Here is a 125,712-nt window from a genome sequence, read left to right on the forward strand (position 1 = left end):
AACAGAAAATACCAATATCGATCCAGCGACCATTTTAACTCCTACCCAAAATCGGTTTGAGGTACTTGACACGCCAATAGAACAACTATCAGGTAATGATAATAGATCAGAACCCCAAACAAGTACAGCAGCCAAAACACAAAGCCGCACCACTGCTAGAAATCAACCAGGAGGACGCAAAACCACTCATCCGTTTTTTCAGGTAGGCCACAAAAGAAACGGCTCCGAGGCTGCCGGGGTGGGAAACTCACCCAAAAACAGAAGACCCCTAAAGAAATAAATAATGACAACCAAAAAATTTTTAATTTAAGTACTTATATACTCAAAGACAATGAAATAAAGTTACTACAAAAGGGATTGAAATTTGCTCCAGCTGCCAGATTCAACAAATTTCAAGCATTTATTGGAGTTAAGCAATTTATGCGAAAACTGGCCATTAAAAAGTATTTTATAAAGAAAAATCTAGATAAACAGCCCAACATAAATACAGTAAGTGAACTAAACGAAATACAACCTAATGGTTTCACTAATCTGAGGGCTAAATCAAAGTTCAATCCTTTGAACGAATATTCGGAGTCATTCGAAGCTTTTCAGAAAAATGTGATAGGTGATATAAAAAAGGTCAGTGATAAAAAATGCTGCAAGTTTAGATACAACCTAGTAAAGAAAGAGAGGGACGCCATCCGCTCATTACAAAAAAAGGAGGAGATAATCATCCGCCCCGCGGACAAAGGAGGGGGTATTGTGATTCTTGATCAATCACAATATCGCAAAGAAACGCAGCGACTCTTAGGGGATGTAAGAACTTATACAAAATTGCCTGGTGACCCCTCGGTTAAATTCACAGAGGATCTAAAAAACTTATTAAATAAGGGTCTGTCAGATGGGCATATTAACAAGCAGGAATTTGAGTATATATACACATCGCACCCAAGGATGTCCGTTTTCTACTATCTTCCTAAGATCCATAAGGATATTAACAATCCACCAGGCCGCCCGATCATCTCGGGCATAGGTAACCTGACTTCTAATCTGTCGCATTATGTGGACTGCTTCCTACAGGATATAGTTCCTTCTCTACCTTCTCATTTGAAGGACACGAAACACATCTTACAGAAACTAAGCAATTTTCAATGGCAAAATCATTACACCCTTGGGACTCTAGATATCGCATCACTATATACGGTGATACAACACGAAAAGGGAACAGAGGCAATGGGACACTTTTTAAATCAGTCACAGTTTTTATCACAAAATAAAGTGAATTTTATTAATGAATGTGCCACTTTTATTCTTACTCACAATTTTTTTAAAAACGAGGCGGACTACTACACCCAGCAATGGGGCACAGCCATGGGGACCAGATTCGCGCCCAGCTATGCAAACCTCTACGTTGGTAGATGGGAGGAATTACATATCTGCCCGGGAGGTGTGCTGCGCGCGGGTCTGGCCCTATGGCTGCGCTTTATAGACGACATTTTCTTTATCTGGGAAGGGAAGGATGAGGATTTGAAACAATTTTTAATGGATTTGAATAAAAATGAATTTTATTTAGTATTTACTGCCAACATTAGCAAAGACAGGGTACAGTTTTTAGATCTTAACATCACAATTAACGAGGGACAACTGCAAACATGTACATATGTGAAACCCACTGATTCTAACAGTTATATCTCCATGGACAGCTGTCACCTCCCAAGGTGGTTACTTAATATTCCCCGGAGCCAATTTATACGCGCTAACCGCAATTGCACATATACTGCGGATTATGAGAAGGAAGCGGATGCACTGATTAAAAAATTTTCAAGTAAAGGATATGACCAGGAATCCCTACTTACGACCAAAAGGGACGTGCAAAAAATTCCTAGAATAATACTCCTGGAGGAACATAATAACCATAAGAGTAGAATAAATAATGAAAGTCTTTTTCCTGATCACCAAATTGCAATACCAATCATTACCCAATACAATTCAAATGTCTGTATACTGAAGAAAATTGTTAATAAGCACTGGGGCCTCTTACAAGAGGACAAAATAATAGGAGATTCTTTGTCAAAATATCCTCGTTTTGTTTTCAGGAAAGCACGTAATTTAGGTGCCATTGTTGCCCCCACGGTACGTAACCCCAAACCCGCAGGTAATAATAAGGGCCCTTTTAAACAAATAATTCAGGGCTTTTTTCCTTGCAAAAAATGCAGCATGTGTAAATCAATTAAACCAATTAAGCAAAAAAGAGTTATATCAAAAGCGGGTAAAGAGATCCGCATTACAGATTTTATAACCTGTAAAACACAAGGGGTTATTTACGTTCTGGAATGCCCCTGTCGGAAACAATACGTGGGGCGCACTAAACGTCCCCTATACATACGGATCAATGAGCACCTCAGGAATATACGTAATAGATACGATGCACATCCCCTATCTAAACACTTTCTTATGTACCATGAAGGATCCGTACAGGGCATTAAAGTCATGGGAATAAAAGTGGTTCAACAGGATTGGCGTAATGGGGACTTTATTAAGCAAATGTCTCGGGAGGAAACTAGATATATATTTGAACTTGATACATTAAAACCAAGGGGTCTGAATAATGAGGTGGAACTCTTTGCTTTTAATTGAACCAATGGGAGAGGAGACCATCGCTATAAATAGCCAGCACGCGCAGGGGGAGCCTACCCTGATGAAGGAAACCGAAGTTTTTTCCGAAACGCGTTGGTTTGGCTCCCACAGCGCTCCGTAGCATCATCCAGGGCACCACGTGACTCCTCAGCACGTGACCCGAACGTCACCGCAGGTCCTGCACAGCATCGTACAGGACTTAACACAGGCCGCGCGAGCGCCCGTCACCGGCCGGGACGGCGCCTGCATTAGCCGCCTGAGGACACTTCAACCACATCGCTTCATTGAGCTAAGTACAACGCTCCTAATTTCTACACTGTTATGCTCAATTGAGCTAAGTGCAACGTTTCTACAGTGCGACTATTACCTACAAGTTGCGGATTTCTTTTAGTGTTATTTTTTCTAAACTTCCTCCCCGGGGCTTACCATAAGACAGGTACTTGATCTCTACTATATTGGAGGTACCGCCTGTAAGACCACATATATATACGCACTATTTATATGAGGCTGTCTACTGCTCGGGGTTTTTAGTTATTACTCGTATGATTTTATTTACATGATTTTATTTACATATTTATTGCAACATTGCCATTGTTTTTCCCCATTCTAGTCCCGGCACACCGATTATTTCAGTCAGTCCCTGCATATCAGCTACTCCAGTCTTACTTTATGCACCCTAAACGGATCCATTACTGTTTTCCCACCTTGAAGGTAACTACCTATCGTGTTTATGTACTATAGTTTCTCTATAAGGTCAAGCGCAGGTACATATACTGTTATATACAGTTTTGTGTCTCGAAAATTTTTTTCCCCCTTCTCCTCGGTGTGGTGAGGAGCAGTACCTGCAGCTACCTCTATCCATCTCACAAGCGCCGCTAGTGTATACATTACTGTACCTCTAGTTTTAAAATAAAAAACATCGGAGGGTGAGAATAACCTTTTTATTTTTTTTACTATTATTATTTGTAACATTAGATCTTTTTACTATTGATGCTGCATACGCAGCATCAATAGTAAAAAGTTGGTCACACAGGGTTAATAGCAGCATTAATGGAGTGCGTTACACCGCGGTCTGTTAACACTGGCATTAACCCTGTGTGAGCGCTCAGCGCTGACTGCAGGGCAGTAAAGCAGCGGCCATTTCACTGCCAGACTATGACCATCGCTGATTGGTCGTGGCAATGGTCGTGGGCGTTTTGCCACGACCAATCAGCGATGGAAGTGACCCTTAGACAATTATATACAGTGGGGCAAAAAAGTATTTAGTCAGTCAGCAATAGTGCAAGTTCCACCACTTAAAAAGATGAGAGGCGTCTGTAATTTACATCATAGGTAGACCTCAACTATGGGAGACAAACTGAGAAAAAAAAATCCAGAAAATCACATTGTCTGTTTTTTTATCATTTTTTTTGCATATTATGGTGGAAAATAAGTATTTGGTCAGAAACAAACAATCAAGATTTCTGGCTCTCACAGACCTGTAACTTCTTCTTTAAGAGTCTCCTCTTTCCTCCACTCATTACCTGTAGTAATGGCACCTGTTTAAACTTGTTATCAGTATAAAAAGACACCTGTGCACACCCTCAAACAGTCTGACTCCAAACTCCACTATGGTGAAGACCAAAGAGCTGTCAAAGAAACAAAATTGTAGCCCTGCACCAGGCTGGGAAGACTGAATCTGCAATAGCCAACCAGCTTGGAGTGAAGAAATCAACAGTGGGAGCAATAATTAGAAAATGGAAGACATACAAGACCACTGATAATCTCCCTCGATCTGGGGCTCCACGCAAAATCCCACCCTGTGGGGTCAGAATGATCACAAGAACGGTGAGCAAAAATCCCAGAACCACGCGGGGGGACCTAGTGAATGAACTGCAGAGAGCTGGGACCAATGTAACAAGGCCTACCATAAGTAACACACTACGCCACCATGGACTCAGATCCTGCAGTGCCAGACGTGTCCCGCTGCTTAAGCCAGTACATGTCCGGGCCCGTCTGAAGTTTGCTAGAGAGCATTTGGATGATCCAGAGGAGTTTTGGGAGAATGTCCTATGGTCTGATGAAACCAAACTGGAACTGTTTGGTAGAAACACAACTTGTCGTGTTTGGAGGAAAAAGAATACTGAGTTGCATCCATCAAACACCATACCTACTGTAAAGCATGGTGGTGGAAACATCATGCTTTGGGGCTGTTTCTCTGCAAAGGGGCCAGGACGACTGATCCGGGTACATGAAAGAATGAATGGGGCCATGTATCGTGAGATTTTGAGTGAAAACCTCCTTCCATCAGCAAGGGCATTGAAGATGAAACGTGACTGGGTCTTTCAACATGACAATGATCCAAAGCACACTGCCAGGGCAACGAAGGAGTGGCTTCGTAAGAAGCATTTCAAGGTCCTGGAGTGGCCTAGTCTCCAGATCTCAACCCTATAGAAAACCTTTGGAGGGAGTTGAAAGTCCGCGTTGCCAAGCAAAAAGCCCAAAACATCACTGCTCTAGAGGAGATCTGCATGGAGGAATGGGCCAACATACCAACAACAGTGTGTGGCAACCTTGTGAAGACTTACAGAAAACGTTTGACCTCTGTCATTGCCAACAAAGGATATATTACAAAGTATTGAGATGAAATTTTGTTTCTGACCAAATACTTATTTTCCACCATAATATGCAAATAAAATGTTAAAAAAACAGACAATGTGATTTTCTGGATTTTTTTTTCTCAGTTTGTCTCCCATAGTTGAGGTCTACCTATGATGTAAATTATAGACGCCTCTCATCTTTTTAAGTGGTGGAACTTGCACTATTGCTGACTGACTAAATACTTTTTTGCCCCACTGTATATATATATATGTATGTACAGTATATACTGAAGAGCCCGGCGTTGCCTGGGCATAGTAAATATCTGTGGTTAGTTATAGCACCTCACTTCTATTATTTTCCCATCATGCCTCTCATTTTCCCCCTCACATCTCTCATTTTCTCCCTTACACCTCTAATTTTCCCCCTCACTCCTCTTATTTTCCCCCTCACTCCTCTCATTCCCCCCTAACACTTGTCATTTCGACCTCACATCTGTCATTTTCCGATCACTCCACTATTTTCCCTCACTCCTCTCATTTTGCACTCACACCTTTTCATTTTCACCTCACACCTCTCATTTTCCCATCAGTATATATACATGTTTGTCATCTCCCTTATATATAGTATACACCTGTATGTCATCTCCTGTATATAGTATATACTTGTATGTCATCTCTTCTGTAAACACTAGATACCTGTATGTCATCTCCTCCTATATATAGTATATACCTGTATGTCATCTCCTGTATATAGTATATACATGCATGTCATCTCCCTTGTATATAGTATATACCTGCTGTATGTCATCTCCTCTTTTATATAGTATATACCTGTATGTCATCTCCTCCTGCATATAGTATATACGTGTGTCATCTCCTCCTGTATATAGTATATACAGTACAGACCAAAAGTTTGGACATACCTTCTCATTTAAAGATTTTTCTGTATTTTCATGACGATGAAAATTGTACATTCACACTGAAGGCATCAAAACTATGAATTAACACATGTGGAATTATATACTTAACAAAAAAGTGTGAAACAACTGAAATTTTGTCTTACATTCTAGGTTCTTCAAAGTAGCCACCTTTTGCTTTGATGACTGCTTTGCACACTCTTGGCATTCTCTTGATGAGCTTCAAAAGGTAGTCACTGGGAATGGTTTTCACTTCACAGTTGTGCCCTGTCAGGTTTAATAAGTGGGATTTCTTGCCTTATAAATGGGGATAGGACCATCAGTTGTGTTGAGCAGAAGTCTGGTGGATACACAGCTGATAGTCCTATATTTTATGTTTAATCAGATTGTTTTTGTACATCTTACTTGTCAAAAAAGAAGAAGGAATAAGAATTGCTGGACGAATCATCAGCAGTCTTAAATACGTAGTATTGATAGCAACAGGCGTAGAGGGAATGAAAGACTTATTACTGACTGACAAGATGGAAAGCTCAAACAGGGACTGGTGCTCAACACAAAGAAGACGGAGATATTGACTACTGCCAGGTTCAGCCGGGACACATCTGAGATAGACGTGACAAACTGGAAGTTGTAAAAGACTTCAGCCTACTCAGATCGATGATCACTAAAGATTCAGTGGCGACACCGGAAGTCAATAGGAGAATAGCTATGGTCAAATCAACAATGAAGTCACTGGACAAGGTCTTGAAATCGAAGGAACATTTCACTGGTGATGAAGGCACAGATAGTACATAGACTGGTCTTCTCTGTGGTGACATACGGATGCTAAACCTGGATGATAAAAAAGCAAGACAGATGAATTGATGCCTTGGAAATGTGGTGCTGGAGAAGGATGTTATCAATACCATGGATGGCAAGAAGAACAAAGAATCAATTTTGGAACAAATGAAGCCAGGACATGTCGCTGGAAGCAAAGATCACCAAGCTACGACTTGCCTACTGTGGACACATCATACAAGGAGAGCAATTACTGGAGAAGGACATCATGGTGGGAAAAATAGAAGGAACAAGGCGAAGAGGAAGACCAGGAACCTGATGGCTTTATATAGTGAAGATAATGGCAGAGAAGACCCTGGTGGACCTATCTAGGGCTTGCATAAGATCGATCTTCTTACATTCATCCATTAAGTCACCATAACTCAAGATCGAGAACAACGTAAAAACAAATGTGTAGAAATGTAATACGTATTTCTATATATTCCTACAATATGCTGCAGAGTTTAACTCCTTTACAACCTTTGATGTAAATTTACATCACAGGTCATGTCTCTGCCTCTGATGTAGGCTTTCATGCTGACCGACCCAACATCTTTCTTCATACATGATGACTGATTTAGTCAGCCATCATGTGCCCAGGGCCGGCGTTAGGGGCAGGCAGACCAGGCAGCCATCTAGGCCGCCCGCTCCTCTAGGGGCCCCCAGCCAGTGGCTGCTATTGGACCCGAGTAAGAGGGGCAAGGCTCCGCCCCCTACCCGCATTGCGAATATAACTTATCGGCATCATAGATGCCGATAAAGTTGAAAGTAGTGATGGATGAGGGAGCATCATGTGATGCTTCCTCTCCCATCACTCTCTCTCCCTGTTAGTCAGCGCGTTTCAGCAGTGGAGATGGTGAGACGCTGAGATGCTCTGCAGAAGACAGAGCAGCAGGGGAACGAGGAGGGGAGGAGAGGTAAGTAATGTGTATGTCTGCATTATAGTGTATGTGTGTGTGTCTGCATTATAGTGTATGTGTGTCTGCTGCACTATATTGTGTGTGTGGGGGGACTGCACTATACTGTGTATGGGGGGGCTACATTATACTGTGTGTGGGGAGTTGCACTATAGTGTGTGTGTTTGTGGGGGACTGCATTATACTGTGTGTATGGCTGCATTATACTCTGAAGGGGGGATGCTTTCTACTCTGGGAGGCTGCATTATATTGTGTGTGGGGGGCTGCATTATACTCTGGGGGGCTGCATTATACTGTGTGTGTTGGGGGGCTGCATTACACTGTGTGTTAAGGGGGCTGCATTATACTATGTGTGTTTGTGGGGGCGGGGCCTACATTATACTGTGTGTGGGGCTGCATTATACTCTGAGGGGGGCTTCAGTATACTCTATGAGAGGGCTGCAGTGTACTCTATGAGGGGGGCTGCATTATACTCTAGGGAGAACCATGGGGAGTGCATTTTACTATATGTACTATATGGGACCTGTAATAGTCTGTAATGAGGACTATCTGTACCAATCATTCTTCCTCAGCTGGAGTAAGGTTAGGTGCACACGGTCAGTAACCGATGCAGGTCGGACACTGCATACTTACAGCATAGTGGATGGGATTTCAAGAAATCCCATGCCCACTATGCGTGCACAGACGCCTGCGGCTCACCCGCGGAGACCGCCGCATATCAATTTATCTTTATTTGTCGCCACAAGATAAATTTCACCTGTACAATGTATTGGATGCAGTGAATCCGCACGGTTCAACGACCACATGCGGATTTACCTGCGTTCAATAGCCGGCAGTGAACCTGTGCTGCATCCAAAGTGCTGCCAATTACTGACTGTGTGCAACTACCCTAAAGAGGCCGGGAAACAAGCGTCGAACGACTTCAATATTGTCGGTCATGCCCATTTAGCGGCCTGATCTCAGCGCATGTAAATACAACACTATGATTCTCCAGGTCATTACGAGGTCACAAAGGCACAGAAGATTGGCCTCGGGGAGACCAAAACATCCAACACCGCGGAGACACCATCACGTGTTTCTCAACGCAGTGATTCCAGAACACTGCCCCCATCCCTTATGGGAAATATGCAGATGCATGAAAAGAAGCTGCGGAGACACCATCACGTGTTTCTCGACGCAAGCAGTGAATAGCCAGGCCTTTCCCCGGGAAGGAACAACCACGGGAAGGGCAGCATCCTATGAAGGAAAGCCACCTATGCCAAGCATGGTATCCATCCACAGACAGCTGTTTCGGGGTTTTTGCCCCTCATCAGTGTGGAGTAGGAATCTGGCTATTAGGAGCAGTGCCTGGTAAAAAGGCTATAAAGGCACAGATGATTGGCCTCGGGGAGACCAAAACATCCAACACCGCGGAGACACCATCACGTGTTTCTCAACGCAGTGATTCCAGAACACTGCCCCCATCCCTTATGGGAAATATGCAGATGCATGAAAAGAAGCTGCGGAGACACTATCACGTGTTTCTCGACGCAAGCAGTGAATAGCCAGGCCTTTCCCCGGGAAGGAACAACCACGGGAAGGGCAGCATCCTATGAAGGAAAGCCACCTATGCCAAGCATGGTATCCATCCACAGACAGCTGTTTGTGGATGGATACCATGCTTGGCATAGGTGGTTTTCCTTCATAGGATGCTGCCCTTCCCGTGGTTGTTCCTTCCCGGGGAAAGGCCTGGCTATTCACTGCTTGCGTCGAGAAACACGTGATGGTGTCTCCGCAGCTTCTTTTCATTACGAGGTCACAGACACCAAACATGTCTAGGTTCTTTTTTATTTAAGTGGTGAAAAAAAAAAATCAGTTTGTAAAAAAAAAAAAAAGTCACCATTTTCCGAGACCCGTAGTGTCTCAATTTTTCGTGATCTGGGGCTGAGAGAGGGCTTATTTTTTGCGCGCCGAGCTGAGGTTTTTATTGATACCATTTTGGGGTAGCTACGATTATTTTATTGCCCGTTGTTGCATTTTAATGCAGTGACCAAATAACCGGAATTCTGACGTTTTGATTTTTTTCTCGTTACGCCATTTACTGTTTGGATTCATTCTTTTTATATATTGATAGATCGGGCGATTCTGAACGTGGCGATACCAAATATGTGTATGTCTGATTTGTTTTTAATTCTTTTATTTTGAATTGGGCAAAAGGGGGGGGGTTGATTTGAACTTTTATAAATGTTTTAAACTTTTGTAAAAAACTTTTTCCTGGCTTCAATAGTCTCCATGGGAGACTAGAAGCTGCGATCATCCGATCGCCTGTGCTACACAGATCAGGGCTTCAGCTTATAGCAACATAAGGGAAAAAAAATTGCGGAAGTGCATTTTTTTCCCCCAATTTCAACACAATTGAATTTTTTTTCCCCCTGCATTACAATGCATCATATGACAAGATGAATGGCGTAATTCAAAAGTACAACTCGCTTTGCAAAAATCAAGCCTTCGTATGGCTGTAGGGACGGAAAAATAGAAAAGTTATGGCTCTTGGAATAAGTGGAGGAAAAAACAAAAGCGTAAAAAAACCTCGGAAAAATCGCAACGTCGTGAAAGGGTTCAACCAACAGATCTGTCAGTATTTGCTGCAGATATGTTTTGTTAAAATCTCATGCACTATTCTGGCTCTGTAAAATGCAGCGGATTTTCAAAAATTTCCAAAAATGCTTTTTAACTAAAAACAGACACACTTAAAGGGGACCGGACACCAAGTTAAAAGCATCCATATTTTATTTTATACCCGATGCCCCCTTGAGTATTCCTTTTATTTATTTTTATTCCTTTTTATTTAGTGGTAATTCTTATTTCTAAGGAGGCGGTGCTTACAAGGACTCTTTGGGGGTGTGTCTTTTTTGCCCTAAAGACACACCCCCAAAGAGTCCTATTAAGCCCTGCCCCCTTAGAACCATAACACTAAATGTATTGGCTCATATCTCTGGAACCGTATGGCGGATTTAAAAAAAATAAAAACCAGAATACTCAGGGGAGTAGCAGCAAAAGAATAATACAAAAAAAAAAAAACTGTTCACTTTTAACGTAGCAACAGTCCCTCTTTAAGTGTAAAAAGCATGCCCCGCGAGGATTGGCGTTAACGCTGGCTCCACAGGTTGCTTGCTTAGTTCTGTTTGCTTTGGGTCTCGGTCCGGAGCTGTATGTTATTATCGCCTTTGATAAGAACGAGCCGCTCACATCTTGCCTCTGTGTTTCCTATTTAACAATATATAAAAGGCGCCGTTTGAAATGTGAATTTTCTTTAAAGGAAAAAAAAAAATCCTCATATGATCTCATGTAATTCAGGGTTATTGGAAAAATTGCTGATCTTTGCTCAACTAGATGAGATCCTGATGTCTTCCCTTGAAAAGATGCTCCTCTGGGAGACAAAAAGCAGATCCCGGAGAGCGTGATTGATAACAGAGGTACCACGATGTCAGATGACTTCATTACCTGCCCTGAACGGATCGAGGATTTGCATCAATCAAAGCCGCTTTAAACGTCAAATCTACACAAAGCGGTTTAATATTGTTACACAATCTGTGTGCTATGGTGACAGCTGAGCTCATCGTTTCATACTGTAGACTCCAAAGAATGCAGGCTATGGAAAAAGCCGGATTTATGTCCCTAACGATCCGCGTTACCTTTTCGATTTACAATGTGAGAGTTTATCGAGGACTGATAGATGTCAGGCTGGATAGGTTTTATTATTAAGTCATTTGTATAGGAATACATTAAATGGTCCCTGTTCTTTCAGACACTTTGATTTCACTTGATAGATCTTGTGTTATACAGACAATCTGAAAATCACTTTATTCTAAAATTATATCATCTTACGCCTGAAGATCAGTAAAAGGTTCCGGCCACTAGGTGTCACCCTTCTGTATAACTTGCTGTCCACTCTCTATTGTCAAGCTGAACTGCAGGAAGTGTGGGCGGGGCTTTGTCTCTCTGCTCCTGCTCTCCTGTCTGCTAAACTGCATGAAGGCGTAACAGGGAGGCAAGTCATTGGACAACAGCAGGAGCAAACCCTGCTGGGAAATAAGTGAAAGGACGTTCCAGCACCTACAGTGCTGGCAGAATGCTAATAAAGAGAAACTACCTACCCAACAAGTGTGATTGGCAAGTTCCTAGACGTATTATGATTTTGGTATCTGCATCAATGAGGAAACACATTTAAGTATTACCAGGACATTGATTTTAAAAAAGGTCAGTGTAATGTTTATATTCCTCAGGGGTGGTACTGCAGGATAAGGGAACACCCACCGAAGAAGCTATTTGACAATCCGATCAAGAAATGACTCGAAGAACAGCACTGCTTCCCTATGGCTCTCCTAATTGCTTCACTCAACTTCAGACAATTCTTGGCACTTTGATAAATTATATAAAACTTAAAGGGAATCTGTCAGCAGGCGTTTTCTATGTAATCTGAGAAGTGCATGATGTAGGGACGTAGACCCTGATTCCAGCTATGTATCACTTACTGGGCTGCTTGCTGTCATTTTGCTACAATCACAGTTTACTCTGAGGCAGATCTAGCAGTTCTCTGAATGCTGAACTTTGTATAACTCCGCCCACTGATTAGCAGTTGTCTGTGTACACTGCATGTAGACAGAAAGCTGCCAATCAGTGGTGGGGGTGGGGTTACACAGAGCAGGTGACTAGTAGGCATGAGATATAATGAAAAGAACCTAGCACTCAACTTGATGCTTTAGTGCAAATTTTATTGTAGTAGTACCCAATAAACGTTTCGGTCCCTCATACGGACCTTCGTCAGTAACGTACTAATAAGTGGTGAATGAGACCATAGGGTCACAGGGCACTAAAGGAGCAGCGACTTATAAGTAAACCGCGGACACCGCGTCTGACAGCGGCATCATTCTTCTCTGCTATTCTTGTACTACTCCTATCCGGTTTACTTATAAGACGCTGCTCCTTTAGTGCCCTGTGACCCTATGGTCTCATTCACCACTTATTAGTACGTTACTGACGAAGGTCCGTATGAGGGACCGAAACGTTTATTGGGTACTACTACAATAAAATTTGCACTAAAGCATCAAGTTGAGTGCTAGGTTCTTTTCATTATATTGTATGAAGGTGTGGGAACCTAACCTTAGCACCATTTCACCAGTAGTGCATACGGTTGTTTTGTTTGATAGTAGGCATGAGATACCTAATCCTGTAGTGATAATCTCCTGCTGATATAACACTAATTTTATTGACACCGCAAAACACAGCCTAGTAAGTGATACATTACTGGAATCAGAGTCTCTGCCCCTACATCATGCTGCTCTCACATTACATGACATATACCTGCTGACAAATTCCCTTTAACTCCATTCCATAATGATAAAAGCTTCTAGTGAACAGTGTTTGTGTTGATCTTGAATCCAGACACAGTTTGGCAATCTGGGCTCCTGCAGCTGCTTGCTCTCTTATGAGATTATGTGACCTTTAGATTTGTTGCTGAGCTTTGCAATGTATCTTTTAGATCTCGTGCAGACATTTATATTGCATGTACATTGGTGTGAAAAAAAAGTGTTTGCCCCCTTCCTGATTTCCTATTCTTTTGCATGCTTCTCACACTAATGTTTCTGATCACCAAACAAATTTAAATATCAAAGATAACACAAGTAATCACAAAATGCAGTTTTCAAATGAAGATCTTTATTATTAAGGGAAAAAGAAATCCAAATCTACAGGGTCCTGTGTGAAAAAGTAATTGCCCCACTCCCATTAAAACATAAATTAAGTGTGGTTTGTCACATCTTTGGGAAGCGAAATCCAAACTCCCTAGCCACACCCAGGCCTGATTACTGCCACACCTGTTCTCAGTCAAGAAATCACTTAAATAGGACCTGCTTGAGTAGAGCAAAAGACCATCAAAAGCTAGACATCATGCCAGGGCCGGACTGGCCATCTGGCAAATGCCAGAAGGGCCTGTCTGGTTGTGGGCCACCTCGTCTGCTATGTTGTTAACAAAATCGGTGTTCTCAAGGCATCCATACTGTTAGGAGTTATGACGGAAGTATCATAAGAAATATTAGCCTTGTAGTAAATCTTGCTTTCCTCCACTCAGGGTAATAATAGTAATATATCCCATCTGGTGCTTGGGGATGGGGACAGCATGGGCCGGTGTGATTTCAAATGCCAGGGCTAAATTTCAGCCCCAGTCCGTACCTGCATCATGCCATGATCCAAAGAAATTCTGGAACTACAGTAGAAACAAAGTAATTTAGATCTATCAGTCTGGAAAAGGTTCTAAAGCCATTTCTAAAGCGTTGGGACTCCATCTAACCACAATGAGAGCCATTATCCACAAATGGTGACAACATGGAACAGTAGTGAACCTTCCTAGGAGTGGCTGGCAGACTAACATAACCCCAAGAGCACAGACGATGAGTCATCCAAGAGGTCACAAAAGACCCCACAACTATATCCAAGAACAGCAAGCCTCAGTTGCTTCAGTTAAGGTCAGTGTTCATGACTTCACTATAATAAAGAGACTGGGCAAAGATAGCCTGCATGGAAGAGTTCCAAGATGAAAACCACTGTCGAGCAGTAAGAACATAAAAGCTTGTCTCAGTTTTGCCAGAAAACAACTTGATGATCCCCAAGACTTTTAGGAGAATACTCTGTTGACTGACGAGACAAAAGTTGACCTTTTTGTAAGATGTGTGTTCCATTACATTTGGTTTAGAAGTAACACAGCATTTCAGAAAATAAACATCATACCAACAGTAAAATGTGGTGGAAGTGTGATGGTCTGGGGCTGTTTTGCTGCTTCATGACCTGGAAGACTTATTGTGGTAAACGGAACCATGTATTATGCTGCCTAGAAAAAAATCCTGAAGGAGAATGTCCAGCCATCTGTTCGTGACCTCAAGCTGAAGCAAACTTGGATTATGCAGCAGGACAATAATCCAAAACACACCAGCAAGTCCACCTGAATGGCTTAAGAAAAACAAAATTAAGACTTTGGAGTGCCTTAGTCAAGGCCTGACATTAATCCGATTGAGATGGTATGTCATGACCTTACAAAGGTGATTCATGCTTGGAAACTTCCAATGTGGTTGAAGTTCAACAATTCTGCAAAGATGAGTGGCCAAAATTCTTCCAGAAGACTGTGATCACATGGGCGGCACGCGGCCAATCAGAAGCCGCGACGTCATTCTCATTCACAAAACTGCTAATTCTAGGAATTGAGGACCTGCGAATGACGTCGCGGCCTCTGATTGGTCGCGTGCCGGTCACATGGGCGGCACGCGACCAATCAGAAGCCGGGACGTCATTCACCGGTCCGAAAGGCGCGCTTTTTAAACAAAGAAGCCTCCCGGATAGCAGCGTGAAGTCCAGGGGCCGCCGGAGAGGTGAGCATATCAATATTTTTTATTTTAATTCTTTATTTTCCACATCCCTATTGATTCAATACCGATACCCGATATCACAAAAATATCGGATCTCGGTATCGGAATTCCGATACCGCAAATATCGGCCGATACCCGATACTTGCGGTATCGGAATGCTCAACACTACTCATTGCCAGTTATTGCAAATGCTTGAATGCAGTTTTTTGCTGTTAAGTGTGGCCCAGCCAGTTATTAGGTCTAGGGGACAATCACTTTTTCATACAGGGCCCTGTAAGTTTGGATTTCTTTTTCCCTTAATAATAAAGACCTTAATTTAAAAACTGCATTTTGTGATTACTTGTGTTATATTTGTCTAATATTTACATTTGTTTGGTGATCTGAAAAATTCAAGTGCAACAAACATGCAAAAGATTAGAAAATCAGGAAGGGGCAAACACTTTTGCACACCACTGTATGTGTTGTATCCACTATTTTCTTGGTTACAACATGTACATATTATAATATTTAGAGGTATGCACATGTCCGTTTTTGCCAAAAGCACAGATGACAAGGGCCAATACAAGTCTATGGGTGTGTGTAAAACGTGTTCAGCACATGGATGGCATCAGTGTACAGTCCTTGTGCTGTCCGTGTTTACCATTTCAAAGTATAGGAGAAGATTTGAGTTTATTTATTTCTTTATCCATCCTTGAACAACACTGATGACAAAAACTGACACAGTGATGGCACCGGTACCATTTGTTCAAGTATGTGTTTAAACAGATATGTGAATGAGGCCAAAAGCTATAGATTTCTAGGGCATTCTTCTGACATAAATCACAGTCAGTAGTGTAAATAGAGCCCGATGGGCCCCAGTGCAAAATTTGGACCTCACCCCCCCCCCCACACAGACCTCCCCCCTATCTCCCATCATGTTGGTAAGATGTATGGGCCCTTGTAGAGTTCTAAATCCTATAAGGACGTATGTTACCTCTGATTATGTAGTATCCTGTGTATATCCTCCGTCCTGGTATATATCTCCCTCTTCCTGATATATATATCCCCCTCCCTGGTATATATGTCCCCCATCCTGGTATATATCTCCCTCATCCTGGTATATATGTCCATCTTCCTGATATATATGTCCCCCATCCTGGTATATATGTCCCCCATCCTGGTATATATGTCTCCCATCCTGGTATATATGTCTCCCATCCTGGTATATACGGTATGTCTCCCATCCTGGTATATATGTCTCCCATCCTGGTATATATGTCCATCTTCCTGATATATATATCCCCCATCCTGGTATATATGTCCATCTTCCTGATATATATATCCCCCATCCTGGTATATATGTCCATCTTCCTGGAATATATATCCCCCACCCTGGTATATACAGTTAGGTCCATATATATTTGGACAAAGACAACATTTCTCTAATTTTGGTTATAGACATTACCACAATGAATTTTAAACAAAACAATTGAGATGCAGTTGAAGTTCAGACTTACAGCTTTCATTTGAGGGTATCCACATTAAAATTGGATGAAGAGTTTAGGAGTTTCAGCTCCTTAACATGTGCCACCCTGTTTTTAAAGGGAACAAAAGTAATTGGACAGATTCAATAATTTTAAATAAAATGTTCCTTTTTAGTACTTGGTTGAAAACCCTTTGTTGGCAATGACTGCCTGAAGTCTTGAACTCATGGACATCACCAGACGCTGTGTTTCCTCCTTTTTGATGCTCTGCCAGGCCTTCACTGTGGTGGTTTTCAGTTGTTGTTTGTTTGTGGGCCTTTCTGTCTGAAGTTTAGTCTTTAACAAGTGAAATGCATGCTCAATTGTGTTGAGATCAGGTGACGGACTTGGCCATTCAAGAATATTCCACTTCTTTGCTTTAATAAACTCCTGGTTTGCTTTGGCTTTATGTTTTGGGTCATTGTCAATCTGTAGTATGAAACGACGACCAATCAGTTTGGCTGCATTTGGCTGGATCTGAGCACACAGTATGGCTCTAAATACCTCAGAATTCATTCGGCTGCTTCTGTCCTGTGTCACATCATCAATAAACACTAGTGACCCAGTGCCACTGGCAGCCATGCATGCCCAAGCCATCACACTGCCTCCGCTGTGTTTTACAGATGATGTGGTATGCTTTGGATCATGAGCCGTACCACGCCTTTGCCATACTTTTCTCTTTCCATCATTCTGGTAGAGGTTGATCTTGGTTTCATCTGTCCAAAGAATGTTCTTCCAGAACTGTGCTGGCTTATTTAGATGTTTTTTAGCAAAGTCCAGTCTAGCCTTTTTATTCTTGATGCTTATGAGTGGCTTGCACCGTGCAGTGAACCCTCTGTATTTACTTTCATGCAGTCTTCTCTTTATGGTAGACTTGGATATTGATACGCCGACCTCCTGGAGAGTGTTGGTCACTTGGTTGGCTGTTGTGAAGGGGTTTCTCTTCACCATGGAGATTATTCTGGGATCATTCATCACCACTGTTGTCTTCCGTGGGCGCCCAGGTCTTTTTGCATTAGTGAGTTTACCAGTGCTTTCTTTCTTTCTCAGAATGTACCAAACTGTAGTTTTTGCCACTCCTAATGTTGTAGCAATTTCTCGGATGGGTTTTTTCTGTTTTCGAAGCTTAAGGATGGCTTGTTTCAACTGCATTGAGAGCTCCTTTGACCGCATGTTTACTTCACAGAAAAACCTTCCAAATGCAAGCACCACACCTCAAATCACCTCCAGGCCTTTTATCTGCTTAATTGAGAATGATATAATGAAGGGATTGCCCACACCTGTCCATAAAATAGCCTTGGAGTCAATTGTCCAATTACTTTTGGACCCTTTAAAAACAGGGTGGCACATGTTAAGGAGCTGAAACTCCTAAACCCTTCATCCAATTTTAATGTGGATACCCTCAAATGAAAGCTGAAAGTCTGAGCTTCAACTGCATCTGAATTGTTTTGTTTAAAATTCATTGTGGTAATCTCTTTAACCAAAATTAGAGAAATGTTGTCTTTGTCCAAATATATATGGACCTAACTGTATCTCCCTTATCTTGGTATATATGTCTCCCATCCTGGTATATATATCCCCCATCCTGGTATACATGTCCCCCATCCTGGCATATATGTCTCCCATCCTGGTATATATGTTTCCCATCCTGGTATATATATGCCCCATCCTGGTACACATGTCCCCCTGTTATGATCTGGTAATTAAGGAGCGACATGCGTCTATAATGACTGTGAGAGGAGAAGGAAATTACATACGTAGTATGAAACAAGATTTAGCACAGGAGGCCACTTCTAGCTAGATAGAAAATAGTACAGGACAGAACGCTGTGCGGTCAGTAATAAAAACTAGAAAAAGTCCACCGCAGAGAAATGCAAAAATCTCCACACCTGACTAAAGGTGTGGAGGGCAAACTCTGCTGCCCAGAGCTTCCAGCTTAGCTGAATAGATCCATACTGAAAAGCTGGACAAATGAACAAAAACAAGAAAGTGCTGAACAACAAGTCCACAACAAGAGAACCGCAAAAGCACAAGCAAGGACTTAGCTTTGATGAACTGGTCAGAGTGTCAGGAAAGTCCTAAGAGCAATGACTCCAGGCAGGAACAATTGACAACTGGCATTGAATGAGGGATAAGGCCAGACTAATATAGCCGAGCCACAAAGACGATCAGTGAAAACAGCTGCTGAAGCTAAATCCAAGAAGCAGCCAAACCACTAAAAACCACAGGAGGGAGCCAAAGAGCAGAACTCACAAAAATGCCACTAACAACCACCGGAGGGAGCCCAAGAGCGGAATTCACAACAGTACCCCCCCCTTAAGGAGGGGTCACCGAACCCTCACCAGAGCCCCCAGGCCGATCAGGACGAGCCAAATGAAAAGCACGAACCAAATCGGCGGCATGAACATCGGAGGCAACAACCCAAAAATTATCCTCCTGGCCATAACCCTTCCACTTGACAAGATACTGAAGCTTCCGCCTCGAAAAACGAGAATCCAAAATTTTCTCAACCACATATTCCAACTCCCCCTCAACCAACACCGGGGCAGGAGGATCAACAGTTGGAACAACGGGCACCACATATCTCCACAACAAAGATCTATGGAAAACATTGTGGATGGCAAAAGAGGCTGGAAGGGCCAAACGAAAAGACACAGGATTGATAATCTCAGAAATCCTATAAGGACCAATAAACCGAGGCTTGAACTTAGGGGAAGAAACCTTCATAGGAACATGACGAGACCAAACCAAATCCCCCACACGAAGCCGAGGACCAACACACCGACGGCGGTTAGCAAAACGCTGAGCCTTTTCCTGGGACGTCAAATTGTCTACCACATGAGTCCAAATCTGCTGTAACCTGTCCATCACAGAATCAACACCAGGACAATCAGAAGGCTCAACCTGCCCTGAAGAAAAACGAGGATGGAAACCAAAATTACAAAAGAAAGGCGAAACCAAAGTAGCCGAACTGGCCCGATTATTAAGGGCAAACTCGGCCAACGGCAAGAAAGTCACCCAGTCATCCTGATCAGCAGACACAAAGCATCTCAAATAGGTTTCCAAGGTCTGATTAGTTCGCTCAGTTTGGCCATTGGTCTGAGGATGGAACGCCGAAGAAAAAGACAAATCAATACCCATCCTAGCACAAAAGGCCCGCCAAAACCTGGAAACAAACTGGGAACCTCTGTCAGACACAATATTCTCCGGAATGCCATGCAAATGAACCACATGCTGAAAAAACAATGGAACCAAATCAGAGGAGGAAGGCAATTTAGGCAAAGGTACCAAATGGACCATTTTAGAGAACCGGTCACAAACCACCCAGATAACAGACATCCTCTGGGACACAGGAAGATCCGAAATAAAATCCATGGAAATATGCGTCCAAGGCCTCTCCGGGACGGGCAAAGGCAAAAGCAACCCACTAGCGCGGGAACAGCAAGGCTTGGCTCGGGCGCAAGTCCCACAGGACTGCACAAAAGCACGGACATCGCGCGACAAGGAAGGCCACCAAAAGGACCTAGCAACCAAATCTCTGGTACCAAAAATCCCAGGATGACCAGCCAACACTGAACAATGGACCTCAGAAATCACCTTACTCGTCCATCTATCAGGAACAAACAGCTTCCCCACAGGACAGCGGTCAGGCCTATCAGCCTGAAATTCCTGAAGCACCCGCCGCAAATCAGGGGAGATGGCAGAAAGAATCACCTATTCCTTAAGAATGCCAACCGGCTCAAGGACTCCAGGAGAATCCGGCAAAAAACTCATAGAGAGGGCATCCGCCTTAACATTCTTAGATCCTGGAAGATACGAGACCACAAAATCAAAACGGGAGAAAAACAGGGACCACCGAGCCTGTTTAGGGTTCAGCCGCTTGGCCGACTGAAGGTAAATCAAATTCTTATGATCGGTCAAGACCACAATGCGGTGCTTGGCTCCCTCAAGCCAATGTCGCCACTCCTCAAATGCCCACTTCATAGCCAACAACTCCCGATTGCCGACATCATAATTGCGTTCCGCAGGCGAAAACTTTTGGGAAAAGAAGGCACATGGCTTCATCAAGGAACCATCAGAATTCCTCTGTGACAAAACGGCCCCTGCCCCAATCTCAGAAGCGTCAACCTCAACCTGAAAAGGAAGAGAAACATCCGGTTGACGCAACACAGGGGCAGAAGTAAATCGGCGTTTAAGCTCCTGAAAGGCCTCAACAGCCTCAGAGGACCAATTAGTCACATCAGCGCCTTTCTTCGTCAAATCGGTCAGGGGTTTAACCACACTAGAGAAGTTGGCAATGAAACGGCGATAAAAATTAGCAAAGCCCAAAAATTTCTGAAGGCTCTTCACAGATGTGGGTTGAATCCAGTCATGAATGGCTTGGACCTTAACAGGATCCATTTCTATAGACGAAGGAGAAAAAATAAACCCCAAAAAAGAGACCTTCTGAACTCCAAATAGGCACTTAGACCCCTTCACAAATAGAGCATTATCACGAAGGATCTGGAATACCATCCTGACCTGCTTCACATGAGACTCCCAATCATCGGAAAAAATCTAAATATCATCCAAATACACAATCAAGAATTTGTCAAGATAATTGCGGAAAATATCATGCATGAAAGACGGGATGGAGCATTAGAGAGCCCAAATGGCATCACAAGGTATTCAAAATGGCCTTCGGGCGTATTAAATGCAGTCTTCCATTCGTCACCCTGTTTAATACGAACAAGATTATATGCCCCTCGAAGGTCAATCTTGGTAAACCAACTAGCCCCCTTAATCCTAGCAAACAAATCAGAGAGCAAAGGTAAAGGGTATTGGAATTTGACTGTGATCTTATTAAGAAGGTGATAATCAATACAGGGTCTTAAGGAGCCATCCTTCTTGGCAACAAAAAAGAATCCCGCTCCCAATGGTGCCGAAGACGGCCGAATATGCCCCTTCTCTAAAGACTCCTTAACATAGCTCCGCATGGCGGCATGCTCTGGCACAGACAGGTTGAAAAGTCGGCCCTTAGGAAACTTACAGCCAGGAATCAATTCAATAGCACAATCACAGTCCCTATGTGGAGGAAGGGAACTGGACTTGGCCTCATCCAATACATCCTGGAAATCTAACAAAAATTCAGGAACATCAGAAGAGGGGGAAGAGGAAATTGACATCAAAGGAACGTCACTATGTACCCCTTGACAACCCCAACTAGTCACAGACATTGATTTCCAATCCAGCACTGGATTGTGTACTTGTAACCATGGAAAACCCAGTACAACAACATCATGTAAATTATGCAACACCAAAAAACGGCAATCTTCCTGATGTGCAGGAGCCGTGTACATAGTCATCTGCGTCCAGTACTGAGGTTTATTCTTGGCCAATGGTGTAGCATCAATACCCCTCAAGGGTATGGGACTCTGCAAAGGCTGCAAAGAAAACCCACAGTGCCTGGCGAATTCTAAGTCCATTAAGTTCAGAGCAGCGCCAGAATCCACAAATGCCATGACAGAAAAAGATGACAATGAGCAAATCAGGGTCACAGACAGGAGAAACTTAGGCTGCACAGTACTAATGGTAACAGATCTAGCGACCCTCTTAATACGCTTAGGGCAATCAGAAATAGTATGAGCAGAATCACCACAGTAAAAACACAGCCCATTCTGACGTCTGTATCCCCTCTGTTCCGCTCTAGTCAAAATCCTATCACATTGCATGGGCTCAGGACTTTGCTCAGAGGACACTGCCATATGGTGCACCACTTTCCGTTCGCGCAGGTGCCGATCAATCTGAATGGCCAGAGACATAGATTCGCTCAAACCAACAGGCGTGGGAAACCCCACCATAACATCTTTAAGGGCTTCAGAAAGACCCTTTCTGAAAATTGCTGCCAGAGCCTCCTCATTCCATTTAGTGAGCACAGACCATTTTCTAAATTTCTGGCAGTATAATTCTGCCGCTTCCTGACCTTGACACAGGGCCAACAGTGTTTTCTCAGCATGCTCTACAGAGTTAGGTTCGTCATACAATAATCCGAGCGATTGAAAAAATGCATCTACATTAAGCAATGCCGGATTCCCTGGCTCAAGTGAGAATGCCCAGTCCTGAGGGTCGCCACGCAGAAGAGAAATAACTATCTTTACTTGCTGAATGGGGTCACCAGAGGAACAGGGTTTCAGAGCAAAAAACAATTTGCAATTATTTTTAAAGTTCAAAAACTTAGATCTATCCCCGTAAAACAAATCCGGAGTAGGAATTCTAGGCTCTAAGGCCGGAGTCTGAACCACATAATCTTGAATACTCTTGTACTCTTGCAGCAAGCTGATCCACACGAGAAAACAAACCCTGAACATCCATGCCTGCATCCAAATCCCGAATCACCCAGAGATCAAGAGGAAGGAAAAAGACAAAACAAACTAAAGAAAAAAAAATGGCTCAGAACTCTTTTTCTCTTTCTTCTTTTGAGAGGCATTCAGCTCATTTTTGGCCAGTTGTACTGTTATGATCTGGTGATTAAGGAGCGACATGCGTCTAGCTCTGAGCAGGTGGCAACTATACTGACCACAGTCCCTAAGCTCAACACAACACTAGAAGCAGCCGTGGAATGCTCCTAACTCTACCTAGGCATCTCGTCACAGCCTAAGAGCTAACTACCCCTAAAGATAGAAGCAGGAAAACTATCTTGCCTCAGAGAAAATCCCCAAAGGATAAATTAGCCCCCCACAAATAATGACTGTGAGAGGAGAAGGAAATTACATACGTAGTATGAAACAAGATTTAGCACAGGAGGCCACTTCTAGCTAGATAGAAAATAGTACAGGACAGAACGCTGTGCGGTCAGTAATAAAAACTAGAAAAAGTCCACCGCAGAGAAATGCAAAAATTTCCACACCTGACTAAAGGTGTGGAGGGCAAACTCTGCTGCCCAGAGCTTCCAGCTTAGCTGAATAGATCCATACTGAAAAGCTGGACAAATGAACAAAAACAAGAAAGTGCTGAACAACAAGTCCACAACAAGAGAACCGCAAAAGCACAAGCAAGGACTTAGCTTTGATGAACTGGTCAGAGTGTCAGGAAAGTCCTAAGAGCAATGACTCCAGGCAGGAACAATTGACAACTGGTATTGAATGAGGGATAAGGCCAGACTAATATAGCCGAGCCAGAAAGACGATCAGTGAAAACAGCTGCTGAAGCTAAATCCAAGAAGCAGCCAAACCACTAAAAACCACAGGAGGGAGCCAAAGAGCAGAACTCACAAAAATGCCACTAACAACCACCGGAGGGAGCCCAAGAGCGGAATTCACAACATCCCCCATCCTGGTATACATGTCCCCCATCCTGGTATATATGTCCCCCATCCTGGTATACATGTCCCCCATCCTGGTATATATGTCCCCCATCCTGGTATATATGTTCCCCAACCTAGTACATATACCCCCCATCCTGGTACACATGTCCCCCATCCTGGTATACATGTCCCCTATCCTGGTATATATGTCCCCCATCCTGATATACATGTCCCCCAACCTAATACATATACCCCCCATCCTGGTACACATGTCCCCCATCCTGGTACACATGTCCCCCTTCCTGGTATACATGTCCCCCATCCTGGTATACATGTCCCCCATCCTGATATACATGTCCCCCAACCTAGTACATATACCCCCCATCCTGGTACACATGTCCCCCATCCTGGTATACATGTCCCCCATCCTGGTATACATGTCTCCCATCCTGGTATATATGTCTCCCATCCTGATATATATGTCTCCCATCCTGGTATACATGTCCCCCATCCTGGTATATATATCACCCATCCTGGTATACATGTCCCCCATCCTGGTATACATGTCCCCCATCCTGATATACATGTCCCCCAACCTAGTACATATACCCCCCATCCTGGTATTTATATCCCCCATTCTGCCGCTATTCTTTAATGCATAGAGAAAAAAAATGATTCTATTCATCTTCCTTCCGCTCCCCCGCGGTATGGCGTCCTCTCCTGTAGCCGGCAGCTGACTTCAGCGTACAAGCGATACGAGCGCCTGACGCCACTGCCCTGCGCCCCCAGTCACGTGCCCTCTGACACCAGCTGTTGGCCTCTGACCGGCAGCATGAATTGCAGCATACAGACCCCTGCGCCGCAATACCCTGCAGCTAAAAGCAGTTGACGTTTGTGCTGGTGCTGCTGCTATATGCTGGATATTGTGGACCTCTTAGCAGAAATGCCAAATCTAATGTGTGCCCACGTTTGGCCATGTTGCTTATCTTTATAGTATATTTATTTCTGCATTATTTGTATTTTTCACTAGATTACTTTGAAAATATAATAATGGCAGTCTATCAGTGCTAAACATGTGAGCGTTAAAGAGGCTTAAACATGCCTAAGTTGATGGTTATGTTAATTTCATGACCAACGATGACAAGTTTTGATTCTCCTCACGTTGTAATTCCAAGTGTCCCCTGGGCTGCACTTCCATGGGTAGAGTGCCTGACTTCACTGAAGGCTCCATAATCCCTCCCCTCTAAGTGACAGATCTAGCGGTCTTTTGATTTATTCATTTTCAACCGCCACCGGAAAGCGAGGGCTAGGGATCATTGAGTGCAGAAAGCGAAGAAACTGCATGAAGACAGAGCGAGGGGGATTACAACTTGTTTGGTCATGCAAATAGCATAGCCATCAACCAAGGAAAGATCAAACTGCTCCACACTCACCTAGCTGTCAGTTTTAATTGGTCAAAAGTGCTAATGGACCCCCTTTAAGTAGCTGTGGAAAAACTAAAATGTTGTACTTTAATAATAATCATTTTATTTCTATAGCACCAACTTATTCTGCAGCACATTACATTTGAGGGGGACATGTACGGACTTCTAACTTTCATTGTATCTAAAGTAAAAAAGCAATGCTACAAATAATCTAAACCTAAACCAAAATCTACCATTTTGCATATAATGTTTCTATGCAGACATACAGGTGCTTCTCACAAAATTAGAATATCATCAAAAAGTTAATTTATTTCAGTTCTTCAATACAAAAAGTGAATCTCCTGTATTATATAGAGTCATTACAGAGTGATCTGTTTCATGTGTTTATTTCTGTTAATGTTGATGGCTTACAGCCAATGAAAACCCAAAAGTCATTATCTCAGTAAATTAGAATTAACAAAAAACACATGCAAAGGCTTCCTAAGCATTTAAAAAGGTCCCTTAGTCTGTTTTAGTAGGCTCCACAATCATGGGGAAGACTGCTGACCTGACAGATGTCCAGAAGGCAGTCATTGATACACTCCACATGGAGGGTAATCCACAAAAGGTCATTGCTAAAGAAGCCGGCTGTTCACAGAGTGCTGCATCCAAGCATATTAATGGAAAGTGGAGTGGAAGGAAAAGTGTGGTAGAAAAAGGTGCACAAGCAACCGGGATAACCGCAGCCTTGAAAGGATTGTTAAGAAAAGGCCATTCAGAAATGTGGGGGAGATTCACAAGGAGTGGACTGCTGCTGGAGTCATTGCTTCACAGACGTATCCAGGACATGGGCTACAAGTGTCACATTCCTTGTGTCAAGCCACTCCTGACCAATAGACAATGCCAGAAGCTTCTTACCTGGGCCAAGGAGAAAAAGAACTGGACTGTTGTCAGTGGTTCAAGGTGTTTTCAGATGAAAGTAAATGTTGCATTTCATTTGGAAATCAAGGTCCCAGAGTCTGGAGGAAGAGTGGAGAGGCCACAATCCAAGGTCTAGTGTGAAGTTTCCACAATCAGTGATGGTTTGGGGAACCATTTCATCTGCTGGTGTAGGTCCACTCTGTTTTATCAAGACCAAAGTCAGCGCAGCCGTCTACCAGGAAATATTAGAAAACTTCATGCTTCCCTTTGCCAAGAAGCTTTTTGGAGATGGAAATGTAATTCTCCAGCAGGACTTGGCACCTGTCCACACTGCCAAAGTACCACTACCTGGTTTACAGACAACAGTATCACTGTGCTTGATTGGCAGCAAACTCGCCTGACCTTAACCTCAGAGAATCTATGGAGTATTGTCAAGAGGAAGATGAGACACCAGACCCAACAATGCAGATGAGCTGAAGGCTGCTATCAAAGCAACCTGGGCTTCCATAACCCCTCAGCAGTGCCACAGGCTGATCGCCTCCATGCCACGCTGCATTGATGCAGTAATTGATGCAAAAGGAGCCCCGACCAAGTATTGAGTGCATTTACTGAACATACATTTCACTAGGCCAATATTTCAGATTTTAAAATCATTTTTCAAACTGGTGTTATAAAGTATTCTAATTTACTGAGATAATGACTTTTGGGTTTTCATTGGCTGTAAGACATAATCATCAACATTAACAGAAATAAACACTTGAAATAGATCACTCTGTAATGACTCTATATATGAGATTCACTTTTTGTGTTGAAGAACTCACATAAATTAACTTTTTGATGATATTCTAATTTTGTGAGACACACCTGTATGTGTCGGCAGAAAGACATCCAGCAACTGCAACTTAAAAGGACTATAAAACATTTATTAGTAGCTATTAAAACATCAAAAGGGAAAAATAAAAGCAAACACACTATTCCACGCTTTTTGAGCTATAATTAACCCCTTTTTGACCTCGGATGGGATAGTACGTCCGAGCTCAGATCCCCCGCTTTGATGCGAGCCTGCATCAAAGCCGGGACATGTCAGCTGTTTTGTATAGCTGACATGTGCCTGCAATAGCCGCGCGTGGAATCCAAATCCGCCCGCCGCTATTAACTAGCGGCTGACAGCGGCATCTAACTACCGGTCATCGGGCCGGAAATGAGCACATCGCTGACCGTCGTCACGTGAACGGGGGGCAGCGTTGTGTTGGCATAACAACCAGAGGTCTATTGAAGACTCTATGGTTGTTGATGCCGGATTGCTGTGAGCGCCACCATGTGGTCGGCGCTTGTAGCAATGCGGTAAATCTACTACATAGGAGCGATCTGAGAATCGCTTCTATGTAGCAGAGCTGATCGAGTTGTGCCAGCTTCTAGCCTCCCATGGAGACTATTGAAGCATGCCAAGATTTTTTTGTAAAAAAATTTAAATATGAAAAAAATAAAAAAATAAAAGTTTAAATCACCCCCCTTTTGCCCCATTCAAAATAAAACAATAAAAAAAAAATCAAACCTACACATATTTGGTATCGCTGCTTTCAGTACATGTGGGGGTTGCCTGGTTGCTAGGGAACCCCCACATGTACTTATGCTGGCTAACAGATATAAATAATTCAGCTGCAGCAAGAAAAACTAATTTTCCAAGCACTAAAAAATACTCATAGGACCCCGAGCATGCTCGAGAAATCTCGAGTAAGGAGTATGTTCGCTCATTACTAGTAAGGGTCTTCCATGTCTGATTTTGGACTGCTGATCCATTGGCTCTCTCTGCGATATGCCTCCATCAGCGACTCTCATAGAGGGCAGAAACGCTAAGCCAGGTGAGCGCTCCTGTGTAGGAGAAAGGTGGTCAAGATAGCTGCTGGACGAATGTTCAAATGTGCCAAATGGGGGGGCTTACGTTTACACTTTCTAAGAATTAGACCCCCTTCCATCTGCTCCCTAATTTATTGACTGTTTGCAGCCCATAAATATGGAGACACACAGGTGAGCATAAGAGCTGTGTACACAAAAATGTAGAATCTTTGAAATCAAGACTGTTGCAAAGTTGCATCATTCATAATTCAGTTACTTTAAAGCAAAAATAAAAAAACCTATCTGGAAAAGAAAGGTAACTGTGTAATATATACCGTATTATATGCTGGACAGATAGTGGATGGGGAGATCTAAGATAAGAAGGAGAAGCAACTTGGAATGAGGGGAGATCCAAGATAAGAAGGAGAGGCATTTGGGAATGAGGGGAGATCCAAGATAAGAAGAAGAAGCATCTGGGAATGAGGGGAGATCCAAGATAAGAAGGAGAAGCATCTGGGAATGAGGGGAGATCCAAGATAAGGAGAAGCATCTTGGAATGAGGGGAGATCCAAGATAAGAAGGAGAAGCATCTTGGAATGAGGGGAGATCCAAGATAAGAAGGAGAGGCATCTGGGAATGAGGGGAGATCCAAGATAAGAAGAAGAAGCATCTGGGAATGAGGGGAGATCCAAGATAAGAAGAAGAAGCATCTGGGAATGAGGGGAGATCCAAGATAAGAAGCATCTTGGAATGAGGGGAGATCCAAGATAAGAAGGAGAAGCATCTGGGAATGAGGGGAGATCCAAGATAAGGAGAAGCATCTTGGAATGAGGGGAGATCCAAGATAAGAAAGAGAAGCATCTTGGAATGAGGGGAGATCCAAGATAAGAAGGAGAAGCATCTGGGAATGAGGGGAGATCCAAGATAAGAAGGAGAAGCATCTGGGAATGAGGGGAGATCCAAGATAAGAAGGAGAAGCATCTGGGAATGAGGGGAGATCCAAGATAAGAAGGAGAAGCATCTGGGAATGAGGGGAGATCCAAGATAAGAAGAAGCATCTTGGAATGAGGGGAGATCCAAGATAAGAAGGAGAAGCATCTGGGAATGAGGGGAGATCCAAGATAAGAAGGAGAAGCATGTTAGAATGATCAGTGATATTGGAATTTCAGGATGCAAAACAGTTCTGAAGTGCAGCGTTTATCGTGTTATCTGCGCCGAGTGTGTGCTGCACATCTAATAAATACAGACTTCCCAGGAATGTATAATGTGTTTCTTTTCGGCTAATCTGATCGCCCGAGCTGCCAGATCTTTATTACATGTATCTCTATGAACAATGAGCCTCCTCTCGTTTTGCTTTAAACTTCTAACAATCTATTGTATTTCTTTCCTGCGTCCTAAACCTGCTTCCTGCATGGAGCGTTCAACAGGTGATGACCCCAATTTCCTCTGTTTAGCCTCATGTGCGGCTGCCACGAGCCCCGACACCACACCCGGCATACTCCGAGCTGTTGACCTGTAGCCTGTCTCTAGTGGCTCACACATGGATATTGCTGTGTCACACTCGCAGTTTAAGACTCCTATAAACAGGCGCACCTTTCCTTGTATTCCTTACACATGGGCATTAGCCTAGAGATAGTAATCACATACACAAAATATATAAAAGTAATAAAATAAATAAAAAAGACAAGGGTAGCACAGACCAATTTTCCAGAAATATTGCAGTGAGTTGGTAAGTGTCCAAAATGGGCAAACAAAATGTTAAATCGGGTCCGGTGGTGTAAATGTGAACATCACAGGGTGCATACAACCAACGCATCTCGCCATCTTGAGTGGAGTTTTGTTTTTTAACAATTCTACATCCATGGTTCACAGATATAAACTTCAGTACGTGCTTTTATGAACTAATACCAAACTCATCAGCTTTCCTCCATCTCACTTAATCCCCTATCAGACATATCGATCACTATAAACGACTTTCCCCGTATCACAAATCCGCTGTTTCGGTGCAATGCTTGACTCTGCCCTGTCCATCAAATTGCACATCCAAGCTCTCACCATCTTCTGCAGCCTCCAGCTCAAAACCAATTCCAGAATATGTCCTTTCCTCAACCCTTTACTAAATTGCTAGTACCCTCATCATCTCCCACCTTGACTACTGCAATATCCTCCTGTGTGGCCTCTCGGCTAATACTCTCACACCTCTCCAGTCCGTCCTTAATGCTGCTGCTTGATTAACCCATTTCCAATATATGACGTGCAGGGTTTGTCTGACTCTGATGTGGACTCGTTTACCAAACAGAGCCCGTATCTTTGCCGGCAGATGATGGTTGATTTAATCAGCCATCATATGCCTCTAACAGCCCCGGGTGGAGTTGAGCTCCACCCATGGCTGTTAACCTGTCAATGCCGCTGTCAATCTGTGAGAGCGGCATTGAAAACTCGCCGGCACTGTTCTGTGCACCCATAGGCACACATGTGACATGATCGTAGTGCACTGATTGGTTGCCATGATGGCCAAGGGTCTGCTGAAGACGCCTGTGCCTATCATGATAATTTTCCTGTGAAAGACAGCCCGCGGCCGGTGTTCATAGGAGTCTGATTTTTTTGCTATATACAGGGGGGCGAACAAACACTGTGAAAAGAAACAAAAAATATATTAAAAAATTATATAAAAAGTTCAATACCCCATAAGAAATTAAAAATAATAATAAAAAATAATAATAAATAATAATAATAATTAATAATAATAATGCAGCAATACGCTGCATTTGTAAAAGACCAATCTATCAAAATATAAAATTAATCTGATCAGTCTATGTTGTAAGTAGAAGAAAAAAAAAAATGTCAGAATTGCGTTTTTTCAGCTGCCGCAACAACAAGACGATGTAACAAAGAGATGATCAAAATATCGTATCTACCCTAAAATTATATTGATAAAAACATTGGCTCAAGGTGCAGATAAAAAGCTCTAATGCAGCCCCATATCGCAAAAACCGAAAACCTTAGGTTCTTGGAAAATGGTGTCAAAGGCTAAATTTTTTTTCACCACTTAAATAAAAATTGAAAGTATGCAGGCTTGTTATCTGCGTAATCATACTGACAGGTCAGATTTACCATAAAATGAACACTGGCCCTTAAGGGGTTAATGCCAGTCTCCCCTGACTAACCCTCTGCTTCTACAAAACTTTTGGCTTCCAATTCGCCAACAAACCCAGTTCACACTACTAACATTGATCTACAAAGCCGTCCACAATCCCCTCCTCCATTTATCTCCAACTATTCTCCCTAAATCTTCTGGCCCTCCCTAGACCTCTTCCTCTCCTCCGCCGTCGCACGTTCCTCACCTAATCTCCTCCAAGACTTCTTTCGAGCATCCACCGTCCTCTGGAATTCCGAGCCTCATTATCTCCCACATTTGGAACCTCCACATACAACCTGAAAACTCACATCTTCAGGGCAGCCTGCAATGAGTCCACACTCACGGTATTACCACCAGAGCTGCTGCGCAAGATGGTTTACAGCCAATAGCTGGAATGCATGCTAAAACCAGCCTCCAAATCAGCCAAGTCTCAACGTAGCACAAAACCGTGTCAGTAACTGTTCTGTAGAGGAGTCAAAACGTATTAGTCTGAACGGAGCACTAGTCCTTTATCATTGTCAACGAACCTGACCCATGGGGTTCTGCCTGCAGCCCAGGCTGTCTCCACCATCAGGGGCACCAGTGAACACCAGGTCACGCACCTTCCTAGGCAGGCCTGGCACTGCAGCACGGTGGGTCCACGAACCATGAGCACCACCAGCGGGCGTGGCAACCCTAAGTGTTGGATGGGTTACAGGTCGAGACTCTGTGAAGCTGGTCATGTTCTTCTACACGCAACTCGCCCTAAACTTGCCGTTATGGAACTTGCATTGTGCACTGGGCACAGTCATGAGGAACTAAATAGGGTCTTCCCTAAATTGCTCTCACAAAGCTGGAAGCTACAATAGTCCTCAATGTCTTGTGCTAAAGAATTAAGATTTCCCTTTACCGGAATTAAGAGTCCTAGGCCGACTACTAAAAATCAACCACGGCACTACACCTCTCCTTATGGCTGGCACAATGCAGTCAGGGAGGTAAAGTTATCCTGGCATTTACCAAACACAGGCTCATCCATCAGATGCCAGAGAAGCGGGGTCCGTCACTGCTCCAGAGTTAAGTGTGGCGGCTTTCCATCACTCCATCTGATTGGTATTGTGCTTGGTGATGTAAGGCTTGCAGGCAGATGCTCAGCCATAGAGACCCATGCTATGAAGCACCTGGCGCAGTTTTAGTGCTGAAGTTATTTTCAGAGCAGATTTGGACTCTGCAGTTATGGAGTCAGCAGAGCGTTGGTGACTTTACAATTTTATATGCACTTTCAAAGGTGACCCCGTAAATTACCGGCAAGTCGTCCTGTGTGAATGGAGTGGTAATGAGCATGTGCGTCCTTGAATGAAGCAGTGGTCGCACATGCTCACAACATGCTGTATTTGCACATTTGATTGATGATCAAACGTGATGGGATAAAGTGTTATCTGAGCATGCTCGTGTGCTAACCAAGTGACTTAGGCGTGCTCGAATAATGTGTTTGAGCCCTTGCGGCTGTTCAACAGCCGCAACACTTCCAGGGATTGCCTGTTTGCTCAACAGTCACAGCAGGAATTACCTAACAGCAACAAGACATGCAGCCGTGGGAACTCGGAACATATTATTCAAGCATGCCGAATACACTGTTAGCACCCGAGCATGCTCAGATAACACCTTATCCCAGCACGATTGCACATCATTAGTGATCATACATTTCTCAAACAATCCATTAAGCTATGACATCCAGTTTGCAGCTGATCAACATTTTTTTTTGTCATAGTGGAACATGACGTACCATAATACACATTGGGCAGGGAAAGTATTCAGACCCCTTTAAATTTTTCACTCTTTGTTTCATTGCAGCCATTTTGTAAATTCAAAAAAGTTATTTTTTTCCTCATTAATGTGCACTCTGCACCCCATCTTGGCTGAAAAAAACAAAACAGAAATGTAGTAATTTTTGCAAATGTATTAAAAAAGAAAAACTGAAATATCACATGGTCATAAGTATTCAGCCCCTTTGCTCAGTATTGAGTAGAAGCACCTTTTGATCTAGTACAGCCATGAGTCTTCTTGGAAATTATGCAACAAGTTTTTCACCCCTGGATTTGGGGATCCTCTGCCGTTCTTCCTTGCAGATCCTCTCCAGTTCCGTCAGGTTGGATGGTGAACTTTGGTGGACGCCATTTTCAGGTCTCTCCAGAGAAGCTCAATTGGGTTTAGGTCAGGGCTCTGGCTGGGCCGGTCAAGAATGGTCAGAGTTGTTCTGAAGCCACTCCTTTGTTATTTTAGCTGTGTGCTTAGGGTCATTGTCTTGTTGGAAGGTGAACCTTCTGCCAAGTCTGAGGTCCAGAGCACTCTGGAAGAGGTTTTCATCCAGAGTATCTGGATTCGTTTCCTTCAGTGACAACCAGTCGTCCTGTCCCTGCAGCTGAAAAACACCCCCATAGCATGATGCTGCCATCACGTTTCACTGTTGGGATTGTATTGGGCAGGTGATGAGCAGTGCATGGTTTTCTCCACACATGCCGCTTAGAATTATCACCAAAAAGGTCTATCATTTCATCATCATTTCATTTCATCGGACCAGGGAATCTGCAAACTCTATGCGGGCTTTCATATGTCTTGCACTGAGGAGAGGCTTCCGTCGGGCCACTCTGCCATAAAGGCTCGACTGGTGGAGGGCTGCAGTGATAGCTGACTTTGTGGAACTTTCTCCCATCTTCCTACTGCATCTCTGGAGCTCAGCCACAGTGATCTTGGGGTTCTTCTTTACATCTCTCACCAAGGCTCTTCTCCCATGATTGCTCAGTTTGGCTACACGGCCAGGTCTAGGAAGACTTCTGGTGGTCCCAAACTTCTTCCATTTAAGGATTATGGAGGCCACTGTGCTCTTAGGACCCTTGAGTACTGCATAAATTCTGTTGTAAGCTTGGCCAGATCTGTGCCTTGCCACAATTCTGTCTCTGAGCTCCTTGGCCAGTTCCTTTGACCTCATGATTCTCCTTTGGTCTGACATGCACCGTGAGCTGTGAGGTCTTATATAGACAGGTGTGCACCTTTCCAAATCAAGTCCTATCAGTTTAATTACACACAGCTGGACTCCAATGAAGGAGTAGAACCATCTCAAGGAGGATCACAAGGAAATGGACAGCATGTGACTAAGGCTTCTTTCAGACTTCCGTCGGTATGCGGCCGTCTCTAAGCGTCGGCGTGACGTACCGACGGACGTTGGAGTTTTCTAGCACAACGTGGGCACCGGACGCAGTGTTTCAGCGCGTCCGCTGCCCATAGTAAAGTCCCAGGGAGGAGGGGGTGGAGTTCTGGCTGCGCATGCGCAGTAAAAATGCAGGACACGACGTACGAAAAAACGCTCCGTTGACGTTTTTTCGCTACGACGGTCCGCCAAATACCGACGCATCCAGTGCACGATGCGTCGGTAATACAAGTCCATGTGAAAAAAAAACCATCCTGCGGCCAACTTTGCAGGATGCGTGTTTTTTTTCACAGAACGACGCATTGCGACGTGTTCTACAAAAGTAAGTGTGAAAGTAGCCTTACATGCGAGTGTCTGAGCAAATGGGCTGAAGACTTATCACCATGGGATATTTCAGTTTTTGTTTTTTTTAATAAATTTGTAAAAATGTCCACATTTTTGTTTCTTTCAGTCAAGATGGGGTGCAGAGTGCACATTAATGAGAAAAAAAATGAACTTTTTTGCATTTACCAAATGGCTGCAATGAAACAAAGAGTGAAACATTTAAAGGGGTCTGAATTCTTTCCGTACCCACTGTGTATAATAAACGGCTAAATATTTTCCCCTCTGTTTCTGTATAAAACAGCAGAGGATCCGGTTTTGTCATTACCTCTTACACCATCCTGTGCCCTAGGAAGCTGCGCTGCGATGTTACGGGGTAATCCGAGACACACAACCTGCTCTCTGCGGCCCTTTCGACCATTTAACTTTTTTTTTTTAGAAATATCTACTTAAGAGAAGAAACGTCTACTAAATTTATCACACAAATTAAAATGACATCATGTTGAAGACGACGACAAGTTTCCCCACAGCGAGCAGAGCCCGGGAGCCGGCATCTGAAACCACTTACCCCCCCAGAACCCAGATGTTTGGCTGTTCCCGCTGTCAGCGGCTTTATTGATGCATGAGGTTGGTCTAAAAGAACAGGGAACACCAAGTCAGAGCGATCCTGCCCTAATTGCTGCTCCCAGACTGCTTGACAATGATTCTCTGTCCTTAGGATATGTGGCAGTGTTATTCTCATTAATTCTCCGCCTGAGACGTCCTGTTTTTTATTATGTTTTTACAATCTACAATTTCATTCACAATCAATCTTGATTACTGAAGCTAATTTGGCGGCAACTAAATAGTTAAATAAAAAAAAAAACCGGAACGGGTCATTAGAGCTGCCGTTAACTAGATCTCTGCCGTAAGAGAGGACCGCGGTAGAGGAAAAAAAAATAAATAAAAAGTCAAATAAAAGACTTTTTAAAAGTCCGTCCGCCTCCTGACACTACCGGAAGGACACTCAGGTCCGCACTTTTGGTGAGACGCAGAATTTTAGGATTTCGGCTCTGTGCATCTGCACCATACAAAGTCACCAACATGTTATTGCATTGTTGGCATTCAGCAGTTTTGCATTCGCCTTTTTTATTTACAGTCTCGTCTCCATTTTTAAAGGCTCAAAAGTACAGTGGGGCAAAAAAGTATTTAGTCAGTCAGCAATAGTGCAAGTTCCACCACTTAAAAAGATGAGAGGCGTCTGTAATTTACATCATAGGTAGACCTCAACTATGGGAGACAAACTGAGAAAAAAAAATCCAGAAAATCACATTGTCTGTTTTTTTAACATTTTATTTGCATATTATGGTGGAAAATAAGTATTTGGTCAGAAACAAACAATCAAGATTTCTGGCTCTCACAGACCTGTAACTTCTTTAAGAGTCTCCTCTTTCCTCCACTCATTACCTGTAGTAATGGCACCTGTTTAAACTTGTTATCAGTATAAAAAGACACCTGTGCACATCCTCAAACAGTCTGACTCCAAACTCCACTATGGTGAAGACCAAAGAGCTGTCAAAGGACACCAGAAACAAAATTGTAGCCCTGCACCAGGCTAGGAAGACTGAATCTGCAATAGCCAACCAGCTTGGAGTGAAGAAATCAACAGTGGGAGCAATAATTAGAAAATGGAAGACATACAAGACCACTGATAATCTCCCTCGATCTGGGGCTCCACGCAAAATCCCACCCCGTGGGGTCAGAATGATCACAAGAACGGTGAGCAAAAATCCCAGAACCACGCGGGGGGACCTAGTGAATGAACTGCAGAGAGCTGGGACCAATGTAAAAAGGCCTACCATAAGTAACACACTACGCCACCATGGACTCAGATCCTGCAGTGCCAGACGTGTCCCACTGCTTAAGCCAGTACATGTCCGGGCCCGTCTGAAGTTTGCTAGAGAGCATTTGGATGATCCAGAGGAGTTTTGGGAGAATGTCCTATGGTCTGATGAAACCAAACTGGAACTGTTTGGTAGAAACACAACTTGTCGTGTTTGGAGGAAAAAGAATACTGAGTTGCATCCATCAAACACCATACCTACTGTAAAGCATGGTGGTGGAAACATCATGCTTTGGGGCTGTTTCTCTGCAAAGGGGCCAGGACGACTGATCCGGGTACATGAAAGAATGAATGGGGCCATGTATCGTGAGATTTTGAGTGCAAACCTCCTTCCATCAGCAAGGGCATTGAAGATGAAACGTGGCTGGGTCTTTCAACATGACAATGATCCAAAGCACACCGCCAGGGCAACGAAGGAGTGGCTTCGTAAGAAGCATTTCAAGGTCCTGGAGTGGCCTAGCCAGTCTCCAGATCTCAACCCTATAGAAAACCTTTGGAGGGAGTTGAAAGTCCGTGTTGCCAAGCGAAAAGCCAAAAACATCACTGCTCAAGAGGAGATCTGCATGGAGGAATGGGCCAACATACCAACAACAGTGTGTGGCAACCTTGTGAAGACTTACAGAAAACGTTTGACCTCTGTCATTGCCAGCAAAGGATATATTACAAAGTATTGAGATGAAATTTTGTTTCTGACCAAATACTTATTTTCCACCATAATATGCAAATAAAATGTTAAAAAAACAGACAATGATTTTCTGGATTTTTTTTCTCAGTTTGTCTCCCATAGTTGAGGTCTACCTATGATGTAAATTACAGACGCCTCTCATTTTTTTAAGTGGTGGAACTTGCACTATTGCTGACTGACTAAATACTTTTTTGCCCCACTGTAACTGTAGTTCTTCTGATTCTGTTTGTTGCTCGCCCCATGTGCAGGGCAATGCAGTAGCTTAGAGATCTACGTTTATGACTACTGGTTGTAACCATGGATACCTAAGCTACTGCAGTGCCCTGCACACGGGGCGAGCAACATGGAGAATCAGAAGAACTATACTACATTTCTAATTGGAGGTATTTTCTAATATTATTATTATTACACCTACTACATATTGGGATAGCATCTTGGAGATGGGAATACCTTTAATTTAAAAAGGGCGGTCCGGTAAAACCTGTGGAGAGATGATAACTTACTGATTCATGGGGGTACAGGAAAATGTTATCCTGGACTGGGCACTTTTATCCCCATTACTTGCTGACTTCTGGAAAAAGTTATAAGAAATAGTGATGAGCGAAGTTGCTTAGAAATGGTGTTATCTGAGCATGCTGTGGTGCTCACCAAGTGACTTCAGGGGGCTCGAAAAATATGTTCCAGTCCCCGCAGCTGCATGTCTCACGGCTGTTCAATGCCGCAACACACGTGGGCATTGTGTGATGGTTAGGAAATCCCTGCATGTGTCAAACAATCGCAAGACATGCAGCCGCGGGGACTTGAGCATATTTTCCAAGGACGCCGAAGGAATGCATGTAGAGAAGTCAGAAAAAGAAGGTTCCTGAACCTTTAGTGCCGGCAGAATGCTGATGAAGGATGATTACTGTCCACTGAAAAAAAAGTGGAGGGCAAATTACAGAGCTTGAGAATCAGGACAGCTGCTGGACATAGACTGCTCTGTGTACCAAAAACGGGTTTAGGAAGCAGTCAGACGGCGCAAGGATCGTATCGTGATGCTCGGACTGATCGTCTGCACGCCCGACCCGAGTGTGACAGCATGTATTTCTATGTACCGGTCACACGCAGGTCAGGGGAGCTGACGATCAGCCCGAGGATTGCAAGGCTTTTTACACATAGAACTTGGAAGCAGATTGGCAGAAACTTGGGGAAATACGTTTTCCTTATGATTTTTCTCTCCGCCTGACTTTACGATACACTGATACAGTAAGTGAGGTTTCAGAATTTTATTCCGTTCCCACAGAGACAATAAAACAGAAGCGGAGACATCAGACCAGAGCCGGATACGAGGACGCGCACGTCTACCAGTTCCAGAAGAACATCCTGCTGCCATACTTGGATGGCTTCAATTCTCCCTCGACAGGAGGGTTGGGTTCTGGTCTTGGCCTTGATCGTAAGACATTTTCGGGGAGAGGTCGGTCCGTTTTCACTTTTGTTACCTGATGTGGAGGAAAAGAAATAACAATAAGAAAGCTGAATATGAGCAGGCAGTGTTTGGCTACTTCAATAGATCATTTTATCAAAATAAAATGAAGACTGTATTTGGAACAAGACTTTTTATACACCTCGGCAGAAAACGTCACATGTCTAGCTGCAGCGTGAACCTTTATCGAGGATATGTCCGACATTGCCAGACTATATCCTCATGCAGGAGTCATACAATGAACAATCTGTAGTGTGTTCTCCGTCTGCAACATGCTGTCTATCTGTAGACGTCGTCTGTCAGTAGGGAGGTTATGATGCTGGAGGATAGGCAGCCCAATGATGGGGAGGAAGGTAAGAGCCCAAGCACAGCAGGCTTTCTGTAAGGTTGCTGACATCTGCTGCATCAGAAGCAGCAGCACAGCCAGTCATATCAAGGAGTAGCACAGACTCTACATCATCAACTGATAAGAGGAATGAAGCAACTAAAACTACATTGGTACAAAAGACAATATGGTTTTTGATTCAGATACACCTATTTGTTGTACTCTCCAGTTACAGGAGGAAGATAGAGTCTGGAGAACAAACAGCTTCTCCAACTAAAACTTAAAAGGGACGGTTTCATGACCAACATGATTAATCCTATCCCTGGCACATCCACGCCCGTCCCATCTACTGCCACTTTGCTGAGCCTAGGAGACTGACTATTCGGCAACCCTGCTCTATTGCCCTAGTATATACTTCTGTGCTTTGTCCTGATTTTCCCGTTCCCGTTGTCTTCCTGCTTGCTTTATGATTTTGTTCCCGACATTACCTCCTGGTTCTGACCCGGCTGCTCTAACATCCTTCTTGCCGGCTTGCACCACCGAACAGCATCTAAGTACGTGGTCCAGCCAGGGAACCCCTGTGTAAGTCCAGATCCCTGTACAGCTGTTACAGGGTGAAGGTCAGGGCAGAATGAAGTAGCTGGAGCCAAGCCTGTTTGTGGTAGCCATTTTGGAGCCCACGTGCCAATGACCGACACCAAAATACTACTCATTAACAACAACTTCAGAGATTCCGGCTATCTCCTCACCTAGTCTCCATCACTTCTTTATGGTTTATGGTTCAGCTAGCCAGTGGTGCTTGTTGTACTGGCTACGAAAACACAGTTGAACCTCATGACCCGTATTGTGCGGCGCTTCAAGCCCTGCCACTAGCGTGCCCTCATTTCCGGACATGAGCATTAGCCTGAAGCTGTCCTGTATGTGTGGAGTCAGCAAAGGTGTTCTGCAGCTCCAACACACAGCACTGTCCTCAACCCGGCACTAACATCAGTCGTCCTGCCTGTGATGGAGACATTGCCCAGCTCATATATGAACATATAGCTCTGTCAGAGATGACACTCATTGATCATTTGCTCCAAGTTGGTCCCAATATAACCCCCTTTAATGTAGTGAGGAACACTGAGGAGCGCACATTATTTACATACAGCTCCCAAGGGTCCTACCTTAGATAATTCTCCCAGATCTGGTCTCACCCATCCGAGTTTGTCAAGGACACAGTTATCAAATGCCTGCTGCTGCTTACGGCAGCGACGGAGCTCCAATAAGCCAGTGTAGTCCAAACACGTCCAATATTCAGTAAAGGGCTCGGCACAATGAGCCTTAATTTTCCTAAAAATAAATGAATAAATAATGATTAACGGTTACACAAGACCAAGAAAGATTAGTGGTAAATGGGTTCTCACCTACTCGGGCAAACCCTGTATAAATTATTTATATCTTTGACTGCGGAATACATTAACAGATGCTCACCTCCCACCCCGCTGCCGCTCCAGCGATGTTGGCGTCAGGTCTCGCGTGGCAATTATGCCCTGTGAACACTGCAGACAATCAGTGGTCGCTAATGAGCTGTTTCGCTCACTCTTCTTCTGGAGGAATCTCAGAGATCAGTGTTAACTGCAGCCCGGTACTCGCCCTTTAAATGATATTCACAAGCCAAGATCGGATTTTATTATGGCACGTAAAAGTTTGGGCACCCCTGACCAAAATTAGTTATTGTGAACAGTTAAGCAAGTTGATGGGCATCCTGCATGGTAGTACCTAGTAGTAGCACCCCCTTCTGCAAGTATCACAGCTTGTAAATGATTTTTGTAGCCAGCCAAGCATCTTTCAATAATTGTTTGAGGGATTTACATCCATTCTTCCTAGGAAAATTCTTCCCGTTCTGTGAGATTCCTGGGTCGTCTTCCATCCTCTGCTATTTTGAGGTCTAGCCACAGATTTTCAATTAGGTTCAGATGAGTAGACCGAGGGCCATTGTAAAACCTTCAGTTTGCACCTTTTGAGGTCGTCTATTGTGGACTTTGACGTGTGTTTAGGATAATTATCCATTTGTAGAATCCATCCTCTTCCTCTTTTCACCTTCAGCTTTTTTACAGATGGTGTTATGTTTGCATGAAGAATTTGTTGAAATTTCATTGAATCCATTCTTCTTTTTATCCGTGAAATGTTTCCCGAGCCATTGGCTGCAACACAACCACAGAGCATGGTTGATCCGCCTCCATGCTTAATGATTGGTGAGATGTTTGTTTCCTGAAATTCTGTGCCTTTTTTCTCCACACATACCTTTGATCACTGTGGCCATTAGAGTTCTATTTTATCCTCATCAGTCCAAAGTACTTGCCTCCAAAATGCATCAGGCTTGTTAAGATGCTCTGTTGCATACTTCTCATGCTGAATTTTATAGTGACGATGAAGGAGAGGTTTTCTTCTGAGGACTCTTCCATGATGGCCATAATTGTGCAGTTATACCACAACTCCAGAGTCTGCTAAATCTTTCTGAAGGTATTTTGCCCTCAAGCGGGGGTTCTGATTTCCCTCTCTAGCAATCCTATGAACAGCGCTCATTGAAATTTTGCTTGGTCTTCCAGACCTTATCTTGACCTCCACTGTTCCTGTTAGCTGCCATTACTCAATTACATTTCAAACTGAGTAAAGCATTAAGCTACTTACTGGTAGCGGCATTTTTCGGAGGCCCATGACAGCACTACGAGAGAGGGGATCCGCCCTTCAGGAACAGGAAACCTACAGATACAAAAGGGCGGCACCTCTCCCTATGCATCAGTTGTATTTCAGAGCCTGAGAGGACTACCGCGGTTAGTAGCACACAAATATACATTATATACAGTTTATGTACAAAAATAATCCATCATATTGAACTATATACCACACGTGAGATCTATCTATCTCATTATATATACTATAGGAAGTGCAACCCCCACGTGAATAGGGAGGGAACTAAGGGTGCTGTCATGGGCCTCCGAAAAATGCCGCTACCAGTAAGTAGCTTAATGCTTTATTCGGATTCCCATGACAGCACTACGAGAGAATTACAGAAGACACAAAAGAGAATAGTAAAACCAAAAACACTCAGTTTGAAAAAATGTTGCAGTAATCCGCAAGTGCTAGTAAAAGATGTAAAAAACAGGGTATTTGGTTGATACGTTTTTTGCAAAAAATGTATACTAAGCTGCTCTACCAATCTTCACGGTATACCCTTATCAGAGCAGTCCTAACTAATGTATGCAATCCCTATCTGATGTATTTAAAAACCTGATCATCTGTATATAACCTGTGTGAACAGGGTTCAGAGAGGAAAAATCCATGTGTGCATACAGGGTAGAACAGCTTTTGTGCAGATAGCCCAAGAGGAGTGGTGGAACTCCCCAGTCTTGTAGACACAAGAGAGAATTACAGAGATGTAAACTACCTTAGGGAGGGACTATAGCCTGCAGCACCCTTAACCCGAAGGTGAGATCAGAAGAGAACCCCAAGTCCAACCTATAGTGCTTGAAAAAGGTGGAAGGGGATGACCACGTAGCTGCCTTACATATCTGGTCGATCGACACTCCAGATCTTTCCGCCCAGGATGTAGCCATGGCGCGGGTGGAATGTGCCCTCAGATTCTGCGGAGCTGGACCTCCACCTGCAGTATAAGCCAGAGAGATAGCCTCCCTAATCCACTTCGCTAGCGTGTACTTTGAAACTTTAAGACCTTTCCTGGGACCTTGGAAGGATAGAAACAACGCATCCTCTCTCTTCCAAGCATCAGTGACTGATATATATTCTAATAGACATCTCCTAACATCTAATGTATGGAGTAACTCCTCTTTGGAATTAGAAGGATTAGGGAGAAATGACGGTAACACTATCTCGTGAGATCTGTGAAAATCTGAGGCCACTTTTGGTAAATAAGCTGGATCTGGTCTGAGGACTACTCTGTCCTGTAAAAATTCTGTATAAGGGGACAGCCTAGAAAGAGCCTGTATGTCTCCTACCCTACGAGCAGATGTAATTGCCACCAAAAACGCTGTTTTGAGGGATAGTAATTTAAGTGAGGCTGAATGTAAGGGCTCAAATGGTTCCTTAGTCAAGGCTGAAAGGACTAGATTGAGATCCCAAGGCATGGACCTATTCCTGTGTATAGGTCTGGATCTACTAGATGCTTTGATAAACCTTGATACCCAATAATTACCCGCAATGTTACAAGAAAATAGAGCCCCCAGGGCTGATACTTGTACTTTTAGTGTACTTGTGGATAGATTTAGCTCTAGCCCCCTCTGCAGGAATTCTAGAATCTGGTTGATTGGTATACCCTCTTCAATATTAAAATTTGAAGAGGCCAGAAACTTCCTCCAAGTTCTAGAGTAGATCATAGTTGTTATGTTTTTCCTACTCTTCATAAGGGTATCAATTAGGTTTGGAGAAAAACCTCTGCTTTTTAACAATGACCTCTCAAAAACCATGCCGTCAAATGGAGACCCTTCACTTGTGGATGGTTGATTGGACCTTGATGAAGTAAGTCCGGAATGTCCGGCAGCACCCAGGGGTCTTTCACGGACATGGTCCTGAGCCAGGAAAACCAAGCTCTTCTGGGCCAGAACGGAGCGATCAGTATGACTCTCGCTTGATCCTCCCTTATCTTTCTGACCACCAGCGGCAATAGATTGAGCGGGGGGAACGCATATGCCAACCGGAAATCCCATCTGATCAGGAAGGCATCCACTGCCAGTGGATATTCCCTGGGATTTAAGGAACAGAAATTTATCGTCTTTCTGTTGTGCTTGGTGGCAAATAAGTCCACTTCTGGATGACCCCACATGTGGACAATCCGGTTGAAGATCTTTGTGTTCAGAGACCATTCTCCTTGTTTTAAGGTGCTTCGACTTAGAAAGTCTGCTCTTATATTCTCTCTCCCTCTTATGTGAACTGCGGATAAAGATAGAAAATGGTTTTCTGCTGTCTGGAGCAGGCGATCCGCTACTTCCATCAGGGACTTGGAGCGTGTTCCACCCTGGTGATTCACATAGGCCACTGCCACCTGGTTGTCGGAGAGGATTTTGACATGGTGACCCTGTAGATATACGAGGAGTTCTTTAATTGAGAATTCAATTGCCATTAACTCCTTCTGATTGGAAGAGGCTGATGTTTGGGGATCCCATAACCCCTGGACTACTACGTCACCCATGTGTGCCCCCCACCCCGTGGGGCTGGCGTCCGTCGTAATTACCCGAGTCACTTGAGTCACCCAGGGAACTCCTGCTGACAGATTGTCTTCCTCTAGCCACCATTTAAGAGATGCCAGAACCTCTGGACTCAATGTCATCTGACCCTGCAAGGAACCCTGTAAGACTATCATAATTCAGTACTTCAAACTGTAAAGGTCTGGAGTGGAACTGTGCCCAACAGACGGCGGGAATACAGGAAGTTAGGGAACCTAATAAAGACATAGCCTGCCTAAGAGTCATGGTTGGTTTATTAATTGCTTTTAATACCTGTTGTTGGATATGGAGCAGTTTATCAGGTGGAAGACGGCATTGTTGGGACTCGGAATCTAACAGCAGCCCTAGAAATCTCTGGGTTTTTAGGGTTTGTAATCGGGATTTTTCATCTAATATATAATTGCCTAGAATACTACTTCCTGCAATGTGTGCCAACTTCCTGTCCGGAGCTAATGTCCGGAGCTAATGTCCGGAGATAAGTGACGTCAACAGTGTCCAGTGTCTGATTGGTTGCCGCCTGCTGCGAGCGACCAATCAGAAATGTGCCGTACTGTGACACACTCCGCCCGCCATTTTGGTGTGATTTTTGAATTTTTACCTCACAGCAAGTTTGTACTGCGTGGAGGCGGGCCCAGTGACGTTGCTCTTCAAGCTCCTGCCGAATTTCGTCAAAAAAATGATAATACCATTTACCAAAACTATATATATTTAGTTGTGAAGTGGTTCAGTGACATTTTCACACCAATTTTGAACTTTTGTTTGGTGTTTTCTCCATATACTGCATATTATTCACTGACTGTTATACTGAGAGACTGCCGTTTATTAACCTCTTCTTTGCCACATTGGGTATATTGCTCTATTATTTGCCACATAAGGACATTGTCCATTATTGCCCAGCAATTTCTTAAATAACAAGAATTGTCAAGAGCTGGTAAGTGCAGCCATTTTTTGTTCTTTCTTACTATTATTTATTAATTGTATTATTCTTACATTTGAATAAAGTATATATGGATTCTAGACTCCCGATTCTTTAGAATCGGGCTGCCATCTAGTAGTTTATAATCCAGCCCAGATGTTCTAGTTTGGACATAGCTGTTTTTACCTGAGCAAGGCAATGGTCTGCTGAGATTCCAACTATCAGGAAATCATCCAGATAAAGGATTATGAGGATATCAGATTCACGTAAGTGCGCCATGACCTCCGCAACAACTTTAGTGAATACTCGGGGAGACGTTGAGAGGCCGAAGGGAAGGGCTCTAAATTGAAAGTGTCGAACAATACCCCCCCATAGACACCGCCACACGTAGAAACCTCTGAAAGTTTTCATGGATAGGAACATGATAATACGCATCTTTTAAGTCCACAACTACCATGAAGCAGTGTTTGAACAACATTTTTATTGCAGAGCTGATTGACTCCATTTTAAATGTGGCCTTAACCAGGTATTCATTAAGGGATTTAAGGTTAATAATAGTCCTAAATGACCTGTCTGGTTTTTGAATCAGAAATAGAGGAGAGTAGAATCCACTCCCTCTTTCTGACTCTGGGACCTCAATCAGCACGTTCTTAAGGCATAAACTCACAACTTCTGCCTCTAAAGCCGTCTGTTCAATAGTGGAGGAGCGTAAGGGGGTTAACATAAATTTATCCCGAGGCCAGTGAATAAATTCCAATTTCAGACCTTCTGAAATAATACCTCGGACCCAGTCACTATTTGAGATGTTAGTCCATGCGGAAGAGAAGGCTGACAATCTCCCTCCCACAGGGATTGCTAGTCATTGGTCCGGTTTCTTACGTTCTTTTGAGGAACGGCGGAACATGTAACCCGTACCTCTCCTGCGTCTATCCTCCCATCTAAAATTCTCTCTAGAGGGCGAGGATGCGCGCTTCCTTCCGCGACCAAATCTCCTCCTGTTGAATGGACGCCGATAAGAGGCTGATGACAAACCAGGGAATTTTTTCTTGTCATCTCCAGCCTTTTCAAGCAGCTCATCCAAGGTTGGCCCGAAGAGATATTCCCCTTTGCATGGAATAGCGCATAATTTGGACCTTGATTGAATGTCACCCGACCAACACTTCAACCACAGGGCTCTACGAGCCGCGTTGGAGAGTCCTGCTGCTCTGGCCGCCATTCTGACCGAATCGACCGACGCGTCCGACAGGAAAGCCGCAGCATCTTGAATCACCGGAAGCACACTTAGAATAGAACTTCTGGAAGCGCCTTCTTTAAGCTGGGATTCCAACTGTTCCAGCCAGACCATTAGGGATCTGGCTGTACAAGTCGCAGCCACTGCCGGTCTCAAGGATCCGGCTGCCATCTCCCAAGTACCTTTAAGGAAGGTATCCGCCTTCCTGTCAAGAGGGTCTTTAAGGGATCCCATGTCCTCGAAAGGTAATGCGGCTCTCTTTGATGCCTTTGCCACCGCGGCATCTAATTTAGGGGCCTTGTCCCAGGTATCCACAGTCGTATCCTCAAAGGGATACCTGCGTTTTAAAGCTGGTGGTAATGAGCCTTTCTTCTCCGGTTTCTTCCATTCTCGGAGAATCAGGTCTTGAATTTTATCATTCACCGGGAAGGATCTACGCTTCTTGTGTTCCAAGCCACTGAACATTAACTGCTGACGGGAAAGCTGAGTCTTAGGTTCTTCTAGGCCCATCGTACCTCTGACCGACTTAACTAATTTATCCACCCGGTCCAGAGGCAGACAGAATCGGCCAGATTCCTCTTCTGATGACGAGGAAGAGAGATTTGAGCCATAAGAACCTTCCTCTTTATCTTCCTCTGACGAATCAGAGATCACCGAGGCTCTCTGTTTTGAACTTCCCGCCTGGGACATAGACCGCAGGGATTCCCTTACTTCTGTACGGATCATCTCACGTAGATTAGCCGTAGAAGCAGATTCTTCTGCTACCTAGGGGAGGACAATAAGGGTGATACCATCTATCTAGCCTGATGTCACTCAACCCCTCCACTCCTGTAGACCTCACCGTCTGTTGTATACAGGAGGCGCATAATTTTTTAGTATAAGAATCTGGTAACGGGACTTCACACAGGGCACACTCCTTATGTTTCGACTTTGCACTTTTCTTCCCCTAGAATGACAAAGTATAAGGGGCCCGCGTCACTGAGTGAGCATTCACGTAGATCACTTACCAGTGTACGCCAAAAAAGGTACCGGAACACGAGGGGGTTCTTTGCCAGTCGATGCTCTAGATCCCTGCTTGGACGAGCTTTTACGGCTGGACTGGTCACTCCTGGCATGCTCCTTCTCTGTGGGCTTTTGTCGCACCTCCTCCGACAGCTGAAGCTGCCGCTCACCATCACTCTCCATGATGTGGATGTGACCAAAGGCAGAGCTCTAAATCCAGCTCCTGCTTAAATCCCCCTCAGATCCGGTCAGCAGGCTGCCTGGCGCCACTCTCATTGGTTCCTGCTGATGAGGCTACAGCTGGGGGGTCAGCGCAGTGTGTGAGGAGTCCGGCATTCAGGATCGATGGGCGCCGCCATCTTGGATGAACTGCGCATGCGCAGTTCCCCAGTGACCCGGAAGCGCCTGCCGACTCCGCCCCCTCGACGTCACTGCACCCGGAAACGCTCCAGCTAACGCTGAGAGCGATGCAGGACGCCGAAGAGCACTCAGCAGCGCTCCGGATAGCGTTCCCCTCCTGGCACCGCTACCTCACCACCGCGCTGCACCACCACATGGACCAAAGGAGCGCTATACTTACCGGCGCCGGCGCTGAAGGAGATCAGGAATCCTCCGGACTCTGCTCCCTGCTGTCTACGTCACTGACGTGCAGTCCAGCCAGGACCACCGTGACGTCTTCCAGGGGCTTCCGCACCGGCCGAGGTAGGAGACCCCCCGCTACCTGAATCGACCGGCCGGCCTGGGATCCTTTCCTACGAGATTCATCTGTAGGATCCTGTCCCTTCAGGAACAGGAAACCAACTGGCATAGGGAGAGGTGCCGCCCTTTTGTATCTGTAGGTTTCCTGTTCCTGAAGGGCGGATCCCCTCTCTCGTAGTGCTGTCATGGGAATCCGAATAAAGGCAACTTGAAAACGCTTTGCCATCTTCTTATATCCTTCACCTGCTTTGTGGACCTACAACATTTTCATTTTCAGAGAGCTAGGCAGCTGCTTGGAAGAACCCATGGCTGCTGTTTTTTGGCACAAGGTCAGAGGCTGGGTTTTTATAAAGCTGGGAAATTTGCATCATCTGGCCTAAAAGGATAATTAAGGTCTGAAATATTAGTCAAAGTTATCAAAGCGCTCAAATCTCCAAGGGTGTCCAAACTTTTGCATCGACTCTTTCCTTTTTGTAATTTTTAAAATGCAAAAGATGAAAATATATATATATTTTTGTGCCTAAAATACAAAAGAAGTGTGTCATCTGTAACTTTAGCCCTTTTACAGATCATTTCATCTTCAACTTGCTTAACTGTTCACAATAACAGTAATTTTCACCAGGGGTGCCCAAACTTTTACCTGCCACTATAAGCCCTGGCAATTTTTCCCTGTTAATAACAAAACAGAGTTTCGAGTTTTTTTTAGTACATGAGGGTTTTAAAGCAATACTTCTTATTCTTGTTGGGTTTTGAATCCATGTTTCGGTATTTTTTTCTGTGCTAAAAGTTACACTATCATAAAAAAAAAAAATACTGTACAGCCAAACATTTTTGTTTCAATAGCACATCTACTACTAAAATGTGTGGGCCAGTGGTGGGGGGTTTATTTTCATGTTTTTTCTTTTACAGATTATATACCCCACAAGGTCCTTACATAGTTTTTTTCTCTTTTTCAGGGGAGGGGTGGTGGATGATCTTAAAGGGAACCTGTCACCTGAATTTGGCGGGACCGGTTTTCGGTCATATGGACTGTTGAAACCAAGACAGGCTCTCTGTGCACCCTTGGCATTGTCAAACTGTTCAGTTCACCTTCCCGCCATCTATTTCAACCATGTGAAGTGAAAGTGGTCAACCACCATTAAGAAAAGGGTAAAGATGAACTTTAAGCCAAGTAGGAGGAAGGTGCAGAGGATCGTGTATGGTTTGAACAGTCCTTTGGTGCTCATATCACTCATCTCCATGGGGTCACATTCGGACCACCCCAACTTTTACAGACACATGGCGCTCGACAAGCGTCTAAACAATACAATTTAAAAGGTTCGATCTAATTAACACCATGAAAAATAGACTAGTTTTCTGGATGCAATAACAGACACAATAAGTTGTCAGCTTTGCTGTGTAGACTGGGGCAATGTCGACACTATTGGGAAAGAAATAGCAGCTCTGGATATGTAGATAAAGCCGGATTATGACGTCGTGCGCACAAACACCGTTACCTGAAAACATCCAGGGCGCACTCATTTACTTTTCTGCCTTCATTCAGACACTTTCTTGGGTCTTTCTCTTCCCAGCGACACAACATGAACTCTTTATTAGTCTTGTCACATTGGGACCCATAGTGATGGGCTGCAGCCTTCAGCACGGCGGAGCTGACATTGACCTAAATTGTTCCAGAAAAGAATAATCAATTAATTATCTCCTGGGAAAAACAGTTCCCCACAAAGACGATAACACTGCTTATAGAGGCAGCATATTGCAGTATGTGACTGGTGCAGGTGTATGGAGCGAGATGGGAAACACTGCGGGTGCTGGCTGTGATATACAGATGATACCTGCTTCTAACAGCATCGGTCGGAGTTTGCTCTTGTTCGCTGCTTATTAACTACTTAAATGCCACTGTCAGTCTCCCTACGGTGGATTGTGTCATGCTGACAGCCTCACTTACCCTCCCCAGGTCCAGCACTGTCTCTCTGGGGCTTTGGACTTTATTGATTGACTGTCACCAAAATCAGCGGCTTATGCCATCCACAGCAGATGAGCTCAGTGATTGGCTGCAGCGCTGTCGATGTGACATGTCCTCTTCAATCACTGAGGTCAGCCGCTATAGATTGCAAGATCCAGGGACCCCGCATCAACAGCGCTGCAGCCAATCACTGAGCTCAGTCGCTACAGACGGCATGAGGTGGGAAACTCAACGATTGGCTGCAGCGCTGTCAAAGTGACTTCATCATTGCAGTCAGTCGCTGTAGATGGCATTATCCTTACCGATTGGCTGCAGCGTTGTGGATGTGACTCTTCTGCTGCAGCCAATCATCTAATCCCAGAGCAGAGAAGGCAGCGGTGGCTGCGGGGGGCCAGTACAGCTCAGCTGGGGTCTACGCCCCTGACTTCGGCCCATTGTGGAGAGATAATGCTGGATATACACGTCCACACTCCAATGTGCAGTACCAGACCCAGCCAGGGGCCGGAGTGGCGCTGTGCGCTCTTCTGCACGTCTGTCAGCATGGGCCATGTATGAGGGGATGCCCTTTATCTCTATGGTGCAGCCAGTCCCAGCAGCCCCCAAAGTCTGGGCATCAGGTGTCGCACACGGGGGTCTCCAGCATTCCCCAGTGTGCTGTGTGCAGGGCGCCTGGTGACACTGCCCGCTGTCAGACACACCCGCTATATCAGTGCACACACAGGCTCCACACAGACATAGCTACCTCCTTCACCGACAGCTCATCGTGCGTGGGTAATTCCACGATCCCGGGCATGGCTCCGTCCGTCCCGGGAAGGTCAGCCTACTGCGCATGCGCGATTACTCTTTCTCGTCGCATAAAAATGACGTCATCGCGTCCTCAGGTTGCTAGACCGATAAGGTGATTTCCCCGGATACACGGCGGCTGCAGTCTATTTCAGTCATGTCTCCTACACAGGAGGCTGCTCCAGGCGGGAGAGCGCTGTCACACACCGACACGGCGGAGATTACAGCTGCTAGTGTAAAGCCATCTGTCATTGGGCTGCTGTCGTCATGTGATCCCCGGTCACCATGGTGACGCTTCATATACTGCAGTGCAGTCCTAGTGATGGAATACACGGGCAGCCAGTACACAGGGGAGCGCCGGCATGGAAGGTACGGGGCAGCCAATCACATCACAGCTTTCATTGTCCGAGACTCTTTAAATATGAAAGCAGAAACCTGATAGGCTGCCATGTTCATTTTTTTCCCCATAGTTTTTTCCCTGCTTGCCGTAGACTGTCCCTTTAAGCGTGACCTAGACTGTCCCTTTAAGCTTGCCTTACAAGGGCAGTTCCACTGTTTCCAGGCATCCTGCTAATCTGCGCCCCGCTCCCTCCGTGCTCCTCTGCGCCCCGCTCCCTCCGTGCTCCTCTGCGCCCCGCTCCCTCCGTGCTCCTCTGCGCCCGGTTCCCTTCATGCTCCTGTGCGCCACGCTTCCCCTGTGCTCGTCTGCGCCACGCTCCCTCCGTGCTCCGCTCCCTCCGTGCTCCTGTGCGCCCCGCACCCTCCGTGCTCCTGTGCGCCCCGCTCCCTCCGTGCTCCTGTGCGCCCCGCTCCCTCCGTGCTCCTGTGCGCCCCGCACCCTCCGTGCTCCTGTGCGCCCCGCTCCCTCCGTGCTCCTGTGCGCCCCGCTCCCTCCGTGCTCCTGTGCGCCCCGCTCCCTCCGTGCTCCTGTGCGCCCCGCTCCCTCCGTGCTCCTGTGCGCCCGGCTCCCTCCGTGCTCCTGTGCGCCCCGCTCCCTCCGTGCTCCTGTGCGCCCCGCTCCCTCCGTGCTCCTGTGCGCCCCGCTCCCTCCGTGCTCCTGTGCGCCCCGCTCCCTCCGTGCTCCTGTGCGCCCCGCTCCCTCCGTGCTCCTGTGCGCCCCGCTCCCTCCGTGCTCCTGTGCGCCCCGCTCCCTCCGTGCTCCTGTGCGCCGCGCCCCGCTCCCTCCGTGCGCCCCGCTCCCTCCGTGCTCCTGTGCGCCCCGCTCCCTCCGTGCTCCTGTGCGCCCCGCTCCCTCCGTGCTCCTGTGCGCCCCGCTCCCTCCGTGCTCCTGTGCGCCCCGCTCCCTCCGTGCTCCTGTGCGCCCCGCTCCCTCCGTGTGCCTGTGCGCCGCGCCCCGCTCCCTCCGTGCGCCCCGCTCCCTCCGTGCTCCTGTGCGCCCCGCTCCCTCCGTGCTCCTGTGCGCCCCGCTCCCTCCTTGCTCCTGTGCGCCCCGCTCCCTCCGTGCTCCTGTGCGCCCCGCTCCCTCCGTGCTCCTGTGCGCCCCGCTCCCTCCGTGCTCCTGTGCGCCCCGCTCCCTCCGTGCTCCTGTGCGCCCCGCTCCCTCCGTGCTCCTGTGCGCCCCGCTCCCTCCGTGCTCCTGTGCGCCCCGCTCCCTCCGTGCTCCTGTGCGCCCCGCTCCCTCCGTGCTCCTGTGCGCCCCGCTCCCTCCGTGCTCCTGTGCGCCCCGCTCCCTCCGTGCTCCTGTGCGCCCCGCTCCCTCCGTGCTCCTGTGCGCCCCGCTCCCTCCGTGCTCCTGTGCGCCCCGCTCCCTCCGTGCTCCTGTGCGCCCCGCTCCCTCCGTGCTCCTGTGCGCCCCGCTCCCTCCGTGCTCCTGTGCGCCCCGCTCCCTCCGTGCTCCTGTGCGCCCCGCTCCCTCCGTGCTCCTGTGCGCCCCGCTCCCTCCGTGCTCCTGTGCGCCCCGCTCCCTCCGTGCTCCTGTGCGCCCCGCTCCCTCCGTGCTCCTGTGCGCCCGGCTCCCTCCGTGCTCCTGTGCGCCCCGCTCCCTCCGTGCTCCTGTGCGCCCCGCTCCCTCCGTGCTCCTGTGCGCCCCGCTCCCTCCGTGCTCCTGTGCGCCCCGCTCCCTCCGTGCTCCTGTGCGCCCCGCTCCCTCCGTGCTCCTGTGCGCCCCGCTCCCTCCGTGCTCCTGTGCGCCCCGCTCCCTCCGTGCTCCTGTGCGCCCCGCTCCCTCCGTGCTCCTGTGCGCCCCGCTCCCTCCGTGCTCCTGTGCGCCCCGCTCCCTCCGTGCTCCTGTGCGCCCCGCTCCCTCCGTGCTCCTGTGCGCCCCGCTCCCTCCGTGCTCCTGTGCGCCCCGCTCCCTCCGTGCTCCTGTGCGCCCCGCTCCCTCCGTGCTCCTGTGCGCCCCGCTCCCTCCGTGCTCCTGTGCGCCCCGCTCCCTCCGTGCTCCTGTGCGCCCCGCTCCCTCCGTGCTCCTGTGCGCCCCGCTCCCTCCGTGCTCCTGTGCGCCCCGCTCCCTCCGTGCTCCTGTGCGCCCCGCTCCCTCCGTGCTCCTGTGCGCCCCGCTCCCTCCGTGCTCCTGTGCGCCCCGCTCCCTCCGTGCTCCTGTGCGCCCCGCTCCCTCCGTGCTCCTGTGCGCCCCGCTCCCTCCGTGCTCCTGTGCGCCCCGCTCCCTCCGTGCTCCTGTGCGCCCCGCTCCCTCCGTGCTCCTGTGCGCCCCGCTCCCTCCGTGCTCCTGTGCGCCACGCTCCCTCCGTGCTCCTGTGCGCCACGCTCCCTCCGTGCTCCTGTGCGCCACGCTCCCTCCGTGCTCCTGTGCGCCACGCTCCCTCCGTGCTCCTGTGCGCCACGCTCCCTCCGTGCTCCTGTGCGCCACGCTCCCTCCGTGCTCCTGTGCGCCACGCTCCCTCCGTGCTCCTGTGCGCCACGCTCCCCCTGTGCTCCTGTGCGCCACGCTCCCCCTGTGCGCCACGCTCCCTCCGTGCTCCTGTGCGCCCCGCTCCCTCCGTGCTCCTGTGCGCCCCGCTCCCTCCGTTCTCCTGTGCGCCACGCTCCCTCCGTGCTCCTGTGCGCCACGCTCCCCCCCCCATTCTCCCTACACACTGAAGCGACATGGCAGCTACAGAGCAGCAGTTAGCAAGCGTGTTCCTTGCCTAGAAAACTGGCCACCGCTGATGGACTGCAGCGATGGCCGGTAACCTAGTGGACGTGCAGTAAACAATCAAATATAAAATCCCTTTGCTCTTGAGACGGAGAGGATATACAGTGGGGGAAATAAGTATTTGATCCCTTGCTGATTTTTGTAAGTTTGCCCACTTACAAAGACATGAACAGTCCATAATTTTAAGGGTAGGATAATTTTAACATTGAGAGATAGAATATCAAAAATAAAATCCAGAAAATCACATTGTATAAACTATATAAATTTATTTGCATTTTGCAGTGAGAAATAAGTATTTGATCCCCTACCAACCATTAAGAGTTCTGGCTCCTACAGACCAGTTAGACTCCTACTCAACTCGTTACCTTTTTTGTTAGGGAGTTATAAGGGTTAAAAGTTGACCAGCAATTTCTCATTTTTCCAACATCATTATTTTTTTAGGGACCACATCTCATTTGAAGTCATTTTGAGGGGTCTATATGATAGAAAATAACCAAGTATGACACCATTCTAAAAACTGCACCCCTCAAGGTGCTCAAAACCATATTCAAGAAGTTTATTAACCCTTCAGGTGTTTCACAGGAATTTTTGGAATGTTTAAATAAAAATGAACATTTAACATTTTTTTCACACAAAATTTACTTCAGCTCCAATTTGTTTTATTTTACCAAGGGTAAAAGGAAAAATTGGACACCAAAACTTGTTGTACAATTTGTCCTGAGTACGCCAATACCCCATATGTGGGGGTAAACCACTGTTTGGGCGCATGGGAGAGCTCGGAAGGGAAGGAGCGCAGTTTGACTTTTCAATGCAAAATTGACAGGAATTGAGATGGGACGCCATGTTGCGTTTGGAGAGCCACTGATGTGCCTAAACATTGAAACCCCCCAATAGTGACACAATTTTGGAAAGTAGACCCCCCTAAGGAACTTATCTAGATGTGTTGTGAGAGCTTTGAACCCCTAAGTGTTTCACTATAGTTTATAACGCAGAGCCGTGAAAATTAATAAAAATTTTATCCCACAAAAATTATTTTTTAGCCCCCAGTTTTGTATTTTCCCAAAGGTAACAGGAGAAATTGGACCCCAAAAGTTGTTGTCCAATTTGTCCTGAGTGTGCCGATACCCCATATGTGGGGGGAACCACTGATTGGGCGCATGGCAGAGCTTGGAAGGGAAGGAGCGCCGTTTGGAATGCAGACTTAGATGGAATGGTCTGCAGGCGTCACGTTGCTTTTGCAGAGCCCCTGATGTACCTAAACAAGTGACCCCATATTGGAAACTAGACCTCCCAAGGAACTAATCTAGATGTGTTGTGAGAGCTTTGAACCCCCAAGTGTTTCACTACAGTTTATAACGCAGAGCCGTGAAAATAAAAAATCATTTTTTTCCCACAAAAATGTTTTTTTAGCCCCCCAAATTTTTATTTTCCCAAGGGTAACAAGAGAAATTGGACCCCAAAAGTTGTTGTCCAATTTGTCCTGAGGACGCTGATACCCCATATGTTGGGGTAAACCCCTGTTTGGGCGCACGGGAGAGCTCAGAAGGGAAGGAGCACTGTTTTACTTTTTCAACGCAGAATTGGCTGGAATTGAGATCGGACGCCATGTCGTGTTTGGAGAGCTCCTGATGTGCCTAAACAGTGGAAACTCCCCAATTCTACCTGAAACCCTAATCCAAACATACCCCTAACCCCAACACACCCCCAACCCTAGCCCTAACCCTAGCCTTAACCCTTGCCCTAACCCTAATGGGAAAATGGAAATAAATACATTTTTTTTTAATTTTTACATTTTTCCCTAACTAAGGGGGTGATGAAGGGGGGTTTGATTTATTTTTATAGCAGGTTTTTAGCAGATTTTTTATGATTGGCAGCCATCACACACTGAGAGATGCTTTATATTGCAAAAAATAGTTTTTGCATCTCCACATTTTGAGAGCTATAATTTTTTTTCAGATTTTGGTCCAGAGAGTCATGTGAGGTCTTGTTTTTTGCGGGACGAGTTGACGTTTTTATTGGTAACATTTTCGGGCACGTGACATTTTTTGATCGCTTTTTATTCTGATTTTTGTGAGGCAGTATGACCAAAAACCAGCTATTCATGATTTTCTTTTGGGAGGGGACATTTATACCATTCCGCGTTTGGTAAAATGGATAAAGCAGTTTTATTCTTCGGGTCAGTACGATTACAGCGATACCTCATTAATATAATTTTTTTTTATGTTTTGGCGCTTTTATATGATAAAAACTATTTTATAGAAAAAATAATTATTTTTGCATCGCTTTATTCTGAGGACTATAACTTTTTTATTTTTTCGCTGATGATGCTGTATGGCGGCTCGTTTTTTGCAGGACAAGATGACGTTTTCAGCGGTACCATGGTTATTTATATCCGTCTTTTTGATCGCGTGTTATTCCACTTTTTGTTCGGAGGTATGATAATAAAGCATTGTTTTTTGTCTCTTTTTTTTTTTTTTCTACCGCTTTCACAGAAGGGGTTACCTAGCGGGACAGTTTTATAGGTGTGGTCGTTACAGACGCGGCGATACCAAATATGTGTACTTTTATTGTTTTTTATTATTATTTAGATAAAGAAATGTATTTATGGGAAATATATATATATATATATATATATATATATATATATATATATATATATATATATATATATATATATAATTTTTTTTTATTATTATTTATTTATTTAGGAATTCTTTTTTTTAACTTTATAACACTGCCCCGGGGGGGGGCATCATGTTATAGGGTCAGATCGCTGATCTGACACTTTGCACGGCACTGAGTCAGATCAGCGATCTCACATGCAGGGCTCCAGGCTTACCAGCGCTTGCTCTGAGCAGGCGCTTGTAAGCCACCTCCCTGCAGGACCCGGATGTAGCCCTGCAGCCATTTGGGATCCTGGGCCTGCAGGGAGGAGACGCTCGATACAAGGTGAGCACATCGCCTTGTACCGAGGGTCTCAGGGAAGCACGCAGGGAGCCCCCTCCCTGCGCGATGCTTCCCTGTACCACCGGAGCGCTGCGATCATGTTTGATCTCAGTGTTCCGGAGGTTAATGTGCCAGGGACGGTCCGAGACCACTCCTGGCACATAGTGCCGGATGTCAGCTGCGATAGTCAGCTGACACTCGGCCGTGCTACCCCCGTGAGCGCGACCGATCGCATATGACGTACTATCCCGTCCCTGGGAATTAAGTCCCAGGTCACCTCGACGGGATAGTACGTCAAATGGGATTAAGGGGTTAAAGACAGCTGTCTTACATAGTCACCTTTTATAAAAGACTCCTGCAAGATTGCCTTGTGCAGGCATGTACTACGGAGGACAGAGAATGAACTTCAATCCAATATTGCAGCCAGCATGCAGCCAGCGGGTAAGGAAAGGGTGAATCAAAAACCCCCGCCTCCATGGCTGAAGATTGTTCCCTCCAAATTCAGGTGACAGAGTCCCTTTAACTCGCCGTGTTTGGAGGAAGAGAATTGCTGCTTACGACCCAAAAAACACCATCCCCACTGTCAAGCATGGAGGTGGAACCATTATGTTTTCGGGGTGCTTCTCTGCTAAGGGCACAGGACTACTTCACCGCAACAATGGGAGAATGGATGGAGCCATGTACCATAAAATCCTGAGTGACAACCTCCTTCCCTCCGCCAGAACATTAAAAATAGGTCATGGCTGGGTCTTCCAGCAAGACAATGACCCAAAACATACAACCAAGGCAACAAAGGAGTGGCTCACAAAGAAGCACATTAAGGTCATGGAGTGGCCTAGCCAGTCTCCAGACCTTAATCCCATAGAAAACTTATGGAGGGAGTTGAAGCTCCGAGTTGCCAAGCAAAAGCCTCAAAATCTTAATGATTTAGAGATGATCTGCAAAGATTCCTCCTGACATGTGCGCAAACCTCATCATCAACTACAAAAAATGTCTGACTGCTGTGCTTGCCAACAAGGATTTTGCCACCAAGTATTAAGTCTTGTTTGCCAGAGAGTTCAAATACTTATTTCTCACTGCAAAATGCAAATACAGTTATATAATTTATAGAATGTGATTTTCTGGATTTTATTTTTGATATTCTATGTCTCAATGTTAAAATTATCCTACCCTTAAAATTATACACTGTGTGCAGATTTATTAGGCAAGTTGTATTTTAGAGCATTATTTTATTATTGATCAACAACTATGTTCTCAATCGACCCAAAAGACTCATAAATATCAAAGCTTAATATTTTTGGAAGTTGGAGTGGGTTTTTATTTAGATTTGGCTATCTTGGGAGGATATCTGTTTGTGCAGGTAACTATTACTGTGCAGAATTATTAGGCAACTTCATAAAATGTTTTCCTCCCTGTAGATCTCACATTTTATGAGGGACCACAGGTTCTCTGTGGGGTTCAGATCAGGTGCACAAGGGGCCATGTCATTATTTTTTCTTCCTTGAGACGCTGTGGAGTAGTTGGAGGCATGTGCTTTAGGGCTCAGCAGGGAGTGTAAGGTTTCAAAAAGTCGTTTTGGATTGTTAGCTAGTGACGTGAAGTAGGAATGTTAGGTCAGATGAAGTTTTCAGCATGAACTTATAGTGGATGAAATCCTCTACTGAAAGCGATTTTTCTCGACTGATTCTCGGCGCACCATGAGCAATGCTGAAGAAAGTATGTTTGCATCTTGTGCCAGGGCTGCCGTTGTCTGTGTCGGGTCTTTCTCCGTGTAGCAGGTGCTGCTTCATCCAGAGCGATCTGCAATGTACAGTGCCTTGCGAAAGTATTCGGCTCCCTGGAACTTTTCAACCTTTTCCCACATATCGTGCTTCAAACATAAAGATACCAACTGTAAATTTTTGGTGAAGAATCAACAACAAGTTGAACACAATTGTGAAGTTGAACGAAATTTATTGGTTATGTTAAATTTTTGTGGAAATTCAAAAACTGAAAAGTGGGACGTGCAATATTATTCTGCCCCATTACTTTCAGTGCAGCAAACTCACTCAAGAAGTTCATTGTGGATCTCTGAATGATCCAGTGTTGTCCTAAATGCCTAATGATGATAAATATAATCCACTTGTGTGTCATCAAGTCTCCGTATAAATGCACCTGCTCTGTGATAGTCTCAGGGTTCTGTGTGAAGCACATAGAGCATCATGAAGACCAAGGAACACAACAGGCAGGTCCGTGATACTGTTGTGGAAAAGTTTAAACCCGGATTTGGATACAAAATGATTTCCAAAACTTTAAACATCCCAAGGAGCACTGTGCAAGCGATCATATTGAAATGGGAGGAGTATCATACCACTGCAAATCTACCAAGACCCGGCCGTCCCTCTAAACTTTCATCTCAAACAAGGAGAATACTGATCAGAGATGCAGCCAAGAGGCCCATGATCACTCTGGATGAACTGCAGAGATCTACAGCTGAGGTGGGACAGTCTGTCCATAGGACAACAATCAGTTGTTCACTGCACAAATCTGGCCTTTATGGAAGAGTGGCAAGAAGAAAGCCATTTCTCAAAGATATCCATAAAAAGTGTTGTTTAAAGTTTGCAACAAGCCACCTGGGAGACACCAAACATGTGGAAGAAGGTGCTCTGGTCAGATGAAACCAAAATCGAAGTTTTTGGCAACAATGCCAAACGATATGTTTGGCGTAAAGGCAACACAGCTCATCACACTGAACACACCATCCCCACTGTCAAACATGGTGGTAGCAGCATCATGGTTTGGGTCTGCTTTTCTTCAGCAGGGACAGGGAAGATGGTTAAAATTGATGGGAAGATGGATGGAGCCAAATACAGGACCATTCTTGAAGAAAACCTGTTGGAGTCTGCAAAAGACCTGAGACTGGGACGGAGATTTGTCTTCCAACAAGACAATGATCACAAACATAAAGCCAAATCTATAATGGAATGGTTCACAAATAGACGTACACAGGTGTTAGAATGGCCAAGTCAAAGTCCAGACCTCAATCCAATCGAGAATCTGTGGAAAGGGCTGAAAACTGCTGTTCACAAACAATCTCCATCAAACCTCCCTGAGCTCGAGCTGTTTGCCGAGGAAGAATGGGCAAGAATTTCAGTCTCTCCATGTACAAAACAGATAGAGACATACCCCAAGCGACTTGCAGCTGTAATCGCAGCAGAAGGTGGCGCAACAAAGTATTAAGTTAAAGGGGCTGAATAATATTGCACGCCCCACTTTTCAGTTTTTGAATTTCCACAAAAATTTAAAATCTAATATATAAAGCTGAATGTGTGTGTATGTGTGTATGTCCGGGATTGGCATCTGCACTGTCGCAGCTACAGCCACAAAATTTTGCACAGTCACACGTCTGGACCCCGAGAGCATCATAGGCTATGTTGTGAGGCGAAATTTTAACCCCGCGCGTTCCAATTCACCAAACAATTTTGCCCCTATCTGCATAATGGGGGAAAAAATGAAAGGAAAAGTTTAGGAGGCAAATTGACAGCTGCCAGATGTGAACAAGGGGGACTTAAAGAATGAGAGCGATGGCGCCAAAGAGTATATACCGTACAGTTGCTAAGGTGGGGCCCCGACATGGGATACTCACCACATACGGGGATATGAACACACACACAAAATGCGCCACACACTACCACGTGCTTGAACACATAAAAGTCGAAACACAAAAGTCGCCGCTCAAAACTCGCCACGCGCAGAACTCGCCACATGCAAAAACTAGGCTCTTGCAAAACTCGCCACAAGTGCAAAACTCACCTCATGGAAATCTCGCCACACGCAAAACTTGCACACGCGGAAAAATTGCCACATGCACAAAAGTTGCAACACATGCAAAAGTTGCCTCACACAAAACTTGCACATACTCAAAAGGCACCACACATAACACTCACCACGTACAAAACTCGCCATGCGCAAAACTTGCTGCACACAACTTGCTACACTAACCTGTCACATGCAACTCGACACACAAAAAGTTGGTACACGCATGTTGCCACACAAAACTCATCTCACAAAAGTCGCTACATGCATGTCGCCACACGCAACTCAACACACACGACTTGACAAACGAAACTCGCCCTAAAACACACACAAGTCTGGTATTATCCTTCAAAAATAAAAATCTGATAAGCAGACAAACTACAACAAATGTACCATATAGGAAATACGGCAGCTGTCAGTCACATGACCTGTCTATTATGTGTATGTGTGAGCTAATATATACTGCCAGGGGGAGGGCTTCCTGTTGGCTGGGGATTTATCAGGCTGCCAATTTAGCTTAGAAATACTGAGGTAAAAATACTTAGCAAATAACGTGTGAACAAGGTCTAATACAGGAGGAGATGACACACAGGTATATACTATATACAGGGGAGATGACACACAGATATATACTATATACAGGAGAGATGACACACAGGTATATACTATATAGAGGAGGAGATGACATACAGGTACATATATATATATATATATATATATATATATATATATATATATATATATATATATATATATACAGGAGGAGATGACATACAGGTATATACTATATACAGGAGCAGATGACCTACAGGTATATACTATATACAGGAGGAGATGACATACAGGTATATGCTATATATAGAAGATGACATGCAGGTATATCCTATATACAGGAGGAGATGACATACAGGTATATACTATATATAGAAGGAGATGACATTCAGGTATATACTATATATAGGGGAGATGACACACAGCAGGTATATACTATATACAGGGGAGATGACGCACAGGTATATACTATATACAGGAGGAGATGACATACAGGTATATACTATATATAGAAGGAGATGACATTCAGGTATATACTATATATAGGGGAGATGACACACAGCAGGTATATACTATATACAGGGGAGATGACATACAGGTATATACTATATACAGGAGATGACATACAGATGTATACTATATATAAGGGAGATGACAAACATGTATATACTGAGGTGAAAATGAGGGGTGTGAGGTGAAAATGAAAAGGTGTGAGTGCAAAATGAGGAGTGAGGAAAAATAGTGGAGTGATCAGAAAATGACAGATGTGAGGTCGAAATGACAAGTGTTAGGGGGGAATGAGAGGAGTGAGGGAGAAAATGAGAGATGAGGGGGAAAATGAAAGATGTGATTGGGAAAATGAGAGGCGTGATGGGAAAATAAGAGACGTGAGGTGCTATAACTAACCACAGATATTTTCTATGCCCAGGCAACGCCGGGCTCTTCAGCTAGTAACCAATAAATTTCGAACAACTTCACAATTGTGTTCCACTTGTTGTTGATTCTTCACCAAAAATTTACATTTGGTATCTTTATGTTTGAAGTATGATATGTGGGAAAAGGTTGAAAAGTTCAAGGGGGCCGAATACTTTTGCAAGGCACTGTAGGCAAGGAAGAGGCTAAGAATCCGTATAAGACCCTTTACGCGAGGTAAAAAAGAGATCACAATAAGGGTGCATGCAAATGGTGCCAAGTAGAAGACATTGTAGATAGTTGTAGGATATATCTATGTACCTATAACGTAGCATGCCATAAGAAAAAGCACCAGCTTACCCATGGTAGGTCCAGACCGCTACAGCCTTCCTTGCAGCCTCTGACGCATGTTTCGCCTGCTTGCTTTATCAAAGGGGAGTGAACAGCCGGCTTCTTTATCAATGACCTTTTGTGGCTTATCCTCCTTGTGGAGTGGGTCAGTGACTGCCTTCTGCACATCTGTCAAGCCAGCAGTCTTCCCCATGATTGTGGAGCTACTGAAACAGACTAAGGGACCTTTATAAACACCTAGGAGCCTTTCCGGGGGTTTTTTGTTAATTATTCTAATTTACTGAGATAATGACTTTTGGGTTTTCATTGGCTGTAAGCCATAATCATCAACATTACCAGAAATACACTAGGAACAGATCACTCTGTAATGACTCTATATAATATACGTATCAGTTTCACTTTTTGTATCAAAGAACTGACATAAATAAACTTTTTGATGATATTCTAGTTTAGTGAGAAGCCCCTGTATGTATAGGCCAAATAAATAGAACCTGTTGTAATAAAATGCCTCTGATATTATTTCTTGCAGACTGGAGGGTAAAGGAGAATATATCCTCCCTACAGAAACCCGCTATGAGGGGGCGATGAAGGACGGCATGTTTCATGGGCAAGGAACACTCTACTTTCCAAATGGGAGTAAATATGAGGCGCAGTGGGATTCTGGAATTGCATTAGAGGTAAAATAATGGAATTATAGCGCCATTTATTCCATGGCGCTTTACATGTAAGGAGGGGTATACATAATAAAAACAAGTACAATAATCTTAAACAATACAAGTCGTGACTAGTCCAGGAGGAAAGAGGACCCTGCCCGCGAGGGCTCACAATCTACAAGGGATGGGTGAGGATACAGTAGGTGAGGATAGAGCTGGTCATTCAGTGGTTTGGTCGATCGGTGGTTACTGCAGGTTGTAGCTTGTCGGAAGAGGTGGGTCTTCAGGCTCTTTTTGAAGGTTTCCACAGTAGGTGAGAGTCTGATATGTTGTGGTAGAGGGTTCCAGAGTAGGGGTGATGCGCAAGAGAAATCTTGTATACGATTGTGGGAAGAGGAGATAAGAGGGGAGTAGAGAAGGAGATGTTGTGAGGATCGGAGGTTGCGTGCAGGAAAGTACCGGGAGACGAGGTCACAGATGTATGGAGGAGACAGGTTGTGGATGGCTTTGTACGTCATGTTTAGCGTTTTGTACTGGAGTCTCTGGGCAATGGGGAGCCAGTGAAGGGATTGACAGAGGGGAGAAGCTGGGGAATAGCAGGGGGGACAGGTGAACTAGTCGGGCAGCTGAGTTTAGAATAGATTGGAGGGGTGCGAGAGTGTTAGAGGGGAGGCCACAGAGCAGGAGGTTACAGTAGTCAAGGCGAGAGATGATGAGGGCATGGACTAGGGTTTTTGCAGATTCTTGGTTGAGGAATGAACGGATTCGTGAAATATTTTTGAGTTGAAGTCGGCAGGAAGTGGAAAGGGCTTGGATATGTGGTTTGAAGGAGAGATCAGCCTCAAGGATTACCCCGAGGCAGCGAGCTTGTGGGACTGGGGAGAGTGGGCAGCCATTTACTGTAATGGATAGGTTCGTTGAGGGGGTCGCGTGAGATGGGGGAAAGATGATGAATTCTGTTTTGTCCATGTTAAGTTTCAGAAATCTTGCGGAGAAGAAGGATGAAATAGTGGACAGACATTGAGGGATTCTGGTTAGTAGGGAGGTGATATCTGGTCCAGAGATGTAGATCTGTGTGTCATCAGCATAGAGGTGATACTGAAAGCCATGAGATTCTATGAGCTGTCCCAGGCCAAAGGTGTAAATGGAGAAGAGCAGGGGCCCTAGGACTGAGCCTGGAGGGACAACATGCCACAATTGATTGCCTCGCTTATGACTCAATATTACATCAGCAGAATATTCAACTAATTTATGGGTTCAATATGGTGCAATATTACAGATCTTAGCATGCTGTGCTGATAGTAAATATATTGATGTACGTCAATGTTACAGCATTTAAAGGGATTTTGTCACCAGGTTTTTACCCCCTAATCTGAGAGCAGCATAATGTAGGGGCAGGTACCCTGATTCCAGCGATGTGTCACATACTGTATTTTTCGATAAAATCACAGATTTATCAACAGGAGATTATCACTAGAGGACTAGTAACCCTGCTGCCATGTAGTCCTCCATGTCCACGAGCTCTGTATAACCCCGCCTCCACCACTGATTTGTATCTCTCTGCCTGTGCACAGTGTACACAGATAGCAGCCAATCAGTGGTGTGGGCGGGGTTATACAGAGCTCAGCATTCAGAGCGCTGGATATAAAACAGGGATTTTATCAAAACTACAGCAAGTAGCCCAGTAAATGATACAAAACTGGAATCGGGGTTTCTGCCCCTACATTACGCTGCTCTCAGATTAGGTGGTGAAAACCTGGTGACAGACTCCCTTTAATATTATTGGTATAGCAAAAGTTTCAAAAAAAACAAACAAAACTAAACTAGATTTGTCGACATTTTCCTGGACCGTAACGGTTTTCTATTTCCCTTGTTTTTTTCCATGACTAGCTGTAGTTTTAGTGATACTATTTTGAGGTACATGCAATGTTTTCATCAACTTTTCATTGCACTTTTGGGTTCAGCTGCGGTGACCGAAAAATGGCAATTCTTGTGTTTCACTTTTTTTTTTTTTTTTTAAATTCTTTATGCCCGTAAGAGTTAATTAACCCTATCAGACCTTTTCGGATGCAGCAGTGACCAATCTGTTTTGGTTTTTAATTTTTTTTTTTTTTTTTTTTATTTTTGGATTGGGACAACATGGGGGAGGTGGATTTTACAAACAGTTTTTCTTACATAATTTTTATCCCTTTGATATTTTCTAGGGTAAATATACCTTTGCGGATGGACTTCAGTATGAAAAGGAGAGATGGCGTTACTGCGATGGTTATGACAGACGGTTTTATACTGAAATCTGTAACGGCCTGAAGCCCGCAGGTACGACCACACACCTTGGATATTGATTTGTGAGTGATATTCACAGAATATTATAGTAGCAGCAAAGTTGATGGGGTGCGAACAAATTTCGTCTACTCTCCTCAATATGTAAAATTGCAACCCCAAGAGCGAAGTATCATGGAGATATGGAAATCACAGGATGGACAGACATGTTATTGATCTGCAAATGATGAAAAAATGGAAGCAACATTTTCAAAACATCTCGATTTATTTAGTATCGGATATGACTGCCACACACAGGAATCCCCGCACTTACAGCCTCGGCTGCTATCAACGAGATTATTAATGGTCGTCTGAGCAATTTTCTTCTTCTCTGAATGCATTTGGGCAAATTATCAAAATCCGCTGCTGGCAGCTCCTTTTGCAATTGCCGACCAAGAATGTCTCACATACAGTGAAGGAAATAAGTATTTGATCCATTGCTGATTTTGTAAGTTTGCCCACTGACAAAGACATGAACAGTCTATAATTTTAAGGGTAGGATAATATTAACATTGAGAGAGAGAATATCAAAAATAAAATCCAGAAAATCACATTGCATAAATTATATAAATATATTTGCATTTTGCAGTGAGAAATAAGTATTTGATCCCCTACCAACCATTAAGAGTTCTGGCTCCTACAAACCAGTTAGACTCCTAATCAACTCGTTACCTGCAGTAAAGACAGCTGCCTTACATAGTCACCTTTATAAAAGACTCCTGTCCACAGACTCAGTCAGTCAGACTCTGACCTCTACAACATGGGCAAGACCAAAGAGCTTTATAAGGATGTCAGGGACAAGATCATGGACCTGCACAAAGCTGGAATGGGCTACAAAACCATAAGTAAGACGCTGGGTGAGAAGGAGACAACTGTTGGTGCAATAGTAAGAAAATGGAAGAAATGCAAAATGACTGTCAATCGACATCGATCTGGGGCACCATGCAAAATCTCACTTCGTGGGGTATCCTTGATGATGAGGAAGGTGAGAGATCAGCCTAAAACTACACAGGGGAACTTGTTAATAATCTCAAGGCGGCTGGTACCACAGTCACCAAGAAAACCATTGGTAACACATTACGCCATAAAGGATAAAAATTCTGCAGTTCCCGCAAGGTCCCCCTGCTCAAGAAGGCACATGTGAGGCCTGTCTGAAGTTTGCCAATGAACACCTGGATGATTCTGTGAGTGATTGGGAGAAGGGGCTGTGGTCAGATGAGACACAAATTGAGGCCATGGAGTGGCCTAGCCAGTCTCCAGACCTTGATCCCATAGAAAACTTGTGGAGGGAGTTAAAGCTCTGAGTTGCCAAGCGGCAGCCTCAAAATCTTAAAGATTTAGAAATGATCTGCAAAGAGGAGTGGAGCAAAATTCCTCCTGACTTGTGCGCAAACCTCATCATCTACTACAAAAAACGTCTGACTGCTGTGCTTCCAAACAAGGGTTTTGCCACCAAGTATTAAGTCTTGTTTGCCAGAGGGATCAAATACTTATTTCTCACTGCAAAATGCAAATACAGTTATATAATTTATAGAATGTGATTTTCTGGATTTTATTTTTGATATTCTATGTCTCAATGTTAAAATTATCCTACCCTTAAAATTATAGACTGTTCATGTCTTTGTCAGTGGGCAAACTTACAAAATCAGCAAGGGATCACATACTTATTTCCTCCACTGTATGCACGATAGGAGATAAGTCCGGAGACCATGGTAGCAAGTTTAGGCCACACAGCCTGCTCAGAGTAGCACAAGCAAGTTGTTGTTGAAAGATGGCTCCTAGGTAATTTGTAGAGATGGCTGGACCACTGGTTCCACCACCTAATCATTGTACCACCAAACTGTTAGTATACCTGGAATGAAGACTAGAGGGGACAGGCTACCATATGTTGTTCTACCCCACACCATAATCCTGGGAGTAGGACTGGTGTGACATCTTTCTGTGAAGGCCTCTTTGTGACCATGTGGTCTCCAGACTTATCCCGGCTAACATTGAGTGCAAGACAAAATCAGGAATCATCGCTGAAGAGGATAGACCTCCGTTCCAGCCTCCATGTCCTCTTGTTCTCCACCATGATAGTCTTTGAGGATGATTTCATGATGTCAATGGAACATATTGCTGGATGTCTGGCTCATTGCCCAATGTCGTGCTTTACACTTGGTATGTGACCTTTAATTTCACTTGCAGCACAGAATGGATCCAAAATGGAACCAGTGGTACAGGCGTATCTCCAAAATGTCCCAGCGTCATCCCGACAGCACCAGGCTGCATGTTTGGTATTCTATGACCTGTCTGTATGACCTAAACCTGCTCCTTTGGCAGCGGCGTCTCCACACTTATGTCCCATCGAGCACATCTGGGATATCATTGGTCGATGATTACACAGGAGCTGCCAGCAGCGGATCTTGATGATTTGCCCGAGAGCATTCAGCAGAACTTTCCTCGGACGACCATTAATAACCTCATTAATAGCCGGCGAGGCTGTAAGTGCTGGGATTCCTGCACATGGCGCTCATATTGAATATTTTCTCTATCTATCTATATAATATGTCCATCACGTGAGTTCCATAATTCCACAGCTTTTCTTTCTTGCAGCAATTTCAATGTTGAGGAGTGCATTTCCAAAGGCGATGCAGATTTTTAAGTCCACAGAATTTCAATTTATACATCAGATTTTCATGGTGGATTTTATGCAGAAGTTAAAATCCATGGCAAATCCTTAGCAAAATCCACAATAACTCTACATGTAGCACGCAAAAAGTTTATCATGGATTTTAATGCATTGGAAAATTTGCACGTGGATTTTAGTTGTTGCTCTCGCATTGTATCTGTAAAGCGGGATGAAAAGCAAAACAGAAAATATCGGATTTTAGCAGTAGTGTGAGTAAAGGCTCCAAGTGGCGTCCTTCTCCATGTGACGATGGCGGGTGCTTTCCAAGCGACACGTCATCATGGTGCAATCACGACATGAAGCGGTGGGGATCGCACTGTCCAGGGACCCAGGAAATAAGATGGATGGGAAATCTCTGTTTTGATCTTTAGGTCGCTCCCAACTTACAAACTTGGATCCCCCTCGACAAATCCCGGATGGCTGTTATGATTGTGGGGATGGCTTCTACGACCCCGTCAGCAGAGTGGTCAATGACTACCAGCACCGATTCCTGAGAAATGCAGGTAAAAAAAAAAAAATGTATACCCATGTGTGCAGAGAAATCCGCTTGTATAAAATAGATCCTGGCCTTGGAGTGTGGGGGGGAAACCCACCAAACACGGGGAGAACATGCAAACTCCTGGCAGATGTTGTCCTTGGTGGGATCTGAACCCAGGACCCCAGCGCTGCAAGGCTGCAGTGTCAACCTTTACATGCAGGTTTGTCCTCGGGAGAGATGGGACATGTTAAGGGGCAATTTTTATCACTTAAATGTATGCATATTGGGCTAAAAATAATTTTTCGAATTGGGTTTCATTAAATATTTAGCATCGTTTGGCTTTTATAGAAGTTTTGAGGTTATTCTGGAAGAATTGGAGAGTTTCTACTTAGTGGCGATGTGCACGCCGCATCATTTGTAGATGGATTCTGTCCAGAAACCGCCTGAAAAAGAGGAGAAAATCCCCAGGAAAAAAAGTAACATCGTACAGAGCAATGTAAAAACCACCACAAGATGCTGTGTGCACATAACTAGTTTTTGGTCCTCAAATCCTCCGTGTACAGATAGCCTTGGGCTACGTTTAGATGGAGTTTTTTGGAGTGATTCAAAAACCATGAGTTTTTCTAGTGGAAACTTCTTCAGGAAGCGCTCTTTTTTTTTTTTTTTTTTTTGGAGAAGGTTTTGAAGAGTTTTTTTTTTTTTTTTTCCCCTAAATTGTCCTTTTCAGTGGACGGCGCCTTGTTTGGTTGGAGAGGTTTCCTCCAGGATACTCTTCAGAGAATTGACACGCACTTTAGTTTATTCACTTGGCAGTTTTCAAAACCTCTTCAGTAAAAAAAGCTGCTTTTAAGGTTCTCAAGAAGAAGCCGTGGTTTTGGGGCGCTGCTGCTGCTGTCTTTTTATTAGGAGAGCTGGCAGCTTCTGGGTGGAAAAATGAGCATGATAGATTTTCTGAGGTTTCCGAACCCCGAAGTGGTTTCTGTGCGCTTGTTTGTCACTTCTTTTAAATGTGGTTTTTCCATAGACATGCATATGTTCATACGTTTAATGGTTTTTTAAAAGGTTTTGTGACGTAATTTTTAGGCGTTTTCCGCTGCGGGAACTACCTGAAACTCCCCCCCCACCCCCCCCCCCCAAAAAAAAAAAAACTTTACAAAAATGAACATATGCATGTCTATGGGAAAAAACATGTATTTCTGTGCATGTGTTTGGTTTTTGGTCACTTGTTTTAACCACTTCAGGATTTGGAATCCTTGGTTAAAAATGTATCATGCTCATTGGGATAACACCTGCTCTCTTAAAGGGGGTATCCGGGACTTTGCAAAAAAAATAAAAATGTATCTAAGCACTAACAGGCAGGTAATTGTGACTTACCTGACTTGTGCCCAGCGCTGTCCTTCCCTGGCACAGAGCATTTACAGACCGCTCCTGCTGGGGATTCAGCTGCCTCTGCTGACGTCACGTCTGCAGAGCGGAAGATTATTTTCCAGTCCACTCTGTCAGTGAGGCAGGACTGCCAAGGTCATTCTGACTGACAGCCGGATCCCTGCTGCCTAATTAGAGAAGCCGGCTGTCAGTGAGAATGATCTGGGAAGTCCCGCTCCGTCACATCAGCAAAGGCAGCTGAATCTCCGGCAGGAGCGGTCTGTGCCGGGGAAGAACGGCGCCGGGCACAACAGGTAGGAAAGTAGCTACTACCTGCCTGTTACTGCTTACGTTTTTTTTTGTAAAGTTCCGGATACACCCATTAAAAAAAGATACAGTAAAAAGCCACCACGAAAACCGGCATTTTAGGACAGAGGACATCATGCACACTTAGTTTCTGATTGTTCGTCACTGAGGTTTTTGGTTTTTTTTTTAGCAGAAACTGAGAGGAAAATCTTCCTCAAAAATTAGGAGTTTCTGCTCTGAAGACTCAACAAAAAGACTCCATGTTATTTTACTGATCAATGTGAAAAACAAGTAATGCATCCAGCGTGACTCAGTGGTGTTATACGAGGGGGTGGAATCCTCGCTATAGGCTCTGTATATACTGCAAACACAGACTTCCATGAGAGGGTGTAATTGCAGGCCGTAATTACTAAACTGAGGCGGGCTTCCTCAGGACGCCGTGTGCAGACCCTCTCCCGACACGGCCTCATCGTAGCGGGGGGAATGTTTCTGAGAACAGTCGCTGCTCCGCAGGCGGCACTTACCCATCTCTGAGGACTGATTCAAGAGCGTGTTATATATAACTTGTCAAAGCCAAGACCATTCTCAGCGATGGCGAGCAAACATTAACCCAACAGCTTTCTCCTCTTGTGTAGAAGAGAGCACTCTTTCGGGGACTCCCGTGTTAGCACACCATAAGGCTCAATTTAAGTATCCGTTAGGCCACTTAGTGACATGACACATAATTATCATTATTGCTCTATGGTGCTTATGTTGGTTTATATTGTGGCACACTTACCGTATGTCTATTTTATATTGTACACACTGATCTATTGTCGTCTGCCTCTATACAAGTCTTAGAAATGTATGCAACAAAGAAAATTGTCTGATAACCGGGAAGCTAGGCTTATAAAGTGGGTGAAATAAGTATTGAATAAGTTACCAATCTATTTACTATCTAAGTAAATCTATTTCTAAAGGTGCTATTGACCTGAAATTCTCACCAGATGTCGGTAACAACCCATCTAATCCACACAGGCAAAGAAATCATCCATAGATGTCCATAAATTATGTGTAATTCATCCTGGTCACAGTCAGGATGAATGCTAAGACATACATCCACCATAGAGACCTAATGTAAAAACAAAACTGTTCTAGATGTATACGGTAGGCTGAGTGCGTAGATACAGTTTGCACCAAGCCTTACCAAGTTCATGTCTCCATAATAGCTGTTTACTGCATGACATATGTAGCAGGACAATGCAGCATGCAACAAGGATCATATCCAGTGGCATGTAAACGTTTGGGCACCCATGGTCAAAATTACTGTTATTGTGAAAAGTTATGCAATTTGAAGATGAAATGATCTCTAAAAGGCCTACAGATCACATATTTTCCTTGTATTTTAGGATATATATATATATATATATATATATATATATATAATATGTGTATATATATATATGTGTATGTGTGTGTGTGTGTGTGTGTGTGTATATATATATATATATATATATATATATATATATATATATATATATATATATATATATATATATATATATATATATATATATATATTATATTTTAAAAATTACAAACTGGATAATTAGCCACTGCAAAAATTTGGCCACCCTGCATGGTTAGTACCTAGTAGCACCCACTTTTGAAAGTATCACAACTTGTAAACGCTTTTTGTAGCCAGCCAAGAGTCTTTCAATTCTTGTTTGAGGGCTTTTCATCCATTCTTTCTTCAAAAATTCCTGCAGTTCTGTGAGATTCCTGGCTCGTCTTGCATTCTTTGCTATTTTGAGGTCTAGCCACAGATTTTCAATGATGTTCAGATCAGGGGACTGTGAGGACCATTGTAAAACCTTCAGCTTGTGCCTTTTAACGTAATCTAGTGTGGATTTTGACGTGTGTGTTTAGGACCATTATCCATTTGTAGAAGCCATCCTCTTTTCAGCTTCAGTTTTTTTTTACAGATGGTGTTATGTTTGCTTCAAGAATTTGTTGAAATTTCATTAAACCCATTCTTCTCTCCACCCGTGAAATGTTCCCCGTGCCAATGAGCACTGCAAAACCGGGAGCAGGATGCAAAGGCGGACCCTAGCCAGTACGTTGGCTGCTACTTCCCACCGCTTCGCTAATGTAGGCACACCAAAGACCGTTCCAAATAGCTCCCTGGAATCGCATTTCTTCAGGGAATATGCTGCCAACAAGCAACAGGTGGTTTGCATGCTGTGCTTTCGATCGTGAAGTGAGGCATACATGTTCTGAGCCTGAGCATCACCTGTGTGACAAGTCATCTGAATTCCAAGCACGAGGTGCAGTGGAGTACACACCTTAAAAAGCATGACAGATCTGAGCATCCTCCTGCTTACTCTTCTACTGCAGTCTCGGCCTTTCTCCCGCTCACGATCAACAGGGCCACCTGCCTCCCCGCAAAGAGAGGATGTGACAGCATCACCACTACCACCAGTGTCACCGAGCATCTCCACACCATCCCATGGAAGTGTTTGGCTTTCCATACCCCCAAGCCCACGAGCGAGAAAAGAGATGCCACCCACGAGCTATGGTCCTGAATGATGGCATTCCCAAATTGTTGGACTTTGAAATGCTGCCATTCCGGCTGGTGGAGATGGACATCTTTATAAAAATGATGGTGGTGGCTGTCCTACAGTACGTTGTTCTCACCCGCCACTACTTTTCCAGGTTGCCCTGCCACAAACATGTTGCAGACCAAATCAGGTGCGCGCTGTGCAACGCCATCTGTGGCAAGGTCTACATAACCTACCAATACCTGGACTAGTAAGCACGGCTAAGGGCACTACACTTCCCTAACTGCCCACTGAGTAAATGTAGTTGTGGCTGGGACAGAGGCGGAAGGCATCTAGCTCATGTCCTACCACACCTAGGATTGCTGAATTTTTGTGTCCAGGTTGCTTCCTTTTCCTCTGCTTCCGCCACTGTCTCGTTGTCCGGTCATAGTAAGACCTGCACCACCAACTTCAACACAGCCAGGGGGAAACAACAGCGAGTTGGCCTTAAACTTCTCTGTTTGGGGGGCAAATCGCACAATGCACAGGGGCTGTGGACTGGGATCAAACAGCAGACAGATGAGTGGTTGGTTATACCTATAATAGGAGTGTATCCCAAAATAAAAATATATATGAGAAGTGCAACTGACAGCACAACCCAAGCAGACACAGTGATGGAGTGGGGGGCCAAATGAGATTGATATAGGCACTGACATAATCTCCAAACCAATGAGCTGTGATTCACCCAGGTGATGATTTACAGGGCGCAAGTATCGGCTTGCCGGCATTTCCGCGACCCGAAGAATAAAGTCGCCTAATCACTTATACCGCAGGAGGAATGGTGTAAAAATTAAAACCAATTCTTCACCTGTTGCTCATTTGTTCATTCTGCCTCTCAAAGATCGCTGTAAAGCTCGGCTCACATTTACCTTGCGTTCTGTGTTGAGCGCTTACACCGGGGATTCTGAGTAATTCTCTGGAATACGTGATTCAGACGAAACCCCCAGTGGAAGATGATCCGGCAGTGTCCATCTTTTTAGGTGTTCATAAAAACGCGGTCCACCATGGTTTTGTGAATGGCTGAAAAGAGGCCAGACGGAGTCCATAGTAACTCTGATGCCTCATTATTATGAGTGAGGGTTTAATCTGGATCACATCACTCGGCGATTTTTATATGGAAACCCCAATATAATTTCTCAGCGTAGAGCGCAGGATAAATGTGATCCCAAACGTTATGTAAAATGCTCCCAATAAAAGCTTCAACTCAATCCACAAAATAGCAAGTCCCCACTCAGGTCCATCACCTTGCAATAGAAATATAGGGCTCCACGTTACTGGTAGCACAAAGGCTCTGAAAAAGCGCTGTGACTCTTCCCACCCCAAAAGAAATCCAGCTAATTCTTTGCTCCCAAATCCAAATGCCCCCTCCCTTCTGAGCCCCAGTGTGCCTAAACCACTTTTAGCGTCCACATTTTTGACATTTCTGTAGTGATGAGAGCCCGCCTAATTTACGAGTGTATGCAGAAGCATAAGCTGGTCACTACAGCGTACTGGTCACTACAATGGCAGTTTGCAATTTACTCAGTAACTTCCACTGCTGCTTGTTTCTGGAAAGCACAAATGGAGTTAAAATCCTTACAACTGTAGATAAATTCCCAAAGGGTTGTATTTTTCAAGATGGAGTCACTTGAGTGGGATTCTGCTCTTCTAGCAATTAGGGGCTCTGTATATGGAGTCTGCAAACTATTCTAGGAAAATTTTAGTGCCATATTTTACCCAGTTATAATAATAATAATAATATCCTTGTGAAAACAAAATCTGGGGCTAAAATACATTTTTCTGTGGTAAAAGTATAATTATTTTTTCTTCACAGCCCAATGGTATACAATTACGTGACCTACCTGTGGTGTCAATGTGATCACTGCACCCATGTAGGGTATTGACCCACTCGGAGTGATTTTTTTTTTTCAACGACGTAAGGTCCATTTTTCTATTAGCCCTTAGAAAAATTAAACACAGAATTTTAGTGGTAAAAATGTAATTTATTCTTTCTTAGCCGCCCAATAGTATAAAGGTCTGTGAGGCATCTGTGGTGTCAATCTGACCACTGCACCCCTAGATTAATTAATTGGGGAGTGTAGTTTGTAAAATTAGGTCATATATGGGGGTTTATTCTGTTCTGGCTCCTCAGGGGCTCTGCCAATGTGACATGGCACCCTCAAACAATTCCAGCAAAATCTGAACTCCAGTATGGCGCCTCTTCTTCCCTTCTGAGCTTTGCACTGTGCCTCTAAAGTAGTTTTTGACCACATATGGTATCGTTGTACTCGGGAGAGATTGCACAACAAATTTTGAGGTCCATTTTCTCCTGCTATCTTTGTAATAAAAGTGAAAATATTTGGGGTTAAAACAAAAGTTGTGTGACAAACACTTTTTTTTATTCATTTTCACAGATCAATGTTGAAAAATTCTGTGAAGCAGCTGGGGGTCAATGGTGTTCACCACACATTTAGATAAATTCCTTCAGGGGTCTAATTTCCAAAATGGGATCACTTGTGGGGGTTTTCTACTGTTTAAACACACCAGGGGCTCTCCAAACACGACATGACACCCGCACACAATTCCATCAATGTCTACGTTCCAAAATGTCACTCCTTCCTTTCTGAGCACTACCGTGCACCCAAACAGTATTTTTCCCCCACATATGTGGCATCGGCGTACTCAGGTGAAATTGCGCAACAAATTGTATGGTGCAATTTGTCCTGTTAACCTTATAAAAATGCAAAATATGGGGTTAAAAAACATTTTTGTGGGAAAATTTTTATTTTATTTTCACATCTCAATGTTAGAAACTTCAGAGAAGCAAGTCATATCGAAGAAATGTTACCACTATCATAAAGTACAAAATGTCATGAAAAACCAGTCTTGGAATCACTGGGATCCGTTGAAGTGTTCCAAAATTATTACCTCATACATTGACACTGGTCAGAATTGTAAAATTTAGACTGGTTATGAAGATGAAAACAGGCTTGGGGGGTAGGTAAAGGGGTTTTTGCATTTTAATATCCACTCTTTTTGCAGGGCACTTGTCCTGCTCTTACCCCCTTTTTGCTTCCGTTTGCAGCCCCCAAGCCCTTACTCCTACAATTTTTTCAGCCATTTTACAGCACTGAAGCTCGGGTCCCCATTGACTTAGATGGAGTTCGGCATGCGGGGTCAAGTTTGGTTATCAAATCGGACCTTTTAGAAGTCCAGCTGAACCTGGCAAATCTGAATATCAATGGGCTTGCTCATAATTAAACTCATCCAATTGTGGAACTTATTTTTATTCCAAGATCTATTAATTAAAATGTACTTTGTTTGTGGGAAAACTGGAAAAGCTATCCTGAATAAGGATTGCATCAGAGAGTGGAGTCTGTGCCGCAATGCAATGCTGTGGTTATGAAGGCCAAAATGCATTGCAAACAAGCAGCACTCAATCATTTTGATGAAAGAAAGACCTCAATGGAAATGTCCCCTGGGAATTTACCCTTAGGGTACACTCTTTAAAGGTACCTTCACACTCAGCGACGCTGCAGCGATGTTGATCGCTGCAGCGTCGCTGTTTGGTCGCTGGAGAGCTGTCACACAGACAGCTCTCCAGCGACCAACGATCCCGAGGTCCCCGGGATCCCGAGGCGGCAGGGCCGCGCTTAGTAACCCGATGTTTACCCTGGTTACCAGCGTAAAAGTAAAAAAAACAAACACTACATACTTACCTACCGCTGTCTGTCCCCGGCGCTCTGCTTCTCTGCACTCCTCCTGCACTGGCTGTGAGCACAGCGGCCGGAAAGCGGAGCGGTGACGTCACCGCTCTGCTTTCCGGCTGACCGACGCTCACAGCCAGTGCAGGAGGAGTGCAGAGAAGCACCGCGCCGGGGACAGACAGCGGTAGGTAAGTATGTAGTGTTAGTTTTTTTTACTTTTACGCTGGTAACCAGGGTAAACATCGGGTTACTAAGCGCGGCCCTGCGCTTAGTAACCCGATGTTTACCCTGGTTACCAATGAAGACATCGCTGGATCGGTGTCACACACGCCGATCCAGCGATGTCTGCAGGGAGTCCAGCGACGAAATAAAGTTCTGGACTTTCCTCAGCGACCAACGATCTCCCAGCAGGGGCCTGATCGTTGGTCGCTGTCACACAGAACGATTTCCTTAAGTTATGTGTGAAGGTACCTTAAGTCCCACTGCAGTGATTTTTTTTCTTTATTTGCCTGTTTGTTATGGATCATTTGTATAAGTGTAATGAAGTTATAAATACTCAGGTTTCAGCGGCTTCTCAGTCTTTTCCAGCATGCCGTCACCACGTCTGTAAACTGCTGGATCACTGTGTGGAGTTGAGCTCACTTTCTCAATGTAAGGCTATGAAGCTCAGAATGTATTCTCATTTGTTCCAGAATTACTTTGATGTCTAGATTTTGAGGTGCTTTTGGTCTACTTCACCTCCTCCTCTTCTGTACAATGACTGATAACTTTTTTATACAGTAGATAACACAGCATCCATAATTATTATTATTTATTATTACAGCGCCATTTATTCCATGGCGCTTTACATGTGAGGAGGGGTATACATAATAAAAACAAGTACAATAATCTTAACCAATACAAGTCATGACTAGAACATAAGGAGAGAGGACCCTGCCCGCGAGGGCTCACAATCTACAAGGGATGGGTGAGGATACAATAGGCGAGGGTAGAGCTGGTCGTGTAGCGGTTTGATGGATCGGTGGTTACTGCAGGTTGTAGGCTTGTCAGAAGAGGTGAGTCTTGAGGTTCCTTTTGAAGGTTTCCACAGTAGGTGAGAGTTTGATATGTTGTGGTAGAGGGTTCCAGAGTAGGGGGGGATGCGCGAGAGAAATCTTGTATGCGATTGTGAGAAGAAGAGATAAGAGGGGAGTAGAGAAGGAGATCTTGTGAGGATCGGAGGTTACGTGCAGGAAAGTACCGGGAGACAAGGTCACAGATGTATGGAGGAGACAGGTTGTGGATGGCTTTGTATATCATGGTTAGGGTTTTAAACTGGAGTCTTTGGGTAATTGGGAGCCAGTGAACGGCTTGACAGAGGGGAGAGGCTGGGGAATAGCGGGGGGACAGGTGGATTAGTCAGGCAGCTGAGTTTAGAATTGATTGGAGGGGCGCAAGAGTGTTAGAGGGGAGGCCACAGAGTAGGAGGTTACAGTAGTCAAGGCAGGAGATGATGAGGGCATGCATTAGTTTTTGCAGATTCTTGGTTTAGGAATGTACCAATCCGGGAGATGTTTTTCAGTTGAAGTCGGCAGGAGGTGGAAAGGGCTTGGATATGTGGTTTGAAGTAGAGATCAGAGTCAAGGATTACCCCGAGACAGCGAGCTTGTGGGACTGGGGAGAGTGGGCAGCCATTTACTGTAATGGATAGGTCTGTTGGGAGAGTTGAGTGAGATGGGGGAAAGATGATGAATTCTGTTTTGTCCATATTAAGTTTTAGAAATCTAGCAGAGAAGGATGAAAGAGCGGACAGACATTGACAATAGGTGATGGTCACAGCTCACCTCCTCCTCCTCCTGGTCAATGACTGATACCACCTCTATATACAGTAGATAACAAAGGATCCACCATCCACAATAGGTGATATTACAGCTCACCTCCTCCTCCTGTACAATGACTGATACCACCTCTATATACAGTAGATAACACAGGATCCACCATTCACAATAAGTGATATCACAGCTCACCTCCTCCTATACAATGACTAATGACACCTCTATATACAGTAGATAACACAGGATCCACCATTCACAATAGGTGATGTCACAGCTCACCTCCTCCTCCTGTACAACGTCTGATAACACCTCTATATACAGTAGATAACACAGGATCCACCATTCACAATAGGTGGTGTCACAGCTCACATCCTCCTCCTGTACAATGACTGATAACATCTCTATATACAGTAGATAACACAGGATCCACCATTCACAATAGGTGATGTCACAGCTCACCTCCTCCTCCTGTACAATGACTGATAACACCTCTATATACAGTAGATAACACAGGATCCAAAATTCACTATAGGTGATGTCACAGCTCACCTCCTCCTCCTTCTGTACAATGACTGATAACCTCTATATACAGTAGATAACACAGGATCCACCATTCACAATAGGTGATGTCACAGCTCACCTCCTCCTCCTGTACAATGTCTGATAACACCTATATACAGTAGATAACACAGGATCCACCATTTACAATAGGTGATGTCACAGCTAACCTCCTCCTCCTCCTGTACAATGACTGATAACATCTCTATATACAGTAGATAACACAGGATCCACCATTCACAATAGGTGATATCACAGCTCACCTCCTCTTCCTGTACAATGACTGATAACACCTCTATATACAGTAGATAACACAGGATCCACCATTCACAATTGGTGATGTCACAGCTCTCCTCCTCCTCCTGCTGTACAGTGACTGATAACACCTCTATATACAGTAGATAACAGAGGATCCACCATTCACAATAGGTGATGTCACAGCTCACCTCCTCCTCCTGTACAATTACAGATAACATCTCTATATACAGTAGATAACACAGGATCCACCATTCACAATAGGTGATATCACAGCTCACCTCCTCCTCCTGTACAATGACTGATAACACCTCTATATACAGTAGATAACACAGGATCCACCATTCACAATTGGTGATGTCACAGCTCACCTCCTCCTCCTGTACAATGACTGATAACTCCTCTATATACAGTAGATAACACAGGATCCACCATTCACAATAGGTGATGTCACAGCTCACCTCCTCCTCCTGTACAATTACAGATAACATCTCTGTATACAGTAGATAACGCAGGATCCACCATTCACAATAGGTGATACCACAGCTCACCTCCTCCTCCTGTACAATGACTGATTACACCTCTATATACAGTAGATAACACAGGATCCATCATTCACAATAGGTGATGTCACAGCTCACCTCCTCCTCCTGTACAATGTCTGATAACACCTCTATACACAGTAGATAACACAGGATCCACCATTCACAATAGGTGGTGTCACAGCTCACCTCCTCCCACTCCCCGCACTATGAATATTATGCATATCACACAGGCTGCCTAGAAAACACTCCCGAAATAGTGTATTTTAGTCTTTGATCCGTTTAGCTGCTGTACATGCTTGTAACAAGCTCAGGCAAGTCGACTCCCTTATTATCATATAAAGAATAAGGAATTTTAAAAAAAATCTAAAATAAACGGAAAGTTGTAAAAAGTATCTACTATTGTCAGGTTTTAATTAGCGATTGCAGAGACTGGTTTTGCTGTGTTTTATGAAAATTGCCCTGTACATAATGTGACTTCTTTCGTTGTGTCCACAGTTCTGTAGGACAGATCACCTCTAGGGCTGACAATAAAACTCTGACCGTTTCTGCATGGAGTGGGGCAGAAGGGCAGCTCCTATCGACACCCCATCCCATAACTTTGTCTCCATCGTTTTAGTTGGCGAACATCCCAAAAAGTTTGGTATGCAGAAAATATTATATCAACCGAGATAAGCAGTGCGCTTTTCCAAAAACACAGGAACCTGTAATGATTAACAGTATGGTGGGAACACCCACCCATCCTATGTTCTCGCATAGACTTTGAACTTTTGTTTAGAAGATATCCTGTCTGTGACAAAACCACTGTTTAACTAAACACCAGCCCTATGACAGCGGCATTGTAAACCGGGGGGGCGCAAGGCTTCCCATGATGCAGAAAGTGGTCAGACTAAGAAGTAATGTCAGACCCAGGAGTGGAAGTGGAAAATGAAGAACATATTATATTGCCTTCACTTTATATTGATTTTTAAAGGAGTCGAATATATATGAAGTGACCCTCTCTGAGCATGCTCTGCAATTTTTGAGACTTCCATATATACAAATAATCACGTGAAGTAATTATCCCCCTCTACTCCTCCTTGGTCATCTGGAATACTGGGTCCAGTTCTAGGCATCACATTTTGGAGCAAATTCTGAGAAGAGCGACCAGGATGGTGAGCAAACTGCAAAGTATGTCCTGCGAGGAACGGTTAAAGGGTCTGGGAATGTTTAGCTAAGAGGAGACCTAGTAGCTGTCTACAAATATCTAGAGGGCTGTCACAGTGTAGAGGGATCATCATTATTCTCATTTGCACATGGAAACACAAGAAGCAATGGAACGAAACTGAAAGGGAGAAGAAACAGATTAGATAAAACTTTTTCGACTGTGAGGGTGATCAATGAGTGGAACAGACTGCTGCGAGACATGGTGCGTTCTCCTTCAATGGAAGTCTTCAAACAGAGGCTGGACAGACATCTGTCTTGGATGGTTTAGTGAATCCTGCATTGAGCAGGGGGTTGGACACGATGACCCTGGAGGTCCCTTCCAACTCTAACATTCTATGAAATTGTGAGCAGGTACCAGGATGCAGTAACAGTCGGAGGCAGAGCAAGGTTTAACAGGGGAATTTAATGAGACCGCGTTACTCCATGCACGGAGAGGGTAATTAAGGGGAATAAGGATAATAGAACTGACTTTGGTGGACGTAGGTATAGCAGGGACATTAAAGGGTTGAGGGAGGTACGAAGCTATCAAACTTACCAGTCTGGCGGTGTTGAGGATCAGTCTCTGTGAAGATGGTGGTGGCGTTCCGGCCTGAACGCTTGAAGTATCCGGCGGTGTCCTGCTCCGAAATGGGTCCTGACTTCCGGTGTCTACGAGAGTCCTGGAATGTCCTTTCACGGGTCCTAGTTCCACGATGAGTCACGATGGAGAGAGAACAGTCCTTTCTTTATAAGTGTAGATACAACGCTAATACGGGTGGGAGAGTAAACGTACAACGGCCACACTCGGTTCTTGGCCAGATGTCGAGTCTCGAACTGCGCCCCTTGTGGTCTGGTCGTGGGGAAGACTAACTCACGCTCAGTGACACTGCAGGAGTGGATATCTTGGTTTCTGGGAGACGTCTCTTCCTATAGTCTCCGGTAAGTCTCCGTAGGCCTCTCTGACTTGAGCTCCTGTTCCCGTGCACTGTCCCCCTCTTATTCCCTTCACACCCCCTGATCTCAAGTTCAAAGGTCTGCCCGGGGCTCTAAATTCTCCCCCCTGCAACTTGGGTGACTGCACCAATGGTTCCTGACAAGGCACGCCGAGGCTGGCTCTCCTCCTTACAAAATGGAGAAAGATATTCCTGTGCTGCCATTTGTTTATTCCCAGTGGCGCACATTGGGACCCAGTTACCCAGATAGATGCAGGTCCCAGCAGACTGGCCCATAAATGTCCCAGTTAGAAAAGCAATTTCTTTACTATTATCACACAACATACTATAAACTTACTGTCAAGTAATTTAAGTGGTTTTTTTTTGTGACTAGTAATCTCAGTTCTGGCTTTTGACCATAGGGATGTGAGATCCTGAGCTATTTTACTATTCTTTGTCGGAAATTACTGAATGCCTGATGAAGCATTTTATGCATCTCAAGTGTTCTCATTTAATACATGTGATATAAAAAAGATATGTTTGATGCATGATGGTTGATTCACAAACGTGGTTGATTGTATCTTTTTAGGCCCTGTCACATTTTATTAAAGCAGCACTTGTACAGACTTCTGTAGCTCTTTCACTATCACTCTGCATTGTAGGGACACTCCACTTGTGTGGAGTACTTCACTTGTGAGTACACGGCATGTAATTGTCCTTATGTACTGGAGTGTTCTTCAGTCAGAACCATGACTCTTAGGCACATGCCAAGCTTTATTTGAGAATTGTCCTTTATTCCACAAAGAATTGGCATTTTGGAGATCATGTGCCCTAGAAGATATGACACCTACTCGTACAATTAGTACAAGTTAAAACACAACATTGCTGAAGCTTTCCTTGGTGGCTGCAGTTGAGTATTAATTAACATCCTAAGAACTTCCTTAAAATATGTACATTGTACTCTTAAATTAATACAAGTACAAAAGGAAATTGTCAAAGTCCTGCTTTGCACACACCAGAAGCAACCAACAAGTCTGCCATATAGTAAAACATAGGATGACACCATCACCTATCCTGGCAGCTTTTAGACACCTTGTCACCTAGCGCCAACCTTCTCTTTCCTCTGAATATACTTTGTATATAACTCCAATGAGTTATACTTTTTGTCGTACACTGCTTTCCCTGCCTCCTACTTGTGAAAGCTGACATGGTGAAATCTATCACAAGCAGGAGGCAATAGAGCTAAGCTGAAGCTGTATCACATAGGATACACTTGAGACTCTGTGTGAATCAGGGGATAACAACTTTGTCACTGAGCTTTAGCAGAGGTATCATGGGAAATGTAGTCTACATTAGTGTAGTATTAGTCTATGTCTAATGGGCTTCATTGAACAAGTAGGAGGAGATAGATTTTCATTGTATCTTTAGTTTACCAAATCTCACCCCCATTGGTAATTTAAAAAAATGCAACACGGGGTCTTCTTGTTGTTGCTGGTTTGATTTTGGTGTCGTACTAAATTTTATGAAATTTCCAAAACAGGGAAGGACCACAAAAATGGTACTCAGTGGATTGTTTAGTTTTCTACATACAGTATACATGGGTGTCAATTGTATCTATCATTGATGAGTTTTGCACTTAGATGAAAATACAATATACAATATGTTTGGAAACAATACTTAAAAACGCCTGATAAAACTGGGATAAGTAGCATAGTAATAAAGCAGAATTTCCCTGGGGAGTTACTGGAAGGCACAGAGCCATGAAGTAACGGAAAGAGTAATAGAAAAAAAACATGCCGTAGGCAAAGGAAAATGAGGAAAGGGTCTGGAATGACAGGGAACCCATCCAGAGCGACTTGTGCAGGAAGGAGCAGGAAAACTCCAAGGCTACAGGCCAGCCTACTAAAGCATCTAAAGCAGATGGTAGGAAACATTCAGGAAGTCCTCTGTAGCTACGTCTTAACAAGACAGGTTTAGCAGAAGTTGTGCGAGGGTCTGGGAGTGTCACTTTCGGATGTCTATCACTCCCGAGTTCAAGTGTAGCTTGTTTTTACAGAACAGTTTAAATGGTGGTTAGTGTCAAAGATCACATCGAAGACAATTCAGCTTGAAAACAAACAATATTCTTCTTTACTACTACCTGTGCCCAAATCCAAGTCCCTAGATGTAGATTATTTTTTTTATAGGATTTTGTGTGCTGAGCCAAATGATGTCAGTGCAATGTATGGAGGACATACCCAGACTAAGCACTATACCGGGTGGCTCCATCTCGCCTACAGATGAGTATGTTGCATTTTCAGATTTTGTGTTTACCCCCTTATACCTTAAAGCCATTGTCCCCTTTTAAAAAAAAAAAAAAAATCCAGGTTCCCATGTGAAGTTTATTCTAAACAAACAAAATAAACGATCTTTACTCACCTTGCCTGGGTCCAGCACTGAGTCTCTGCTGCATATGTGTCTAATGTCCAGCTGTGTCTGCCATTTTACTGAACGGTAGAGGGCCAGCAAAAGGTTAAAAAAAAAATGAAAACTATTAATTCACCACTCGCCTGTCCTGGCATCTCCGCCATCCACCATCCGATTCTGAAGACCTCTTGTTTCCGCATTCGAGTGCCAGTGTCTTCACTCTACGACAGGACTTCCAGAAGTGACTACACCTCAGACCTCTGACCTGGTCGCAGCCGGAAGTCCTGTTATAGGTATAGGCCTCGGTGGTCATGACATCTTGTGACATCACAACATGCAATGACCTCTGTCTGAGGCCTGATTGCGACCAGAAGTCTTCCTCTAGAGAAGACACTAGCACTCAACTGCGGAAAGCAGAGGTCCTGAGGACCAGATGGCGGGCAGCAGAGACAGCGAGTTGTTGGGACAGGTGGGCGGAAAGGTGAGTATTAGTTCCTCTTTTACCATTAACGTTATGTTAATTATGGTCTGGAGACCCCAGAGCCTGATAGTGAACATTGAAACGTGGAGAATAGCTTGGCTGAAAATCAAATTTCCCAGTAAAATCTACGCAATTTGGTTAACACAAATTTAGTCCGATCTGCATATTTTTTTATTTACAACAATTACTGTGGTTTTGAGATGCAATTATTTGGCCTTACGTCTTCTACTAGTTCCACAACTACATAGACTGTATCCCTGCAGTCGAAATCTGCACTGCAAATCCATGGCAATTGGCAGGAAACATGCAGGTTATCTTCATGGAGTGTTTGTCAAAAAGACAACGTTAAAACATTATTTAAGGTGCTGATACTTCAAATTTCCATCATTTAAGTTTTTTTTATCCACCATAAATCTAGCTGATGTGTGGCTAAGTAGGGTCTTAATCATCTGGTTAAGAATTGGAACTTTTTTGATGTCACTGACGGAGACAAAAAGCCAATTTGGTACAATATATTCCCATTTTAGGCCCTTTCCTCTAAGCCTGATCTTAAGGGAAAACATTCTTTCCGGACTCGAAATGTGACAAACGGAATAAATTCCTCGATCAATAATTCTTTTCCAATTTTCAAGCATCAATAACACTTGTACCTTGAATAATCTATCAAGTTGTTCACATAACCAATGTTTATGTTGGACCAAGCATTCTGTGCAAAATCAGAGACTTGTCCGATATTGATCCCCATGTCGGAATAACATTGGCATTGGAAGTTTATGGGTTTGTGCAAAAAAACAAACAAACAAACAGGACAGGAACCCATCTGATGGTTTTTCACACACTGATTTGATGGGAGAAGCTGGAGAAACTTTTTTTTTTCTCTCATCCGAGAACTCGAAATAAAATGACTGATAAAACTTGGTCTATTTTTCTCAGACGTGAAAATACATACTGTATGTCTGAATGGGGCCTAAAATTGATAGGTCTCCATCTATCAGACCACAGAAAGTTCCCATAGTGGGACTACATAAAAAAAAAAGCTAAATGGAATTAGCCAAAAAATAAAGGAATGAAAAATGGCAAAAAGTGTAAAACCATTAAGAATACCATTTATATGCCACATCTGGACTCACCAGGTTATAACAAATTATTCAATCTGTTCCGTGAACACCATAAAAAGATTTAAAAAACAAAATTTGCCAAAAATGCTGTTTTCTCTTCATACTGCGACACAAAGTGGAATAAAAAAAGTTCTTTCTAAAGAAAAAAAAAGTTTTACTGAAAATAAAAACTAATCCAGTAAAAAAGCAATCACACACAGCTTTGTCAACTGAAAAATAAAAAGTATATCGCTCCAAATATAGCAATGCAAAAAAATGTAAAAAAGCGTTTTTACTTTGCAAATCTAGCATACAATTTTTTTCCACTTAAATTTATGTTCCTTCACTTATGAACTTTGGCGTGTGGCCAATCAATATTTTCCAACCACATATGGGGAACTGACGAGATTTAGAGAAATTGCATAAAAAATTGTGGGGTGCAAATTCTCCTTTGACACCTTGTGAATGTGAAAAAATTTTGGTTAAAACAATATTTTAGTGGACAAAAATTTCATTTATTTTTGAAGCCCAATGTTATAAAGTTACGTGAAACACCTGTAATCCTACTTCCTACAGCCCTGGATTAATTCCTTGAGGGGTGTAATTTCCAAAATAGGATCACTGTTTTGGAGCCTCGGAGACTCTGCAAATGCCAAATTTGGGCACCAAAGTCGTACGCTCCTTTCCTTCTGAGCGCCAAAGTGTTTAGTTTCCAACCACATATGGAGAAATTGTGAAACAAGTTGTGGTGATCCTATTTCCATCCGTGGCTGAAGTCTGCGTACGTCAATGATCTATTAACTATCTTGTGTTGTATAACCGTTTTATGCCGTATTCACATGTAAGTATTTGGTCAGGATTTAGCATCAATATTCGTAGAAAATACTTTACAGTGGAATCTACAGAGAGAAAAAGTATTATGGAAAGATTCACCTGAGTTCTGTGTTTTGGTGCCACCCCTGGTCTTACGAATACTGATGGAACATTGACTAGAATCACTGGTATGGGAATAAGGTCTAAACCTTTGGTACATTTTGACGTTTTCATAAATAATCGTAAATTATATTGATCTAAATATAACCTAAAGTACAATGTGTCAAGAAAAATAATCTCCTAATCACTGGGAAATGTTGGAAGTGTTCCAAAGCTATCACCACATAATGGGACGCATACCAGATCTGGGGATCTGTCAGGACCAAACCGAACTGGCCGTGGTAGTAACCAGATTTATCATGACCACTTCATCTGGCAGGAAAGCTCACTGTTCTTTGTGTCAATTCAGATAATCTAGAAAAGAGTCCACTTCGCCTTTGGCTAGGGTCACACAACCATTTTCTCGTGTCTGTAGCATGTAGATGACACTTGTAAAAAACTGATCCACTTAACTATTATCTGCTGTGGATTATACCAGCACAGATCCACAGCTAAACTATACAGAATTCTTGTCCCCTTTGGACTTTACCCTTACAGTAGAGAATCCCTATCTATGTTGAGTAGTAGATCCTCCTGACTGAAAGATTATGTCATGTGTCATAAGAATCTGTTGGTTGGAATTCAGTTGCTTGATCCTTTTGTTCAGTGCAAGGACTCCTCTACCAGTGGCCAAGCCAAGACGTTAGGGATAGCTACCCAATGAGTATGACCAGCTGCACAGCCCTGAACAGTATTACTCCAGGGGATGGCGATGCCAAATGCCTGAGAGGTGGATGCCTATTGGGTAAAAAAAATCCTTCTCTACTCCAATTACAGCAATCCGAATAAATCTCTGGATCAGTTACCTTCTCAAGTAACCTAATACAGCTAACTTGTAAAATTATATATTTCCAGAAAGGCATCCAGAGCTCTTTTAACCCCTTGACATGGCTTCGAAAGAGTAAGTCACCAGTAGGAGTGTGTTTGTGATCTGGGAGGCACTATTACTAGGATTGTGTGGGCTGCTCTCTTGTTGTTTAGGCATGCCAGATATGCCCCAAAAATCTGTCAGTGTATTTATTCATAGCCAGGCTTGTTGACATATAGACATGCCAGTGCTGGGGCAAGGCAAGTAACAGTCATAATGCCCCCTTTGTGCTCCCTTAAAAAGATAATGCTGCCTCAGTACTCCTTTAGAAATAATTAAAAAGTAATAATGCCCCGACTGCCCCTTTCAAAAGCAATAATGGCACCTGTGTGCTATGCCACATTAAAAAATGAATGTTTCCAAGCGATCAAGTCCTCTTTTCCCCGGGCAGTTACACCCCTGTGCTGTGCCTTGTATGTCTTGTAGGTCGTATGCCTAAAGCATCCGGTGGCCTACAGTGCGGACAGTTGTGGGCCAGCGAGCCTGTAAAGAGTGACATTCACCCGGAGATCTTGACCACTCAGTCTGAAGTTGTGGGCATGTGCATTGCCCCGATCTTCTTCTCTTGATACTTTTTTTTTTTTTTTTTGGTTGAAATTCTTCGCCTCTAACATATTTTGAGCCCAAGGGCTGCAGCGTTGATTTACTGTATATCTCACATGACCACTGCAGCCAATCACAGGCCACAGAGGTATATGGCACAAGAATGTTTTTAGTGTATGCGCACATGGCGTCTTGATTTCCGTTGGTCGAGCCGCCAAATTTTTCTAGGCTAAAAAGCTGGTGGTCTTTTTCTTGACATGGCTTCATCATTGTTTTGTGCAGCAGCTCTGCCACCAACATATTTTCTTTGTACTTTCTACCATAGTGGAGGGCAACTTCCTATGAAACCCACCCGAACATTGAACCTGCCAGTTCTTTGAACCACTTCATGGTTTCCGAACCGATAACAGAAGTAGTAAAAGACTGAGCATGTGCTCAGCAATGACGTATTTACATTGCTGTACACTATTTACTTTTTTTTTAATTGTTTCGCGGTGCTTTTTCTGGCAGAATCCTCCTGAAAAAGACATAATTAATTTACATCGAGACATGGATACCTTATACGATATATATTGAAAATCATTGCATTACCCGATTTTTTTTTTTTTTTTTTTTTTTTTTTTAGAGTTTATTCCCTTTCTAATCAAACCAGCAGCTGGACCACACTGCCCGACCTGACATCTTACCATAGACAGAAATCAGAAATTAAGATCTTGTCGTAAACCGTCTCTATCACTCCATTAACATATTTAAAATAGCTGCTATTGGAAGCGCAGCAATTATTAGTCCGGCGTTTGCTGGCGCTAATCAATACCTAGGAATAATTGCATCTGAAACATTGATGCACAGTCCTGGTTCTTGAGGTCTCGGAGCGCAGCGCTGGCGCCCACAGGCAGCTGCAGTAAGAGGCACATACATTTGTGATTCAAATTGTCGTCTGCACAGCCAGGTAGTGTGAAAAGGATAGTCAAGTGGCTGTTAAGTCCATTGCCGCCAATTACTGACAATCAGGGAGGGGCTTTAAGGCTTGTTCAGTATAATAAGCCCAGTTTGTCTTGTTTCATGGGTTACTGCTGAAGAGGTTGCAGCTGCAGAGATTCAAATGGCCTCAGAACTGCAGTAATTACCGAGCAATCGGCCTTTTTAGGGGAAAAAAGTCTACGTACGAATAGGATCTGCTGTCATTTTATAGTTTTTTCATTTGCTATCTATAAAAAGTAGCGTTTCTTTATTTTATTAGTATGATTCTTTCTTGCGTCTGGCATTCGTTGCTGAAAAATCTTTTAGGGTTTTGTAGAAAAATTTGAGCGTAGTTGGCTTTTGACCAGCTAAAGAGGACTTGTCATCTGATCGAAAGTGGATAGTTTTTGCTCTTATTTTATTACCACCTCTCCACTAATTTTTATTTCATTTAACGCTTTTTATTTAGTGCTCCTTTTGGCTAGTCTTTGCCAAAGGGATTTTCTGGGGGAATTTCTTTAGGCTCCTCTGCATTTTTACCTTATGAGGAACTCCTCCTTGGTAAAGACCATGAAAACTTGCCCTAAATTAAATGGCCTTCAGAAACCTTATAGCAAAATTAAAAAAAAAAAACTCAAAGGGATCTGGGCACTTTTTAGCTGGTGACAGAACCTCTTTAAGGCCTAAGGATATGTCGTTTGTAGTGGCACTATACATACTGCTTGGTCAAAAAGCTATAGCCGACATGGGCAAGACGTAGCCATGAAGAATTTGTGGGTTGTCTTCTATTGAAGCAACAGATGCAGTGGACGGGAAAGTTACAGCGGCCATGATACCAGTTGGAATTGGGGATTGAGGGATCATGTTCTGTAATGAGGCAACCTTGTTAAAGGTATTTATTGTCACAGCAGCCAGTTGATCACAACCCCTTTTAAAGCTAGTCACGGCAAAAATTGGAAAATGAGATTGCAGTATCCTTGCTCTTCTACGATTTAGAGTCAGATCAACTCAAAACGCGTCACAGAGACTCTTCTGTACCATTAATAATTTAATGGATTGGGATTTTATCTGCTATACCAACACAAATTAGCAAGTTGTGATATAAAGAATTGATAGAAAACTAGGAGAAATTCCAGCTCTACAATGTGCAGAAAAATTTCATAGAAATCCAAGGGTAAAATCGAGACATCAAACGTCATGTGCAAAATCCATAAAAACAATGTAGATCTACGTGTTTAAGATGAGAACCATCATTAATCATGATCAAGGATGGTTCTCATCTGAGAGTCAAAGATCTACATTGTTTTTATGGATTTTTTACATGACATTTGATGTTTTAATTTTACCCTTTGGATTTCTATGAAATTTTTCTGCACACCGTAAAGCTGGAATTTTTCTTTGTTTGCTATCCAATACATCTAAACAACTTGTTTCTTTGCTCTGGAGTGATGGAGAACCATTTGAGGGTGAGCTGGACATTTTCTATATATTACAATTTTGTAATTATTTTAAAAATATAATTCTGAAAATTGTTTTGTGCATTTGTATTCAGCCCCCTGTACTCTGATACCCCTATATAACATCCTGAGTGGTAAATTGCCTCCATGAGTCACATAATTAGTAAATTGAGTCCACCTGCGTGTAATTTCTTTTCAGTATAACTACAGATGTTGTGTGAGGTTTGCTTTTAGAACATTAGTGACCAAACAGCATCTTGAAAACCAAGGAGCACACCAGACTGGTCAGGGATAAAGTTGTGGAGAAGAATAAAGCAGGGATGGGTTATGAAAAGAAAAAAATAAAATAGCCCAATCTCCGACTATGTCATGGAGGACTGTTTAATCCATCATCAAAATAATGGAAGGAATATGGCACATCCGCAAACTTACCAAGACATGGTTGTCCACCTAAACTGATATCCCAAGCGAGGAGAACACTAATTAGCGAAACAGCTAAGAGGCCAATGGTCTGTATGGAGGATTTGCAGAGTTCCACAGCTCAGGTGGGAGAATCTGTCCACAGGACAACTGTTAGGCTGCGTTCACAGTATTTTGGTCAGTATTTTACATCAGTATTTGTAAGCCAAAACCAGAAGAGGAAAATCAGAGAAAAAGTATAATAGATACAAGTGCACCACTTCTGTATTCTTGAGCCACTCCTGGTTTTGGCTTACAAATACTGATGTGAAATACTGACCAAATACCGACTGTGTGAACGTAGCCTTAGTCATACTCCACAAATCTTGCCTTTATGGAAAAGTGACAAGAAGAAAATCATTTTAGAAAGGAAATCATAAGAAGTACCGTTTGCAGTTTGCAAAAAGCCATGTAAGGGACACAGCAAGCATGTGAGAGATAGTGTCCTGATCAGATGAGACCAAAGTAGAACTTTTGGGCTAAATGCAGAACGTTTGGTTTGGCAGAAAACTAACATTGCTCATCACCCTGAAAATGCCATCCCTATCGTCACACATGGCGGTTGCAGCATCATGATGTGGAGAGGCTTTTCTTCAGCAAGGACAGGTAAGCTGATCAGAATTGATGGGAAGATGGATGGAGCTAAATGCATGGCAATCCTGGAGGAAACCCTACTAGAGGCTGCAAAGGCCTTGAGACTCGGGGTAAGTTCACCTTCCAGCAGCACAGCAACCCGAAACATACTGCCAGAGCTACATTGGATGGTTTAGATCAAACCATATTCATTAGTGTGAATGGCCCAGTCACAGTCCAGACCTAACTCCCACTGAGAATCTGTGACAAGACTGGAAAACTGCTGTTCACAGACGTCTCCATCCAGTGTCACTGAGTGAGTGTGCAATGAAGAAGGGGCAAAAATGTCACCTCTAGATGTGTAAAGCTAATAGACACAGACCCCAAAAGACTGCAGCAGTAATTGCAGCAAAAGCTGGTCCTAGAAAGGTTTGACTTGGAGTCGAATACAAATGCACATCACAATTTTTTTTCAAATTTACATTTTTAAAACCTTTATAAAGTCATGTAAATGTCACGACTCGGTTGGCAGGTGACAGGGGCTTCTACCCTGTCCCTAACACTAGTGGGCGCCCTATTACCCAGGTTACTTCTGAATGTTAAGATGCCGGGGCCACCAACCTTGCCTTATCTCCTGTATCTGCCCTCCGTCCATATTCTTCCCCCATCCAGTGAAGAAGAGAGCAACCGTGCACTGCAGTACACCAACCTGACGAACAAGGCAACTGAAAATAACAGGCATACAAATATTCACTCACCTATAACAGAGGAATGCATCGGGGAGTGAGGATGGGGAAAAACCAAAGTAAGAGGAGGAAAGGGAATTATCACACTTACAAACCCAAGCAACAGTCACAAACTCCTCCAAGCCGGCAACACAGTGGCTCAGTGGTTAGTACAGCAGCCTTGCAGCGCTGGAGTCCTGGGTTCAAATCCCACCAAGGACAACGTCTGCAAGGAGTTTGTATGTTCTCCCCGTGTTTGCGTGGGTTTCCTCTGGGTACTCCGGTTTCCTCCCACATTCCAAAGACATACAGATAGGGATTCTAGATTGTGAGCCCCAACGGGAACAGCGATGATAATGTGTGCAACCTGTAAAGCGTTGCGGAATATGTTAGCACTATATAAAAATAAAGATTATCATTATTATAAGCTAGCTCTGAAAATGTGTTTCAGTCAAAACCCAGATTATATAGGGGATGGGAGTGGCTAACCGAGCTCAGCTGTGAGCTCAGACTCCCAGAGCTCCCAACATGGCCGATTAACCCCTGCTCTGCAAAAATAAATTAGCACCATACGCCTTTTAACGGCGATACGCCTTTTAACGGCGGCCGCTAAGGGTACTTAAGCCACAGCGCCGTTAATTAACGGCGCTGTGGAAAAAGTACATAGCGCCCCCCAGAGGCCGATTTTCTCCGGGGTCTCGGCTGCCGGGGGTAGCCGAGACCCCAGAGAACATGATTCGGGTCGGTTTTCACCGACCCCGCTTTTGCGATCGCCGGTAATTAACCGTTTACCGGCGATCGCAAAAAAAAAAAAAACGCGATTAGTGTTGTGTTTCTCTCCCCTCTAATGTGATCGGACATTAGAGGGGAGAGAAATAGGGTCCCCCGAGCCCCCCACGGTACCTTATGTACCGGAGAAGGTGCCCCCCCGGTCCCCGACCCTCCTCCTTCCTGCCCGGGCTCCAAAATGGCGGGCGCATGTGCAGATGCGCCCGCCAAAGCCTAGCTTCCCCCGGTGTATTGGGGTCTGTTTTTACAGACCCCCTGGAGCGATCGCAGACCCCCTGGAGCGATCTCAATCCCAGGGGTCTTTACAGACCCCCGGGATTGCGATCGCTGCAAATAGTTTGTAAAAAAAAAAAAATGCTTTGCATTTCTCTCCCCTCTGATGTGATCGCACATCAGAGGGGAGAGAAATAGAGCCCCCGAGCCCCCCACCATACCGCCTGCTCCTGTCCCCGGTCCTCAGTAGTGGTCCCCAGCCCACTGCTCCTGGCCCCCCTTCTTCTTCTCTGCTGGAAGAAAATGGCGGGCGCATGCGCAGTGCGCCTGCCATGATCTGCCAGCAGAGACCCAGCAACCTATGAGAATTTTCTCATTGGCTGCTGGGTTTTGATTACTGTAATATGTCCAATTACAGTGATCAAAACCCCTAATATTTGATAAACATGGCAGCACTTGGGCTGTACCTTTCTCTTCTCTCCTTGTAGTTGTTCTAGGAGAGAAGAGAGAGAGACTACAGTTCAAGTGCTGCTCTGTCAGTGACAAAAAACATAATATCTGCCTCCGCCAGCATCCCATTTACCCACCCCCGTTCTCCGTAATCCCTGCATCACCAGCAGAGGATTATAAAAAAATAAAAAAAATTATAATTTTTTTTAAAAAATTTTGTTAGGGGTAGGGTTAGGGGAGGAATTAGATAAAATGGCTCGCAGAACTTTTAGCGCGGAGCAAGCTTACAGCCTGCTTTGCTCCGGCAGCTCCGGCAGCGAAACAGATTCTGCCCCTGAAGTTGAGCAGTTTTCAGACAGTGATGACGACTCTTCCTCCACGGGATCCCCCAGCCCGGTGGTAGCGGAGTCGGTCGTCACTGCTGAAGCTTCAGAGGCAGGACCAAGTACCGCAGTCCCCCCACCGCTGTGGTATAATGACACCTCATTTTCCCCTCAAATTCCCCCTTTTTCTGCAGTCCCTGGAATAAAAGTAGATGTCGCCAATTTTACCCCCATTGATTTTTTTGAAATTTTCATTAGCCCCGAAGTCCTGCAATTAATCGTCCACCAAACTAACCTATATGCCCGGCAATATATTTCCCAAAAACCCACTGCCTTTCATTCCCGTTCCTGGATCCCCACAAATGTCCCCGAAATTAAAAAATTCTTAGGCCTCACCCTGAATATGGGTATAGTAAAAAAACCCACTCTCCGCTCTTACTGGGCAACAAAAGCTGTCCACTGCACCCCTGTATTTGCAGCCATCATGTCCCGAGCCCGTTACGAAGCCCTGATGAGATTCCTCCACTTCAGTGACAATGCCCAAGCTCTCCCAAGAACTGACCCCAACTACGATCGGCTAAATAAATTAAGACCCCTAATTTCCCTCCTAAAAACTTCCTTTCTAAATTCCTATACCCCAGAGCAAAATATGGCAGTCGACGAGTCCTTGATGAGCTACAAGGGCCGTCTTTCATTCCGCCAATTTATTCCCTCCAAGAGAGCCAAATACGGCGTAAAATTATATAAAGCTTGCGAGAGCTCATCAGGGTACACGTCCACCTTCCTAATTTACGAAGGTAGGGACCGCCAAATAAACCCCCCAAACTGCCCCCAGACAATTGGTATCCCAGGCAAAATTGTCTGGGAGCTAATGACGCCCTTTCTCAATCAAGGGTACCACGTGTACACAGATGATTATTACACGAGTATCCCCCTATACAAATCCCTCCATGCTGCAAGTACAGGGGCCTGTGGGACAGTGAGGAAAAACAGAGTGGGGTTTCCGTCACAGTTGGTGTCCAGACGTTTGGAGAGGGGGGCGTCATTTTCACTTGCAAGCGACCAACTACTTGCAGTGAAGTGGAAAGACAGGAAGGACGTCTATATGCTTTCCACACTGCATACGGACACCACTGTGATGGTCAGAGAGAGGGGTGCCACCAGGGACAAAGAAAAACCTGTCTGCGTCACAGAATATAATAGACATATGGGTGGCGTAGACCTGTCAGACCAGGTTCTGCAACCATACCTGGTCAAGAGGAAGACCAAGGCGTGGTATAAAAAGGTGGGAATCTATCTAATTCAGACTGCCACCTACAACAGTTTTGTCCTATACAAAAAATCTCAAGGACCACTAACTTTCCTGCACTTTCAGGAAAAAGTAGTAGAGAGCCTCATATTTGAGTCCATGGCACCGGGGGAAGCCTTCGACTCTGAGGATTCCCGGAGACTGTCAGAACGCCATTTTCCTCACCCTGTCCCTGTCACTCCCACCCAAAGGTATCCTCAAAAAAGGTGCCGAGTTTGCAGAAAGCATGGCAGGCGGAGTGATTCCCGATTTTATTGCCCCACATGCCCATCCCAACCAGGCCTTTGTATCTCCCCCTGTTTTGAGACCTACCACACCACCTACAATTATTAGTTTGTTTTTTTTTTCAATCATTTTTATTTTCTGCTTAGTGGCCCCAGTAGTACAATTTGGAACAATTGATAAATATTTTAATTAGTAGATCCCATTTTACCCCATTTCACAATTAATTCCAGAATTTGATCAATCCCATACCAAACTACTATCCCAACAAATTCTCATCCACGTACCCACGTCTGTACGCTCTAGAGTGTGGACCCCACAAATGTTCTTGCAAAGTCAGGTCATCTGAAAATTCTACGACTCGATCAATCCCATACCAAACTACTATTCCAACAAATTCTCATCCACGTACCCACGTCTGTACGCTCTAGAGTGTGGACCCCACAAATGTTCTTGCAAAGTCAGGTCATCTGAAAATTCTACGACTCGATCAATCCCATACCAAACTACTATTCCAACAAATTCTCGTCCACGTACCTATGTCAATAAGCGTTAGAATGTGGACCCCAGAAATGATCTTGAAAAGTGAGATTATCTGAAAATGAATTCTAGGACTTTATTACTCAAACATTTTTGACCATTTATCTAACTTTGACTGTTTTTATAACTGTCTTGCTACACAAAACTTTGGCTTCCATTTATATTACTTATATTTATGTTGATGATACGGGCATGATCATTTTATTGTAGGATTTCTAAAAAATGAGGAAGTTCCGTACTTATACACTATGGGCTTTACTTTATGGTTCTTGCCGAACCTCTGGTACCAGACAATACTTTCTATAGAGAACTGGTTGTTTTGTGCATATAGCGGTTCTGACCTTGGCGGGTGGGAGCTTGCTATGGTGTACCACGTCTATTGGCACATTCGTCTCTCATATAGGGATTGATGGAGCTAAAAGGACGTTGTACGACCAGTCTCTGAAAGTGTCTGCCATTCTAGCCCTGATGGTGTTCTTTCATCTTTGGAACAAACTCCGCTTTGCCACATAGTTGGCTGCATTTTCCTACACATTTTGCCCTTCATTCCAGTACAGTTTATTCTTCCTGCTACAATATACGCAAATGCGGGACAACTGTTTTGTTAGCAAGACCAATTTTATAGTCAGCCATTGTGTTTTAGGAGCATGCCTCCCTCTGTGAGTAATAATTCCTGGAAGGATTTTCTTTTTTGCTCAATGTCTCTAGAAGCTTTGAATGGGTCCTGGATCTTCAATTTCAAATAAAGCCAAATTGGTCACATTGTGCCCCTTTCTGTCCAAGCCCTGCCATTTGTCCAAACAGAACTTTTTTACTACATATGGGATATTGCTGCACTCATAATAAAGTGGGTAACGAATTGTGGGGTCCACTTTTTGATGTTATTTCTGAAAAATCGAGACATTCAGGTCTAAAACAAGATTCTCGTGGAAAAAAATGAATTTTTTCAATATGACAACCTAATGTTATCAAACTCTGTGTCATACATGTGGGTTCAAATTGCTCAATATACCCCTGATTAAAATCTTTGAGGGGTGTAGTTTCCAAAACGGGGTCAGTTGTGGGGGGTTTCTGCTGTTAGGCACATCTACAAACCCAAAATGACGTCCGCTCTCACAATTAAGAGATTAAAAAGTCAAACGGTGCGCCTTCCCTTCCAAGCTCCGCAGTGCGCCCAAACAGAGGTTTACCCCCACATACAGGGTATCGACATACTCAGGACAAATTGCACAACAACTTTTGGGGTCTATTTTGTCTTGCTACCCTTGGGAAAATAAAAAATTGGGGGTGAAAAGATCATATTTGTGAAAAAAAAATGATTTTTAATTTTTTCGGCTCTACGTTATAAACTTGTGTGAAGCACTTGGGGGTTCAAAGTGTTGACCACACACCTAGATAAGTTCCTTAGGGGGTCTAGTTTCCAAAATGGTGTCACTTGTGGGGGGTTTCCACTGTTTAGGCACATCAGGGGCTCTCCAAACGCGACATGGTGTCCGATCTCAATTCCAGAGAATTCTATGTTGAAAAAGTCAAATGGCGCTCCTTCCCTTCTGAGCTCTACTGTGCACCCAAACAGAGGTTTACCCCCACATATGGGGTATCGACATACTCAGGACAAATTGCACAACAACTTTTGGGGTCTATTTTGTCTTGCTACCCTTGGGAAAATAAAAAATTGGGGGTGAAAAGATCATTTTTGTGAAAAAAAAATGATTTTTAATTTTTTCGGCTCTACGTTATAAACTTGTGTGAAGCACTTGGGGGTTCAAAGTGTTGACCACACACCTAGATAAGTTCCTTAGGGGGTCTAGTTTCCAAAATGGTGTCACTTGTGGGGGGTTTCCACTGTTTAGGCACATCAGGGGCTCTCCAAACGCGACATGGTGTCCGATCTCAATTCCAGGGAATTCTATGTTGAAAAAGCCAAATGGCGCTCCTTCCCTCCTGAGCTCTACTGTGCACCCAAATAGTGGTCCCTCCCCACATATGGGGTATCGGCATTCTCCGGACAAATTGCACAACAAATTATGTGGTTCATTTTCTTTTTTTACACATGTGAAAATAAAAAAAATTGATTCTGAAGTAAAATATTTGTGAAAAAAAGTAAAATGTTCATTTTTTCCTTCCACATTGCTTCAGTTCCTGTGCAGCAACTGAAGGGTTAATAAACTTCTTGAATGTGGTTTTTTCGCACCTTGAGGGGTGCAGTTTTTAGAATGGTGTCAATTTTGGGCATTTTCTGCTACATAGACCCCTCAAACTGACTTCAAATGTGAGGTGGTCCCTAAAAAAAATGGTTTTGTAAATTTTGCTGTAAAAATAAGAAATTGCTGGTCAAATTTTAACCCTTATAACTCCCTAATAATTTTTTTTTTTTTCCAAAATTGTGCTGATGTAAAGTAGACATATGGGAAATGTTATTTATTGACCATTTTGTGTGACATATCTCTCTGATGTAAGGGCATAAAAATTCAAAGTTTGAAAATTGCAAAATTTTCAAAATTTTCGCCATATTTCCGTTTTTTTAATAAATAAACGCAAGTAATATCGAAGAAATGTTACCACTAACATGAAGTGCAATATGTCACGAAAAAACAATCTCAGAATCAGCGGGATCCGTTGAAGCGTTCCAGAGTTATAACCTCATAAAGTGACAGTGGTCAGAATTGTAAAAATTGGCCTGGTCATTAAGTACCAAATTGGCTCTGTCACTAAGGGGTTAAAAAGAAGGTGAAGTGCTTCTTTTTAGCGCAGGAGTAGGAGGAATCAGACGCTGCAGTCTTCTCACTCGTCTCTGTTGTGGTAACCCCGTGACAGTATAATTTCCTTTACAAGTCCAAATTTTTTACTATTTTGTGTTGGTGAAAAAAAACTGAAAGAAAAGAAAAATCAGCCATACTTGTAATACCATGTCAAGACTAGGGATGAGCGGACCTGTGGAAGCACTGTGGAAGCTTGAGTTCGGTCGAATTTTAGTGCAAAGTTTGATTCAGGTACCAGAACTTGACCCGACCTTAACGTCAGACACCAAATAAGACAATGGGTGGGGACTTTGGTGTTGTAAAATGGTCATAGTAAGGGCTAGGGACCTCCAAAAGGAAGCAAAATGGGGGTAAGACCAGGACAATTACCCTGCAAACAAATGTAGATTGGGAAATTAATTAAAATATCATAGAATTAAAAAATAACCTTTAATCAGGAGGCAGATGTCTAAGTAGAGCAGTGCCTTGTGTGTGTAGTTTACTGTTCTTATTAAAAAATAAATGAAAAATAACATAATAAGAAAAAGCCAAGGAAAAGCAAACAGCTGTGAGCTGGTCTTATTATGCACCCACATGTTTGCTTTGCTGTTGTTGGTTATTAAAAACTAGATGGTGGCCCGATTCTAAAGCCCCCATCACACAAAGCGAGATCGCTAGCGAGATCGCTGCTGAGTCACAAGTTTTGTGACGCAACAGCGACCTCAGTAGCGATCTCGCTATGTGTGACACGTAGCAGCGACTAGGCCCCTGCTGTGAGATCGCTGGTCGTGTCGGAATGGCCTGGACCTTTTTTTGATCGTTGAGGTCCCGCTGGGTAGCACACATCGCTGTGTTTGACACCTTACCAACGACCTCATGACAGGACGTCCCTCATTGAGGTCTGTTAATCGTCATGAAATAGCTGCCATGTGACATCGTTGTACAGGTCGCTACAGGTCGCCGCATCGCTGCTGCGTCGTTGGGGAGATCTCACAGTTTGACATCTCACCAGCGACCACATAGCGACGCAGCAACGATCCCTGACAGGTCGTATCGTTGTCGGGATCGCTTTAGCGTCGCTAAGTGTGACGGGGCCTTAACGCATCGGGTATTCTAGAATATGTATGTATGTACGTCGCGCTTAGCACAGCCACGTAGTATATAACACAGCCACATAGTATATAACACAGCCACGTAGTATATAACACAGCCACATAGTATATAACACAGCCACGTAGTATATAACACAGCCACATAGTATATAACACAGCCACGTAGTATATAACACAGCCACATAGTATATAACACAGCCACGTAGTATATAACACAGCCACATAGTATATAACGCAGCCACGTAGTATATAACACAGCCACGTAGTATATAACACAGCCACGTAGTATATAACACAGCCACGTAGTATATAACACAGCCACATAGTATATAACACAGCCACGTAGTATATAACACAGCCACATAGTATATAACACAGCCACGTAGTATATAGCAGCCACATAGTATATAGCAGCCACGTAGTATATAGCACAGCCCACGTAACACAGACAGCCACGTAGTATATAGCACAGCCACGTAGTATATAGCACAGCCACGTAGTATATAGCACAGCCACGTAGTATATAGCACAGCCACGTAGTATATAGCAGCCATGTAGTATATAGCAGCCACGTAGTATATAGTATATAGCACAGCCCACGCAGTATATAACACAGCCCATGTAGTATATAACACAGCCCACGTAATATCTGGCGTAGCCCACGCAGTATATAACACAGCCCACGTAGTATATAACACAGCCTATGCAGTATATAACACTGCCCATGCAGTTTATAACACTGCCCACATAGCATATAGCACAGCCCACGTAACACAGACAGCCACGTAGTATATAGCACAGCCACATAGTACTGTATATAGCACAGCGACATATTATATAGCAGCCATGTAGTATATAGCACAACCCACGTAATATATAGCACAGCCCCCGTAGTATATAACACAGCCCACGTAATATATAGCACAGTCCACGCAGTATAGAACCGACCGCTAAGTCATCTTAGTAATTTCGCTATGCATCTCTGGGAACGGAAGCTGCCGGCCGCATCGTGAGGAGCGGGAAAGCTGCTGAGGAGACGGAAGGTGAGAATAGCATGATTTTTTATTTTTTTAATTATTTTTAACATATATTTTTACTATTGATGCTGCATAGCCAGCATCAATAGTAAAAAGTTGGTCTGGGATGGGGCGAGTCACTGGCGCTGACTGGAGGAGAGTAGGGAGGGGGCACTGACTTGAGGAGAGTAGGGAGGGGCCAATTTGCTGCCGGACTAAGCCTGTCGCTGATTGTCAGAAGTACCCCTTAGCCAATTATATATATAGATGGGGACCCCCCAAAAAGTGATGTGGAGCACTCCCTATTTTTTGCTAAGGCAAAGCAGATAGCTGCGGGCTAATATTAATAGGCTGGTAAGGTCATAGCTATTGTCCCCTTCTCAGCCTAACAACCGAGCCCAGCTGCCCCCAAAAATGGTGCGTCAATTAGATACATCAATTCTGGCACTTGCCCTCGGCTCTTCTCGATTGCCCTGGTGTGGTGGCAATCAGGGTAATTGTTTTGGGGGTTCATGTCAGCTGGCATCAAGCCAAGGGGTTACTAATGGAGAGGCATCTAACAGACACCCCATTACTAACCCCGGATTTTAAAATAAAAAGACATACACACAGGAAAGAAAAGTTTATTTGAATAAAGACTCCCCTACACATTCCCTGGTGTACTAATTTATTATTAAACTAGATGGTGGCCCGATTCTAACGCATCGGGTATTCTAGAATATGTATGTATAAAGCAGCCACATAGTATATAGCACAGGCCACGTAGAAAATAGAAGACAAATACTACGTGGCCTGTGCTATATACTATGTGGCTGCTATATACATACATATTGTAGAATACCCGATGCGTTAATACAGGCCATGCAATATATAACAGTGACCACGCAGTATATAACACAGCCACGTACTATATAACACAGCACAATCAGTATATAGCAGGCACGCAGTATATAACACTGGCCACGTAGTACAGAGCACGCAGTATAGAAGATAGCCCATGTAGTGTATAGCACAGCCACGTCGTATATAACACTGTCCACGTAATATATAGCACAGCCCACGCAGTACATAAAACAGCCCACATAGTATATAACACTGCCTATATAGTATATAGCAGCCACGCAGTATGTAACACAGCCCACGTAGTATTTAGCAGTATGGGCAACATCCCTGTGAAAAAAATAATTAAAATAAAAAATAGTTATATACTCAGCCCCTGGGATCCACCGAAGCTCCTGCGATATGCACGCGGCTGCTGCCATCTTCCGTTCCCAGGATGCATTGCGAAATTACCCAGATGACTTAACGGTCTCGCGAGACCGCTAAGTCATCTGGGTAATTTCGCAATGCATCGCCAGGAAAGGAAGATGGCGGCAGGCGCGAGCGGCTCAGCGGACTATGGAGGGTGAGAATAGCAGGTTTTTTGTTTTTTTATTATTTTTAACATTACATTTTTTTACTATTGATGCCGCATTAGCAGCATCAATAGTAAAAAGTTGGGGACACACAGGGTTAATAGCAGTTAAGGAGTGCGTTACCCGCGGCATAACGCGGTCCGTTACCGCCGGCATTAACCCTGTGTGAGCGGTGACTGGAGGGGAGTATGCGGGCGCCGGGCAGTGACTGCGGGTAGTAAGGAGCGGCCATTTTCTTCCGGACTGTGCCCGTCGCCGATTGGTCGTGGCTGTTTTGCCGCGACCAATCAGTGACTTGGATTTCCATGACAGACAGAGGTCGCGACCAATGAATATCCGTGACAGACAAGGACAGACGGAAGTGACCCTTAGACAATTATATAGTAGATAATAATCCCAACAGCTCCGACATAATCCATTGTGGGTTCCTATAACATCCAGTGATTCTCTCGATGCTGTTCTGAGAACGACGCTCCACAGGTCACTAGCGGTCTCATTCTCGATGACGTCGGTAATATTGCCTGCGCAATAATCGTGCCAGTCACAGTGTCACATAACCGAGCAAGGAACAGTATCCGTACCAGGGGAAGATGTAGTCAGGCTGAAAATAGTCACGGAGCCTTTAATAACAGGGTCTCCTTTTCAGCAGCAATCACAATGCACCAAGACAGATCCCAGCAGCATTGTCAGCCATACACTTACCTTCAGTGCTACATGTCCTTAATATCTATCATTTGTTTCTCTTCTGTCTCTCCAGATGATGATGAACATGAATGGATCATTCAGACGTGCCGGAAGGGATGGGATGAGATTACAGGATACAAACCTAAGCACTAGACCGGGGGGACACTTAGCGAACATCTCACCTGTTCTTGTATAATCTACTTGGAATGTAAAAGTGTCCACAGTCACATCTGTGTCTTACTTCTTTACAATAAGATTTGTGAATAAAATGAAAACTTTGGTCCCAAATCATTGTTGTATTTATGCGTTTTGGGGTTTTCATTTGTCTTTTTTTCTTAAAAAAATATTTGCGCCTTTTATTTTGTGTTCTCTTGTTTGTTTTTTTTATGCTTGTATTTGTGATCGGAGTTATGGGTGTTTTCAGTGTGTCATAGTTTAATCAATTAAACTTTTTAAAAAGTCTCAATGTTTCCACAAATCCATTTTCCTCCTGGAATAATTTTATTTAGACTAATTTTTTGTGTGCAAATTTTTAACAGAACATGTGACTTTTTGTGCTGTTTTTATTTTGCACAAAATTCATGAACCGCGTGCCCAACGTTGAAGAATTTGGCAGAAAAAATGTCAGTCTACCACAAGACAAAAAAAGAAAAAGTGACTTAAGAAAAAATGCAAATGTATTACGGTAACTATGTCATAGTAAAGAGAAAGAGTCAGAAAGCCGGTAATCAATTAGAGGGGATATCTGGGACTTTGCAAAACAAGAAAGTATCTAAGCACTAACAGTCAGGTGGTTGCAGCTTACCGGCCTGTTGTGCCCGGTGCCCTTCTTCCCTGGCACAGAGCGGTCACAGACTGCCCACAAGTCTCTGCCTGACGTGACCTCTACAGAGCGGAGGCTTCTTTTCCGCTCTGTTCTATAGATGGGCGGAACTTCCTAGGTCATTCTGATTGACAGCTGATCCCCCGCTGCACATCTGGGGGCGCCGCCTGTCAATCAGAATGACCTCGGAAGTTCCAGCCCGTCTCGTCGGCAGAGGCAGCGGAATCCCCAACAGGAGCAGTCTGTGACCCCTTTGAGCTGGGGAAGAACAGCACCGTGCACAACAGGCAGGTCAGTTGCAATTACCTGCTTGTTAGTGCTTAGATACATTTTTAGTTTTTTTTTAAAGTCCCAGATATACCCTTTTCAGGGATTCTGTAGTAATCTAAATATAAGTAGACTATTTTTTAATATAACACTATAAAATAGATGTATTTTAGCTTCTGTGTAAACTATTGCAGCACAACATCTCGAGTCCCAGGGTTATCCTGATCAGAGCCTAAATCAGCATTTTTAAAACCACAGCCAACTTTTTTAAAGAGTAGTTCTAGCTTTTTTTATTTAATCATTGACCAGCCTTTACAAAGTTGTGAATCTTTATAATATACTCCCTTGCCTTATCTTGCATCCTTCTGTCTGAAACAGCATGCTGAACATGCGGTTTTAACAGCTTACTTCATGCTCTTTTAGAGACAGCTTTGACCCGCTGCTCTGCCTAGAATCCGTACCCAAACACTATTTACGAAGGCACTCCTTGTATGAGTTTCTCTGCTTCCCTCCCTCTATGCTCAAACAGTGAGAACAGTAAATAGTCTTTGAGTATGTTTCTTGCTAGGGCAGCAGATCAAAGTAGCTTCTAAATGAGCATGAACCAGGCACTTAAAACAGCAATTGCAGCATATTTTTTTTGGAGAGAGAGAAGGAAGTGAAATAAGGTAATGGAGTATATTGCAGAGTTTAATAACTTTGCAAAGGCTAATCAATAAATACATTTAAAATAATTAAGTTGCTCTGTAAGACCACCAATCAACTCTTTAGTGACAAATTACTTCCTAGAAAGGTGGCTCTCTTAAGAAGCTAATATCCATACTATATTGTGGGACAGAAAATATGTAGCAGAAAAGTCTAGATATAGGAGTGGAATATAAAAAATGTTTTAGAGGGTTCTCACTGTGAATAACAACGTATTAGCACTTTGTGTTGATATCTTCATATATGTATATATATATATATACAAAGCTGAGTGTATGTATGTATGTATCAAGCCACGCCCACTCCACATAGTCCCACCCACTCTACATAGCCACACTCACTCCACACGCAAAGCCCCGTCCACATGGCCCACTTTGTTAGTGCACATGGGCGGAGACACATTCACCTCGAAAGCCCCCTGCAAAACTCACCAGCTGCGACATCTCAGCCACTGCAAGCTACAATTAGGTACGCCACCTTCAGAGTATCAGTGCGTGGCAGGCACAGGCCACATCTAGCTCTGTCGTGTCCAGAATGGAGTTGCTCCTGTGAGGAATGACGTCAAGAGAAAGGGAGGAGCCTCATGGATTACACCGCTGTGCTCATAACAGGAAGTTGCTGTGCACGTGTGAGGGTAAAATGAGAGGAGTGAGGGGAAAATGAAGAGGTGTGAGTGGAAAATAGTGGAGTCATCGAAAAATGACGTGTGAGGGGGAAAATGAGAGGAGTGGGGGGAATGAGAGGTGTGATGGGAAAATGAGAAAAGTGAGGTGCTGCTGCAGTATGAGGTTGTGTATAGAGAAGATTGAGGCGCGTCAGGAGGCTGTGTATAAGGCCACTTTCACACGTTCAGTATTTGGTCAGTATTTTACCTCAGGATTTTATAAGCCAAAACTACTGTTGGGAGAAAAATACAGAAGTGATGACATGTTTCTAATATACTTTTCCTCTGATTGTTTTACTCCAAGTTTTAGCTTACAAATACTGAGGTAAAAATACTGACCAAATAACGTGTGAATGAGGTCTAAAGGAGAAAATTGTGCTGCAGAAGAAGTAGGCTGTGTATACGATACTATTTATTTCAATTACTGCAATTTCTCTCAGGATCAAGTGTTTCTCTAGTCACCTCCTACAACAGTCACCTTGGAGGATGTCTTCCCGCCCTAATGGGGGACAGGAAACACAAAGAGGTTAAATAACCCTCCCCTTCCTGCTGCCTCCAGTGTTTTTCTGTCCCCCAGTGGGGCATGAAGAGGTTCCTCTCAGGTGCTGCCGTGGCCAGCGAATGGAGCCCTTGGAATTCTTACCATGCTGGGCAGCCGAGGTCAGGTGGTTCTCCTATCCTCCTCCATAAGGCTGCTACCGTCTCCATCTTCCATGGACTTGGGACCCCCTCCCACGCCTCCTCGGGAGGTAAAGCGGGGCGGTGAAGTGCTGCCGGCGTCATCCCGAAGCTCTCCGGCATCCTCCTCCCGGCACACGGCTGACGTTCCGGAGTCCGTGCGCGTCGGATGTGACATCAGTGGCGCACTTCCGGTTCGCATCCTGGGGCTCCACGCTGGAATGCACACGCTGCCTCCTGTGTTCCAGGTGCTTTGATGCCTGGATCACTGCTAGGGTCATTCATGGGAGACTCCCTACGGACCAAGGGGAGGAGGAGCACACAATTGACGCTGGACCTCAATGCCTTCATATCCTGGTCAGGGGCCTCCAGGTAAGATGCTGTGTCTCTGTCTCTGTGTGACTGCTGACAGTTTGACCATGGACGGCAACAAACCCACTGCTGTATCTGCAGAACCCAGCATTCACCCTCCTACCGTGAGTAGCTGGGCTGGTCCTTCACTTTCCAGACTTGCTAGTATGGATATTTAGTATGCCTTCTCTCTCTTCTAGGGAGAAAAGGTCTCTGCCCCAAAGAACAAACCTAGCCGCAAGCGTGGCGTTTGTGGCTCCAGACTGCCTTCCGCTTCCAAGAAGACCCTTTGTCAACCCTGCACGGATGACATATTACGTGTTGAACAGCCCTCCCTCTTGGACAGCATTAAAACACTGATTAAGCAGGAGATACAAACCTCCATGGCAGCCCTTTCCCAGCCCCCGAAGTCGCATCCTCCTCCCCCTAAAAAGAGGAAAATGGCACCGGTTGAAACTGACTTGGGTGAAGTTCATACTTCAGGGTCAGAAGATATTTGGGAGAATGAGAGCTCCACATCCACCCCTAGACCTGATGAAAAAAAATGCTATTTTTCTTTGGAGGATATGGATGAGCTTGTTTCCATAGTAAGAAACACCATGGTGGTCGAGGAGGTGGAGGAAAGGCACTCATTTCAGGATGAGATGTTTGGGGGTCTGAAACCCAAAAATAAAAAAGGGTTTCCTATCCATGAAAATGTCCAAAATCTTATTTTTCAGGAGTGGGCTTCCCCAGAGAAAGGCCTTGGTGTTATTTCAGAATTAAGAAACCGCTTTCCTCTCGAAGGTGATAATTCTATTTGGGAAGTCCCTATGGTGGACATCCAAGTCTCTAAAGTAACTAAAAAGATGTCCCTCCCATTCGAGAATTCCTCCCAATTAAAAGATCCCATGGATCGAAAGATAGAAAGTCACCTAAAAAAGTCCTGGGAATCCTCTACAAATTTGCTTAAAGGGACACTGTCACCTGAATTTGGAGGGAACAATCTTCAGCCATGGAGGCGGGGTTTTCGGGTGTTTGATTCACCCTTTCCTTACCCGCTGGCTGCATACTGGCTGCAATATTGGATTGAAGTTCATTCTCTGTCCTCCGTAGTACATGCCTGCACAAGGTAAGATTACCTTGTGCAGGCATGTACTATGGAGGACGCAGCATGAACTTCAATCCAATATTGCAGCCAGCATACAGCCAGCGGGTAAGGAAAGGGTGAATCAAAAACCCCAAAACCCCGCCTTCATGGCTGAAGATTGTTCCCTCCAAATTCAGGTGACCGTGTCCCTTTAAAGCAAATATTGCTTTCACATGCGTCGCCAGAACCCTAGTTCTCTGGCTTAGCAAGTTAGAGGAACACCTTTCCCAGGGGACCTCCAGAGAAGAAATCCTAGACTCCCTACCTATCCGATTCCTCAGGAGTATCTGTTCGAGTGGCTGCTCGGTCTTTAATCCTCTCTAACTCAGCCAGGAGAGCCCTTTGGCTGAAATCATGGGGAGGCGATATCACCCACTAGGAAGCATTTTTTTCATCCCCCTCGTGAACAGTCTTCCCAGAAGGAGTCCAGGGGTAAAGGTAAATCGGGCCGATGGAGCTACCCGAAGGGGGGCAGAGGCAGGAACATCCTTGTTCCCCAACAACAGCAGACCCCTGATAAACAGTGACTCTCTGGTGGGGGGCCGGCTCTCGCAGTTTCTCGCCCAATGGCCGTCTATATCTACGAACCAGTGGATCCTCCACAACATACAATTCGGGTTGAAGTTGGAATTCGAGAGTTCTCCCCGCCAATGCCTGAGGATTACCCCAGAACAGCCCCCAACCCTCCAGGACTCCCTTCTCCTACAATTGCAGGATCTCTTGCGAGAAAAAGTAATTTCTCAAGTACCTCAGCAGGATATAGGCAGAGGCTATTACTCTCATCTATTCCTCATAAGGAAGCCCTCTGGGAAATCCAGAGTGATCATAAATTTAAAACCTCTGAATCAGATACCGGAGGTTCAAGATGGAGTCAATCAGAGTGGCAATCCCACTTATCGGACAGAGTTGGATGATGGCTACGATACACCTGAGGGTCACCTATTACCATGTTACGATCCATCCGGATCACAGGAGGTTCCTCAGGTTCGCGATCTCCCACAACCGCAAGATCACCCATTTTCAGTTCAATGTGCTCCCCTTCGGCGTATCCTCAGCTCCGAGGGTGTTCTCAAAGGTTATGAGAGAAGCAGTCATCTTCATCAGTCTTCAGGGAATTTGCCTCGTCCCATACTTAGACGATCTTCCTATCATCACTCCATCAACATCTCATCTGAATCGGGATGTGTCAAAGACACTAGGTATACTCAAGTCCCTTGGCTGGATCCTGAATCTCCAGAAGTCGGACCTGCACCACTCCACAAGGAAAAAATTCCTGGGGATTCTCTTAGACTCAGAAAAAAGAACATCCTTCCTTCCCGAAGATCGTCAGCGCAACCTTCTTCAGAGGATCTCCAGATTAAGACAACAAAGGTCACCAACCTTAAAAGAGTCCATGTTCATTCTGGGGTCCCAACTTCGTGTATTCAGGCACTATCCTGGGCCCAGGCACATACACGAACCCTCCAAACTCGCGTACTCCTATACTCATGGAAGTATCGGAAGGTTCTATCCAGAAAGATTCTGCTTATCGGACACGTGAAGTCAGCCCTCTCATGGTGGTTGAATGGCCGAAACTTACGGTGAGGGGTAAGCTGGGATCAGCTTCCCCTGAAGTTCTTCATACAGATGCCAGCCGAAGATGTTGGGGTGCCGTGGTGGAGGAAGCATATTTTCAAGGACTATGGTCCCTGGACATAAGATCTAGATCTTCCAACCTGAGAGAATTAAAGGCAGTAGAGGAAGCACTGATAGCCGCTTCATCTCTCATCCGGGGCCATCATATCCGTGTCTACTCCGACAACGTAACGGTGGTGGCCCATCTCTGACATCAAGGGGGCACGAAATATGCCAGCCTGAATTGCAGCACGGATATTTCTCTGGGCAGAGAAACACCTGCTATCAATCTCAGCAGTACATCGTAAGGGCTCAGACAACACCCAGGCGGACTTCCTCAGCAGGAAGGACGTCCATTTTGGGGAATGGTGCCTGAACCAAGAGGTCTTCCTATCCCTAACCTCGAGATGAGGGAACCCAGAGGTTGACTTATTTTCAAAAGCCCAAAATTAAAAAAAAAAACATTTCTCCCTCAGTCCTGTGTATGGGGCTCAGGTGATAGATGTTTTCGCCCATCCATGGATTTTCAACCTGGCTTATGCCTTTCCGCCAATCCCGATTATGGCAAAGACTCTGCAAAAGATCCAGTCAGACCAAGTCACGACAATTTTAATTGCCCCAATGTGATCGAGGCGGAGCTGGTACAGCGCCTTGATGGCTATGGCCCAGGAAGGTCCCCTACTTCTCCCTCCATAGAACCGACCTCCTTTGTCAGGGTCCCCTACTTTACCCATGGCTCAAAAAATTGAACCTTGAAGACAGGCTACTGAGGCCGGCATCCTAAGAGCCAGGGGCCTCTTGGACAGGGTAATCCAAACTCTCCAAAAGAGTAGGAAACCTGTGACCAATGCCATCTATGGCAAAGTGTAGAAGAAGTTCTCTTCCTGGTATCTTCCCGGTGTCCCTGATCCTTTCCACCCCAACATTGCTCAAATCCTAGACTTCCTCCAGAAGGGTTTAGATCTAAGGCTAAGACTGTGTTCCTTGTGGCAATTATCACGGCTAGGTGCATAGGAGAATTGCAGGCCCTGTCGGTACAAGAGCCCTTCCTATCTATAAATTCTGATAGTATAGTCTTGCGTCTAGATCCCTCCTTTATGCCCAAAGTCGTCTCGGATTTTCATAGGGGTCAGGATGTTGTATTGCCCTCATTTTGCTCAAATCCTTCCAACGCAAAGGAAGAAAATTTCCACACCCTGGATGTCCGGAGGGTGGTCTTCCACTACCTGGAACAGTCCATGGCCTGGAGGATCGACCAGAACCTCTTTATCCAGTTTTCAGGCCAGAATAAAGGAAAGAAAGCTGCTAAAAGCACAATCGCAAACTGTATTAAGCAGGCCATCTGCCTTGCATATTCGGCAAAGACCTCCCTCCTCCGATTTTGCTGAAGGCTCATTCCACTGGGTCAGTCTCCACATCATGGGCAGCAAGAGGGAGTGCCTCATCTGAGCAGATATGCAGAGCCGCCACCTGGTCTTCTGTACATACCTTCATCAGACACTACAGACTAAATTTCGACAGGGATCTTACATTCGGCAGATGTGTTCTGCAGGCCGTAGTCCCTCCCTAAAGAAATTATTGTTGGTATAACTCCAAGGTGACTGTCGTGAAAGGTGACTAGAGAAAATAGAATTAGTCTTACCAGTAATTCGGTTTCTAGGAACCTTCCACCACAGCACTAATTTCCCTCCCTATCTGATATTTATTGGATGATTCCTGCACTTTGGTGGTAAGTATTCTTACTAGAATGTCCAGAAAAACACTGGAGGTAGCAGGAAGGGGAGGGTTATTTAACCTCTTTGTGTTTCCTGTCCCCTATTAGGGAGGGGAGACATCCTCCAAGGTGACTGTCGTGGAAGGTTCCTAGAAACCGAATTACCGGTAAGACTAATTCTATTTTCCAGTTGTACTGTATATGGAAGAGGCCTGTGATGTGCTGCCGGAGGAGGCGACTATAATGGAGAAAAGCTGTGCTTTATGTGCAATATAATCATTACAATTTGTTATAGCTAACCACAGTTAGTTACTATGCCCAGCTCTTCAGCTAGTGTTTAAAGGGATTATTGTTTTATTGTTGTTTATAAAGGGATTCTCAATTTGCCATCCTGTCCTATTGACCAAATTGGAGAGACGCTGCAAAGAGTGACTTCAGTATGATCACAGGCTGTCCATTCATTATTTGGCCGCCCATTGACTGTCCTTCCTCTAATAATTACAGATCTATTAGGGTATGTTTCCATTGTCAGTAAACGCTGCAGGTTGGACGCTGCATACAGCCGCAGTGTCCAGATGTTACAGCATAGTGGAGGGGATTTTATGAAATCCCATCTCCATTATGCATTCAAAGACGCAGGCGGTAGCCCTGTATACACAGTACAGACCAAAAGTTTGGACACACCTTCTCATTTAAAGATTTTTCTGTATTTTCATGACTATAAAAATTGTACATTCAGACTGAAGGCATCAACACTATGAATTAACACATATGGAATTATATACTTAACAAGAAAGTGTGAAATAACTGAAATTATGTCTTATATTCTTGGTTCTTCAAAGAAGCCACCTCTTGCTTTGATGACTGTTTTGCACACTTGGCATTCTCTTGATGAGCCTCAAGAGGTAGTCACCGGGAATGGTCTTCCAACAATCTTGAAGGAGTTCCCAGAGATGCTTAGCACTTGTTGGCCCTTTTGCCTTCACTCTGCGGTCCAGCTCACCCCAAACCATCTCGATTGGGTTCAGGTCGGGTAACTGTTGAGGCCAGGTCATCTGGCGTAGCACCCCATCACTCCTCTTCTTGGTCAAATAGCCCTTACATAGCCTGTAGGTGTGTTTGGGGTCATTGTCCTGTTGAAAAATAAATGATGGTCCAACTAACCACAAACCGGATGGAATAGCATGCCGCTGCAAGATGCTGTGGTAGCCATACTGGTTCAGTATGCCTTCAATTTTGAATAAATCACCAACAGTGTCACCAGCAAAGCACCCCCACACCATCACACCTCCTCCATGCTTCACGGTGGGAACCAGGCATGTAGAGTCCATCCGTTCACCTTTTCTGCGTCGCACAAAGACACGGTGGTTGGAACCAAAGATCTCAAATTTGGACTCATCAGACCAAAGCACAGATTTCCACTGGTCTAATGTCCATTCCTTGTGTTCTTTAGTCCAAACAAGTCTCTTCTGCTTGTTGCCTGTCCTTAACAATGGTTTCCTAGCAGCTATTTTACCATGAAGGCCTGCTGCACAAAGTCTCCTCTTAACAGTTGTTGTAGAGATGTGTCTGCTGATAGAACTCTGTGTGGCATTGACCTGGTCTCTAATCTGAGCTGATGTTAACCTGCGAATTCTGAAGCTGGTGACTCAGACAAACTTATCCTCAGAAGCAGAGGTGACTCTTGGTCTTCCTTTCCTGGGGCAGTCCTCATGTGAGCCAGTTTCTTTGTAGCGCTTGATGGTTTTTGCCACTGCACTTGGGGACACTTTCAAAGTTTTCCCATTTTTTTGGACTGACTGACCTTCATTTCTTAAAGTAATGATGGCCACTCATTTTTCTTTACTTAGCTGCTTTTTTCTTGCCATAATACAAATTCTAACAGTCTATTCAGTAGGACTATCAGCTGTGTATCCACCAGACTTCTGCACAACACAACTGATGGTCCCAACACCATTTATAAGGCAAGAAATCCCACTTATTAAACCTGACAGGGCACACCTGTGAAGTGAAAACCATTTCTGCTGACTACCTGTTGAAGCTCATCAAGAGAATGCCAAGAGTGTGCAAAGCAAAAGGTGGCTACTTTGAAGAACCTAGAATATAAGACGTAATTTCAGCTGTTTCACACTTTTTTGTTAAGTATATAATTCCACATGTGTTAATTCATAGTTTTGATGCCTTCAGTGTGTATGTACAATTTTCATAGTCATGAAAATACAGAAAAATCTTTAAATGAGAAAGTGTGTCCAAACTTTTGGTCTGTACTGTACGCACATGCGGCATGTCTTTATAGACCGCAGCACATCTATCTTGCGGAGACGCTCAGTCTCCGCAAGATAAATTACAGTCTATAAGTGAACACATGGGGAATCACCGCGTGTACAAAAGCCGGCAGCGCTTTGGGCAGATCTGCATCCAAAGCGCTGCATATACGTAATGTGGAAATATACCCTTAGGGTTTCAGCAACCGGAACCAACATTTTATGGGAAACCCACTTAAACAATTTCTTGGTAATTTTTCAGGTTTTTTGGGGATCACTGTAATATAAATCTCTCGTCAATAAACTTATACTTATAGAGTTCCTCCAACATTTTCATTTGATTACTATGGAAAATGTAAATTTTAGCTATCCGGCCAATGCAATATGGCTTTTAATTACTTGTGTACATTTGGTATCATGCTTGCTTATATTCTCTAAAATGTAAAAACAATGTTAGCACTCAAGGATAGCCCAAGGGGATTTGCAGCTAAAAACTGAGAGCGTAAGAGGTTCTGACCTGCTGTAATTCAAAACCATCCTTTAATTTCACAGCAGTACACATCCTCAGAAAGGAAGAACCTCGCCTGACCTTCTGTAGACTGACCTTGAGCTTTCTCAATTAGCCGTGGCTGATTTTAATAATCTGGTCATTTGGAAAAATAAAACTTTTCAAATTGCAGCATAATTTTTTCATTTAGCGCCGTCTGGCCTCGGATGTGGGTTGAGCCTTTTGAGTCCTTTCATTTGAACACCAAATCAGACAGAGCGAGCCGGCAGCTTACAGTGTAATCACATAATATATGGGGAAAATCCATGTGGCACAGACAGGACTTGATGTCTTGTCATTCATTGAAGCACTATATACACGTTTGACGCAGAGAAGGCTATTCATAAGGATGGAGCCACTTGTCAAACCTTCGTTCAGACTAGAAGAGAAAGGGGAAAACCGCTCATAGGGCAACGCTATGGGGCTTTAATAAGGAGGATGGAGTTTGACTCTCTCACCCTTAGGTAATGCGCTCACCTGATGGTGTTGTGTAGAGAACTGAGCATCTGTAGAACATTTGGGTAAGTGAAGCTGCTGTAGTTGACCACCTGGGAAAGGTTTGAGAAGGTGAGAAGCCTTTATGATGGCCAGTTGTGCTGCTGTTCACATACGGACTCGAACAAGAGAGGGTATTGGTAAAAAGCTTTGAGGAACAGGACATCAACGCATTTAGCGGTCGAACTCTAACCTTCATCAGGATTATTATCCTAATAAATTACTCTCTACCTTGAGTGAGATCTTGATCCTGAGAACATCACCAATTTTCCAAAGGGTTGGTCAGAACTTCTCACCTTATTCATTCATGAGAAGAGCAGTGTACGGGCTCATTAGAAACTCTTTGGAAGAATGGCACTCAGATCATTCTCAAGGACGAGATGAACGCTTCTGCCCTTTGAGTGAAACTACTATGTAGTACAGTCATGGCCAAAAGATTTGAAACTGACATCAATTTTGGTTCTCGAAGAGTTTGCTGCTTCAGTGTTTTTAGATCTGTTAGGTGGATGTTTCTAGAGTTAATGGATGACAATTATTAGCATTTTATACGTTTTTAAACTTTTATTGACTTGTCAAGTTTATACGAAGAATCAGTATTTTCAGTGTTGCCCCTTATTTTTCACGACTTCTGCCCTTTGCCCCGGCAGATGGATATCAGTTTCTGGGCCAGATCCTCACTGATGACCATCCATTCTTGCCTAATCAGTTCTTGGAGTTTATCACACTTTCTGTGTTTTTGATTGTCCACCCACTTTTTCAGAATTAATAACAGGTTCTCAATGGGATTAAGATCTGGGTAGTTTCCTGGGCTATAAACCTAAAATTTCAATAATTTGTTCACCAAGACACTTAATTAACACTTTTCCCTTGTAACATGGTCTCCATCATGCTGGGAAAAGCATTGTTCATCACCAAATTGCTCCTGGATCTTGGGAGAAGCTGCCTATGGAGGATGTTTAAATCCCATTCTTTATTCATGGCAGTGACCTTAGGCAAAATTATCAGTGAGCCGCCTCCATGGATGAAAACCCCCACACACATGAATGATCTCAGGATGCTCTATTGTTGACATGACTGAGGACTCATGGTAGCCCTCACTTTTTCTTCTTCGGACAATCATTCTTCAAGACTAGGGTTGAGCGACTTTTAGTTTTTTAGGGTCGAGTCGGGTTTCGCGAAACCCGACTATCTCAAAAGTCGAGTTGAGTGGAATCGGCCGATTATCGCGAAAAGTCGGGGATCGACCGAAACACGAAACCTTATGCAAGTCAATGGGGGAGCATAGTCGGCAGTGAGTGGAGGCCAGGAAAACACCTACAGTGCCCATTTTAATGGCAAAAACATCCATTCTTGTTACTGAAGCTTGTCAATCTTAAATTACCTTATAATAATAGTTAGGCATTGGAAATTGGAGGTCATTTGGCTAAAGTTGTGGGGGGTAGGGCTGGTTCAAGTATTTAGTGGGCCCAGGTAATCTGGGCCACCTCAGGGCAGTGGAGCAGGGAGAGGTAAGTAAACTTTGCAAGTGCTGTGATCCTGAGCAAGCAGGGGGGGCCCACTCGTTGGCATTGGCACTGGCACAGGGCCCCTCAAAGTACGGCGGTGTGTTTGCACGGCGGGGGCGCCTCCCACCGGCAGCGACACTTTTTGCATACTATGAGGGGCCCTGTGCCAGTGACGTCGCCATCGAGTATTCCCCCCCCACACCTGATGAAGGAACCTGCACTTTCATCTGCACCTTCCTCTTTGTCCCCGTGTAAGGTGTTATGGTATGCGGGAAGGGGAACCTGACTTTCAGCAGGGTCACATTCTTGCTGTGTAGCGTGCACGGGGAATGTAGCATTCTGGGTCAATGTACCAGAAGACTCATCTATCACTGGCTGGGCAATGGGCAGGATGAGGAGGAAACAAAGATATAGGCCCAAAGAATAAAGTGGGCTAAATGCAGTTCAAAATTGGTAACAGGACTAACCAGGGGGCATTGCTTTGTTCAGTGGAGTACAACTGTAATGAGAGGCTGACATAGTGAGTAGGCCCAAATCATTAAGTAGGCTAAATGCAGTTAAAAATTGGTAACAGTAGTAAACAGGTGGCACTGGTTTGCTCAGTGTAGGAGAACATCAAGGAGCGGCAGACACCGTTGGTAGGGCCAACAAAACAAGTAGGCCAAATGCAGTGTTATATTAAAAACAATTTAACGAGCGCCTGAAGATAGAAGCTAGGGAAAGGCAACCTGGAGAACACCTTGGAGCGGAAGACACCGTTTGTAGAACCCAGACCCAACTTGTAGGCCTAATGCAGTGTTGTTTCAACAACTATTTAACGAGAGCCTGAAGATTGAAGCTCAGGAAAGGCAACCAGGAGAACACCTTGGAGCGGCAGACACTGGTAGTAGGCCTCAACCCAACTAGTAGCCCCACTGCAGTTGTTCCATTAAAAAACTATTTAACAAGAGCCTGAAGATTGAAGCTCAGGAAAGGCAACCTGGAGAACACCTTGGAGCGGCATACACCGTTAGTAGGCCCCAACCCAACTAGTAGGCCAAATGCAGTTGTTCCATTTAACAACTATTTAACAAGAGCCTGAAGATTGAAGCTCAGGAAAGGCAACCAGGAGAACACCTTGGAGTGGCAGACACTGGTAGTAGGCCCCAATCCAACTAGTAGCCCCACTGCAGTTGTTCCATTAAAAAACTATTTATAAAGAGCCTGAAGATTGAAGCTCAGGAAAGGCAACCTCGAGAACACCTTGGAGCGGCATACACCGTTAGTAGGCCCCAACCCAACTAGTAGCCCCACTGCAGTTGTTCGATTAAAAAACTATTTAACAAGAGCCTGAAGATTGAAGCTCAGGAAAGGCAACCTGGAGAACACCTTGGAGCGTCATACACCGTTAGTAGGCCCCAACCCAACTAGTAGCCCCACTGCAGTTGTTCGATTAAAAAACTAACAAGAGCCTGAAGATTGAAGTTCAGGAAAGGCAACCTGGAGAACACCTTGGAGCGGCATACACCGTTAGTAGGCCCCAACCCAACTAGTAGCCCCACTGCAGTTGTTCGATTAAAAAACTATTTAACAAGAGCCTGAAGATTGAAGCTCAGGAAAGGCAACCTGGAGAACACCTTGGAGCGGCATACACCGTTAGTAGGCCCCAACCCAACTAGTAGCCCCACTGCAGTTGTTCCATTTAACAACTATTTAACAAGAGCCTGAAGATTGAAGCTCAGGAAAGGCAACCAGGAGAACACCTTGGAGTGGAAGAATCAGTTTGTAGACCACAATGCAGTTTTATAATTCTGACAGGCTGAAAACCAGCTTTTTTTTTTTTTTTTTATAGAGGAGAACAGCTGTATTAAGTGGCGCAGACAGGCACTGCTAATAGGCCTTACACCACAAAGTTGGCTCACTGCAGGTTGAAAAAAAGGTACATGGGTACACGGTCACCATTGGTGTGCTCAGCGGAGGACAAATGGAAGGATGGACCGCAGACAGACTTAGTAGGCCTACAATAAAGAAAGTAGGCTCTATGCACTTTTAAATAGGTTCCAGGGGTACACAGGCAGCATTGGTTTGGTCAGCGGAGGACTATTGGAAGGAGGGACCGCAGACAGACTTAGTGGTCCTAAAATAAAAAAAATTAGGCTCAATGCAGTTCAAATTATCTTGCAGGGGTACACAGGCAGCATTGGTTTGTTCAGCGGAGGACGATTGGAAGGAGTGTCTGACACAGTTAGTACTCCCCAAAAATAAATAGATGTTAATGTCTCTCAAAACAACTAAACCAAAAAAAAAAGGGTGGCATACTTAGGTAAACCAAACAACTGAATAATTTGGAACCCTAGAGCAATAGAAAACCAAACCAGAAAAAACAAGGATCCCTAAAAAATAACTTTTAATCATAGTAGTTAAAAATAGAAGACTTTATATATCATATATAAAGTCTTCTATTTTTAACTACTACGATTAAAAGTTATTTTTTAGGGATCCTTGTTTTTTCTGGTTTGGTTTTGGCATACTTAGGTACAGGGGTGGGTTCCTCTGCTGAGTTTCAGACATAGTAATTTGGCACCGCTAAGTATTTACTGGTGTCAATATAGGACACTAACCCTGACTATTTTAACTAGCATCATACATGTCAACAAATTGGTATTGTCAGTGCCAGGCATTGATGGATGTCAGCGCATAGACTAAACATTGGTGGAGCTGTGAGAGATAATTTTGCAAGTGGTAGAGCACTGTTTGAGCTTGGGGGGGGTAAACTCTCTTGTGGCCGGCGGTACAGGCCCAGGGCCCTTCATGTTACAACGGTGTGTCTGACATTGGTTGCGCGCCACCACCGCCAGAGACACTTTATTGTACTATGAGGGACCCAGTGGCAGTGCCGTCGGCCAAAACGGGCACACCCACCTCTTCAGACAAACGGCACTCTCACGGGTGCTTGCGCCAAGTGGCGAGACCACGGCTCCGTGGGGGGGAGTTAGCGCATTTAGGGAGGTGTAAACATGTCGTATGCTGGACAAACAGCTGCTGCAGATTAAGAGATTGGAACAGTCAGTAAGACCAGTCCACAAGCAAGACCTTTTTATAGGAAAGCTAGGTGTCAGCCGGGAAAGGTGGGGCAAAATAATTCGAAATCCATGAGTGGTTCATTTTAATGAAGGTTAGATCATCAACATTTTGGGTAGCCAGACGAGTCCTTTTTTCGGTCAATATTGAACCAGCAGCACTGAATACTCTTTCTGATAGCACACTAGCTGCTGGGCAAGCAACCTCCTGCAATGCATATTCTGCCAATTCAGGCCAGGTGTCTATTTTGGATGCCCAGTAATCAAATGGGAATGACGGTTAAGGGAGAACATCGATAAGGGATGAAAAATAGTTAGTAACTATACTGGACAAATGTTGTCTCCTGTCACTTTGAATTGATGCTGCAGTACCTGTCCTGTCTGCGGTCATTGCGAAATCACTCCACAACCTGGTCAGAAAACCCCTCTGTCCAACGCCACTTCTGATTTGTGCAACTCTAACACCTCTGCCCTGTTGCCCCCTGCAGCTCCTGTGAGAACCATCACCGGCGCTGCGTGCTGGGAATGCCTGAATCAAATGGTCTACCAGAGTTGCTTGTTTGGTTGCTAATATTTGTTCGAGGTTCTCATGTGGCATGATATTTTGCAATTTGCCTTTATAGCGAGGATCAAGGAGGCAGGCTAACCAGTAATCATCATCGGTCATCATTTTAATAATGCATGGGTCCCTTTTGAGGATAGGTAAGGCATAATCCGCCATGTGGGCCAAACTTCCAGTTGTCAAATCTGTGGTTGTGCTGGGTTGAGGGGCAGTTTCAGGCAAATCTACGTCACTTGTCTCCCTGAAAAAACCTGAACCCGGCCTTGCAACGCCACCAGTTTCTATTGGCCCCGGAGAAGCTTCCTCATTCAAAAAATACTCATCCCCATCATCCTCCTCGTCCTCCTCCTCTTCACCCGCTACCTCGTCCTGTAGATTGCCCTGACCAGACAAAGGCTGACTGTCATCAAGGCTTTCCTCTTCCTTGGCTGCAGACGCCTGCTCCTTTATGTGCGTCAAACTTTGCATCAGCAGACGCATTAGGGGAATGCTCATGCTTATTATGGCATTGTCTGCACTAACCAGCAGTGTGCATTCCTCAAAACACTGAAGGACTTGACACAGGTCTTGTACCTTCGACCACTGCACACCTGACAACTCCATGTCTGCCATCCAACTGCCTGCCCGTGTATGTGTATCCTCCCACAAATACATAACAGCACGCCTCTGTTTGCACAGTCTCTGAAGCATGTGCAGTGTGGAGTTCCACCTTGTTGCAACGTCGATGATTAGGCGATGCTGGGGAAGGTTCAAAGACCGCTGATAGTTCTGCATACGGCTGGAGTGTACGGGCGAACGGCGGATATGCGTGCAAAGTCTGCGCACTTTGAGGAGCAGGTCGGGTAACCCCGGATAACTTTTCAAGAAGCACTGAACCACCAGGTTTAAGGTGTGAGCCAGGCAAGGAATGTGTTTCAGTTGGGAAAGTGCTATGGCAGCCATAAAATTCCTTCCATTATCACTCACTACCTTGCCTGCCTCAAGATGTACAGTGCCCAGCCATGACTGAATTTCTTTCTGCAAGAACTCGGACAGAATTTCAGCGGTGTGTCTGTTGTCGCCCAAACACTTCATTGCCAATACACCCTGCTGACGCTTGCCACTAGCTGTCCCATAATGGGACACCTCGTGTGCAACAGTGGCAGCTGCAGATGGAGTGCTCGTGCGACTGCGGTCTGTGGACGAGCTCTCACTTCTGCAGGAGGACAAGGAGGAGGGGGGGCGACCGCCTACAGCCAACTGTTTCCTAGACCGTGGGCTTGGCAGAACTGTCCCAATATTGCTGTCCCCTGTGGACCCTGCATCCACCACATTAACCCAGTGTGCCGTGATGGACACGTAACGTCCCTGGTTATGCCTACTGGTCCATTCATCTGTTGTCAGGTGCACCTTTGTACTCACAGATTGCCTGAGTGCATGGACGATGCGGTCTTTTACATGCTGGTGGAGGGCTGGGATGGCTTTTCTCGAAAAGAAGTGTCAACTGGGTAGCTCGTAGCGTGGTTCAGCGTAGTCCATCAGGGCTTTGAAAGCTTCGCTTTCAACTAACCGGTAGGGCATCATCTCTAATGAGATTAGTCTAGCAATGTGGGCATTCAAACCCTGTGTACGCGGATGCGAGGATATACTCGTACTTCCTTTTCCTAACGAGAGTCTCATGTAGGGTGAGCTGGACTGGAGAGCTCCAGATGGTGGAACTAGCGAGGGTGCCGATGGACATGGCAGACTGAGAGAGGGTTGGAGATGGTATTCTTGCTGGTGCCCTACATGCAGTGTTTCCTACTACAAAACTGGTGATTCCCTGACTGCTTTGGCCTGGCGACGAAATCTGCACATTTACTGCAGGTGGTGCGGGAAATGGTGGGCTTACAGTGAGGGAAGGGATGTAGCGTTGCTGACTAGCTTCATTGGCCGAGGGTGCTACAACCTTAAGGGACGTTTGGTAGTGAGTCCAGGCTTGCAAATGCATGGTGGTTAAATGTCTACGCATGCAACTTGTATTTAGACTTTTAAGATTCTGACCTCTGCTTAAGGTAGTTGAACATTTTTGACAGATGACTTTGCGCTGATCCTTTTTTGATGTTGTTTAAAAAAATGCCAGACTGCACTCTTTCTACTATCGGATACCTTTTCAGGCATTGCAGACTGAGCTTCTTTAACCGGATGGCCACGCTGTCCTACAACTGGTTTTGGTTTTGCCACGTGTTTTTGGCCAGATACGGGCCTGGCAGATGGAACCTGTTGCGATGTTGATGCCTTCTGCGGCTCCTCCTCCGCTTCAGAGCTACTGCCGCCTGCACCCTGTTCCCCCAATGGCTGCCAATCAGGGTCAACAACTGGGTCATCTATGACCTCCTCTTCTATCTCGTGCACAACTTCGTCTGTGTCACCGTGTAAGCCGGTGGTATAGCGTTCGTGACGGGGCACCATAGTCTCATCAGGGTCTGATTCTGGATCAGTACACTGCGAGGGCAATGTTCTGGTCTGAGTCAAAGGAACAGCATAGTAATCTGGCTGTGGCTGTGCATCTGTGCACTCCATGTCCAATTCAACTTGTAATGGGCATGGCCTGTTAACTGTTTCACTTTCTAACCCAGGAACGGTATGTTTAAAGAGCTCCATGGAGTAACCCGTTGTGTCGCCTGACGCATCCTTCTCTGTTGTTCTTGGTGAAGAAGACAAAGAAGCGACTTGTCCCTGACCGTGAACATCCACTAACGACGCGCTGCTTTTACATTTAGCAGTTTCAGAAGAGGAGGCGAAAGAGCTAGAGGCTGAGTCAGCAAGGAAAGCCAAAACTTGTTATTGCTGCCCTGGCTTTAAAAGCGGTTTTCCTACTCCCAGAAAAGGGAGCGTTCGAGGCCTTGTGTAGCCAGACGACGAACCTGGCTCAACAACTCGAGACTTAGGTGCTATATTGCTTTTCCCACGACCACCTGATGCTCCACCACCACTACCATCATTACCAGCTGGCAATGACCGCCCACGGCCACGACCTCTTCCACCAGACTTCCTCATTGTTTGAAAAACTTAACCAAACTAACGGTATTTGTTACTGTAAAACCAGTTACAAGGTGAACTCAAACTTCTGTTGGATTTATATATCCCTTTATAGGTGGGTGAGACTGCAGGGAAAATCAGGCCCAATGTATAACAGTACACAGCTTCAGTGGCAGAGAGATATGCCACTAACAGGACTGACGCTGATGCAGACACTAACAATTAAAATCTCCCCCTTTTTATTTTTTCTGGGACAATATTGAAGAAATGTGGCCCACTCTTATACAGTATATGTTCTGTGGCACAAAATTAGAGACAGATGCCACACACAGCACTGGCACTGAGGCAGAATTGCCAATCTTAATCTCCCACTATTTGTTTTTTTTTCCAGGGAGAATTTAAAAGAAATCTGGCCCAGTGTTACACATTAGGTTTTCTGTGGCACAAAATTAGAGACAGGTGGCACACACAGGACTGGCACCGAAGCAGAAATGCCAATCTTAATCTCCCACTATTTTTTTTTTCAGGGAGAATTCAAAAGAAATCTGGCCCAGTATTACACACTAGGTTTAATGTGGCACACAATTTGAGACAGGTGGCACACACAGCACTGGCAATGAGGCAGAAATGCCAATCTTAATCTCCCACTATTTTTTTTTTTTTCAGGGAGAATTGAAAAGAAATCTGGCCCAGTATTACACACTAGGTTTAATGTGGCACACAATTTGAGACAGATGCCACACACAGCACTGGCACTGAGGCAAAATTGCCAATCTTAATCTCCCACTATTTTTTTTTTTATTTATGGCAGAATTGGCAAGAAATCAGGCCCACTGTTAGACTGTATGTTTTCTGTGCCAGAAAATGAGACACAGATGCCACACACGGGACTGCCACTGATACAGATTTGCCAATTTTAATCTGCACCTTTTTTTTTTTTCCTTCAGGGAGACTAGTGAATAAATCTGGGCCACTGTATTAGAGTATATTTTCTGTGGCAGAAAGTGGCTTGAAGAGATATAACGAAACAAAAACAAAAAAAAAAGGGACTGTCCTACAATTACTATCTCCCTGAAGTAATCTCAGCAATGTATGGCAGGCAGCAATAACAAGGAGTGGACTGCTGCACAAAAAAGTCAAAAGTGTGGACAAACAAACAAGAAAGCTGTGCAGAAAGGAAGGAGCAACAGGATTTGTACTTTGAAAAAAGCAGTTGGTTTGCACGGCGGTGTACAAACGGCAATGCAGCTATCAGGGAGCCTTCTAGGGCAGCCCAATGAGCTACAGCGCTGAGGAAAAAAATGTAGCCTCCACTGTCCCTGCAAACAAAAGGTGGTGTTGGACAGTGGAAATCGCTACAGCACAAGCGGTTTGGGGGTTAATGTACCCTGCCTAACGCTATCCCTGCTTCTGACGAAGCGGCAGCAACCTCTCCCTATGCTCAGATCAGCAGCAGTAAGATGGCGGTCGGCGGGAACGCCCCTTTATAGCCCCTGTGACGCCGCAGACAGCAAGCCAATCACTGCAATGTCCTTCTCTAAGATTGTGGGGACCAGGACCTATGTCATCACGCTGCCCACACTCTGCGTCCACCTTCATTGGCTGAGAAATGGTGCTTTTCGCATCATTGAAACGCGACTTTGGCGCGAAAGTCGCGTACCGCATTGCCGACCCCACACAGGGATCGGGTCGGGTTTCATGAAACCCGACTTTGCCAAAAGTCGGCGACTTATGAAAATGAACGACCCGTTTCGCTCAACCCTATTCAAGACCCCTTTAGTGCAATCCCTGTATTTCCTACAGACTAACAATTTGCAGAAAGTACAGGGCCTGGACTGCAGAGGACTAAGGCAAAGTTATTTTCTATGATGAAACCCCCTCGTGGGTCTTACCACACGTGAACTTAGGGTCCGTGTGCGGGAACATGTGCGGGACATTGGCGCGGCCAGGACAGTGTCCACATTGTCAGATTTAAAAACAGTCCCCCGACACTTTAGATCACATCATAACTGCAATCCTAAATTGCTTTCGGTTAGGGGGATTGACGTACTACATCTGGGCGTAAGAGGTGGTGACAATAAAAAACGGCTAGCACAGATCGAAACAAAATGGATAGTCTTGCTGGATTGTATGACCCCTAGAGGTCTTAACGAATCCTTGAGCTTTGCTTCTTATCTTTAGTAACTTATCCTGTTTACATTGGTGCCCAACTTTCACCTGCCGGATTAATTTCTTTGTTTTTAATTTTGTTTTTAATCATTGCTTTTCGCTCCTTTATTATCAGTAATCGTTTCCATCTATGGGCCTTCTACTGATTGCTGTCTCCTCCCCCTCCCCTTTGGCCATATGGATCCAACACTCCATCATCTCTGCAACTTTCTAAGATATGGATATCTTCTACGGACAGGAACGACCCGCTCTTTGGCTGCACAATATTAAAGGACTTATCGCATCTATACACAATCCTTAATTGTTTCGTTTTGTGTAAGATTATAGCTGCATATGTATGTACTGATGTACTGATTTATATTTATATATTACTGTTTCCTTTTTTATTTGTGTGGCTTTATTGTTATACATCTGTTTTTTGTACGTACTATGTACTAGTGGCAGTGTCCTGTCCGGGATTTGGTTTAATATTGCTGGCCAATCTGGGCTCCGGCCTCTCTGTTTGACAGGCAGAGTTGCGGAGGCCCTGTGCTGACAATTACTTTTGATAGTAGTTGCGTCCTTTATGTCCCTTTTCCCTTTTTTTCCCCCCCCTGGTGGCCAGATTATTTGGGCTCTGACTCTCCCTTATGATAGGCAGAGTTATTGAGGTTTCATGCCGGACATTATTTTTTGCGGCACTTGCTCTTTTTATAAGTTACTCCCTTTTGGTGGCCGTGCGCATCGCCCGGTGGATGGGCGGCTCCCTCATGTGGGCGGGCATCTATGTGTTCTGTGCGATCGCTCTGGGTTATTCC

At 44.5% G+C, this 125,712-nt stretch overlaps 2 protein-coding genes across 2 annotated transcripts; one reads left to right on the forward strand and one right to left on the reverse strand.

Annotated features, from left to right (window-relative positions):
• Positions 1-38,650: 38,650 nt before the first annotated feature.
• NDUFA8 (NADH:ubiquinone oxidoreductase subunit A8) lies at positions 38,651-51,166 on the reverse strand. The gene is made up of 4 exons (XM_069748529.1): positions 50,960-51,166; positions 49,751-49,914; positions 40,351-40,516; positions 38,651-38,878 (listed from the first exon to the last, which is right to left on the reverse strand). The coding sequence occupies exons 1-4, from the start codon at positions 51,008-51,010 to the stop codon at positions 38,741-38,743; spliced, it is 519 nt and encodes a 172-aa protein (XP_069604630.1). The 5' UTR covers positions 51,011-51,166; the 3' UTR covers positions 38,651-38,740.
• Positions 51,167-51,241: 75 nt separating this feature from the next.
• MORN5 (MORN repeat containing 5) lies at positions 51,242-103,831 on the forward strand. Its single transcript, XM_069748530.1, has 5 exons — positions 51,242-51,369; positions 63,201-63,348; positions 65,529-65,640; positions 68,686-68,817; positions 103,443-103,831. The coding sequence occupies exons 1-5, from the start codon at positions 51,323-51,325 to the stop codon at positions 103,520-103,522; spliced, it is 519 nt and encodes a 172-aa protein (XP_069604631.1). The 5' UTR covers positions 51,242-51,322; the 3' UTR covers positions 103,523-103,831.
• The last annotated feature ends 21,881 nt before the right edge of the window (positions 103,832-125,712 follow it).

This window comes from Ranitomeya imitator, chromosome 2 (genome assembly GCF_032444005.1).
Source record: "Ranitomeya imitator isolate aRanImi1 chromosome 2, aRanImi1.pri, whole genome shotgun sequence".
In the NCBI taxonomy this organism is placed as follows: Eukaryota; Metazoa; Chordata; class Amphibia; order Anura; family Dendrobatidae; genus Ranitomeya; species Ranitomeya imitator.

Coding starts and splice junctions, on each gene's coding strand:
- MORN5 (XM_069748530.1), top strand. CDS start 51,323: ATGGAATACACGGGCAGCCAGTACACAGGGGAGCGCCGGCATGGAAG. Junction 65,641..68,685: donor TAACGGCCTGAAGCCCGCAG/GTACGACCACAC, acceptor TTTGATCTTTAG/GTCGCTCCCAACTTACAAAC. Junction 68,818..103,442: donor CCGATTCCTGAGAAATGCAG/GTAAAAAAAAAA, acceptor CTGTCTCTCCAG/ATGATGATGAACATGAATGG.
- NDUFA8 (XM_069748529.1), bottom strand. CDS start 51,010: ATGCCCGGGATCGTGGAATTACCCACGCACGATGAGCTGTCGGTGAAG. Junction 49,915..50,959: donor ATGAGCTGTCGGTGAAGGAG/GTAGCTATGTCT, acceptor GGAACAATTTAG/GTCAATGTCAGCTCCGCCGT. Junction 40,517..49,750: donor TGCGCCCTGGATGTTTTCAG/GTAACGGTGTTT, acceptor ATTTATTTTTAG/GAAAATTAAGGCTCATTGTG.